General features: G+C 39.3%; 5 protein-coding genes, 1 long non-coding RNA gene and 1 pseudogene across 10 annotated transcripts; 4 read left to right on the top strand and 3 right to left on the bottom strand.

Moving 5' to 3' along the window:
* Window positions 1–4,854: 4,854 nt before the first annotated feature.
* Window positions 4,855–5,295, bottom strand: LOC133711225 (cell wall / vacuolar inhibitor of fructosidase 1-like). The gene has a single exon (XM_062137381.1). The coding sequence runs from the start codon at window positions 5,293–5,295 to the stop codon at window positions 4,855–4,857; it is 441 nt and encodes a 146-aa protein (XP_061993365.1).
* A 19,615-nt stretch (window positions 5,296–24,910) lies between these two features.
* On the top strand, window positions 24,911–60,020 carry LOC133709969 (uncharacterized). 3 transcript variants are annotated; one of them, XM_062135932.1, is made up of 63 exons: window positions 24,911–25,215; window positions 27,303–27,384; window positions 27,613–27,716; window positions 27,833–27,928; window positions 28,073–28,117; window positions 28,966–29,016; window positions 30,133–30,236; window positions 30,390–30,507; window positions 31,496–31,597; window positions 31,743–31,943; window positions 32,060–32,217; window positions 32,438–32,596; window positions 33,104–33,196; window positions 33,350–33,695; window positions 34,075–34,188; window positions 34,779–34,874; window positions 34,968–35,035; window positions 35,159–35,279; window positions 35,367–35,582; window positions 35,699–35,926; window positions 36,019–36,128; window positions 36,570–36,666; window positions 37,228–37,326; window positions 37,405–37,545; window positions 37,690–37,758; window positions 38,146–38,634; window positions 38,724–39,044; window positions 39,294–39,425; window positions 39,556–39,669; window positions 39,854–40,038; window positions 40,274–40,382; window positions 40,457–40,600; window positions 41,098–41,373; window positions 41,572–42,246; window positions 42,804–43,022; window positions 43,399–43,499; window positions 44,675–44,970; window positions 45,084–45,168; window positions 46,532–47,233; window positions 47,337–47,655; window positions 48,244–48,402; window positions 48,524–48,687; window positions 48,774–48,954; window positions 49,100–49,369; window positions 49,468–49,674; window positions 50,200–50,254; window positions 50,750–50,880; window positions 50,985–51,974; window positions 52,058–52,134; window positions 53,080–53,533; window positions 53,674–53,760; window positions 54,033–54,188; window positions 54,279–54,463; window positions 54,749–55,276; window positions 55,751–55,928; window positions 56,010–56,152; window positions 56,248–56,374; window positions 56,656–56,877; window positions 57,868–58,224; window positions 58,420–58,578; window positions 58,664–58,948; window positions 59,302–59,553; window positions 59,683–60,020. In XM_062135932.1, exons 1-62 carry the CDS (start codon window positions 25,201–25,203, stop codon window positions 59,446–59,448), a joined length of 12,462 nt encoding a protein of 4,153 aa, XP_061991916.1. In that variant the 5' UTR covers window positions 24,911–25,200; the 3' UTR covers window positions 59,449–59,553; window positions 59,683–60,020. The 3 variants fall into 3 exon arrangements, with proteins under 3 accessions (XP_061991916.1, XP_061991917.1, XP_061991918.1); XM_062135933.1 differs by having other exon boundaries at window positions 59,667–60,020; XM_062135934.1 differs by lacking the exons at window positions 24,911–25,215; window positions 27,303–27,384; window positions 27,613–27,716; ... (6 more) ...; window positions 31,743–31,943; window positions 32,060–32,217 and having other exon boundaries at window positions 32,549–32,596; window positions 33,396–33,695.
* Window positions 60,021–71,071: 11,051 nt separating this feature from the next.
* Window positions 71,072–73,651, top strand: LOC133709970 (zinc finger BED domain-containing protein RICESLEEPER 2-like). The gene is made up of 3 exons (XM_062135935.1): window positions 71,072–71,210; window positions 71,611–73,225; window positions 73,346–73,651. Exon 2 carries the CDS (start codon window positions 71,613–71,615, stop codon window positions 73,212–73,214), a length of 1,602 nt encoding a protein of 533 aa, XP_061991919.1. The 5' UTR covers window positions 71,072–71,210; window positions 71,611–71,612; the 3' UTR covers window positions 73,215–73,225; window positions 73,346–73,651.
* Window positions 73,652–74,457: 806 nt separating this feature from the next.
* Window positions 74,458–100,800, bottom strand: LOC133709971 (polyubiquitin 4-like; annotated as a pseudogene).
* A 4,569-nt stretch (window positions 100,801–105,369) lies between these two features.
* Window positions 105,370–109,206, top strand: LOC133712322 (uncharacterized). 2 transcript variants are annotated; one of them, XM_062138428.1, is made up of 4 exons: window positions 105,370–105,869; window positions 106,566–107,635; window positions 107,863–108,524; window positions 108,748–108,936. In XM_062138428.1, the coding sequence occupies exons 1-4, from the start codon at window positions 105,829–105,831 to the stop codon at window positions 108,808–108,810; spliced, it is 1,836 nt and encodes a 611-aa protein (XP_061994412.1). In that variant the 5' UTR covers window positions 105,370–105,828; the 3' UTR covers window positions 108,811–108,936. The 2 variants fall into 2 exon arrangements, with proteins under 2 accessions (XP_061994412.1, XP_061994411.1); XM_062138427.1 differs by having other exon boundaries at window positions 107,863–109,206.
* Window positions 109,207–115,799: 6,593 nt separating this feature from the next.
* On the bottom strand, window positions 115,800–131,685 carry LOC133708161 (uncharacterized). Of its 2 annotated transcripts, none has more exons than XM_062133615.1 (17): window positions 131,358–131,685; window positions 129,194–129,275; window positions 128,862–128,965; window positions 128,650–128,745; window positions 128,340–128,442; window positions 128,072–128,181; window positions 121,479–121,967; window positions 121,071–121,389; window positions 120,690–120,821; window positions 119,577–120,056; window positions 119,417–119,493; window positions 118,185–118,639; window positions 117,590–118,050; window positions 117,246–117,404; window positions 116,876–117,160; window positions 116,265–116,516; window positions 115,800–116,137 (listed from the first exon to the last, which is right to left on the bottom strand). In XM_062133615.1, exons 1-9 carry the CDS (start codon window positions 131,370–131,372, stop codon window positions 120,796–120,798), a joined length of 1,344 nt encoding a protein of 447 aa, XP_061989599.1. In that variant the 5' UTR covers window positions 131,373–131,685; the 3' UTR covers window positions 115,800–116,137; window positions 116,265–116,516; window positions 116,876–117,160; window positions 117,246–117,404; window positions 117,590–118,050; window positions 118,185–118,639; window positions 119,417–119,493; window positions 119,577–120,056; window positions 120,690–120,795. The 2 variants fall into 2 exon arrangements, with proteins under 2 accessions (XP_061989599.1, XP_061989598.1); XM_062133614.1 differs by having other exon boundaries at window positions 119,577–120,559; window positions 131,358–131,684.
* Window positions 131,686–135,547: 3,862 nt separating this feature from the next.
* LOC133708681 (uncharacterized) lies at window positions 135,548–136,528 on the top strand. Its single transcript, XR_009845985.1, has 3 exons — window positions 135,548–135,780; window positions 135,868–136,052; window positions 136,151–136,528. It is a non-coding gene; the product is annotated as an uncharacterized LOC133708681 (long non-coding RNA).
* The last annotated feature ends 7,651 nt before the right edge of the window (window positions 136,529–144,179 follow it).

Here is a 144,179-nt window from a genome sequence, read left to right as displayed (position 1 = left end):
CAAAATTCAAACTCAAAAAATGAGCCCGAAACAAAAAAGACAAAACTAGGAAAATCGATAGGCATTTCTTGAGGAGAGATCATGTTCAAAAGCTTCTTTCAAAAAGGATGGGATGGTGAGCCACAAAGCAACACCTTCATTGGAGACACCAGAGTTTGTTAGCTTGTCAGCAACTACATTACCTCTCTATAAATATGAGAAACATGAAAATTTAATTGATTAGCCTGGTGAAGACAGTTTAACCAATGATTATGAAGCCTCCAAGGGATTAGATTCGAAGACCGAAAATAATTCACCACCAGCATTGAATCAGTTCCTAACCATATGTGTGTCTAATTTCTGACCCAAGCCACTCAGATTGCCTCAATCACTGCCAATACCTCAGCATCAATGGCGCTTGGTACATCAACATTAAAAGAGAAATCACCAAAAAATTGACCGTTAGCATTTCTGAAAATACCTCTGGAGCCAGCTAACTCTGTGCTCCTAAACGACCCATCAATATTTACTCTTAACCAGAGCTCAGGAGGAGGCTGCCATTTTACCAATTTAAAAATGGGAGTAGTACAACGCAATGGTGAGAGCCCCCAAAGTTTGAAAGCTGGTAGAGCATTGTATGAAGACAAACAAGGCTTGAGACTTAATTGTGCTCCTTCTTTGAAAGCAAGAAGAAAGTAATACTCGAAATGCAAGTAATTGAAGTTTATATCATGGGAGAATATCACAAATGGTCATTCAACTTTTACCTATTCAACACTTTGGTCACTCACCTTTTAAATATATCACTTTGGTCACTCAACTTTAACTCTGTTATTCACTTTAGTCACTTCGTTAATTTTTTTCATTAAAAAAAAATTATTTGCCACAATATTAATGATATTTTCTCCAACCAATTGTAAAAAATTGATAAATCTGAATTGGAATGATTGGGAGAAGTGATTAAAGTGAGATAAAATGCTCCTTGAGTGACTAAAGTGATTGACAGAGTAATAGTTAGTGACCAAAGTGATATATTTGAAAATTGAGTGACCAAAGTGTCGAATGAGTCATAGTTGAGTGACCATTTGTGAAATTCTCTCTTATATCATTTATTCTTACCTTATTGCGTTTTGTCCACATACACCATAGAAATGTGCACATTGCAATGTGCCATTAACTGGTGAAAACTGGCTCATTAACTCTAAAGATAGAATAGAATTAATGAAGTAGGTCATCATGTGAAGGGATAATATGAAATTGTGAGAAAGTCCATATCCATACTTGACGAATAACATCACAATCCCATAATAGATGTGAAAAAAAAATTGATTAATAGAGTTTACGATGGGTTAAATCAATAATGAAGAACTCATAGATCGAGTTATTGGACCATAAACAACAAAAGTTAGCACCATATAACTGTTTGATCATCATAGAGTATATAAAAAAGGGGTCGTGACCACTTACCCAATTTCAGCTTAAAAATTGCCCACTTGCTCCACTAAGAGTTTTCTAACCCCATTTACCCAATTCAACATCTACAGACAATTCTGCCCCTATTAATCAAATTGGAACTCACAGATTTCTCTCCTCCTGGACTCTCTCTCTCTCTCCAGCCGGCAGTGGCGACCACGCCTTCAACACCTTCTTCGTCGACCTCGAGCCCGGCGCCGGCAAGCACATCCCAAGCCCCATCTTCGTCGACCTCAAGCCCACCGTCAATCGCCGATCACCGTTCTGGTGCCAATCACCGATCTGGTGCCGATCACTGATCTGGTGCCAACCACCCTCAATCACCGATTCTGGAGACTTGCAGGTAACAGATTCTGGAGATTTCCGAGATTCACCGGAGACTGCGGGAGTCTGCACAGGGAGGATTTGCCGGATCAAATTTGTCAGATCTCCGAGTCTTGTTCTCAGATGGTGCTTCAGTTTCATAATCAAATCCAGGTGAATAGTAGTCATGGATCTTTTATTTACTATAGTGCCACTTACCGCCTTTCTTCACTACTTGGTCAAATTTCTCTGTTTTCTTTTGGACCTTAAGCGACAGCACCACATAGCTTGGTTGCTTTCTTAGGATAAGACCACGTGGACGTAGAAACAGCTTATATAACATTTTGCTTTCTTTTTTTCTACTCGTTATGTTTGAATTTGGTTAGTGCACAAAATTCTAAAGTACACTACAGTTGCCTAGCTACCAATACCAGTGATAATGGGGTGATACACTTTTTCAATATATTTCCAACGGGATACAACCTATTCCTACAGTTTGCATTGAAATTTCGATTGTATATATAACAATAGATTTAAAAAATTAAAAAATCATTTGGCCCCTAGCTAGTTCCTCTCTCGCAATTGATCATTGGCTGTCAGAAATTATAGATTCTGGATTTGTTTTGTTTTTACGCACGATAAGTTAAGTTGATCATTGAGGAGCACATGCCATGTGCTTGCACCTTGTTTCTGGGTTGAAAGATCAATTATTTTTTTGGCCGGTTGAAAAAAATCAATTGTGGATTCCCAGAATCGGATATTCTCAATGAAATATGGGAAAGAAAAAAAACTAATAAGAATTTGCATCTTACATATGATTATTAGGGGGCAATAATATGCATATAAATTGATCAATTGTGCCTGTATTGTATTCATTTTGGTTTTGGGAGTTTATACAATTCACTGGACGGCAATAATATGATTATTGGGAGGCAATAATATGAGTATTGGGGGGCAATAATATGATTACTGGGGGGCAATAATATGGTTACTGGGGGGCAATAATATGCATATAAATTGATCAATTGTGCCTGTAGTGTATTCATTTTGGCTTTGGGAGTTTATACAATGAAATAATATGAGTATTGGGAGGCAATAATATGAGTATTGGGGGGCAATAATATGATTACTGGGGGGCAATAATATGGTTACTAGGGGGCAGTAATCCGGCTATCGGTCGCCGGAGTCAAGCAAGGTCTCCAATGACTTATTTCTCTAAGTGACAAAAAAGGAGAGGGAAAAATTGTCCCAAAAATAAATAAAAATGAATTAAAAAAATACTTAATTGGGTATTAGGGAAATAATTTCTTAGAGTGTTTGGGTAAGTGGGCAATCTCTTAGAGTGTTTGGGTAAGTGGGCAATTTTTAAGCTAAAATTGGGTAAATGATCATTTCCCCTATAAAGAAATTAGGGCAAAGAGAAAAATAGAGCAAAACGTGTTGCTAAGAATGAGAGAGAGAGAGAGTATAGTCGGGTTACTGGCTTGGGATGGAATTGCGGCAGGTTGGGGCGAGAGCAGAGTATAGCGGTGGGAGTGATGATTCAAACTCCAAAAATGTATGGAGTCTCATATGGGGTCTCGAAATCCCTAACAAAGTCAAGCTTTTCTTGTGGAGAGCTTGCCATTCTTTCCTGCCTTGTGTTGAGCGTTTGTTTAAACGCAAGATTTGCTCTTATGATGGTTGTGGTAGATGTAGAAGGTCATGTGAAACTGTTTTACATAGTCTTTGGGAGTGCTCGAAGGCACAGGAGGTATGGAAGTGTTCCTGGTTAAGGGGTTTTGTTAAGTATTGGAAAGAGCTTTCCTTCATTGATTTACTTTTGCATGTGGCTGCTGTGGGCAGTAGGTGTGATTTGGAGATGTTTTGTTTACTCAGTTGATGGATTTGGAAAACTAGGAATGATGTAATGCATGGGAAGGCAGAGATGGATGCAAAACTGGTTGTTTTACGGTGTGAGGAATGGCATTCTGAATTTGCACAAGTGCAGCATGGCAGTAGCCCTTTATTTGGGGAGAGGCAGGGGGAGGAGGTTATTACTAATCACCAGGACACAAGTATGATAGAGGCCAGATTATTTTTTGACGGTGTCGTGGATGTGAAGAGAGGTTGTGTTGGGCTTGGTGCTGTCTTTGTGAATAACACAGGTACCCTGGTTGGGGCTTTATCTATTCCATTGCAAGTCCCTATTAAACCTGCGGCCACCGAGGCCTTGGCTTTGTGGCATGGTTTAAGGTACTGCCAAGAGTTGGGGTTGAATAGAGTGGCAATACGGGGTGATGCACTCAATGTGCGTAGAGGCCTACATCGTCCTCTGTGGGATTTAAGTGACATAGGGGGAGTATTAGATGCAGTTCGTTTGATGATGCACGATTTTGAAATGGTCTCTTGGAAACATGTGAAAAAACGCTACAATGAGGTGGCTCGTAAGTTGGCAAGATCGGCCTTGTCCTTGACTCAAGCTATGTTTTGCAAGGATGTTGGACCTCCTTGGCTCCATGAGTTAATTTCTGTCAGTTTAAGTTGTTAGTTCAATGGGAGTTCTCGCATTGAGAATGTTATCCCATATTGATGTAATCTGGTGAGTTAATAAAATTCTATTTCAATCAAAAAAAAAAAAAAAGAATGAGAGAGAGAGAGAGAGAGAGAGAGGAATAAAATATATGAGGTAAAAGTGTGTGATTCATTCTCATTAGACCCCTTTATCGGGTAAGGTTTATAGCATAAAACCATAACTAATGAGTAATTACGTGGACTATAATATTTATAACACCAATCCAATTTTAACTTTTATACAAACCACACCCTCTTCAATCCTCCATGCACATATGCATTGAAAATTTACACATGGAGAGGGCTATGGTTTATATTAAGGTTTCAATTTCAATCCTCTTACATAAAACATGACCTGATTTTTTACTTAAATTTTATTGATAGATACAATCTAGAAGATTCAGCATCCACAACATGATAATATTCGATCAAGAAAAATAAAATGTTGGGTTCTGTTTAAGTAAGTTTGAATGTTAATTTTAACAAACTGTCTTTCTCACTTATTTTAATACTTATATGGTTGGAAATAAAACAACATGAAACATATCAACCAACTAATTCCTTTGCTATAGCTGCAGTAATAGCCGCAACATCTGCTAAAACATTATTCACATCTGTCAGAGGAGAACCCCCTGAAAAACTAGACTCACATGCCCTTGCCTCTTCAGCAGCTTCACTCATATCTTCTTCAGCAATGTCCGGGGCATCTTTCTTAAATGCCAGTAAAGCATTTGGGACATGATGATTTGATATTCTATCATAGTCACCTGAACAAACTTTTAAGCGTAGATCTCCTGGGCTCTGCTTAAGCAATTCTTGTGCTTTGTTTTGACCGATAATCGCTTTTGCCTTAACCACATCCACCATTATTACGCCCAAGCCTTTGACATCAGCATCGGAACTTCGAGGGTCTGATTTGAGAGATGAGACACAAAGATTGGGGTTTGGGGTTTTTTGACATGTTTCATCAATGAGTTTAGCATCCATTGGCCAAAAATCCTTGCTACCTTGGCTTATTGGAAGAAACACAATTTGACTGACAAGTATGATGAGTTTTGCTAGAGATATTAAGCTCTTCATATTTTCAAGGCGAGAGGTTTTGAGAAAACTCTTTCAATCGTTGTTTATTAAGAAATGAACCGAGTGCTACAAAGCAACAAATGTGGATCTCTTTATACAGCAATATTTCAATGTTGTATATATGGTATGTATGTAAGAAATCACGGACAGATACAATAAGAGAAACAACAATTATGACAATAAATATGGTTGGATGCATTGAATATTCTTTTATTGAATGAATATGTTTTAAAGAAATTCTTTCAGTGGTTGTTTATGTAAGAAATGAACCAAGTGCTACAAAGCAGCAAAAGTGAATCTCTTTATACAGCTATGTTTCAACGTTGTATGTATGGTATTTATGTAAAAGTTCACAGACAGATGCAAGAAGAGAAACAACAATTATGACAATAAATATGGTTGGATGCGTTTTGTTAAATATTCTTTTAATGAATGACAAAGAATAAATATGTTTTATTGAATATCCTTTCTATGGTTGTTTATGTAAGAAATGAACCGAGTGCTACAAAGCAACAAATGTGAATCTCTTTATACAACTATGTTTCAATGTTGTATATATGGTATTTATGTAAAAGTTCACAAACAGATGCAAGAAGAGAAACTACAATTATGACAATAAATTTGGTTGGTGTTGAATATTATTTTCTTTTAATGAATGAAAAATAATGAATATGTTTTAATAAATATTCTTTCAATGGTTGTTTTTTTTTTTTCAATGAATATTCTTTCAATGGTTGTTTATGCAAGAAATGAATCGAGTGCTATAAAGCAGCAGACGTGAATCTCTTTATACAGCTATATTTCAATATTATATGTATGGTATGCATGTAAGAGTTCACAGGCAGATACAAGAAGAGAAACAACGATTATAATAATAAATATGATTGGATGCGTTTTGCTTAATATTCTTTTAATGACTGACAAAGAATGAATTTGTTTTAATTATTGAATATAATCAAATTCAATAAAATTTTCTTACTATATATATGCTCCAACTTTCTAAGTACATTTCAATTTCATAGATAGTAATCTCCAATCTGGAGGTTGGATAGATAACACTAGACAATATTCAGAACCTCATGTACAGATAAATTTTTATGACTGATGAGCCCTTATACACAATGAACACACGGTCTCACTTCAATGATAGACACACCAAAGAGCTAATTTCATTTTTTCTCCCTAACAATTACATGTTTAATCAGTTGTGGTCTTGCACTTTTAATTTCATCACATATACCCCTGTGCTCTCCAATTTAATCAATCTTGTCCAATAATTCATTTATTTGTCAAGTATTTTGTAAATTGAAAACGTGACTCTAATGGACTCCCTTGTATGATGACGATTCACTAATGTAGTACACAAAATTCTATCACATGTGACTACAATTTCAAAATACATCACGCAATAGTTTGCAAAAAACCAAGGGTTGTACGAGATTGATTGAAATTGCTAAATATAGGGGCACTCTTGATGAAATTAAAAGTGTAGGGGTGTTTGGACCCAAAATGAGTATTTTGGCCTGACAAGGCACATCTTGGAGAAATTGAGCCAAAGTCAGTGGCTCAAGCTATATATTGTCGACAAGTTCGAAATATATTATTTAGAGGCTAAATAAAGCCTACTATGGAAGATTATGCGAGTTGCAAGGAAAGGAAATGATGGAAGCATGGAAATGAAAAGTCAACTTTAGCACATTTTCCTACTTCGGCTAGGAGAAACCGAGCTAAACAAGGAAGGAGGGGTGGCAGACTGACCAAATGAACTCGAAATGAGCTGAAACTCTGCAGATTAATACTAGACATACCAAGGATAATTTCGTATGAAGAGTGACAGAGCTAGTTTTGAGTGGAAGGCCTTCAAAAAATCAGTCCAATTTTCTACAGAAGCAAAACTGGAAAACTTGACCTGTAAGAGGTCCAACAGCATTTCCGGCCCAACCACATGAAATAAAGCTCTGAAACTTTGTCAGGATTATCTACACTCATAGTGGAACATTTTTTATGAAGAAGTCGAAGGCTCATTCTGAAGTCTTGTTGGAGAAATAATGGAAGGAATAAAGGGGCAGAAACTGACCTAAAACCAGCTTAATATTCACATGTTCATGTTTCCTACCCACATGAAGAAAGCTAGATGCTTTTCTTTTTTTCCTTGGATATATTTTTCTACTACAATCTCTTTAATAGATCATCATCACTTCCATGTTTCTGCACCTTCATGCTTTGCTTTCATTTCATCATTTCTCTATCTTTTTCATATTTTACAAATCACTTTCATATATACTCCACTTTCATTATTTTTCTTCCACTCATCATTTCACTCTTCTTTTTCTTCCCTATATACCTTCTCCTCTCATTCTAGAGACACATTCACAACATCAAAACATCTCTAAGATGATCTAAGTTCTCTCTAGAGCAACCTCTCTAAGAGCAACTCCTCTCATTCTCTTTCTCTTACCGGTGATCACACTCCTAGTCCTAGTCTTCTCAGAAGCCGACTTTCAGTGCCACCAAACCCTCTGCCAACGTACTTCGGTCCTAGTCTCCTCGGGAGCCGACGGTAGTGCCGCAACCACAACGGTTACAGAACCAGCCAAGCAAGGGTAACGCCCTAGCAACCCAGCCAAGCTAAAGTAACGCTTTAGCAAGTTCTCCTCACTTCCCAGTGGTTCTCGCTCTGCTCGATCTACAACATCGAGTATCGATTGTGATTTTCAAGAAGCTTAGCAAAAGTCCTCGCCACGAGGCACAAAGAATCCCGCGACGAGGTTGGTGCTCTCCTCGTCTACAATCGCTCAACAGAAGTCAGGTCAAGGGACACCCCCGACGACCGCACCCGACGGTGCTGGCATGCCCGCGCAAGAAAAGAGACTGTTGACCAGCTGCAACAAAATTGGAGCCAAACATTTTGGCACGCCCAGTGGGACAACATCAGAAGTTTTTCTCTTGAAGCACATTCAACCACTGGGCTTCAAAACAAACATTTTGGCACACTCGGTGGGACTACATCAGAAGTTTTTCTCTTGAAGCACATTCAACCACCGGGCTTCAAAACAAACATTTTGGCACACCCGGTGGGACAAAACTAGAGTCTTTTTTGTGTCCATCGATCGTTGGGAAGCTAGGGGAAAATCTTTGTCAAAAGAAATTCCTAAAGTAATGCTTGTCTTGATCTTTCCAAGGAAGAAGTGTCTACGAACTTTGCTCTAGACTCGCAGATAGACAAGATGGACAATGCTGCCATCACTTGTGATTCTGCTTTTGATGACAAGTTCGTTCCTCTCCCCATCCCAGAAGATGCAAGCTGGAAAGAAGAGATGGACATCCGAAGGATTAATACTGATAGGCATTGGGAGATGCTGACCAAATCGCGTGCGAAGACGGACCAACTTTTTCAACAGACGAAACAACTTATTAAGCGGAAAGAGCAGAATGCTCGGGAAGCTATCGAACGGATGGAGCAGAGCGCTCAAGAGTTTACCCAGTGGATGGAGCAAAGTGCTCAAGAAGGTAGAGAGCAATTCCAGAAGCCTTTCTGGAACAGCAATAAACAAGCTGCTCAACATGCCGTGAACACCACGACAGAGTCCGCGACCATGCACAAGAATGACGCCAATCTGACTGCAACTCATGTGGATTCGCAACATGGGGAGGTTGACGCCATCAACACACAGCAAGAGAGCTCCTTGAAAAGTCAAGAAGCGGCGCGCGAAGTTGGTGTTACCAAAATTGAATTGCCTATAAGAGGCGATCAATTTAAAAGCAAAAACCTTCCTCTCGACCATCCCGTCGCAGAAGAAGAAAGTAGCTTGCCCATTGTTGAATCACAGCCTTACATAGAGGCTGCTTATGGAGAAGATGGTCCACAAGATTGTTCTTCGATTCTGACAAGAAAATTGTCTCTGAACAAATATGTGATTTCTCCACTGATCAAGCCAAATACGTGGCCACTGATCAGATGCATGGGGGGCAAGATATGGCCCATGATCATCCCTTTGATCAAAAGAAGCAAGTTCATGATCATTTTAATTGTGACTCTGCTACTGGACGCCATGAGGAAGGTGATCAAAATCAGGGCCAACTTAATTATCAATTAAGTTGTGGTCTACAGAAGCCAATCTGTGGCTTTATTAATCAATTCAACTTGAAGTTCTTCATATATTCTTCAAGGCCAAACGGTGGCTTTGATATATGTGGAGGGCACATCTATAACCCACGTTGCATGAATGGCCTAAACAATTATTCTAGTGGCCAAGTTGTCCTTCGTGACTGTAAATTTGAGTATCATCAATACAAGATAACTCTTGTTTACAATTATCCAACAAGTGAAGCTCTTGATGTGGAGAATTTAGACCAACAAGTGGTCAAATATGATAGCCAATCTGTGGCTTATTCTAGAGAGGCCATGTTCTATGACATGTTGGTTGGTGACAAAACCGATCTTGGTACACCATCATCTCCAAAATTGCAATTGAAGATCATGCTTCGCCAACCAACAAGGATACTTGGGGGGCAAGATTACCCCTCTCACGAGCCAAATTCCTCCAAATTCTTCAACGCGAAGTATCTTTGTTCTTTTCCTACAAGCTCTCAATTGAGGGATTTTTACCCTATAAATTTTGATACATCGGAGCTTGGAGTGAAGCATAGATGGCCTCCCCCGTAATCTTGTAGAGGCGGCGAATGGTGGAAACACACCACTATTAAGAAGTTGAGTTTGGTAAAGAGATTGTGAATCATAACGGAATAGGTGAAGTCTCTTTTGTTAATATTAGTCTAAACTCCTTATTGGTGCCTAGTTCAGGTCCCTTAAGGTTAATGGCGGCTTTTATTAACACTTGTTGAACTGTTTTCACATTTATGACCTTTCTCATCTTAGTAAGTATAGCCTATGTGAAATGGTGTCTAGAAAGGGGACAACGTTCATGACAGTTTCTTGAATCCAGAAGTGCGTGCAAATGGGCCTAAACCACTATGTGGGAGTAGCTCATACCAAAATGGATTCTGCCTCTCTTGTTCGCCCTCCCCCACCTGGCCATTTCAGTAAGGTTGCCCAAAGGATTTGAAAGAAAATTTGTGTCTAGACGACTATACTTGGGCCGCAAGTCTAAACCTTGATTCACATTGTCTTATTGAATTCAGCTACTTATATACATGGGAGCAATTCTAGTGTTCCTACACTCGCGAAGCCCATTCATGAAGGCCTGTTTTTGAGGCCCATAATCGTTTCTTCGCTACGCCTAGCAACACTAGGGGGCAACACTACACTATACTAAGCCGAGTCAGCGGCTCCGGAAATTTTTTCCAGCTTTGCCCTCGCAGGAAAGGCTGAGCTCAAGGGAAATGTGAGAGCCACCACCGTGACCGCCACCTTCATCGGAAGTAGTCTTCATGTTGTCAAAGATGTCCTCACCATGCACGGGAAACAGTGAAAGGGTTTCAATCTCCTGGTGATCTTCTCCTCTTTGTTCCATGAAAGTTTGTTCTACATTCATGTCAAAGAAAGTAGAACTAGTTCCCCCTCCAGCTAAGATTGAACAATCCCTAGCACTCTTCTCCATGTTCATAGATCCATAACCACCATAGTTCCCCATCTGCCCGTTAACAGCAATCATCACACCAGCGGAAGAAGCAGAAGCAGGTGCAGAAGATCCAAAGTTAATATACTGATCCTCATGTTTCCAATTGGTAACATTGTCATCACCAACAAGCCCTGATCTTTGCATGGGCACATGAACATCCGAAGTGGACTTCTTCTTCTGCTTCTCCCGAGCCCTTTGGTTCACGAACCAAAAATAGACGTTCTTGAACTCGATCTTGCCGTACCATTTCAGCTAGAGATAGATCCTCTCAACCTGCTCTACAGTTGGGGACCTAACTCCCTTATTGTAGAAAAGCTCCTTGAGGATTCTTATCTGATCTGTAGTGGGATTCCACCTGCTCCGCTTACAAAGCATGTTAGCACTACTCCCGGCTGCTTTGTTGCTTCCTCCATCCTCGGTTGGTTGCTGGGTTTGTGGTTCCATTGGTGATGGATTGAGAGAATACGAGAATTGAAGAGTGATGATGATGAGTAATTAAGAAAGATTGCTGTTAGAAATATTCGAATTGATGAAATGATTTTGGGATTGGAAATTTGGGTTTATAATGTGGAGGAAGATATAGGCATGCAAATATCCACCCTTGGATGGACGGTCAAAGAGGAGTCAAATCGATGTCAGTAAATCGAGATTAGTGATTCCAAATCTCGGGAAAAAATGGACTAGCAGCATGTGAGGAGCGGTTTTTGAGGAGTTAGCTATTATTAAAGGATTAATAGCATGTGGGGAAACCGAACGGTTTTCGAGGAGGTAACTGTTCTTTTCACGACATTATTTTTCACGACTGTTGTTTTTCAACGAGTGATTAGTGCCTTAAATCTCGGAAAAGAAGGAGTTATTGACGCTAAGAGTTTTGAGTTGGGAGCCAGCAAGTGGATCCAAAAGATACATATTTTCTCAAAACCCTCGCCGCGAGGCTCTTTTTGACGCGGAGCATATTTTAAAAGTTCATATTATTTTCAATATACAACTATAGGGGCCTATATTTGGGGCCTTGCGAGACACAATTATTGGCTTCTCACGGATATTTGGATATCAGGATAAGAAAATATTATTGTATTCATAAAGTGGCTTTGCAGCCAAAAGCAGTACATTCATTACAAAGCCAAAAGTGGCTACAATACAAAACAGGAATCTTCGGATATCTTCTGAATCTTTTCTCAAGTGGAAGCAGCTATGGAATCCAATGTCGGGTTGAGTCGGGTTGAGCCGCGCCATTATCTCAAGGAGGAGCAGACTTCAGGGAAGGAAAAAGAGGAGTAACGGAGCCCCCGCGCCCATTTACATGGAAGTGATAGAGGAATACAACATAGGCTTGGCCAACGCCATTATCCATGAGAAGGGGAGACTCCAGTGAAAGAAAATGGAGCCCCCGAGCCCCCTCAATTGGAAGCAGCTATGGAATACAACGCCGGGTTGAGCCGCGCCATTATCTCCTGGAGGGGCAGAGAGTGAAGGAACCAAATATCAGCTTGAGTCTCTGCACCCCCTCTAGCCATGGTAACCACCATAAGTTGGACGTGAAGTATAGGAACAACCATTCTGTTGCTTGAACCCATTCCTTCAAAGAGTCCATCCCTTCTCATCCCTCCAAGATTCTATCAAGAAGAGAAAGGGGGAGAAGGAGGTGAGAACCAAAGCCCCTTCCATCTGGAGGGCACAACACGGGCCGGGTCCAGAAGGAAGAAAACAGAGGAGGAAAGACGAACCTCAGAGTGGCCGTCCTCCCTTTCTCCGTTTCGCTCCACGTGTAGGATTATGACAAAGATGATCTCGCATGATCGTGGATCCCACACTCGGAGCCCCCTCGCGTTTCTAAACCAATCTGAAGCCTGGCATTGTTGTTACAGACTCCCAGAAGGACGAAACAAGGGTTTGCCTAAGATTACGCCATAAGGCCTAACCCAGGCTTAAGATTACGCCATAAAGCCTAAAATTTAGAGGCTAAAGGTCATTTCATGAGGGGAAGATTTGTGAAGAAGGAGAAAAATAAGCAAGGACTGAAAGGCCATTTCTTGAATATTTCAGAAAAATTGTTGTGAGTATTCCCTTCCCGAAATACAACTATTTATAGGGACTTCAGGCAAATCCCCACCCTTGAATGAAGCTCAATTTCAAAACCGATGTCAGTAAATCGAGATTAGTGATTCCAAATCTTGGGAAAAAAAGGACTAGCAGCATGTGAGGAACGGTTTTCGAGGAGGTAACTGTTCTATTCACGAGATTATTTTTTCACGACCGTTGTTTTTCAACGAGTGATTAATGCCTTAAATCTCGGAAAAGAAGGGATTAATAGCATGTGAGGAGACCGAACGGTTTTTCGAGGGGGCCTACAGAGATTGGCCCGCAAAGCTCAATTTCAAGCAAAGTTCCTCCACGCGGAGGTTCGCCGCAATAGCACTAGCTTCGGCCTGAGTGGCCCGTTCTCTGAGATGGGCCAGGTTGCGGCCCATTTCTTCAGAAGCAGCCAGAGGTTCATCGAGTTGGGCTTCTTCTGTAGCAATCGCGTTTTCAACAAAGGCTAAACCGGTATGGAGGTCCTCGATCCGAAGTTTGAAGTCGGACCTTTGGATTTGTAGTTCCCGCAGGCGGTTGGTTCGCTCATTTAAAATACTGCGAGAGATGTCCATTTCTCGAGAGAGGCTATTCAAAGCCTCTCGAGTGTCGTGAGCCTGGGCGTTCGCGATCGGTTGACGTTGGCGGGCCTCACCAAGTTCATTCAGCAGATCGTCAATGGCACTAAATTGCTGCAGGGTCATTGCCTTCTCCTGGCGAAGATACCTTAGAGCTTCCAAGACTCGCGGGAGGATGTCAGTCTCCAATACCCGAGGACCCAGATGTTCGTGAAGCACCACCTTAGCCTCATCCACAGCAGAAAGAAGAGTTACCTCCAACACCCTCATCAATCTCTCGAATCTGGTAGGAGGAGGAGGCGGCGGAGGCGCCACAGGATCACGAACCACCAATGCAAAAGGGTGGACAGCTTCCTCAGTTTCTTCATCTTCAACAGGTTGGTCTGTCCCTTCAGCTGCAGGAGAATCTGGAAACTCAACTCGCGGCTCACCATGGGCAAGTGGAGCAGATTCAAGCACAGAGCCCTCGGCTTCGAAGGTTATCTCATTTATTCGCAAGACTTGGGGGGCACCACCACCGTCAGTATCATTTTCCATCTCTGGGGCGACTGTCTCGCCGATAGGACCCTCAGCGTTTGCAGCCACCTCCTCGGTACAAACAGATTCCTAGTCAGGTTCAGAAATGTCAGAGAGCGGGGTTGGATCTAAAGGGAAATGGAAAGCATTGGCCAACAGTGGCTTACCTCTCGAGCTGTTAGGTCAATATATGGTACGTGGTCACCAAGAGGAAGAGGCCCCGCCTCATTCACCTCTTGGACCTCTAGTGCCGCGAGAATCTCTGTAGTCATCAGTTCCTCATAAACGGCAGAAATCTCAGACTGGCTTTCCACGCTTTCATCCTCCGAGGAGTCGTCATCAGATATCGTTATTAGAATGGTAGGACCTTGCAGATGCTCTGTAAATGTGGGAGACGGAAGAGGCGCCACGGGGTTAGTTGATGCTTGAACTAGCAAGAGAGTTGGCTCTTCTGCAGCGGCTGAGGATCCAGCCTCGCTCAGGCGAGAGGGATCAGTGGTCCTCTGACGGACCTGTCAAAAGATACATAATGAAGATCCTGCCCAGATTCTAAAATTTAAATAAAATAAAACAAGGCCAGAGTTTACCAGCCGCATTGACAGAGGCTCGTCATCCTCAAAGTCCTCTTCAGCGATTTGGGAGCGACCGCGTTTGCAAGTATAAGCAGCAATTACCTGCACAGAAGAGGAATCACAACTCAGAAAATAGAAGGGGTCTGGAAAGCCAAATGTGCAAAGTCAGAATTAGTCTGGGGCAGTTTACCTCAGCAAGGCTCACATCGTCATCATCAGAGGACTCCCCCTCAGGAGGCTCCTCGGCTACTGCCTTCTGTTTCCCGGCCTGAGTAGAGGCTGCCCTGCTCCAGGTGGTACGCTAAAAATAAAACAAATGCACTTAGCAATAAGGATTGATACTCAAGCCAAGGAAAAGGAATGGTGAAGAAAGACAAAAACATACTGTTGCCCTAGGCTCGTGGATTTGTATCCCTGGACGCGATGAGCGAGAAGGTAGAATAGGTCGCGGGGGTTGTGCTGCAGGGTTGGAGAAGCGCTCAAGAATCTTGCGGTTCTCCGGACCAAGACTACTCATGCCACGAAAGATCAGGACGAAGAGTTCGTCATGTGGCGGGTCCCAACAGTTCACGGACACTTCTTTCCACCAATCAGCATAATCATCGTCTACATCGTTGAGGGGGTACAACACTCTGACCCAAGGGGGAATCACTATCAAAGTAAACTGACTCTGAAAGGGGGCAGACCCAGGTGGGGCTAATCTCCGCCAAGAGGTGTAGTAGTTGGCAGAATCAACCAGAGGCCAAGGTACCAACTGGGCCAACCCAAATTGGCGAGCAAAGTGGTTAGGGGCGTAGAGCTCATAACTTACGCGTTCAGTGGCAAGACGAATATCCAAGCAGGAGATGGCGCGACGAAAGGCCAGGAGGGCTCTTTCGCTATGATCCCGTCCACTAGGCAGAAAGCCATCATCAAGGGGAGGAGGGAATCGCCTAGAAAGGACTATTTTTGGGTCCGGCATCTCTCCCAGCAAGTACAAGTAAATAAAACACTCGGAGTAGGGTGGAGCTCGATACCTTACGTTGCGGCAAAGCCAGTTCCCCAAAAGGGAATCAACTGGAGGTTCCTTTGGAATATCACCGCGACGGAAGAGAGGGAAATAAATCTGCAGCCAAAAGGCAAGGATCCAGAAGGGGCCACTAATGTCGGTATCAAATGGGCGCATTACGGCTCTATAAAGGGAGCGATATAACGCACCCAATACAGGTTGCCCAAGGCCAACGCAAATACCATTGTAGAGAGCAGTGGCCAGAGAATTCCAAGGTCCAGTAGGTTTGTTGGAAGAAGTGCAAAAGATAAATTTGCAAAGTCAGAATTCCAGGAATGCGATACCTCCTGTATGGTCACGCCGGGTGCAGTAATAGTCGCGCCAGGATGGGTAGGATCTGCTGTGATGCCCTCGACCAGCCATATCCATTCTCAAAGAAAATTGAGTGCCATCAAACTGACCATGCACATAGGGGTCAAAGTCAATGGGCAACCCCGTGATGGTAAGAACATCCAGCAGAGTTATGCTCATCTGCCCAAACCGGAAATCGAATGTATTGCTGGAGGTGTTCCAGAAGCAAAGAGCGGCGGCTAGCGGTGCAGGGCTAGTATTATTGGGAAGACAGAAGCATAGATCGATGGTTTGGGTGATACCCACCGCATCCCATCGGGCCAAATCTCTCGCTCGGACCTCCTGATACCAAACATTTTCCTCGGGAACGACTGTAGGCCAGTAGCCCACTTTCCTCCTTGGTCCCCAACTGCTAAAATCACCAGGCACCTGCCGAAGAGCCGCTATGGGACGACTGATGGGAAGCACATAATAGGCCATAACATCATCTGGCAAACGATCGCGAGGTGTGGGACCTAGACTCGCTTGACTATCACCGCCACCAAAGCCCATCAGTCGACTTCTCTCCTCTCCGGTCTGACTTCTACATCGAACACTCATGTTAGTCCGCCAGGCGAATGCGGCTTTCTCAGTGATTTCATCTGCCTGATCGATAACGAATGGTTTCTTGGATGCCATTTCTAGGTCGCAGAGAATACTTCTCCATTACACCTTGATTTATAGCTCAAATATGTTTGGAGATTAATTTATTAGCTGGGCCAGTAAGTGGCCCTAGTTGATAATTAATGAGTCATTATTCCATCTTGAGAATCACATCTAAGGCGACAGTGAAGATACTTCTCCAATACGCCTTGATTTATAGCTCAAATATGTTTGGAGATTAATTTATTAGCTGGGCCAGTGAGTGGCCCTAGTTGATAATTAATGAGTCATTATTCCATCTTGAGAATCGCATCTAAGGCGACAATGAAGATATTCCACCTTTTCCTACCACTGCAGGGCCAGCATAATGGCCTGATATTTTTTAAATAAAACATGATTAAAACCGATGCGGTTTTAGATGCTAAAGTTGCAGCAAAATATGGTGGTTTCACTTGGTCACACGTCATGATGACGATAGCCATGATCCAATCATCCTCTTTGGCATAAGACTCGCGAAGGATTAAATGAAAGCAAACAGTTTGCTATTTTGCATCTTATTTCGCCAAGTACTATAGGCCTTGATCTAGCCAGGAAAGCGGCTCCAACACCTACATTTGAGAAAATCAACAGAGAGCCAGCAAACAAGGCAGATACTTGTTGCTATACACATGGCGAAGCTACCACCAAGGAAGAGAAGGATCCTCATTCGCGATCAAAAGCAGTCTCCTTCGCATGGGGGGGGCACGCTAAAGTTCTGATCTCCTACAACCTGCCCAAGTTTCGCCAGATCCATGGGGGGCAATAAAGTTGGCAAAGGAAGCGTTAGTTCATGACAAAGGCAATCCAGATTGTGGTATTCAAGCTTTATGGCCTATTTAGAGGCCTATATGGAATCAGTCAAGCCAATACCAGTGGCTTTTGGAGCAACAACATTATAAGAGCAGTGCTGATTCAAGACCTCTTCAGTCAAAACGAAGACCTTTGACTTCGAGGTTTGGGGGGCAATGTTTGGACCCAAAATGAGTATTTTGGCCTGACAAGGCACGTCCTGGAGAAATTGAGCCAAAGTCAGTGGCTCAAGCTATATATTGTCGACAAGTTCGAAATATATTATTTAGAGGCTAAATAAAGCCTACTATGGAAGATTATGCGAGCTACAAGAAAAGGAAATGATGGAAGCATGGAAATGAAAAGTCAACTTTAGCACATTTTCCTACTTCGGCTAGGAGAAACCGAGCTAAACAAGGAAGGAGGGGTGGCAGACTGACCAAATGAACTCGAAATGAGCTGAAACTCTGTAGATTAATACTAGACATCCCAAGGATAATTTCGTATGAAGAGTGACAGAGCTAGTTTTGAGTGGAAGGCCTTCAAACAATCAGTCCAATTTTCTACAGAAGCAAAACTGGAAAACTGGACCTGTAAGAGGTCCAACAGCATTTCCGGCCCAACCGTATGAAATAAAGCTCTGAAACTTTGTCAGGATGATCTAAACTCATAGTGGAAAATTTTTTATGAAGAAGTCGAAGGCTCATTCTGAAGTGTTGTTGGAGAAATAATTGAAGGAATAAAGGGGCAGAAACTGACCTAAAACCAGCTTAATATTCACATGTTCATGTTTCCTACCCACATGAAGAAAGCTAGATGCTTTTCTTTTTTTCCTTGGATATATTTTTCTACTACAATCTCTTTAATAGATCATCATCACTTCCATGTTTCTGCACCTTCATGCTTTGCTTTCATTTCATCATTTCTCTATCTTTTCCATATTTTACAAATCACTTTCATACTCCACTTTCATTATTTTTCTTTCACTCATCATTTCACTCTTCTTTTTCTTCCCTATATAAACACCTTCTCCTCTCATTCTAGAGACACATTCACAACATCAAAACATCTCTAAGATGATCTAAGTTCTCTCTAGAGCAACCTCTCTAAGAGCAACTCCTCTCCTTCTCTTTCTCTTACCGGTGATCACACTCCTAGTCCTAGTCTTCTCAGAAGCCGACTTTCAGTGCCACCAAACCCTCTGCCAACGTACTTCGGTCCTAGTCTCCTCGGGAGCCGACGGTAGTGCCGCAACCACAACGGTTACAGAACCAGCCAAGCAAGGGTAACGCCCTAGCAACCCAGCCAAGCTAAAGTCACGCTTTAGCAAGTTCTCCTCACTTCCCAGTGGTTCTCGCTCTGCTCGATCTACAACATCGAGTATCGATTGTGATTTTCAAGAAGCTTAGCAAAAGTCCTCGCCACGAGGCACAAAGAATCCCGCGACGAGGTTGGTGCTCTCCTCGTCTACAATCGCTCAACAGAAGTCAGGTCAAGGGACACCCCCGACGACCGCACCCGACGGTGCTGGCACGCCCGCGCAAGAAAAGAGACTGTTGACCAGCTGCAACAAAATTGGAGCCAAACAAGGGGCACAAATGATTTAGGATGTAAAGATTAGGAAGGTAAAATGAATTTTTCCCCACACCAAACCGCTATACATGGTACTTGTATTTCACCACATTCATAATTGAAGTTTATAACAATCAGGGGATGATTTTCATTGGGGAGAGCATCCAACAATATGCTACCTAATACATGTGCACATTGTACTATTCTCTCCTTCAACTAGAGTTGTTTTTATTCCACTGAATTTTTGTTACCTAACAATGTTTGAACGAGAAAACAATAAGAGTGTGATAGGAGTATATTTATGCGACTTTTTAATAGTTAACTCCTCATATTTTGCGTAAAAATCAGTTTAGTCCCTGTACTATGCCTCCAACATCGGTTTAGTCCCTGACCTTTCAATTTAATCCAAAAAGTCCCTAACCTCACAATTTCATTCCAATAGGTCTTTGCCGTTAAGATTCCGTCAAAGTGTACCGTTAAATTGCTGATGTGGCCATCAATTCCACGCCAAATTATCTATTACATGTCAAATCACTGGTAAATTCTTTAACATACCCCCAAACATTTTCTAAGAAGAGAGAAACTAGATCTGGGTCTCTCTCTCCCCCCCTTCCACCACTGACTTCCGGTCACCTCCGCCACTCACAATCAAACCCATCAGCCTCTGATGATTCCCCATATTCTTCTTCTTCCAAGACTTCATTTTCTCTCTCTAGTTTGAGCTACATAACCATTCCCACCCTAGTAATAACAGCTACATGCCATTCCCAATCCACCCCAACCTAGTAATTACAGCAACATAACCATTCCCAATTCCCAAAACAGCACAGAACAATAGATTGTTCAATTGGGTCTTGACAATTTACACATCTTAGCAAATGAGCTTTCAATTTCATACACCACCCCCACCACCACCACCACAGCAATTAATCTCAAACCTGAACATATGTGTTATTAGGAGCAAGACCCAGTTCGCCAAAGAGGTCAATTTGTTGAATCTGTTGAACACCTTGTACATAATTGCCTACGGCAATAAAGGTTCCTATGACCTATAAACTATAGTTTCCTTAGCTGAACTCTCCATCTATTTTCATGATTTTGTTTGAAGCTAACAAACCTTTGTTGAAGTGTTTCACTCCAACAAGCTTGAAGTTACAGAGAGAAGAATTAAAATCTTCTCTAGCGTCTTTACACGAACATTTCCATTTACTTGGTATTTCCTGGGACATGCCATGATCTTCAAAGCTAGGGTATTCTGGCCACACACCAGAATCAATGATTCTAATGACCATACCTTTACATTAATTCGAACTGGTCATGTCCACAAAAGTCCAGAACCCAGATTCCATGGCTAAGCAAACCTGCATACACAAAAAAAAAAAAAAAAAAAGAAGATTGAAACTTCAGCCAAAATGAAAGAAACCAGAAGAGAAAGATGAAATCTTTAGAAATGGGATACCTTCGAAAATCGATTGAAGGAGTTTTTGAGATTTTTGAGGTGAGTGTTATCATCGATGGGGGTCAATTAGGGTTGCTTGAATTTGAAGTTTATGAGGATGAAGAAGTCGGCAAGAGTGGCGGAGAGGAAGAGGAGGATGTATCTAAGACCAAAACAAAGCATCACTGTTTCACATTTCACATTTGCTACAAGATCAATTCAAATCAGTACAACATCCACTATCAATTCTTCTATCTAGAAGATCAGTGAGTTCAGTAAGCTGAAATTGCTACCTTGAAGGGACAAAATGTCGTCGTTATCCATGTTGTCATTGACGACATTGAGGTTGTGCAGAGAGCTGCCAATGAAGGAATTGGGTGGCACAATCGATGTCTTGACGACGTCGTTGTCCAGGTTGTCATCGATTTGCTGGGTCGACAATAAAGATAGATTTGATGCAGTCAGCGCTGCATCTAACCCATGGCCTCCTTATGAGCCTTAGCCAAAGACGAGTTGGGATTCTTGATTTTTCTATCCTGATTCAATTTCTCTTTTGACAAAAAAAAAGTTCAATCCCTCTAGAACAAGTTCTCGGTTATACAGTTGTAGAGGACATGGGTATTCTAGACATTTTACAGTCATCAACACCACATGGCACTGAGTTGGCATCAAATCATGAGCTCTATCAGCCAGTTACAGAGCTCAGTGATGGAGTGGACTAATTGGAAAGAAATTGTGACGTCAGAGGCTTTTCAGATTAAATTGAAAGGCCAGGGACTGAACCGATGTTGGAGGCAGAATACAATGACTAAACAAAATTTTACCCTTAAATAAATGACAAGGAAATGAGCTTAAAGCCTACTATGGAAGATTATGCGAGCTGCAAGAAAAGGAAATGATGGAAGCATGGAAATGAAAAGTCAACTTTAGCACATTTTCCTACTTCAGTTAGGAGAAACCGAGCTAAACAAGGAATGATGGGCGACAGACTAACCAAACGAAATCCAAATGAGCTAAAACTTTCCAGATTAGTTCTAAGCATTCCAAGGATCATTTCTTATGAAGAGTTCCAGAGCTAGTTTTGAGTGGAAAGCCTTCAAATAATCAGTCCAATTTTCTACAGAAGCAAAACTGGAAAACTGGACCTGTAAGGAGTCAGCAGCGTTTCCAGCCCAACCACATGGAAGTAAGCTCTAAAATTTTGTCAGAATGATCTAAACTCATGGTGGATCATTTGATATGAAGAAGTCGTAGGCCCATTCTGAGTTCTTGGTGGAGATATAATTGAAGGAACAAAGGAGCAGAAAGTGACTCAAACCTAACAATTCCATCATGATGTTTAAGTGCTTAAACCTAACAATTCCATTAGTGTTTAAGTGATCCATCACGATTTGTTTAAGGCCAACCACTATGGCTTGGTAGCCTATATATAGAGGCTACAACAAGTAACAATTGACAACACAATTCATCAAAGAATCTCTATGATCATCCAAGCCTCTCTAGAGCAATCCCTCTCAGAGCTACCCCTCTCTTTCTCTTACCGGTGATCACACTACAGTCCTAGTCTTTTCAGGAGTCGACTGTCAGTGCCACCAAACCCTCTGTCAAAGTGCTTCGATCCTAGTCTCCTCGGGAGCCGACGGTAGTACAGCGACCACAACGGTTACGGAACCAGCCAAGCAAGGGTAACGCCCTCGCAAACCAGCTAAGTTAAAGTCACGCTTTGGCAAGTTGTCTCTACTTCCCAGTGATTTTGCTCTGCTCAACCTACAACGTTGAGTATCGACTTGGTGACACAAGACAAAGTCCTCCAGCACGAGGCACAGAAGACCCCCACGACGAGGTTGGTGCTCTCCTCATCTATAGTCGCTCAAAAGAAGTCAGGTCAAGGGACACCCCCGACGACCGCACCAGAACGGTGCTGGCACGCCCGCGCAGAAAAGAGACTGTTGACAAGCTGCAACAAAACTGGAGTCAAACACTTATATCTATCCCTTATCTCAAATTGACTATAGTGAATTAGTGAGGATCTATTGACCCAGAGGACAAAATTTTAGACTATTGTGTTCCTTCTCTCCTGTGTCCCCTTCAAGTACAAGATAGACGAGGGAACCCTCCAGGAAGCTAAATTAAATCAAAGAATAATTTTGATTTGTTTTTGGAGGCATTGCAAAGCATCTAATTAGTAATTCCTTATGTGAGCAGGTTTGCTCACCTAAGGGAATGTGAGGGGCAAATGCATCTTAGCCACATATATTAAATTTAAAGACAAAAATTATAACAATTTAAAACTGTGTATTTATTTTTAGCCATTAGATTCATTTGTCTCTCGTAGTTCCTTAAAAATTGTCATTTATTAAAAATTGATTATCGTTAAGGTATCTAACTCACTTAAACCAATGGATGGACTGAATCTGTCAACATGAACCGTACTAGCTTTAAGGAAGTTACCAATGCCTTAACGATCACCATTTTGGCTGAAAATTTGCAGAGATGATTTACACAGTAGTACCTAAAAACTGAACGGTCGAGATGTGGATGTGCGATCGAAAAGTGACCCAAAACTCGAACTTCACACCGTTAATTTCAAAGCGGAGCTCCTCTCTGGATAGGATCTGTATATATATATATATATATATATATATATATACATATGTCTTCTTTTGCTAAAGAAAAAAAAAAGGAATCAAATATTTGTAATCCAGTTATTATGTGAAATTCATATAGATGATCTAAAGTTATATACACGCCCAAATATCTCAATGTGCAGTTCTTATTTTCGTTAATCATTCCATGCCAACCTCTACTAACTCTGCTCATTTGATCTCATCCCATAATGCTAATGAGATTGAACATGTAAAATCTACGGTTTTAATTATTCAAAATAACCAACATATTATGACCCTTAATTAACTTTTAACAATTGGCCATGGTGACTTATCACGCTAATTTGGCCAAAAACTAAATTTGATTAGTGTTTCACGCGGACCATAATCTAAGTCATGTTTACTTGAACACACACAATTAGAGGGCCCAACTGTTAGAGACTAAAGTGGTTATTGGCTTTAGTAGGTTTGCTATTAATCTTGGTACTGAGCTCTGGGGGCATATTCTATGGTTTTTGTTTAGCTTGGAATAAGGGTTATAAGAACTTTATGTGGAGTCTTATCAGTTACGTTTGTCAATTTCTTGAAGTTCGTCTTCATCCTTTAGCATCCGTTTTGGAAGCTCGTAGGTCTCTTTTTGGACAAGATTGGAGGTGTGAACTTTACCGTATCTATCGTCAGAAAAATTGTGTGACTAGCATACTTGCTGATTTTGGCCTCATCAGACATCAGGGACCAAGCTGCCAGAAAGGTCAAATCTTAGATGAAGAAGTTGAAATTTGACTCTTTTCCATTCGGCTCCGATTATTGTTGTTGTGGGTCATTATAGGAGGGACATAATTGGGCCTGCCTTCTTCAGTTTGAATGAGCCTTAAACACTTTTGTAGGCTAGGCCTGCTTGGCATTTTAAGGAGTTGAGCTGCGGCTAATTGGGATGATGGACTCTTTGGTGTTGGCATTCGCGTAGCGCTCATCATTCGACGTATCTAAGTCTAGCTCCCCACTGTGTTGGTTTATTTATTTTTACCCTAATGAAACCTCTGCTAAATAGCTCGACCCTTTGAAATAGAACAATTCACACCAACAGCAACATTGAGTGGCTGAGGATCGATGGAAAGGCTAGCAACTCTATGGTCAATCCACATATTGGACCTCCTGAATGATGGTGATCAACAACAATTTTAATCATTTGGTAAAAATGAAAACTAAAATATGGCTAGGGTTATTGAAATACATAAACTATTTCCGAACAACTCAGTAATTTAAGTGTAAGTATGACAAATTCGACCTTGAGTGTAGTGATAGACTCATAAATTTGTTTACGTGAGATCGTGATGCTTATCTAAACAACTCGGAGAAATTTTTCGCTGCTACATTAAGTTATGACTACATTTGGTCAGTCGTGCTTAATTGTCATTAGATGTAGATTCAATGGTGAAAAATAAAAAGACAGTTGGAATGCTTATTATTTTTCACAATCAGACTCAAATTCAAAAACAGTGCACAATTGAATATCAATTAATTGACCACCAAAGTATTATTCGCAAAATGATATATCAATCGAGTGCTGACACGTAGAAGACATTTTTTCTGTTGTTATTCCTTCTCTTTTTGTGACTAATTTTTACGCATAAAATTCACGAATCTCACAAGAAAAACAAAAAAATAAAAGGAAAAAAAAAAAAAATAAAGAAAGCACCTGAAGGAGGAGGAGTAAGAGTACACTTGCGTAATGTTCGCGGGTGCCATATATAAGCCGTTTCACACGTCTCGTTACCGCTTCTGGTTCCTACAGCAACAATTTGTCCCCATTTGGCCCTGCTCTTCTCTCTCATTTCCCTAAACATTTCATTTCAAAACCGTCCCCTTCTCTCTCTCTCTCTCTCTCTCTCACTCTGTGCGAATAGGGTTTGGAGCTTCGGAATCCTAATTCCACCGACTTCAGACTACGCTACTCTCTCTGCAACCAATGGCAATGCTCGCCGGCCGATCACCCTCACTTTGTGCATTGCTGAGGTCATAATCCGGTCGATCGTGGCCGGTGATCATCGGTTCGATTCGCAGCCATGTTCGAAGCACACGTAAGGCTCTTTCTGACTCTCTCTCTCGATTTTGATGGTTTAGAGATGAATTTGACTATCTATGGTGCTTTGATTGTTGAAATTTGATGAAAGCCGCTTCCGCACTGGCCGTTCTTGATTGTTTTTGTTTCTTATGTTAGTGATTATTTGAAGAACTAGTATGATCGCCTTAGGATATTCAGTGTGAAATTTCTGAATTAGATTGACCTGAATCAGAGGCAAGCTTAGTGTGACAGTGAAGAACTGATTTATATACGTTTAAAGCTTGATAAGCGGAGTATGGACTACCTTGTTCTGCTGGTTGAATAAGCAGTGTATATGTTAAGAAGTTTTGGTGGTTATTAACTTATTATGGTACACCTTTGATTCTTAGCAGCTAAGAATGGTCCGAGCATTTTAAGCTGCAAGTGGGATGAACTTGCGTGTTTATTCGTTTATTTATATCTAGTTTTTGAAAGAAAAGTTTGCTCCCAAGCTGATGGTATCAATTGCTTTTACAATGTGTTAAACCTGGAATGTTCATGATTTAATTATTGTAATTTCTCATTGATTATTGGTTATAGACCAATTAGTTTGAGTACGAGTCTTTACAAGGCTAGAATGCAGGTATTATTCTTAGATTGATGGAGGAGTTGGCCAATTTTGGGTGCAGGTTCTAGGGGAATATGTTAAGGCTTGACAGTTTCTAGACATGATTTATATTACAAATCAACTGCAAAATAGATTTGTGGTTCAGATGGTCAGGTTTGAAAAAACCTATGGTTTAGATTTTGAAATCGTTTGTTAGGACTATTTTTCTTGGAGCTGTTTTAGATCAAGGGTAGGTTTGGAACTGTTAGTGACTTAGAATGGGTGAGTTGCTCCTTGGTTTATATTTATGATGTGTCGAGTAGGTTTTTGCGAGAGCTAGGTTGACTTAGGGTATTGTTTCTGAAGGTGTGTTGGATACAGTTTTGCTCATTTAATAATTGAGAAGAAAGGACTATTGCTCAACAAAAGAGATTATCAGAACAGCTGACAAGAGGTCCATAAACAACACAGACAAGAGGTCTCTTTTGGACATCGCTCAATTATCTTGCACTCCGCACCTCTAGAAGAAAACACTATTTATCTCCGAAACACTGATTCTCACCAAAACAGTCTATTGTGATTTTCAAAACAGTGTATTGGACAAGTTCTTTCGGGAGGTTTATTTGTTAAGTGAAAAGCCTTATGCTTTTGGCAGAGGGAAAAAGGCTAAAATCCTTTGGGCCTGCAGGGTGTTAGCTGTAGTTTGGATGGAAAGAAATAAAAGGATTTTCAAAGCTTATGGTGAAGATCTGTGGGAGAGAGTGAAGTTTTGGGCATCTTGGCCTCTATATCTAGGGAATTTAAAGATTATACACTAGATTCTAAATTGGCAAGCTGTTGTGGTTTAGGTCTCTTAGTCTTTGCTGTTCTAAAGTCAGTTGAGCTGTCTCTTCTAATGCTCTAGCCGTCTTTTGTGGACTTCTTGTCTGCTACTTTGTATTATGCCTTTTGTTTCGTTAATGAAAAGCTGCTACTTTTGAAAAAAAAAAAAAAAATTCTAGGCTATATGCATTTTATAATTTTGACAACAGTACCAAATTTGTCCACTTCCTTGGAACTAGAAACGATAGTGTCATTGGCAATCTTATTTGGGGCCAATAAATGGCAATCACCCCTTGGCGTTCTGTGAAGTTGATTTCAAGGTGTATTGTTTAGTTGGAATATATAATTTGTTTGGATAAGTGGATGAAACGGCCTTTATATGAGACAAAATTAGATCTTTTTAGCTTCTTTATAGATCTTTTATTTGAGGATTTTTGAGATATTTCTTTTTGTTTTATGTATATTGATCAAGAGGAGTTGAATTTCATTTGATTTTTGCAAGTTTTTTATTTATTTTTTATTACTATTTTTTTTTAAATTTAGATGGATTGCTTGTCCTTGCTCATAGATTTTCTATATAAATGCAAACAAATAATAAATATGTTCACCATCAAAAGAGATAAATGTTTAAACACTAATTAATACATATCTATTATACCTAAACAAAAATGGTTTCTTATGCTTCTTTTTGGCAGGTCCTCCATTTGCTTAGAAGATATTTGGGGGAATATGTTGAAGGACTCTCTGTCGAAGCTTTAAGAATAAGTGTTTGGCAAGGTCTGTATCATGACTTTGCAGTTATACCATGTGTTTTCTCATCCTTCCCACCTAATTCTTTAAGTTTATTAAATGCTACAAAATGCTTCTGGAACTCGTAAGCACTCTACTTTCCATATATGGAATATATGCTTTAGATTAGTTCACTGATATTGCCCTTTATTTAAGTAATATGTTGATCTTTTCCATATGAACATATATTCATGATATTATTTCTTAAATTAACAGGTGATGTTGTTCTCAAAGATTTGAAATTAAAGGCAGAGGCCCTAAATTCACTAAAACTTCCAGTCACTGTAAAAGCTGGTTTTATTGGTACCATTACATTAAAGGTAGCTGCTTTCTTCTCTATTGCTCACTGATTGGTTTTGGTAACTAATTCCTGTTGATCCTACATTAATTATATTTTTTCAATGGTCTTATTTTTCTTTCCTCCTATAAATTATAGGTTCCATGGAAAAGTTTGGGCAAAGAACCTGTGATTGTTCTCATTGACCGTGTATTCATCCTTGCTCATCCTGTTACTGATGACAGGACTCTCAAGGTAGGATGCTTTCTCTCTCATGTGAAGAACTTGTGTTTCTGCATTTTGTTATATCTATTTTCTTATGTCCTTGGACTGTAGTGTTTTACAATCATCATCACCGTTAATATCACATTAATTACTGTTATTAATTTTTTCTTGTAGGAGGACAGAGACAAACTATTTGAAGCTAAACTTCAAGAGATTGAGGTGAAGTTTACATTCACACCTTTGTCCCTTTACTATATGTATTTGAACTTGAGAGGGTTAAAGTTATCTGTTAAATGTACGATCTGCTACTTTACCTATTGTTTAATTGCACTTTCATACTAAGACTTCCTTGACATGATTGATGAAAAATTCATGATGATATGTAACATAGGTTAACTTGACATTATTTCTCGTCTTGCCTTCACTCTCCCTATTAAATTTCATTGAGACATGCGATGGAGTAAAAAGGTTTATATTAAACAGATGTGACTGATGGGAAGAATGATGGGCCTACATTTGTCATAACATGAATGATTAAGAACTGAGATATGTCAAGGAGTCTTAAACTGGATGTAGGAAGCAGATCCCCTTTTGTTTGCATTGCCCTTGCACAGAAATAAAGGGGTTTAGTTACTGGGTGTGTTTGGGATGGTTTCAACTTGTGCTTGTCCACGGAAGTGTTATCTTTGATGGAGGGTTCTTGGTTAGTCGGGAAATAACAAAAAGGTAGTTTTCTTTTGAGGTGTGCAGTCCTAGCTTTTGTTAGACTGTCAATGTACTCTAAAGGCTTAAGCTGTTAGGCCATGAGCCAACAGATGATATCAAGCTAACACCCTCTTTCAGGCGCATCAACCCTGTTTCAAAAAATAGTATTCAAACTCTGGCCTCGGTTTACCGTACAAACCATTAAAACCAGGGAATACAATAAGATTGCATCTTGTCTGTTTCTTAGGTGGAGCTTTATAGTTAAAGCTACTCATAGGTGCTTTTCAAATATTAATTTCTATTAAACTTTCATTGCCTATGGAGAACTAAAATTCAGAGTTCCTTTTACACATTGCGTGCAGGAAGCAGAGTCAGCAACTCTTGAAGCAATATCAAAGTCAAAGATAGGAAGTGTATGCTTCCTAATTTTTGTGCTATTTTACTTTGGCATCTATTGTTAGTCAAATTTTTCATGCATACAAACCATATTTGTGGGGCCTCTCTTCATACATTAGCAATTGTTTTACTGGCTGTCATGATGGGCTATCTTTACTTAATAAAATCTACCTTTCTCAGCTGTATTTGACCTTTATGCCTTTATATTATGCTTCAGCAATTAAAAAATTAGTGGTTCTATATTTTAAAATTCTAAATCTGGCGCTCTTTACCTTCTTACCTGCTTTGTTATTAATCACTTCCTGGTCATATTAGGGTTTTACTGTAAGCCTCTTTCCTGGTTACATGTAAGAAATAAGCATCCAACCAAAATACTTAAGTGGTTAGGTTGAGTGATACATAGGATATATAGTTATACATGTAACATATTTGGATATCTTGTTATAATTGTATTTGGATAGTGCATTAGAGTATGGTTTCAGGTTTTGTGGACTGGTTTGTAGGCTATTAGTAGTATTTGTTTTGTTTTCTGGGCGGTTGCTCCATCCCTTTCTTATTTTGTTTTAATGTGATAGATGTAAAGAGTTTTACTAATCACATAGCAACTTATATGACAATCCACTGGTTCCTTTTGCCAAATACCTGGGGTTGAGGACATTGCAGCTTCTTGTCCTCTATTGTACCATGATTTTTTTTTTTCTAATAAAATTTCTGTTTCTTCTTAAAAAGAAAACCTGGGGTTGAGTGATTCGATAGACACGATATAGCATAAGCTACTGTGTCATTTTAAAACTATATTTTGTAAAATTGTTGGTATAGAAATATCACAAATGGTGAGTTAGTATGCTACATGTAGATACCACCTGAGCTACTGTGCCAGTATGTGAACTGCATGTTGTAAAATTTAGTACATTTAGCATTTTCCTTGTATCATATCACATCCCATTATTTTTTCATTCACTGGGTTACTTTTTATGTAGTAAGTTTACTACTTGTCTTATTAATATTTATTGCAAGTAGAATGGCCACCATAATTTTATATTTTATTTATGTATTTTAAGATATTGCCATTTCATTTTACTTTCTGTTTGGGGGAAATATAGCAGTTTGGCTGACAAAAGAATCTTTTGCAGCAATCTAATGGAAATTCATGGCTAGGTTCCCTTATTGCTACTATTATTGGGAATCTAAAGATATCAATTAGCAATGTACATATAAGATATGAGGATTCGGTCAGGTTAGTAAAGTGTGCTTCCTTAGCTACTTTTGAAGTCTGAAATTTTGTAAAAGTTTATTTCCACTGTTTTTCTCTAGATGAATTGACTTCACTTGTAGTTTCCTGTGTCTGCTTCTGCTTTTTATAGCCCCTCCTCTTTTTTTTTTTTGGTAGTAATCCAGGACATCCCTTTTGTTCGGGTGCCACTTTAGCCAAACTTGCTGCTGTTACAATGGATGAGGAAGGGAATGAAACATTTGATACCAGTGGTGCTCTTGATAAGTTGCGAAAGGTTAGCCTTGTCACTTTTATCTGCTGATTCTGGTTGTTTGACAATGCCATAGAATTTTCTGGATTGCTTGTTTTCTTTGCAATCCTAGTTTTAGCTTTATTTTTCTGCTCTTCTTGTCTACTTTTGTTGCCCCTCAGCAATGGGCTTCTTTTTTCAAAGTATTCAAGAGACTCCCTTCAATGCTTTATTTTTTGATTGGGACTAGTCCTGTATTGAGTGAAAAACTCTTGATTTATCTTGATTGTAGGCTTGGTGTGTTTACTGTTTTTTTTTTGTTTGTTTTTATTTTACGTTTTTATGTTGGTCTTTACTTTTTATTTTTGTGGTTGTGTTTTTTCCTCCCTGTAAGTTCCGCTGTCCTGTTTGTGTGGGTTGAGGGTTGTTCTTTTGTTGACTACTGATCAACCTTCTGTTTCTACCCTTGTACTTTTTTAATGCAGATTTCTTGTTTCCTTCATAAAGAATCTAAAAGAGAGAATTACTTACCTTTGATTAGACACTTGTGTGCAAATTGATGCTAGTATTCCTTTTCTTTTTCTTTTTAATAAAATCTGTTTCTTAAAAAAGAAATGATGGAAAATGCACCTCGAAGTAAAGCATAAAGTTTCCTAGAACATTTGGAAGGTTAAGGTACCTTGTACTACGGTGTGATGATTTTTAATGGAGGAGACAGATGTTTGTATATTACCTAATTAATGTATGGTTTAAAGAGTCAACTAAAACTGAAGGTGGGCTGTTTTGCCAAGATATATGCATATATGTTATTTAGCCATTCCTTTAGAAGCTTTGACATTGTTAATGTGGGGTCAAATTTCTAAGAGAAGTTATTTAGCAGAGAACAGGGTAACTATGGAAAAACTCTTCTCTTTTGTTTAAGATCTGATAATTATCCTTGAATGATCTTGTTTTGTAGTTGTTGTACCCGTTTATTTTATGCTTATACATATGTTAATCTCAATATTACTTTGGCTAAATTTTTTCGTTTCAGTCATTGCAACTAGAGAGACTAGCAATGTATCATGATTCTGATAGTGTACCGTGGAAGATAGATAAGGGATGGGAGGATCTTACTCCAAAGGAATGGGTTGAGGTTTGTTTTAATGCTCTAATAGTACTAGCCAGTGTACTCTTTCTATTTCATGCATTAACTTTTGGTGTTGTCTAGCCCATGCAATATCGCAAATACTGTACTGCCTGAATCCTCTACTCATTTCATTGCATCAATACGTTACTAGATTTTTGAAGATGGAATACGTGAACCTGTGGATGACCATGCAATGGTGTCTAAGTGGGCTATGAATCGCAAGTATTTGGTCTCACCTATAAATGGAGTTCTAAAGTATCACCGTGTAGGAAACCAAGAAAAAAATGATCCAGAGGTTCCGTTTGAGAACGCTTCCCTTGCCCTAAGTGACGTTTCCTTGACAATGACAGAGGTGTAATATTTCTTCCATTATGTATCTTTAGTTTTGATTTTATTTCTATTTATTGCTTCCCTTATTAGTATCTAAGAAAACAGTCTAGTGCTACAATTGACACTTGGTTTTGTTAGGCTCAATATTGTGATTGGATAAAACTATTGGAAGTTGTTTCCAGATACAAGAGATATGTTGAATTTTCTCATCTAAGACCAGCGCTACCAGTCTCAGGGGCTCCATATTTGTGGTGGCGTTATGCTGCTCAAGCAGGACTTCAGCAGAAGAAAATGTGGTACTGTATATGTTACTGAGTATTATGTTTCTTTCTTGTATGGGTTACTGTATACTTGATAAAGAATTTATGCATCCATATTTCTGTCGATTATAAACTAGAAATATTATACTTGAGTTGAGAGTATATAATTTTTGGAAGAATGGGCGAATCTATAATGAACTTTTGGGGGCATGTTTCCGAAAGCTAATTCTAACTTCATTCCTGTTTCCTGAATCAGTTACCGGTTCTCTTGGGACCGCATTCGGCTTCTTTGCCAGCTTCGTCGCCGTTACATTCAGTTATATGTTGGTTTCTTACAACACCTGACAAATGTTGATAATGCTGAAATTAGAGAAATTGAGAAAGATTTGGATCCTAAAGTAATTCTTCTGTGGAGGTAAATGATTTAGCCTCTTTTATTTTTACGCCTGTGCAAAGTAGCTTACTTTCCCTTAAATTAGTTTGCCTAAAATGTGGAAGTAATACGACTATCGATTATGGTGAAACCTGGAATTTAGATGGTATTTTTCTTCAAATTCATCAGTGGGGAAGTCTTCGAACCCTTAGTTAATCTAGAATCCCAGGCTAGATTTTGTTGGCTCAGGCATTTTTAAGTAGATTTATGAACTCACTTCCATTCTGAAGGTGGTATCTGAATTACTTGACCCTTAAACTCGTTAATAATAATTCTGATCACAAACATCTGATCAAATCTAAACAATCAGACTTAGCGGGCATACCAAAGAGGCACATAAAGATTTTTTTTTTTTTTCATGGGTTTCACACTTTCACCTTTTGGTCTACTTTACGGCAGGACTGCTTTCCCTTTTCTTCTAGCCTTTCTTTATTAATTTAGTTATTGTAAAATATGATGCTAATTTTATATGGTGCATGTTTCGGTTAGGTTACTTGCACATGCAAAGGTGGAATCTGTAAAATCGAAGGAAGCGGCTGAACAGAGGATGCTCCAGAAGAAAAGCTGGTTTTCATTTAGATGGTTAGCTAGAACTCCACCCTAATCCTTAATATTTTCTGATTGTTTTTCGTTGTGTTCTGTGCTAAAAATGTTATTTTCATTTTGTAAAATTGTGTGTACTTTTTCTGTATGTGTACCTCCCAATCATTGTAGTTTAAGTTTCGTTTTCTTTAGGCGTACACCTGATGAATCTGCTGATGATACTTCTGAGGGATCACAGTCACCAGAAGAAAGACTGACTAAAGAGGAGTGGCAAGCAATTAATAAGTTACTGAGTTACCAGCCAGATGAAACATTGGCATCTCACTCAGGAAAGGACATGCCGAATATGATCCGGTATATGATAACTGTGTCTATTGATCGGGCTGCTGCTAGGATCATTGATATAAATCACACTGAGATTTTGTGTTGTAAATTTGAGCAACTTCAAGTGTCAACGAAGTTTAAACATAAAAGTACATACTGTGATGTGTCATTGAGATTCTATGGTCTGTATGCACCGGAAGGCTCGCTTGCTCAGGTATGTCTATTGAGAGTATATTTCATTTTCAGAATCTTCGTGCAGTACAAATTTACAGGACATAATTTCTTGGGCTTTTTTGACCATTAGCCAGTTGGTGAACATAAACTCAATCGTCAACGTTAACTCAATACATAACATGACATTCCATCAGTGGTTCTATATAGAGTTTTTTTTTTTTGTCAAATCCCTATGAAATGAAGGGTTTTCAGGTTGCTTTTTCACTGGACTATTTCTTTTTTCATGATAATATTAGTCTGATCAAATATTAGTGGATTTTTGATTATCACAATTTTGCTTTACTAAAATATATATCTTTCCAGACTGCCTTATGTGTTGCTCAGTATGTTCATTCCTTTCTTCTTCTTTTTGGTGGCAGAGCGTATCTAGTGAGCAGAAGGCGAATGCACTGGCTGCTAGCTTTGTATACTCTCCAGTTGGAGAGAATGTTGATTGGAGGCTTTCAGCTACCATTTCACCTTGTCATGTCACGGTATGTTCCTATATTTAAATATACAGAGGGAGTGGACTATGCTTCGAAGAACTCTTGTCTTGAAGTGGTTACTTGCATTTACATTTTGCATGGATCCCTCAGGCTTCTCAACTGTGATTTTCATAATCTTCCTACCCTTCTGTTTTGCTCCATCTTGATGCAAGTAATTATGATGTAGAGTCCTTGGTAGTTGTTTGTTTTGCTTTAATGTCTTTATTAAATGTTGTTTAGAGAATCTAAGAGGGGTAGTTGTCTGATAGTTGTCTTAGCATTTAATGTAATCTGGGAATTAGGAGTCTCTAATGTAGTTTGTAGGGTTCTAGAAGAGTCTAGGGAATGTCTGGAGGTATTTAAAAAGGGGTTTAGCCCTGACCTGTAGTACTCAGTTCTGAATCATCTTTATTCAAAGTATTCTCATATTGAAATACTTAAAGGCTTTTCCTGATTTCCGTTAGAAATCTCGATTCCAACGGTGATTGGAATAATCTTCCCTAGCTCTAAGTGCCAGTTCTACACTTAGTTGCTGGTTTTTGTGTTTCATTTACGTCACATCTTTAGATGGAGCTTCCTGAAGCCTACTTTACTTGCAGGTTTTGATGGAAAGCTGTGATCGCTTTTTGGATTTTGTGAAAAGGAGTAATGCAGTTAGTCCTACTGTTACATTGGAAACGGCAACTGCTTTGCAGGTAATGGTATCTTATTTTTGTTAGCTTTCATGCTACATATTTGACATGACATTAAACATTTGTTAATGTGCTACCATTTATTTCTAAGAGCAGATGCAAATTGAGAAAGTGACTCGTAGAGCACAAGAGCAATTTCAAATGGTATTAGAAGAACAAAGCAGGTTAGTACATGTTATCCTTGGTTGAAAACAGAGTATATGTTTCCTATCTCTATTTTACTTTGTTTTCTGGGCGGGGAAAGCATCGGAATTTCTAACATGGCAGTCTTTTTCTTCCTGTTTCAGATTTGCCCTTGATATTGATTTGGATGCTCCAAAAGTAAGAGTTCCTATCAGAACCAAGGGCTCTTCCAAATGTGATAGCCATTTTCTATTGGATCTTGGTCATTTCACCCTGCAAACGAAGGTTTTTTGTTTTTTTTTTTCTTTAATTCCATTTCAAATTGCCTCTTGCTGCATTTTCATGGCCTCAAATGATTAATAATTGTTGCAGGATACTCAGCATGATGAACAGAAGAAGAACATGTATTCTCGTTTTTTTATAACTGGAAGAGATATTGCTGCATTTTTTACGGAATGTGGTTCCGATTGCCAAATTCGCACTTTGGAATCACCTGATTCTGATAACCACCCACTGGTTACCCCGGAAAATGTTGACAATTTCTATCCTCTCATAGATAGGTGTGGGATGGCTCTACTTGTTGATCAGGTAATTACTTATATTTCTAACCTTCTTATTTAATGATTTGAGGGAATAGGTTTAGTCTTGCTCTTTTTAGTCATCAGAGTCTGCGCTAATTGTTTTATGCTCTTAAATAATTGAAGATCAAAGTACCTCACCCAAGTTACCCGTCAATGCGTATTTCAATTCAAGTGCCAAACCTCGGGGTGCACTTTTCACCATCGAGATTTCAGAGACTCATGAAATTATTAAACATATTTTATGGTACTCTGGAAACTGTTGGTCAGCCTGCTGTTGATAATTTTCAAGCAGAACGTGCCCCATGGAGTCCTGCAGATCTTTACACAGATGCTAGAATTTTAGTATGGAAGGTATGTGATGTGCTTAATCTAAGGAAAACAAGCTGATGTACTTCATTTTTAAGTATCTGGTGTTAATTGCACCTATATTTTTCATAATTCAGGGGATTGGCAATTCTGTGGCTACATGGCAACCTTGTTTTCTTGTGTTGTCGGGGACAAATATTTTTGTTTTGGAGTCTGAGAAGTCGCAGACTTATCAGCGATACTCCAGGTATCTATCTGACTCTGTATGCCAAAAGTAAACCTATCTCTATCACTGACATCACTGCAATAACATTAGCGGGGGTCCACTTCTTTTCTGTATGCCAAAAGTAAACCTATTTCTCAACCACTTCTTGATTATTCTTTTCTGTTTCAATAAATTGTTGTTTCTCTTTAAAAAAAAAAAAAGTATAAAATAAATACCGCATCCTAATTCTCTTTTAAACTACCACTCCATAATATTCTATCACATAGCTTGCTCCCCAGTAAGCCCACACAAGTAATACTAACTCAAACAACTTGCCTTTTCCTCTTATATAGTAATTGCCCACCTGGTTTGGTTTCTTTCTTGGGGAATTATGAAGTTATCACACATGTCATCTGCTTTTGTCTCTTCTAAATTGATTTTCTGTGTTTCCTAATTGGAAATTTCTTGTTTGGGATGCTGCAGCATGGCTGGTAGACAAGTATGTGAGGTTCCTCCTACAAGTATTGGTGGTTCACCATTTGGCCTTGCTGTGATTCACAGGGGGATGGACACTCAAAAGGTATGTCAAAATGGTGGTTCACCAATTTGCCTTGCTGTCATTTTCTTGTTATGCTGAATCAACTATTGTGGTAGAGGTGAAGCTTGTTTTGCCATGTCTTTTTGAGGTGGTATCCTTGCTGGCTGAGATTTTGTAAGTTCTTTTTGTTAGTGTGAGGATGCCTTATCCAATTCCAATGATTATTTCTTGTCTAATATAATCTCGTGTGCCTTGTCCACTTTCAAAATTGTTTAAAGTGATATTTGACCAGACATTTTCGTTTTTGAATCTTAACATGTCTTGATTTACAAACTGAGAAAATGCCTCGAGTCTTAGCATGTGCCTTTATTTTTCCTATGAAATATTACTTTTCAAACATCTCTTTAACATCTCACTTATTCTTTTATCAACTGTTTTGATAGGTATCTGTTAGTTTATTTCTGTGCTTTAGACCTAACATCTGGATGATTTCAACATTTCAACTTTGAAATTAGTAGTTGGCTTTATTCTTAGCCTTATTGTTGGAGCTGGGGATATCTTCCTTTTTTTCAATATAAAATATTAAGTACTCATCTGTTTCAGGCTCTGGAGTCTTCTAGTAGCTTGATTATTGAGTTCCGTGGGGAGGAGGAGAAGGTCGTTTGGTTGAAAAGACTCATACAAGCAACATATCAAGCTTCTGTATGATATAAATCTCTCTCCCAGTTAATTTTTTCTTCAGATATTATTACTGAAAATTTGTAATTATTCTGTATATAGGCTCCCCCTTCAGTTGATGTCTTGGGAGAAACAATTGATCGTGTTGCTGAGTTTGGTGAGCCTCAGACCGGCAATTCTAAAACAGCTGACCTTGTCATTAATGGGGCATTGGTGGAGACAAAGTTATCTATTTATGGAAAGGTTGGTTTTACTTTTTTGGTGGGTCCATTTTGTCAAAGTATCTACAGGATCCTCAATCTCATCATTTTTGGTTTTTGCCATGTATGCTTCTTCTTTATACTTGCTTACTAGCTTATATATGTTTTATTCTACTATGTTGTGTAGATGGGTGATAAAGATGCTGAAGAACTTGATGAGACTCTGATGCTTGAGGTTCTTGCCAGTGGGGGGCAGGTTTGTTTAGCCAATTTATACTCCATTATGATTTATGACAGCATGTATGCTCATACCGACATGGGATCCAGAATGTGAAAATATATAGAATGATAGTGTTGAATTTGTTTTTCTTTGTAATAGTTTTTATGTTTCTGAGTTCGTATATTTACCTAGCTGAAGTGATACAGACGGTAGGATTAGAATAGTGGTGGAAGAGATGTTTCTGTGCGTGGACATATTCCACTTTTATAATTGTTTGTCAAATTTTGAATGTTGTTTTAATTTTTAAGTTTATTTTATTATCACTTTTTAACTTTATGCAAGTTCTAGGGATATTGAGTCATACTATTTGAGCTCTTTCAATAGTGATACTACTACTGAAGACTAGGCCATTTTGTGTTACAGGTTCATATGATTCTTTGGGAAGGTGACATGACACTTAAGACAAAGCTTCACTCTCTAAAAATCAAAGATGAGCTTCAAGGTCGTCTCTCTACAACCCCACAGTATTTAGCTTGTTCTGTGCTGAAGAGTGACAATTTAGTTTCATCCCCCGGCATAATTGATCCACATTGGAAAGAAATGTCTGTTTTACTTCATGAGGAGGATGATACTTTTACGGATGCTTTGCCAGATTTTATGTCTGTATCAGATGCAGGCTTTGGTTCACCAACTTCAGATACGGTTTCATGTGTAACAACTGAGGACATCAATGATGCTGCTGGCTTTGCCTCTGCTGAAGGCTTAGTCCTTGAAAAGAATCTTGTTAAGGCAAGGTGCATTTCTGCTGAGGAATTTTATGAGGCGGAGGGTAGTGACTATTCCAATTTTGTATCTCTCACCTTCTCGACTCTGAGTTCTAGTTCACCTCATTATGATGGTATTGACACACAGGTACTGACATGAGCAGTCAACTTTTAATTATTGTTATTTTCTTTCATATTAGCTTAATTTCCATTGCTAATCCTATCAACTGATTTCAGATGAGCATCCGTATGTCAAAACTGGAATTCTTCTGCAACAGACCTACTTTGGTCGCTTTAATTGATTTTGGCCTGGACTTAAGCTCTGTGTACAGTGAGGAAAGTACTGCAGACATTACTGAAGGTTCAGGTGACAAATCTGTGACGAACAAAGAAAAAACTGAAGAAATTGGGCGTGTCAAAGGCTTGCTGGGTTATGGTAAAGGTCGTGTAGTATTTTATTTGAACATGAACGTGGACAGTGTGACTGTGTTTCTCAACAAGGAGGATGCTTCTCTGCTTGCGACGTTTGTGCAAGAAAGTTTTGTGCTAGATCTGAAGGTGAGGAGAATAATTTGTTAATAATTAATTATTTTGATGTTCCATTTTATATTTGTATATGACATGCAACTGGTATTGATAGTTGAAATTTACTAGAGTTCATGAAATATTTCGGTTTCCAAACTACTGTACATTTGATTTGGTCATTGTCATCTTTGCAGTATTTGTTTTTGAACTTGAATTTCTTTGGTACTTTTAAGGTTGATCTATGTTGACTTGATACTGACTTGAGTCGTTTGTTTTGTAAAGGTCCACCCAAGTTCTCTTTCCATTGAAGGCACCCTAGGAAATTTTAGACTCCGTGATATGTCTCTTGGAGAAGATAACTGTTGGGCTTGGCTATGTGATATACGCAATCCAGACGTGGAATCCCTTATCAAGGTAGAGATCACTCAGTTGTTGCATTCTCTCTCTCTCTCTCTCTCTCTCCCCCTCCCTCCCTCCTTCCTTCCTTTGGTGCTCTAATATTCCTCAGTTCATGAGATAATATCATCTTCTATTTGCTTTTCAGTTCAACTTTAAGTCTTACAGTGCTGAAGACGATGATTATGAAGGATATGATTATAGTTTGTGTGGTCGATTTGCTGCTGTTCGTATTGTCTTCCTTTACAGGTTTGTTCAGGAGGTATGTTTGACATGGCTAACACTTTGATTTGAACACTATCAGGAATGTATTATTATTGTTCACACAATAAGTTTATACTTTGTTGGGGTTTATCCTTATATTGTGGACATGCTTATGCAATAAGTTACTGTGTTCGTCACCTTGTTTTGAACCTACTATAAATATTGTGGACATGCTTATGCAGATAACCGCATACTTTATGGAACTTGCTACCCCACATACTGAAGATGCAATCAAACTTGTTGATAAGGTTGGGGGTTTTGAGTGGCTAATTCAAAAGTATGAGATTGATGGAGCTGCCGCACTTAAGCTGGATCTGTCACTCGATACTCCAATAATCATTGTTCCCAGGAATTCAACTAGCAATGAGTGCGTATATTTAAATGCTGGTTCTAACTTCTTACTGTATGATGCTTATCTGATATTATTAGGAAGTTGGTTTTGTTTTGGATGCTAAGTATTGGGTGGTGATTGGTGACAGTGGATTTATTTGTCGGAGGATCATAGCTTCATGATCCTATTACTTTATGGTGGATGTAAATAAAGTGCATTTAATATATCAGTATTCATATTGACATTGTCTCTAAATGTTTTATAATTGCAGTTTCATTCAACTTGATCTGGGCCAGCTACAAGTCACAAATGAATTTAGTTGGCATGGTTCTCCAGAGAAAGATCCTTCTGCAGTCCACATTGATGTACTTCATGCTGAGGTAAATATTTTTCTGTCTTGGACATCATGATTAAAATGTTCCAACTATTAATTGACTCTGCCATAAATTTGCAGATTCTGGGGATCAACATGTCTGTAGGAATCGACGGTCGCATGGGTAAATCAATGATACGAGAAGGCAAAGGATTTGATGTTTTTGTCCGGAGAAGTTTGAGGGATATCTTCAAAAAAGTCCCAACATTTTCTCTTGAAGTGAAGGTAAATTTTGTATGTCAAATTGTAGCATTCAATTGCGCATGTCTTGGGTCAGATTATACATCTTTATGAGGTATTATGATGGGGTTTATTCAACTGTTGTTGGTATATATAGGGGGAAGGGGAGCGAATCTAGTGTGGTGGTTGATAGTTATTTGTAGACTGTTTGATATCAAGTAATTGCCTGTATTTAAATCTTTCATTCTGCACATTTTAAGGCTTGTACGTGTAACTTGGGTGCACACACCAATTTGATATTTGAATACTTTATGCATTAGCTTAGTCAGCTTGACTTGAATTGTTGGGCCCACTTCATATGCTATACGCTTATATATTTTTATCTTTTGTTCGTTATCCTTCTTTCGCCTTGTTGAATGATTTTGACTTGCTGAATTTCATATTTGGGTTTAGAATTGATTCAGTTGATTGGATTTTTATCCTGTCATGCATTAAGAGTGTCATAATTCTCTTATTGGTTCCTATTGGTTGCCTTCTACCAGGTGGGCTTATTGCATTGCGTCATGTCTGACAAAGAATATAAAGTCATTCTGGATTGTGCATACACGAACTTATGTGAAGAACCAAAGCTTCCCCCTAGTTTCCGTGGTGGAATATCTGATTCAAAGGATACAATTAGGCTGCTGGTTGATAAGGTCAACATGAATAGTCAAATCCTACTATCGCGGACTGTTTCGATAGTGGCGGTTGTGGTTGATCATGCACTGTTGGAGTTGTATAATGGTATTCATGTGGAGTCTCCTTTCGCTCAAATTGCTGTGAGTATTTACATCATTTATCTCTAATTAGCGTTCAGTTTGAATGTTGTGTCTGCTTGTGTTCATGTCCTGTTTTGCATACTCATAATTCGTTTTCCATTTTGTGTCAAGATTTTAGCTAAAGTAATTGGTTGGTTACTGACATAATATCCTTCATTGTGACATTAGTTTACGACTTTTTGTTTCTCTGTTTTGCAGCTTGAAGGTCTTTGGGTGTCGTATCGGATGACTTCATTGTCTGAAACAGATCTGTACATAACAATTTCAAAATTTTCTGTTGTGGACATTCGCCCTGATACAAAACCTGAAATGCGCCTTATGCTTGGATCATCCACGGATGCTTTTAAACAAGTTTCCTCTGGAAGTTTGCCTTTTTTCTTAAATAGGGGGAGCTTTAGGAGAACTGACTCTGATGCTGGATTCCATGGGGACTTACCAATATCAACAATGTTCTTAATGGACTATAGATGGCGCACATCAACCCAATTGTTTGTGGTTAGGATTCAGCAACCTAGAGTTCTAGTTGTAGCCGATTTCCTTTTGGCTGTGGGCGAGTTTTTTGTTCCTGCATTGCGGACAATAACTGGTAGGGAGGAAGTGATGGATCCTCATAATGATCCTATTGGTAAAAACAGTAGCATAGTGTTCACAGAGCCTACATACAAACAGACAGAAGATGTGGTGCATTTGTCTCCAAGTAGACAGTTAGTAGCAGATTTTTTAAGCATCGATGAATATACATATGATGGTTGCGGAAAGACCATCCATTTGAGTGAGCAAATAGATGCTGAAGAACTCCATTCAACTAGACCTCGACCAATAATTATAATTGGACGTGGAAAAAGGTTGCGGTTTATGAATGTCAAAATTGAGGTACTGACCCTTCCATTTTATCTATATCTGTACTATATTTTAGAGAAGAAGGGTTGTTAACCAAAACTAAAAATGGACTGATGACCCAAGACATTACTTCAGACAACAAACAAGTATAAATAAGAAAATGATCCAACTTTTCTCTCTCACCTGTATCTCTATACGATAACTGTCTTTACCACATGCATACCAAGGTTTCTAGTTTGTAATATTATTTTTAGTTGTCTTTTAAAATATTTAAGCAGAATCAACATATCCTCTAGACTTATTACTATTTAGAAGGTATGCAATGGCGGAGAACGTATAATGAAAGGCAAAAATGTTTATACATGAAACAGAAATTGGATACATGCATATAGAGGTACAAAGTGTTCTACTGAGCAGTTGGGGAAGATGAAAATAAGTGTTAAAGTTTTCTTGTTTGACCATGTGTAGAATTCTATATTATTTATTTTTGGCAGTTTGTTCTTAGTCTTACACACATTTCTTATAGTAAATATTGTTCTTGAGCTTTCTGCATTTTGCAACTATTGATCTGTCCTTTTATATATATACAGAATGGGTCTCTTTTGAGGAAGTATACATACTTAAATAATGATAGCAGCTACTCAGTATCCTTTGAGGATGGTGTTGACATTACGTTGCTGGAAAGTTCCTCATCTGATGAGGATAAGAAGAGTCTAGAATACTTCCATGAATCGCCAGACTCCTCAAATATTTCCTCAAATTCTGAAAGTGATCCTAATAAGATCCCAAGTTTCAGTTTTGAAACACAGGCAAGTCTTTAATAATAGATCTATATGTAAATTGGACTTTCTTATCACAACATAGCTACCAAGGATTTATAAAGCAGGCAGTTTAAGACGGTATAATGCCGCACTGAAATTGATGAAGTCATTTAACGCACTGATAAATTTTTATCTTCTAGAAAATTGAATTGGTTTGGTAGGAGGACACTGCAGATATACCTCAATTCCTTTTTATTATTTTGTACACTTTCTTAATATTTTCAGTACTTGTCTCAAGATGGAGCTTTTTCTTTCCAAGTAGGATATAGTATTGTATGTACTTTGTTTGTTTAATTTTTTTATATTTTTTTAGGCCTATTCTCAGAGTGATAACTTAACTTTGGACTACTATTCTGATGTTTAGGTTGTTTCTCCTGAGTTTACTTTTTATGATGGTTCAAAGTCGTCTCTGGATGATTCATATGGTGAAAAGCTTCTCCGTGCAAAGCTGGATTTTAGCTTCATGTAAGAATTCTCACATTATTTGTTCATATAGTTCTTTCATTGTTTCTGCTGAAAAGTTATTGATACAAAAAATCTAATTACAAATGAGTCTGATTTGTTTATTATATATGCAGATAGATATATCAAAGATATAGTTGAAATACAGTGAGCAGGTTTAAGATAATATTGGCATCAAGTTCAGTAAAATCAAATGATGCATATTTGAATCAAAATATAGAAATTTTAAACTCTGAAAAATGTTAGACCAATCATTAATGCATCAACTATAAGCAGTAAACTTTTATCCACTGCTGAAGTCATCGCCGTCTGCAGTAGCCAATGCCTTGACTTGCTACTAATTACCACGCGCGATCATGCTTGGTTTTATGTTCGTACTTGATGTTGATCAATGTTTTATGACAAGTTTGAAAATATACACAGATTATGATCCAAATATTTCTATTTTCCAATTCATGTTTTTGATTATTTACTTGGTAGCTTAAATCGGTATTATCCAGTTGCCATCAATGTTCCCTCTATTTATTTTCTCCCTCCTATTTGGTGGAGGCTGATATGTCTCTACCGTTGCATACTTAATTGATCGGTTCGGTGTTTTCCGGATCCTGGATGATATATCAAGATTTCAGCTATATTGAAGAAATTCATGAAAAATGTTCAGACTGTACTTTGTGTTATTCACTGGACATCACAAGAACACATTCACGTCTTTTTTTTTTTTGAAAAGAAACAGCTGTTTATTGAAAAAGCAAAAAACGAGTTACAAAGAGACGGACAAGGAGTCCGCTTTAAGTATCACAAGAACACATTCACGTCTGATACCCCTTTTCCAACAAGGACACCAAAACCAGCAGAGCATTTGGCAATATTTTGAACCGAACTTCAAGACTGTTGCATCATTGATACATTTGTCTGTATTCATTATATGTTTCCATCTCCAATTGCATCTTTTATATCTTTATCTTATCTTCCTGTTCCCTCCCTCTCCAGTAAAGTAACTCTCTCTCTTCTGGTATAGACATGCTTGACAGAATCATGCAAATAAATGATATTATTGAAAGCTTGCATTCCTGCAGTTTATGATATTCGGAAAAGTTACCTTATTTTAAGGAAGTATGTATGATGTTAAAAACATTTTGTTGCCAAGTGGACTGTATATAACCTTGGAGTTTTTGCAGGTATGCATCTAAAGAAAATGATACCTGGGTTCGAGCTCTAGTGAAGGATCTTACTGTTGAGGCTGGTTCTGGGCTTGTTGTGCTTGATCCAGTGGATATATCTGGGGGATACACTTCCGTTAAGGACAAAACAAATATGTCCTTGTTATCAACTGATATCCGCTTCCATCTATCACTAAGTGCTATATCTCTTATAAGTAATTTGCAAAGCCAGGCAACAGCTGCATTGCAATATGGAAATTCAGCACCCTTGGCTCCTTGTACCAACTTCGATCGAATTTGGGTATCCCCAAAAGGTCTTTTTTCACTTATATGGAACAGTTTTATATGATGATATCTTACGTGTGCATTATTTTTCTTACATTCCTGTTACTCATGAAAGCCTTGAATATTTCATATACATATGCAGAAAATGGGTCCTGTTTCAACCTTACGTTTTGGAGGCCTCGAGCACCTTCAAATTATGTTATTTTGGGAGATTGCGTGACATCAAAGTAAGACTTTTATGGAATTTAATCAATTTATCAGTCAAAAGGTTTAGCCGTCATTGGTTAAAAGTTAAAACGATTGTTAATTTTTATATTGCCAAAACATGCACCATTCTGAATACTTGTATTTGTTGTATGCTACAATTATGCAAGTTCTTCAAGTAGTAAAGTCAAGAAGGAAGGTGCTTTAAATATGACCAAAGTTTTATGGCAAATAAAACCACGCATGTGCTGATGCTGCATGATTATCAGTAGTAATTTTTTTTTAAAATTTAATTTAATTTAATTTTTTTATCTCTTTTTCTGTCAAAAAACAAAATTTGATTGAAATAGATGTAGTTATACAGTAGACAAGTAGTCAACTGAACAGTCCAAGTACTAATCTAAAACAAACAACGTCAGCAACATCTAAATATTATACCAAAACATAAAATGTAACCTGAAGGAATAATCTTGAAGCTCAGAAGATGCCCCAAAAACCCGATCCTATCTCATAACTACCTACCTGCTTACTGGTGTACTACACAGAGGAGATTATTCCTTGTCTTATTTGTTTTAATCTTTTCCCTATGCACTCAATGTATATGCTAATAACCCTTATTCTAGTCTGTAGAAATAGAGGGCACGTTTACTTACTTGGAATGAGAATGAAAATGGAGAGAATGATTCCGGGATAAAAGTAGTCCTACATTTACTAACACATAAAGGAATCGGAATGGTTCCGGGGTAAAAGTATTCATGCGTTTACTAACACATAAAGGAATCAAAATGAAAGTAGGTCCCACCTCCTTGTCAGAAATCAATTCCTGGATACTCAGGAATTTGATTACGAATGGAGGAGATGGGTTTAAGAATCAGAGCCTCCGGAATCAAGACCGATTCCTTTCTTCTCCCATTCCAGTTGTCTCCGATTCATGATTTTTTTCCATTCCAAGTAAGTAAACGTGCTAAGAACTTATCTAAGGAGATACATAAAAATACCATTAACATGGCACTAAACCTCCACATCTTCATATAACTCCTTTACATTTCTGGCAACTGCTTATGCAATTTAATTAATAAAACTATAAGAAAGCAATCTTGCAAGTACTGTTGCCTATGTAGAGGACTAGCAGTTACTTGAGCTACAAGCATTATGCATATGATCTTTCATCTAGCTATTTTGAAGAGAAAGCAAGAAAACCGAGATGACCTAACTACTAGAGAAGTGATTGTTTGGTTTAAGCTCCTTGAATTCAGTTCATGTTCATCAAGGTTGCTCTATATGGTGAAGATTTTCAATTTCTTGGCTTGTGCAGTTCTCTTTTGTATCATTGTATGTTTCAATGCTATATTTAGTTTTTCTCATTTTGTTTGTGTGTGTCTTCAGGCCAGTTCCTCCCTCACAGGCAGTAATGGCAGTGAGTAATACATATGGGCGTGTGTGTAAACCAACTGGTTTCAATCTCATAGGATTGTTCTCTGCAATTCAAGGATTTACGGGGGATGACTCTGATATTAATACAGATTGTTCTCTTTGGATGCCAATAGCACCACCAGGATACACAGCATTGGGTTCTGTAGCAAATATTGGGAAGGAACCCCCACCCAACCACATTGTTTATTGCATTCGTTCCGATCTTGTAACATCAACAACCTATATAGAATGCTTGTTCCGCTCTGCATCAAATCCTCAATTTGCATCTGGATTTAGCATCTGGCGTGTAGAGAATGTGCTTGGATCATTTTATGCCCATTCTTCTACTGAATGCCCTTCCCATGCCCGTTGTTGTAACCTCAATCATCTTCTTCTTTGGAACTCAAGTCGGCATCATTCTTCTGCTAAAGAACCTGCCTTAGATTTAGCTGTTGTTGAAAACTGTGAAAGTCAGGTAAGCAGAAACCAGAGTGCACATTCTTCTGGATGGGATATTGTCAGATCAAATTCAAAGGCAACTAAATGTTATATGTCTACCCCTAACTTTGAGAGAATCTGGTGGGACAAGGGTAGTGACATTCGCCGACCAGTCTCAATATGGAGACCCATTCCTCGTCAAGGCTATGCCATCTTGGGTGATTGCATTACTGAAGGGTTAGAACTCTTTATCTCCTAAAGTTCATTAGATTTGATCATTTGATTTATATTTTGTCGTTTGCCAATTTTATTAATCAGCTTTTTTCTTTGTTCCTTTCAGCTTAGAACCACCAGCTGTTGGCATAATATTTAGAGCTGATGATCCTGAAATATCTGCGAAACCCGTGCAATTTACTAAAGTTGCCCATGTGGTAGGGAAAGGTTTTGATGAAGCTTTCTTCTGGTACCCAATTGCTCCACCAGGTTATGCTTCTCTAGGATGCATAGTCTCCAGAATAGATGAACCCCCAGGTGTAAACTCATTTTGCTGCCCTAGGATGGATCTGGTTAACCAAGCTAATATTCTTGAGGTGCCCATTTCAAGATCTTCAGCTTCAAAGGGTTCTCAGTGCTGGAGCATCTGGAGAGTTGAAAATCAGGTCAGTATTTATTTATTTGCTTATTTTTGTTGTGTTGGTGGGCGCCGGCGCCGGGGGGGGGAGGGAAGGCAGGTGGGGGACAATACCCTCAAGAAAGAAAAAAAGGAGAAAGAAACAATACAAGAAAAGATGGACGAGATTGATATCTAACATGACAATGCTACTTAATAAGATATTGATGTACATTAAAAGAGTGAGGCCTTCCAAATTGTGTAACACCTGAATCACTACAACCTCTTTTTGAGAGTGCGTTGAATGACACAGAGATAATACCCCTAGATTGTTTTGACAATTATGTTCATAAAGAAGCAGAGTAACAGATTCTTTCCCATAGAAATCCCATTTCTACTGCCTCCTCTTCAATATCTTGTTACTTCTTTCCATGCAAACAAGCCTAGAAAAATCAAATCAATTGAAGACGAATAATTTGTCATTTAAATATTCAGCTGCTAACCTAATTGGTATGGTTGTACAGGGCAAGATACTCGTATTGCTTCCATGTCAAGTTTTTTCATACTGTTTTTGGATTTGTTAACTTTTTACCACGCCACAATCTTCGTCATTTGTGTTGGTCTTATGTTTCTGTAGGCATGCACTTTTCTTGCACGTGGTGATCTGAAAAAACCGTCTAGCAGATTGGCTTATGCTATTGGTGACTCCATGAAACCCAAGACTAAGGAAAACATAACTGCTGAGGTGAAGCTAAGATGCTTGTCTGTAACTGTTTTAGACAGCTTGTGTGGAATGGTACGCTCTGTAAACAATAAATTACCCTGATTCCAATCTAAAGATATTTTTTTGTCTTTTGTTTTTTGTTTCTTTTGTTTTTCCTATTACTTATTGTATGGGTTAATTTGGGTTCTTCCAGATGACCCCACTATTTGACACAACAATCACCAATATCAAACTTGCAACACATGGTCGACTAGAAGCCATGAATGCAGTACTAATTTCCTCTATTGCTGCATCAACCTTCAATACTCAGTTGGAAGCGTGGGAGCCGCTTGTGGAACCTTTTGATGGAATATTCAAGTATTACGTTGGTCTTTCTCATTTTCTATTTTATCATTTTCATAAAATGATTGAACTTATTATTTTTATTATTGGACTTTTTCAAGGTTTGAAACATATGATTCTAATGTACACTCGCCATCAGAATTTGGGAAGACAATGCGTATTGCTGCCACAAGTATCGTTAATATAAATGTCAGCGCTGCAAATCTTGAAACTTTTGTAGGGACTATTCTGTCATGGAGAAGACAATTAGACCTTGAACAGAAAGCAAAGAAGATAAATGAGGTAATACATAGAGTTAATATGTTGTGTTCATAACTGTCCGTGTGTGTGTGTGTGTGTATTATTTTGTTCTCTCTTTTTTTTTTTTTTTTTTTCTCCGAAAGGAATTCAATAATTTTTACTTTCCCAATTGTCACTCTTTCTGCAGGAAGCTTGTGGTCTAAGCGGTAAAGGAGAGGACCAGACTTTGTCTGCACTGGATGATGACGACTTTCAGACTGTGATAGTAGAGAATAAACTTGGTTGCGATGTCTATCTCAAAAAAGTTGAACAAAATTCAGATATGGTGAACCAGTTGCATCATGGTGACTCTGTCTCTGTATGGGTTCCACCTCCACAGTTTTCAGACAGGTTAAATGTTGCAGATGAATCCAAGGAAGCTCGTTATTATGTTGCTATACAAATTCATGAAGCTAAGGTTGTAGATGTCCCTAAAACTATCAAGTTTCTTGAGTGAAATTGATATATCTTTTTACTCCTACTTTGGAATAAATTAATGTTGTTTTTTTCTTGCAGGGTTTGCCTATTACAGATGATGGTAATAGCCATAACTTCTTATGTGCTTTGAGACTTGCTGTTGATAGCCAGGCAACAGATCAACAAAAACTATTTCCTCAAAGTGCAAGGACAAAATGCGTTAAGCCTTCAGTTTCAAAAAATAGTAACCTGAATGAAGGCTCTGCAGAATGGAATGAACTTTTCATATTTGAAGTTCCTCGGAAGGTATTTTTTCAATTAATTGGACTTGAATTTACTCTTTGCTTCTATCTGTTCTGTTCTAAGATCGCCCTACATCTCTTTAAGAGCCAAAGTGTAGGCGGATACATTGGGAAAAGTATCCATAGTTTCATTGGCAGATACGTAGGTGATATGCCCAAGTTGTAGTTTTCAACAGTCTTTTACACTATTCTATGTGTTTCCTTTTTACAAGCATAAAAGTTGCGTTCCTGATTGTTTGTTGTTAATCTTTGGAGGACTTTTAAACTTCTACATGCATGATCCCTCTGGCGATTCTGGTCTAGTATTATTTATGTTATTTACCTAATGAAAATTTCCTGGCTAATATTTCAGTATGTATACTCCACAGCTTAAAACTTTGAAATAAATTTCTATTATATTTTTTGAGTGAGTGATTTTGCAAAACAAAATGTAACTTGCTGCATGTGGCTAATACTGTTGACCAAGATATAAGCAGTCTGCAATATTTTCTGTTTCTTTTTGGAAGTGTTGAGTGTGCAAGTGTTGCAGGGCCCAGCTAAACTGGAAGTGGAGGTGACAAACCTCGCAGCAAAAGCTGGAAAGGGTAAGTGCTATTGGCATCCTTCTCTGGTTTAGGATTGTGATCTTCTATTCGCATTTACTGATTGATTTCTCTGTGCTGATTACTACCCTTGGATAGCTGATTCACATGCTTATCTGATAAGTAAACCTTGGATTCAGGAGGTGATGAGTTCCCTCATACTAGTCCATAATCCTGAATATCTATTCCCATGACTCTTACTACTTGTAACCATATTATAGAGGCTTCTCTATAGCACATTTCTTGGCTCCCAAATAGAGCTCTACTTTGTAGTTGCTGACTTATTTTTTCTGTTAATTTTTTGGTTCTGTGCACCTAACAAATGAATGAGAATATTGTAGTTGGATCTTTTTATGCAAAAGGATATACACTAATTATTAATAATTGTTTCCCAGCTTCTTTCTACCACTTCCCACCAAAAAAATTTTAAAAAAAAAATTACAGTTAAAATTCTCTTGCGGTTATTGTGGTTTCAAAATTGCTGCTTTAATGATATAGGTGAAGTAGTTGGTGCACTCTCATTTTCTGTCGGGCAAGATGCGAATATGTTGAGGAAGCTAGCCTCAGTGAAGGTTCTCCATCAAGGTCATGATATTCAGAATATAGTATCCTATCCGCTAAAGCGGACGGTGAGCTTTCTTTGTCATACTATTTATGCATGTGTGGTGACACTGGCCTTATACATATTCTGGATGTGATATAAGATTTTTTTTTTTTTTTCATTACTATGAAGGTTCAACATAACCAACTTGAAGACCCGGACGAATATGGTTGCCTGTTGGTTTCAACTTCTTATTTTGAGAGGAAAACAACTCCAAGTCTTCAAAGAGATTTGGAGAATGAGAATGTAGTTGATAGAGACATAGGTTTCTATATTGGTCTGGGCCCCAAAGGTGTTTGGCAGGGCATACGGGCGTTGCTTCCATTGTCAGTTGTTCCAAAATTGTTACAGGATGATTTTATTGCTCTGGAAGTTATGCTGAAAAATGGCAGGAAACATGCTATTTTCAGGGGTCTTGCAACAGTTGTAAATGAGACTGATGTTACATTGAAACTTTCAGTATGTGGTGCTTCTCTGATTCAAGTTTATGATTCCTCATCTGGAACAAGTGGAAACATAAATCGCCCTAGGAATGATGTCTCTGCCATAAACCCTGGAGGTTCATTTGTTTTACCTTGGAAAAGTACATCAAGTGATTCTGACCAGTGCTTACAAATTTGCCCTTCTGTTGATCATCCTCAGCGTCCATATTCCTGGGGTTCTGTTGTTGCGGTGGGATCTGGTTATGCATCTGGAAAGGACTTGACGGTTATGGATCAGGTTTCACTTTCAGGACAGTATACTTCAAAGCAAGAAAATACGATGCCTAATGTTACTTTTCAGTTGAATCAGCTTGAGAAGAAAGATAAACTTCTGTGTTGTACTAGTAACGTAAATAAACAACTTTGGCTTAGTGTTGGGGCAGATGCCTCAGTTCTTCATACTGAACTCAACGCACCTGTTTATGATTGGAGAATCTCTGTCAATTCTCCTATGAAGTTGGAAAACAGACTTCCCTGTCCTGCTGAATTCACCATTTGGGAAAAGATAAAAGAAGGAAAGTGTATTGAGCGCCAGAATGGTATGATCTCTTCACGTGGCGGTGTTCATATATATTCAGCAGACATTCAGAAACCGATATATCTCACCTTGTTTGTTCAGGGTGGCTGGGTCATGGAGAAGGTAATCACTTTCGTCAAATTAAAGACACTTCTAATATCTTGATACGATTAAGAGTTTAATAACTATATTTATTGTCCTTGCAGGGCCCCATTCTTGTTTTGAATCTATATTCTAATGATCATGTCTCATCATTCTGGATGGTTCACCAGAAAAGTAAAAGGTAAGTGCTTCCCGAGAAATTTTTTAGTTTTGTTCTTTCTTTAATTGGTTAAACTTTGTTAGCTTGCTACTGTCTTCAAAAGCTTTAGGACATTGGTAAACTATTAATATTCACAACGTCTGGACCTCCCATCACCACTATTTATCCCAACGTGCGATTACCTGGACATTTCTACTGTAGGTTTTGAAATCATGATCTCATTCTGATGCAACGTTAACTTTTGTTGGGATACCATTGTTCCTAAATATCTAAACAGTTGGGATGTAGGCCAACAATCATTTTGTATTCCAACACTAGCAGACCCCAATTTGCTAGGCTAGGCTTAATTGCGCATGCAAGGGGCTTCTAAAATTTTTGGATATTTCCCAGCTTCTTATTCTCTCGGCAGGGTTGGAGCCAAAATACCATACTGAATGATATTCTCAGAATCTCAACATACATTCTTTTTTTAAATGCTATGAAGCTTTCTATCAAATTACTAGTTTAGTATGTAGCTCACTTAGATGTGAAAAAAAAAAAAAAAAAGATTCGTGATTTAGAGCTTCATTCTTAATATGATATTTTGTTCCTTAGCAGTAAAACTTGGGATTTGTAACACACTAATAGTGGTCTCTGTTTTGAACAATAAAATTTGGTGTGACCCTTTCCGTGAGTAGCATTAAAATTTGGAATAACGTACTCATCAACAGACAGATTCTTTATTTCTTCCAAAATTACATGTGTATGTGTGTGTTTGTGTGGATGTTATGATAGTTTTAATGTAATTGGTACGACTTTGGCATTTGTCCTCTACTCGTATGTATATTTATGTAAGATTCTAGGATGATTTCTGCGTTCTGATGCCTGAGTTTAGTACTTGTTGGCATAACAAATTTTTTGAAGCTAATATAATGAATGCGTTTTTGGTTGTCATATACATGATCTCCATTACCATCATATTTGTAGGAGACTGCGAGTGAGTATTGAACGTGACATGGGAGGGACCACTGCTGCACCTAAAATGATAAGGTTTTTTGTTCCTTATTGGATCATTAATGAGTCATCTATTTCTTTGGCGTATCGAGTGGTGGAAGTGGAGCCTTTGGACAATGCAGACCCAGATTCCCCAATTGTTTCTAGAGCAGTCAACTCTGCAAAGACAGCTTTAAAAAATCCTACAAACTCCATGGAAAGGAAGCATTCAGCTGCAAGGAGAAACATTCAAGTACTTGAAGTTATTGAGGATACTAGTCCTGTTCCTAACATGCTTTCTCCGCAAGACTACAAAAGCCGCAGTGGAGCTATGCTGTTTTCATCTCAAAAAGATGTGTATCCGTCCTCTCGAGTTGGCCTTTCTGTTGCGATTCGCCATTCGGAAATTTACAGTTCTGGAATATCTCTTCATGAGCTTGAAAAGAAGGTGTTTAGAGAGAGCATCGAATTCAGTTTGAAGATATATATTTTTTTTTTTGTTATTCTTGTAATACAGCTTCAGAGCTGAGAATTCTTCTTTTTGGTATTTTATGGGACTCTGATTTTATTTTATTTTATTTTTCTCAGGAACGGCTTGATGTAAAAGCATTCAGTTCAGATGGATATTATTACATGCTTTCAGCGCGCTTGAACATGACCTCAGACAGAACAAAGGTTGAATTTGATATCCTGTGACTTAGTTTTCTTTTATTATTTTTCGGGGAAGTGCTAGCTTGTGAAACCAGGCCTACCAAACTAGTCTAGTGAATATTTTCACTAGATCTGTTATTTAGAACATTGGATGAATCATAAACAAAATAAGAAAACAAGGAGATAAATATCCTGGTAATCATGGCATCATCATGTTTATAATAACTGTAGAATTAGTGTATGGCCTTGCTATATATATATATATTTGGTATAAACTGACCATGGTTAATTTTCAGGTTGTGCACTTCCAACCCCACACATTGTTCGTGAATAGAGTTGGTTACAGCCTCTGCTTGCAGCAGTGTGATTCTCAGGCAGTGACATGGATTCATCCCACTGATTCTCCAAAACCCTTCTGTTGGCAGTCTGGTTCCAAAGTTGAAAAGTTGAAGGTCAGTGATTTTAATAATTTGCTATCCACTTGATTCAACATGTGTAAAATGCATTCTCTGACTTTTAGATGAGGTTAATTTTATTTTCAGCTGCGGGTGGATGGTTACAAATGGAGTACACCATTTAGTGTTTGTAATGAAGGTATTATGCGTGTTTGCTTGAGGAAAGATACTGGAAACGATCAACTGCAGTTACGAGTTGGAGTAAGAAGTGGAGCAAAGAACTCAAGCCTGGAAGTTATTTTCCGTCCAAACTCTTCCTTGAGTCCTTACAGGTAACGGTTTATTATGACTAAGAAACTTTGCATTTCACTTTTAAACCGTAATAAGGTTGTGGAAATAATATTAGATTATTAGGTGACGTGGATGAATGATGCCAATGTGTTCATCAGAAGAAAAATAATTCCTTTTGACTTTTCTATTTTGGTGAATTTGCTTAAACCATCTCATTCTCAAGATATGGATATTCTCTCATTGCAGTATCATTAGTTCTGTTTTGCTTGGATACATCTGCATTTTGTTTCTGGGTCCTTTGCTGATAACTAAGTTTCTACCAACAGGATTGAAAATCGTTCCATGTTTTTACCCATCCGTATTCGGCAAGTGGACGGTACCTTTGATTCATGGACCTTCCTTCTTCCTAATTCAGCAGCTTCCTTTTTATGGGAAGATCTTGGTAGAAGACGACTATTAGAAATGCTGGTAGAGGGGGCAGACCCATTGAAATCAGAGATGTATGATATTGATGAGATTTCTGATCATCCACCCATTAATGTGGGAAGTGGATCCTCTAGAGCTCTGCGTGTTACCATAATAAAAGAAGAGAAAGTTAATGTTGTCAAGATCAGTGACTGGATGCCAGAAAGTGAACCTACTGGAATCTTAAGTAGAAGGCATTCGTCATCCCTCTCTCAGCTTTCTAAACAGCAACAAACAGCAACTTCCTCTGATTGTGAATTTCATATTATTGTTGAGTTAGCTGAACTTGGGATATCCATTATTGACCATACACCTGAAGAAATCCTGTACCTTTCGATTCAGAATCTTCTTTTTGCATATTCAACCGGCTTGGGCTCTGGAGTCAGTAGGTAAATTTGCTTTCAATTAATACTTAGTGGCTTAGAAACCAGCTTGCTTAACTTATGAGTCTATAGATGGATACTATTTTAATTAGATAGTCTTTTATGGACAGAACACCTCAGGAATGGACATCTGCAAAGTGTAGACACACAAAAAAAAAAAAAAAACACTTTTTGAACAGTCTGCATGGACTGTTTGAGGTGCACATTATTTTTTTACGTCCACACTTATAGATGTTTACTCCTGAAGCTTTCCATTATGAACTATGTCACATATTTTCCATATATATGCTTAAATAAGTTTCTCGTCTTAGTCACTGATTTGTCTTCTATCCATATTTTTGGTCTCCGTAAAAGGTGAATGAATTAAGCATATATTATTGTTGGTTCTTATACTAGTTTTGTTTTGATTTCTTTTTCTTTATTTTTTCAATGATTGACAAGTAGTGATTCAGAAACTATATGTTCTTGTTCTGTTTACAGGTTAAAACTTAGAATGCGTGGGATACAGTTGGACAACCAATTGCCATTAACCCCAATGCCAGTTCTCTTTAGGCCACATAGAGTTGGAGAGGAGATGGACTATATCTTGAAATTTTCTGTCACAATGCAATCCAATGGGTCACTGGATCTTTGTGTCTATCCGTATATTGGTCTCCATGTGAGTACGACCAAGTTCTTATTACTGAGAGAAGGATCTTTTACTTGTGTTCTAATACTAATATCTGCACTTATTATTCAGGGACCTGAAAATTCTGCCTTTTTGATAAACATTCATGAACCTATCATCTGGCGCCTTCATGAAATGATTCAGCAGGTCAACCTTAGTCGGTTGTATGATACTCAAACAACTGCCGTTTCTGTTGATCCAATCGTTGAAATTGGGTATGTAGGGACTGTTTCAAAGTTGGCTTTTGAATAAGTAGTTTTCAATGCATGTAGTTAATTTGTAAATATTATTATGTTGCCTTTACTTCCAGGGTTCTTAACATATCAGAGGTTCGATTTAAAATGTCAATGGCTATGTCACCTAGTCAGCGGCCAAGAGGTGTTCTTGGATTTTGGGCATCTTTAATGACTGCATTAGGGAACACTGAGAATATGGCAGTAAGTTCTTGCATTTCTTCTTCTGTTTCTTCTTTTCAAGGTCATTTGTTCATGACATTGATCATAGAAGTTTGTGCCCAAACCCAAGTGCTTGGGAAAGTTTCACTAGTGAATATTATTGTAAGACCATGTACTCGAGAAATGAGATTGTTTATGTTGTTAATCATATTATTTGGCTAAACCCTATCATCTGGCTTTTTACTATCTGTGTTATTGTTAATCATATTATTTTTTAGTGTAGTAGAGATCTTGAATACAGTATTTCTGCATTTGTTACTCAGGTGAGGATCAATCAAAGGTTTCTTGAAAATGTGTGCATGAGGCAGAGTTCCATGATTAGTATTGCTATTTCAAACATTCAAAAGGATCTTTTAGGCCAGCCTCTACAACTGCTCTCAGGTGTCGATATACTGGGTAATGCAAGTAGTGCACTTGGACATATGAGCAGGGGTGTGGCTGCCTTATCATTTGATAAGAAGTTCATTCAAAGCCGACAAAGACAGGTATGCTGCATATGTGTTTCAATTAAAGCATATTACTTTCAGATAATATTCGGACATTGTTTCAACTAATTTAGCCTGCACACACATATTTTATGGGTGCAACAGAGGTAGAGGTACCCTGCTTAGGATTTGATACCAATAGTAAAGCAACTAAATATATTATTGGCTGTATCCATTATGCTTAAACTTTTGGTACTAGTAATAACTAAACTTTAATTGATGGTATCAAAACAGGAGATCCTAAGTTTATATCCCTGCAATTACATCGTCCAAATATAAGTTCAATTCCACATGGTGGACCCTAATAACGGAGAGATATTCACGTGTGAGGGAAGGTGTTAAAATATAGAACCGATAAGCTGTATGAATACGTTTTATGTTTTTATAGAACCGAAACTATAGAATAATGTTGGATAAACTCAAAGGAAGTTTCTATATGAGAGTTTCAGCTTGAACTTTTTCATTCTTAATGTGACGTTTACTATGCAAATTTGCTCATTTTTGGAGCTTTGGCATTCAAGAAATTATCTCTAGCTGGGTTATTGCATTTGTTGGAAACGCTTGCAGTGATACAAGGCATATCGACTCAATTCCGAGGATTATATACTATAGAGAGGAATACCAGCATTACAGACATTATAACCTTTTAAACTTATTTGCACCGCTTGGCTGAAAAGGATTAACCTAAATTCCAAAACAACCATATAGTTTTGGGAGCTTTTTGTATAGTTATTAGTCATGTGATAAGACAGTGTCTATATTATAATTGGGTTCTTCTTGGTGTTATGAGCAGGGAGTATATTCTTTTAGGTTATCATTTTTCTGTTATTCATTTCTATGTAGTCTGGCTCATGAGAAGGGCCAATGCCATGTACAACACTCTTTGGGTTGTACTTTCCCATCTATTGCTCGTTGCAATTTCTTTACTGGCGAAATCTCAGTGTCTTAGTTATATATACCGGAATTTTTATAAAACTTTTACCTTGGCAGGAAAGCAAGGGTGTAGAGGACTTTGGTGATGTTATTAGAGAAGGAGGTGGAGCACTGGCAAAAGGCTTCTTCAGAGGAGTCACGGGCATATTGACAAAGCCACTTGAAGGTGCTAAGTCTTCTGGTGTTGAGGGTTTTGTTCAAGGTGTTGGAAAAGGATTAATTGGTGCAGCTGCACAACCGGTGAGTGGGGTTCTGGATCTTCTGTCAAAAACTACTGAAGGTGCTAATGCAATGAAAATGAAGATAGCATCAGCTATAACTTCTGAAGATCAACTCCTCCGTAGACGACTGCCGCGTGTAATTAGTGGTGATAATTTACTTGGACCATATGATGACTACAAAGCTCAAGGACAGGTACTAGTTGTTGACTGGCTTTAATCTCTGATGAAACACTAATTTGACATATTTTGAAATTGATCTTATGCATTGCATGTGATCTAGAAAATCGAGGCATGTCATTTTTTGTTTTGGATACCCAGCTTGGGGATTTGTTGGCTAATGATCTGTTGTGATCAGTGACTGAACTGAATTTTATGTTTTGTGATGAAGGTTATATTGCAGCTGGCAGAATCAGGTTCATTTTTCCTCCAGGTTGATCTATTCAAAGTACGTGGAAAGTTTGCGTTATCAGATGCTTATGAAGATCACTTTTTAATCCGCAAAGGAAAAGTTCTTGTGGTCACTCATCGAAGAGTGATACTGCTGCAAGTAAATATTATAATCATTTTTGGTGCTATTTATCCTTCTTACTTGCTATTCACCAAACACTGACGCTGTATTTTTTGGTCTCCAGCAACCCAATACTATTTCTCAGAAGAAGTTCAACCCAGCTAGGGATCCCTGTTCGGTATTGTGGGATGTACTTTGGGATGACCTGGTGACAATGGAACTGGCATTTGGAAAAAAAGACCACCCAAAAGCTCCACATTCGCGGCTCATTCTTTATTTACGTGATAGATCAACCGAGATGAGGGAGCAAGCTCGTGTAATAAAGTGCATCCGTGACACCCCCCAGGCTTTTGATGTGTACACCTCAATTGAACGAGCAATGAACATTTATGGACCAAACAAAACAAAGGTTAGATCCTGATGCTATAACTTCGAGCTTTGAACTGCCATATAATAACATTACCTCTTATCTCTGTCCGTGTTCACCATAGAACACTAAATTATCCATGAAAAAGTAAAAATAAAAAATAAAACAAAGAAATTCATAATTTTATGGCCTTGGCTTTAATATTTGTCAAAAAATGAAATTTTCTAAAATGGAGAAGTTAACAAGCATCCTTTAAGAGTATTGCTGGTGTGTTGTATATATACTGTTGTAGCTGATAAATACTGATCTGTTAAAGGTGACTCATGACAGCCTGCATTACTTCCTCACAACTGGGGTTTTACTAATCAAAACTTCTGCTTTGCAATGTTATTCAGGAAAGGCCAACAAAAAATGTGACAAAGCCATATTCACCGCTTGCTGATAGCACCGGTGCTGAAGTTAACCCAAAAGAAGGGCTTAGCTCCTTGTCACCCCGACCGATGCCACTTCCTCGTTCAATGTTTGGCAGGAGTGCCAACTGAGTTTTGAAATCATTTCTCGTGGGGAAATATGCTTTTTGGCTACCTGCTATGGTTAAATCACAAGATCCAAATTAATAGGGTTTTGTTTAGCCAGCATCGCGTCTGGTACGTATCCTAGTTATTGCATAAATGATTATTACAGTAACTTTTAGTGATTTTTATATTATCCACTCTTTGTTGGCGATCTATAATTTACATTAAATTCTAACTTTTCCAAGATCTCTGTCTTTTTAGGTAATGAAGAATGAAGTGGTTTGTGATGTAAGAACTCATCCGAGGATTACTAAACATTGATCTGTGACCAGGTTATTACAAACTTGTACAGGTTTTGACATTCCATGTGTATATATATATATATATATATATATGTCTTAGAGTAGTCGATGTATACGTACAACTTTACTAAAGGCAGTCAGCTTAAAAGATCTGCACACATTGTAGGTCAGCTCCATATATGATGCAATATTATTGACAGATGGGCTTAGGAGGTAGATTCCTAGATGTTACACCTTGTTTCGTGTACAATGTGTCTATGAATTGCTTTCATAGAAAAAGTTTCATCAATTCAATTATGAGTTGTATTAACTCACCCTCCCTCCAACACCACCGAGTTCAATTGAAACCATTACCAACTTGGGAATATCCTGAATGTAGCAAATCCCAAAATAGTAATACTGTTCCATCAATAACTTAAAAAATTATTGCTAGCTTCATAATATAAGAAAATGGTCACTCATGATTATTCCTATCTGTTACGACTGCCCAACAAATGTGAACATGCTGGCAGTCTAAATATTTTCTCCAACAATGTAAAATCAAAGGCCTTGTGAGCAACAGTATGATCTAAAAGGGGATGGCTATTGAGGAATTTGGCTACGTATGTGTTAACTGAAGTTTTTTTTTTTTGGGATACGAAAAGTAACATTACAAACTAGAACCTCTAGTACAACCCAATCCTTTAACGGTCGAATAGAACTGCATTCCAATATGAAGGGGGTAAGATCCATCCAACTCTCTTCTCCTTGTAACAGAAGTAATAACCAACTATTTTCTTTTGTTAACAAGCTCTCCCTAGTCAAAAGCTGGATTGATCGAGTAAAAATAAAAGGTTTTGAGAGCATGTTCATTGTGGGTTTGATTTGGTTTTGAAGTCTGCACGAATTCTTAATTAGCAGGCAGTAGTTGGGTTTCAGTATTTTGAATACCCAGAAATTAATGGGAGTAAGAAAGATATCATCCAAAAAAGTCCAACAGTTTTCCTATAATTTCTGTATTATAGGGAAGCAAAAGTCAAAGGTTTAGCCTATTTTTCTTCTCAAACTCCAACAAATTCCCTATTTTACAACAATCTCTAAAATCTCCATATTCTTCCTTAAAATTTTAGAGTTTGCTGTAAATGGGAATTTGGTTTTCTCTTTCCTCACTTTCCCTAAAATAGGGATAGAATCTGTTGGAGCAAAAGAGGCTTATTTTTCCCTAAAGTAGAGAAAAATCAAAATATAGGGAATCTGTTGGAGTTGCTTTGCTTCCCTATATTTTAATTTCTCTCTAGAGCAACTCCAACAGCTTCCCTATATTTTATTTTTTTTCTATTTTAGGAAAAAAATTAAACTCTTTTGCTCCAACAGATTCCCTATAAACAATCTCCATTTTAGGGATAGTGAGGAGAGAGAAAACAAAATTTTCTAAATTTACAGCAATCTCTAAAATTTAAGGAAGAATTATGGAGATTTTAGAGATTGCTGTAAAATAGTGAATCTATTGGAGTTGGAGAAAAAAAATTACTTAAAGTTTTGACTTTTGCTTCCCTATAATACAAAAATTATAGGGAAATTATTGGAGTTGCTCTAATAGACGAGGACAAAGGAAGTCAATATGGGTTCCAATGGGTTGTTGAGCAACTCCAACAACTTCCCTATAATTTCTGTATAATAGGAAAACAAAAGTCAAAGCTTTAGCATATTTTTCTTCTCTAAGCAACTCCAACAGCTTCCCTATAATTTCTGTATAATAGGGAAGCAAGAGTCAAAACTTTAGCATCTTTTTCTTCTCCAACTCCAACAGATTCCCTATTTTACAGCAATCTCTAAAATCTTCATATTCTTCCTTAAAATTTTAGAGATTGCTGTAAATATAGGGAATTTGATTTTCTTTTTCCTCACTTTCCCTAAAATAGGGATAGTTATAGGGAATCTGTTGGAGCAAAAGAAACTCATTTTTCCCTAAAATAGAGAAAAATCAAAATATGGGGAAACTGTTGGAGTTAAGCAGATTCCCTATATTACAGCAATCTCTAAAATCTCCATATTCTTCCTTAAAATTTTAGAGATTGCTGTAAATATAGGGAATTTTGTTTTCTCTTTCCTCACTTTTCCTAAAATAGGGAATCTGTTGGAGCAAAAGAAGCTCATTTTTCCCTAAAGTAGAGAAAAATCAAAATATGAGGAACCAGTTGGAGTTGCTCATGTCAAGCAACCTGCAGGACCTGCTGTTCCCAATCAAAGTACATCCGTTTTCTCGGTGTTGAGCGGCTGATAGCCGTAGGATTTGGGGCCGTTGAGCTCGTGAGCGAGCGAGCGGTGGAGATTGAAGTTGGCGCGGAACATGAGGATGGATGAGGAGTTTCTCCGGCGACTCCTTTTGTCTCCGGGGCGGCGGCATTGGTTCGACTCTGCTCATCTGAAACGGCTGCGTTGGAGGAGTTGCTGGAAGAGCAGCTTGGAGATCTGGAAAGAGAGAGAGACGTGTGAGTGAGAGACTGGGAGTGATGGAGACGTTAATTAGTGGCATTGCGTAATATAATGGTAATTTTGCCCTGTTTTTAGGTTAAATGGGGTTGATGGGATTGTTTCTTGTTGGTGGGGTGACGGGAAAGTTCAATGACTCTAATTGTCACTTGTATTCATCTTAATTGTTCTCAACAAAAATCCAAGACCCTGCCATTGTGTTTTTTCGGTGAAAAAGAAAAAATAATGCTACAAAGTGAGCTCTCTCGATCTTAAACAACCAATGCCAGACATATCTAAATATAGTGCTTTCTGAGCTTGAGTAGGTAGTCTTCTTACCTTTCTGATCAAACCAAGAGGTTGTAGATGAGTAGGGAGAAAAGACCATACACATTTAGAGTAAGAGCAGTGGAGGAGTCATTTGCAGAGTCATGAGCTTCCGGGTCTTCATTCAAAGTGTCTATGCCCCTCTTCCTTGAGCTTTTGTAAGAAGGTGGAGTTGCAAATGCAGATTGTTCCAGATCACCGTGTAGGCAGGCCATGGTCAAATACACCAGGTTCGTAACGCTCCATATCAGTATTATCCCCTTCCATAGCATGATCTTGACCAGCATCATCAACCATCACCATAGGATAATAGATCATGTATATCATTAGGGCGAATGGTAATACAAGAATTGAAAGTAGCATCATGAGGAGCAGTATATCCAAGATAGCCATAGTAAGTATCAAATTCATCTGTGTCATCATTACATTCATCAGCAGAAGAAATGATAGTGATATTATTAGGATCTGGTACATAATTAAAAGCGTCATATCTAGCTTCATGTTTGTCTCCAGAATTCCAGTTGGAGGACCTCAGATCATCAATCTGAACCTCAACTTTGACACACAATTGGAATGACAGATCAGTGCTTTTCGCCCCCGGAGAGAGAAATTTGTGGACATTAGGATGCAAATGCTGACGAGAGTGATATGTTTGGGATCGATTTCTTCATAAAAAACTAAAAAGTAGAAACACCAAGAAAAAAAGAATATGTATCAGAAAAGTACATGATCTAGTAACTAGGGAAGTAACAAAAAAACACTGAGCTATGCCCCATTATTAACTCATGAAACTTTAGTTGGAATTTTAGGAGAATGCTTGGTGTATCAATAATGAGAATGTTGGAATCAAAAGCAGTTTAGGAGAATACTTGGAGTCAGGGCCAGTCCTGAGATTCTAACCACCTGAGGCAAAGAATTAAAATGTGGTCTTTTATATATATATATACACACACACACACACACACAGTCCTTCTCAGGTAAGGATATCCTTACCTTAGCCTTAGGAATGGATTTTCAGTTTTTGACCACTTTTCGATCACATATTCACATTTTAACCATTCAGTTTTTAGGTCCTAATATATAGATCACTTCTACAAATTTTCAACCAAATTGATGATTGTTAAGGCATTCAAAGCTGCAATTTACAATAATGAACACGAACGGTTCTGGTTCGACAGATTCGGTTCGTTCATTGGTTTAATCGAGTTCGATACATTAACGATCATCAACTTGGCTGAAAATTTGCAGAAGTGATCTATACATTAGGACCTAAAAACTGAACGGTTAAGATGTGAATATGTGATCGAAAAGTAGTCAAAAACTTGAAATCCGTTCCTAAGCTAAGGTAAGGACATCCTTAGCCAAGGACTCTGCGTATATATATATATATATATATATATATATATATATATATATATATATATATATATATATAATGCCCGTTCTAGAGAGGATATCCTTACTTTAAGAATTGAGAATTTTACTATTTTACAGTAATATATGATCTAATTCAATGATTTCAACCGTTGATCATTTAAATCTCTATGCAAGATTTGTGTACAAAAAATCAACCAAATCCATAATTATTTGGTCATTCAAAATTGTATATACAAAACAAATGTAGTCCGTTAAATAAAATTAAAACGAACATTGTGCTAATGAAATGGTTAAACGTTTTCTGATTTGACTAATCTTTTGTAGGACTCATATGTATTTATATAGCTAGAGAATGAATGGATTAGATTATAAAACTACATGCTAAAAATTAAAACATCCTTACTTTTCAAGTTTAAATAGGTCTTCTCTAGATCCTCCATATATATATTTATATATATATATACAGATCCTATCCAGAGCGGAGCTCCGCTTTGAAAATTAACGTGTGAAATTCGAGTTTTCGGTCACTTTTCGGTCGCATATCCACATCTCGACCGTTCAGTTTTTAGATACTAGTGTATAGATCGTCTCTGCAAATTTTCAGCCAAAATGATGATCGTTAAGGCATTGACAAGTGCCTTAAAGCTAGTACGGTTCAGGTTGACAGATTCAGTCCGTCCATTGGTTTAAACGAGTTAGATGTCTTAATGATCATCAATTTGGCTGAAGAGATGATCTATACAGTAGTACCTAAAAACTGAACGGTCGAGATGTGTGCCAAATAATTTGCAGAGATGATATATATATATTTGCGCCAAATAACAGTATAACATCATGTATTTTGAATAAAAGTAACTATGAAATTAATAACAAAATATCAGTATATGAATATTTATTCCTACATAAATTTCAGAAATACAAAACATGAGTGATTGAGGAGAGAAAAAAAAACTGAATGGGTGAAGCAAGGTTCATTTGGGCCCAAGGATTGACTTAAGTCACTTAACTAATTAAAAAAAAAGAAAAAGAAAAATGTGAAACACGAGCGAGATTTGAATCTTGATTAGGCCTCCGTAGACCAACATCACTTCCGCTGGAGCAACACATCACTTGGTATTTATGAAAGCAAATAATCTATATATACTCTATATCATATATACAGAACTTCTGAGGCCCCCGGAGCAGGTGGCCTGAAGCGGCAGCCCTCAGGGTCGGCCATGCTTGGAGTGTTTGGTTAAAATTTTACTGAAATTGGCTCATTATTATGTTTTTTAATGGTTGAAAGCTACATTCGATCTGTAACTTATTTTGCATCTGCCATCTCAAATGGCACCCCATATTCGAGGCCTACTTGTTGCTCTTCATGTTCCGTGCAATACTGTTTTCCATTTTCTTTGTCTTGAATGCTCGTATCTGGGGTGAGAAGTCATTTGGTGTAGTGCCATTTGTAACCATGTTTGCTCTGTGTTAAGGGCTATACTTGTAACCGCAAGCAACCTTGTCCAAGGTCATTAATTAGTTAAGCTTTTGGTTGGATGCTTGTGTGCGAGGAGTGTTTTGGTAATTTATAATTTATGTATTTTATTTTATTTAGCATTTAGTCTCCTCGGCCAAATGGATGTTTTTCCCTGCCTTGTCATTTAAGCTCGTTATGCTCTTTAGGGAGAGGTTCCTAGTCAACATAGTTTGAACTACGGAACTAGTATTAGGTAAACACATGTACTTTTGCCCCCCTTGACGTCTTTTATTAATAAAAGAGGAATTATTCAATCATCTGTGTCCCGTGAAATTGTTTCTTGATATTTCCTTTCGATTATCCATTTGTTCATCGTGGTTGTCCAACATTTATATAATTGTGTTCTTGACATTTATATAATTGTGTTCTTGCTTGCTGCTAGCATCATTTTAATATCGTGTGACTTTCATATTGTTCCTTGCAAGGTACTCACTTGGTTGACTTGCCTAACAGCAAGTATCGCGCGTCCTCTTTGAACATCACAAAGTTAGGCCCGTGAGACTATGGTATTTTTATGGTTTGGCATTTCAATTTCACTTATTTTATTGGTGCCTATATATGGGTTTTAGGAAGCTAGCTAGCTAGCAATTGATCGAGGATCCTATGAACACCAATAAGATCCCTAGGCAAGTGCCAGAACAAGTTCGGTACATGAATCCAGCTTTTCCTATCCAGTTTGCACATATATACATCAATTTTTTGAAGCTATAGCACCTAGCTCTTGCTGTTGATTGGCATCGTGTAGATATGGGGCAAATCCTTTACCTAGTTGTACTAACTTTCCTGGCCAATACTGCGTTAAGGTAAGATTTCTATTTTCAATTATTGTATTACGTACTCTATTTCTATTTTCAAATTACACAGCTAAATTTCCTAGATATTGTTTGGAACATGAGGATGATGAGGATCGAGTTTCTCCAACAACGGTCCACATACTCCTTTTGTCTCTGGGGAGGCGGCATTGGTTCAACTCCACTTGTCTAGAACGACAGTGTTGGAGGAGTTCCTGGAAGAGTAGCGTGGAGCTTTGGAAAGAGAGAGAGACATTTGAGTGAGAGACTGAGAGTGATGAAGACGCTAATTAGTGGCATTGTGTAATGTAACTGTGTAATAATAGTAATTTTGCCCTGTTTTAGGTTAAAAGCGGTTTAGGGGAATCTTTTTTTTTTTTTTTAGGTTGACGGGAAAGTTTTCTGAATTGGACTTGTGGATCAATGACTCTAATTGTCACTTGTATTCATCTTAATTGTTCTCAACAAAAATCTAAGACCCTGCCCAAACCTAGAACTAAGGTGAGGCCCAAGAGACAGCTGACTCAGGCCCAAAATATTATTTTACACCATATATATATATATATATATATATATATATATATAGATCTTATCCAGAGCGGAGCTCTGCTTTGAAATTAACGTATGAAGTTCGAGTTTTGGATCACTTTTCGGTCGCATATCCACATCTCGACCGTTCAGTTTTTAGGTACTAGTGTATAGATCATCTCTGCAAATTTTCAGCCAAAATGATGATCGTTAAGGAATTGATAACTGCCTTAAAGCTAGTACGGTTCAGGTTGACAGATTCAGTCCGTCCATTGGTTTAAACTAGTTAGATACCTTAACGATCATCAATTTAGCTGAAAATTTGCAGAGATGATCTATACACTAGTACTTAAAAACTAAACAGTCGAGATGTGGATATGCGACCAAAAAGTGACCAAAAACTCGAACTTCACATGTTAATTTCAAAGCGGAGCTCCGCTCTGGATTGGATATGTATATATATATATATATAGAAGTTTGCTCAGGTGCGGATATCCGCACCGAAGAAAAAGGTGCGGATTTCCAGTTTTGACCCACTTTCCAATCACATTTTTACATCTTAGCCGTTCAGTTTTTAGATCCTAATGTATAGATCATCTCTGCAAAATTTCAGCCAATTTGATGATCGTTAAGAATTGCAATTTACACGAACGGACTGAATCTGTCGAACTGGAACCGTTCGTATTTATAATGGTAGAGTCTGTTGGGGGTTGAAGTAGTTGCCTCACATGAAAAATATCTTGGTCTTCCGACCTATGTAGGACGGAAGAAGACTTCTACTTTTCAGTATATTAAGCAGAATTTGTCTAAAAAGATTTCTCACTGGCAAGGTAAATTTCTCAGCGGTGCGGGTAAAGATATTCTCATTCGGGTAGTTGCTCAGGCTCTACCTACTTATGCAATGAGTGTTTTCCAATTAACTACGGGCTTCTGTGAAGATTTGGAACAAATGTGTGCAAGATTTTGGTGGGGAAGCACAACTGATAAAAGGAAGATTCATTGGAAGACTTGGAAGGCTTTATGCAACTCTAAGAGGGCAGGAGGACTTGGGTTTCGGAGTTTGTCTACTTTTAACTCCGCAATGCTTGCAAAACAGGCTTGGAGGGTAGTTTCCAATCCGGATTCTCTAGTGGCTTGTATTTATAAAGCCAAATATTTTCCAGGTAGTACTTTTTGGGAAGCACCAACTCATGCTTGTCCATCTTATTCCTGGCGTAGTATTGCTTCAACTAGAGATGTGTTGAAAGCTCAATCCTACTGGCAGATTGGGGATGGTTCACAGGTGAGAGTTTTTTCGGATTGTTGGATACCGGAGCTAGCAACTGGAAGACCTAGTGAAAGTATAGCGTCAATGGGAGCAGTACATTTGGTAAAGGATCTAATAACTGCTACCGGTTATTGGGATGTGCCGCTTCTTCATCAGTTGTTCACATTGGAGGAGGTGGAGGTTATTTTGCGGATTCCATTGAGTAACCGAGCTGTGGAGGATCGTTTAGTTTGGAAGTTGGCTAAGGATGGTCAATTCTCAGTCAAGTCTACTTATAATCATTCGGTGCAGGCCGATCCTAATATAGTTCCGTTTGATCTTCCTGTGAATGAGCGGTTTTGGCAGAAGCTTTGGAGGGTGATGTTCCGAATTCAGCCAAGATATATATTTGGAAGGTCAGTCATGATATTCTTCCCTCAATGGAACGTCTACATTCACGACGGGTTCTAATGGAGTCACAAACATGTGTACTGTGTGAGCAGAGTCAAGAAACCACTTTTCATCTTTGCCAACAGTGTCCCTATTCTAAACAAGTCCTCCAATCTCATGGGGTGCTTGGCCAGCTTTGCTACAGTTCTCAAGTTGAGGGTTTGGATATTATTAGATGGTTACAGTTCTGTGTGCAGGAACTTTCATTACAAGATTTGGGGATCCTAATTTGCTTGCTCTGGGAGATTTGGAGGGAGAGAAACCACAGAGTGTGGGAACAAAAGAAGAGTGCAGCTTGTGATGTCGTTTTGAAAGCTATGTCACGCTTACAAGAGTTTGGTTTCCACAACTCAAAACCGGTTAATTCGAATGCTAGAAGGTCCAGAGGAGTGAGGTGGTCTGCTCCACCAGTAGGAGTCACTAAAGTGAATGTGGACGGGGCATTTAATCTTACTACCAGAAAAGGAGGGATAGGTTTTGTCGTCCGGAACTCGGAGGGACAAATGTTAGCTAGTGGTGGCCGACCTTTATCCGGATTGGTATCAGCGGAGCATGCTGAATTATTGGCCTGTCGAATGGCTATTGAATTCATACTGCAACAGGGGATTAGTCCTGCAGTAGTGGAGACTGATGCATTGGTGGTGCAACGTCAAATTGTGGAGCATGGTGGGAATAATACATCGGTTCTGGGTCGTTTATATGAAGATTTGGCTGCATGTTTGGCAGCACATACAGATTTATCGATTACGTACAAGGGTAGAGCGGCTAATATGGCAGCTCATACTTTGGCTGCACATGCGTGTGCTGCATCTCAAGTTTTTTTCTTTTTTTCTACTCCGTCTTTTCTTCAAGCTGCTATTGCAGCTGATCTTTCATTGATGTAAGTTTCTGTTATTAATAAAGGGCTGACCTCCTTTCCTCAAAAAAAAAAAAATTTAACTTTCACTTAGATACTCTGTTAGAGATGCTCTTAGCTTATTTTTATAGTTCTAATTTGGAACATCTTTAGCTTGATCTTTTAAATTTTGGTTTGTAACATCTTTGGTCTTATTATGTGAATGTAAATATTTTGGATATTACATTTATTTGCTATTTCGTTGTTGGATTTTGAGTTTATAGGTTTATTTTAGGAAAATTATTCCCAAAAAAAATAAAAAAAAAATTGAATACGTACTATGATTAGAGGGCTCAACTTTTAAAATTCGTCTCAAGTATGAAAATCTTAGGTTTGGCTCTGACCCTGCCATTGTGTTTATTCGATGAAAAAGAGAAAATAATGCTACAAAGTAGCTCCTCTTAAACAACCAATGCCAGACATCTAAATTCAGTGACTCTGAGCTTAAGTGGTCAAACACTGGAAAGAAAAATTGATGGGAATTGCAATTTCCCATGCCATGGAAAGAGCAAGGAATTGATTGCATTTCATTTTCTTTCTACGAACCAAATGAGGTCTCAAGGAGCCTCATGGTTTCATTCACAATCTGCATTTGGAATGCTATTCACTCAATTCATGTAGATGAAATTGCAATTTAAGTCTATTAAGATCTAAGAATCAAAGTTGTATGTGGAAAGACAATAACGTTTACTTAGTTAGCTAAAAATTACCGTAACATACATACATACATACATACATACATACATACATACATATATGTGTGTGTGTGTAGGAGCCGGATCATAAGCGGACGTCCGCAACCCAAAAAAAGTGTGGACGTCCCTCCTCCGGCGTCGAGAAGGTGACGATGGCTGCGCTGCGGTTGCCAGACCAGAACCAGGCCTCGATGTCGAGCCTCTGCTTGCCCTTGGAGTCGTCGATGAAGAGTTCGAAGTCGACCTCGATGAGGTTCCATGGTTTCAGGTGAGCTCGCTGCCCACACCTTCGATTCCAATCAGCTGAGCCTTCGCCTTGATGGTGACGCGCGCTGTCCGGGATGTCCAGAGGGTTCGTCCTGCAACCGCAACGCAACCATCTCCTCCTTCTCGACGCCGGAGGAGGGACGTCCGCACTTTTTATGGGTTGCGGATGTCTGCTTCTGAACGGCTCCATATATATATATATATATATAGTCTTTCTATGCTAAGACCTTCCGTTAACTACAGTCATTACTTAGGCATTATTGCTTCTTTTTTTTTGACTCTGGATGACAATGTAACTCCCCACCCTACCCCACCTCATCCCTGATGTCAGTGAGATTTGAACCCGTGACCTCCACAGTGTTAGTTAGGCTAGCTAACCAACAGGCTACGGCTCACCGACACTTAGGCATTATTGCTCAACATGATGCATATACAACCGTTGTTATTGAATTCTTTATTTATTTTTAATTTTCGTTTTATCCATGTATGTGAAATTTGAGTCTTTATATCATTTTCACAGCATTGGTTATCTAGAATAACAGTTATAGACAAGTATGAAAAGGATAGTAAACAGGTGAGTAATTCAGTTGGTGAAATTGTTCAAACCAATTGATGTTATATGGTTGACAGAGAGTTCATAATAAGAGTAAAAACAAGAATAAATATAGGTCTTGATGATTGTGTTCTTTTTAGAAGGGGAATAGGTTTCTCTTATTTTTTCCCTCGAAAATCAAAATGAAAAGACGTCTTCGTTAAATAAGCCCGCCACGCGTACGGTGCCGATGCTACACTATTTATTTTCCCGCTAAACTGAAACCCTAAAGCAAGAGTCTTGTTCACTTCTTACAAAGACCCCAAATTTCCTTGTGTTTTCTTTTCCCCTCGAATTCTCTCCACTTCCTCTGGGTTCGGTTCTTCCTACTAAACCCTAAACGAGATTTCAGGTTTAGCACCAACTCACTTTTTTATGTCTTCATTCTCTTAAGCAAGATAACTAAATATTCAAAACAGTGATCACCCCATGCTTCTCTTTTGGCTTCTTGTACTTGTGTTTTTAATCATGTTACTGTCTGTTTCATTCTTACTTAATTTTTTCATCTGCTGTCTGAAGTTACCTGATTCATTTATAATTTTGATCTATTTTTTTGAGGGATTCATATATTGGTTTATTAGATATTCAGATGTGTGGGTGAGTAAAGGTTATATTTTTACCAATTAGAGTTTTGATTACTTTGATGGGTATTCAGGATTTACTCCCAGATTGTTTTCCTTGTGTACTTTATAATGCAAGACACACAGAACAATGTGTGGGTTTATGTGGTGCCAATTAATTTTGTATTTTAGATATGTCTAGAAGAGTTCCTGGTTATGATGAGCAAAAGGCTGCGAGGGAGTTTGCAAATTTTGCTTGCTCTGCAGACTTTCCACCTCAGATGGTTGAAGATAGACCTTTTAGAGGCTTTCTAGAGTCGCTGAATCCGCAGTTTAAGCTCAGTTTCAATAGGGTGGGGAGTGAATGCATGCAAGTCTATAAGGAAAGGAAAGCAGAAACCAAGAAATTCTTAGTAAACTTCGATGGACGGATTAGCCTCTCCATGGACATATTGAGGCACGAAAGTGGCCGTTGGGATACATTTCGCTGTGATGATTACTTATGCCTTTCTGCACACTTTATTGATGAGAATTGGAAACTGAAAAAGTGGGTTCTTAGCTTCCGGAGTCTTTGGGGTTCGGATGAGTCTGATGATTACATTCCTGAAGGCGATGATTGGGGCATTTTTAAGTTGCTTCAAGATTGGGGAATTCAGAACAAGATATCCACTCTCACTAGGAATAATGAGGATTGCGATGATTCATTGGCTGAGTTTGTGAAAAGTCACATCCAGGACAAGAATCTCCAACTCAATGGTCAGCTGTTTCGTGTGCATTGTTGTGGGGACATGATCAAGACAATGGTGGAGGATGCATTTGAAATGATTAAAGATATCATTTACAAAGTCCGTCAGCTGTATTCTTTTGGGAGGTCATTACCCCTGTGGTATCTCACAACTCACCACCTAAAAGGAGCTCTGCAGCTATGGTCTATGGGAGAGTTCTCTTCACAAGATGTGATTAATGATTACGATGTACCACCCCCTGAGGAATGGAAGAAAGTTGAAGGTGTTTGTTTAATTGCTGACAAGATGTATGAAGTATCAAATGCATTGTTTGAAACCAAGCATCTAACATGTAATGTTTATCTTTATCACCTTGATGAGCTTCGCGAAATTCTGATCCAATCTTCCACCGACTCTGATGAGTTCGTTGCAACATTAGCCAAGGACATGTTGAAGAAGTTTGACAAGTATTGGGATGACATGTTCTTGCTGTTGGCAATATCTGCAGCGCTGGATCCTCGGTTTAAGATGAAATACATAGATTTTGTTTGTTCAAAAGTTAAGGGTATGGAAGGAAGCTCGCAAGCTGCAGCTGTTTTGGTGTCTATGAACAAACTATTTGATGAATATGTGATCCGCTTTCCTGAGAAAGAGAACTTTATATGTGAATCTTCTTCTGATTCTGATTCTGATTCTGGTTCTGATTCAGAAGGAGAGTGTCCTACTGCTGGATGTGCGAATCATACTTTTAGTGTGGTGAAGAACTACGAGCAATTCCTCCAGTTAAGTGATCAGCCTGCAAAGAAATCAGACTTGCATTTCTATTTGGAACAGCCTGTCTTACCTTGGAGTCAGGATTTCGATGCATTGACTTGGTGGAGCACTGCAGGGGCCAGGTATCCTATCCTTTCCAGGATGGCACGCGATTTCTTGGCTATTCCAGTTTCTGTTGCCTCTTCATATGAGGCATTCTATACTGAAGCAAGGCCAGCTGATGAACACGTTGTTTGCTTGAAGCCAGAGTTGATGAATGCCCTAGTGTGTTCTCGAAGCTGGTATTCTAAGCACTGAAAGATGTGAAGGTATTCAATACTAGTTTTCTCTCCTTTTTTTTTTTTTCTTTTGTACTTAGTTGTTTACATTATATCCTTCAAGATGAATTCTCACAAGATTGTTATCTTTTCTATTCATGTGGTGTACAGACAGGTGCATTTTGGGCTGGTGCTCTTGCCTAGCTTATTAGTATCTCTCCTCTTGAAGGCTTGGGAATCAGTTTCATTGAGCGATTGACAATTTGGCAGGAACATCAAGTTCGTTACTTTTGAACTCCATAGGGACATTGAATAGCTATTTTTATTAGTGCTGAAACTTTTTATGGATATGTTCCTCTAGATACTGATCTTTTTGTTGATGTGTGGAGAATATTAATATATGGTAGTTTATGTTCACCTTTTTACCTGTGTCATAATTTTGGTGTAGTGGTGGAAATCCTGGTTATTTGACTTGATCATGACATTGTACCAAGTAGAATTGCAGTCTTGTCTATTTTGATTTCATTATATGCTTCTAATTATTCTTACAAAAAGTGGGAAATGATGCAATGTGTTCCTCAATGCTTAATGTTGCTCTATGTGACAACATTAGAAGCTACGAGCTAAATATTCAATTTTTTTTTAATCTTCTAAAACAGAAAGAAAACTGGCTTCAGACCTTGAGCTTGAGTCTTGGCTAAGGTAAAAACTGTTGTCCAGTAATTGTTGTCAATGCCTCATACATCATTTAAGGAACTTTAGATTTGTATCTCTCTTGTATATGCTGGAGGTCATGCCTTTGGTTGCATGAAACTCCTCGTTCGGAGTAAGAGTGGGTTTACTGAACATTCTTGTGGGTTTGCTCTGGATTCAATTATCACGATTAGTCAATTTACTCACAGATTTGTCTCTCCTCCATACATGCGATAGAGCTTTTCTTGAACTGACCAGCACTTGGGTCACTCAGAGAGAGTCCTCGAGTCTGAGCTTGACAAAGGTTGATACACTTGTCAAGTTATGGTAAGTTCATATACGTTACTGTAATATAAAGAAAGAATCAAGGGAATCAGTTATAAGATACTTTGAGATTCCTAAGCAGCTGAATAGTGGATATAAAATAAGTTAAGGTCGGTTTTTTATGTTTTTTATTGGGGTGTGTGTGTCCGAAAAACAAATTGCTAAACAGATTCTTTAGGATCCCCCTTACAGTATTAATCAAATAACCTCACATTACAAATAGCTGAAGGAGTATTAGAAAATTGTGAACAAAGCGTGCAAATTTATCAGCTAATTAAGGATCACATTAGAACAAAATTTCTGCTGTTAAACTATTTAAAGATACTATCACTACTTAATTAAAAACTACCACCACGTAGTGCAAGCACAAGATGAAGGACAGAGCCACACGCGAGTTTGTATTTTACAGCAGGCGGAGGAATCCCCTCTTTCTCCTTAACCCTTTCCCTAATTTGGTTCATGGTATCAGTCAGTTCAATATCAATCTCAATTTCTTTTAAGAGTCTTCACCTCGATCATAGTTCCTCCCCTCAGCCTCAATACTAGGGGAAGAGTCGACTCCTTTGAATGTTATAATCCGCAAGAGTTCTGCCATCTTCCAATTGCTTGCCAGCAAAAATCAGTCTCTGTTGATCAGGAGGGATGCCTTCTTTAGCCTGGATCTTGGCTTTGACATTGTCGATGGTATCACTGCCCTCAACCTCAAGAGTGATGGTCTTCCTAGTTAGTGTTTTCATGAAAATTTGCATGTTGTTTTCTTGGTTTCAGTATCAGAGAAACAGGGAGAGCACCAGAAGAGAGATACCTTTGATATCAATGGAAAATTTCTGAATTCTGATAATCTAATAGGAGGCCTTATATCGAGCACTATCCCATAATCTAACAGTATAGACTCTTTCCGGGAAAGAAAAAAAAACACTTAATTGCCTTTTACTCCCAAGTATAGACTCGGAAGTAACCATGAGACACATATATAGGGATGCAAAAAGGAAGTTAAGTTTGAAGGTTTAATATTTCTAAATTGCAAAACAAGGTTACTTTAGTTCAATTTTACCTCAATGCATGCCCAATCGGGTTAGCTCAATTGGTAGGAGAAGGTAAGAAAACAAGTTGGGTAGATCAAGGATTCGATCCCTCTGGCTGATGAATATGTGATCCACTTTCTTGAGAAAGAGAACTTTATATGCGAAACATCTTCTGATTCTGATTTAGAAGGACAGTGTCCTACTGCTGGATATGATGCGAATCATACTTTTAGTGTGGTGAAGAACTTGTTGGGATTGTTAACAGAGTACGCAGCAATATAGCAAATAAAGAGCAACAAAGAGACACCAAATTTAACGTGGAAACCCTTCAAGGTGAAGGGAAAAAACCACGGGACAAACTCCGAAAAACTTCCACTATGAAAATGGGATTACAATCACCAATCTCTCTAGAACACTAGAGGAAAAACTCTCAAGAGAAACACTCTTGGATACACTCTCACAAGGATATTGTAAAAGCAGGACTTTCTTTCTCTCCTTTTACAACTCTCTGTCTCTAGCTCTCTCTATCTTTTCTCTCTCTCTATTCTGCCGAATTTGAGAATGATAGGAACTTCTTGGTTTCTCTTTCTCCAGCTCCTTATGAAGGATTGTGAAAGGAATCACAAGGTGCCGGCAGCACACCTTCTTTTCTGCCATGAAGCTTGCTTTCTTTTGTTCTTTTCTGCCGCATGCTTGCTTTTCTCTTTCCTTTCTCTCAGACAACATGTCTGTTTCTTCTTTTTCTTTTCTCTAAAGTCCAACCCATAATGAGCATATGTCCAACATAATTAAATGCCTAGCATGATTACATCTAATAATTATATCTATTATAGCATGAGGAGGGAATCGGCCAACAATCTCCCCCTTCCTGACTCATGCTTAAGATCGCAGACCTGCAAAGAATGTGCAGGTCTCATGCTTGCCCTTTGGAAGAGACTTTGTTAACATATCGGCTCTGTTCTCATTGGTATGGACCTTTTCTATCATCAGCAGCTTTGTTTCAAATTTCTCTCGAATCCAATGGTACCGCATATCTATATGCTTGGACTTCGAATGAAAACTAGGATTCTTGCTGAGATGAATGGCACTCTGATTATCACAGTAGATAACAAACTCACTTTGGTGTAGACCAAGCTCTTGGAAATATCTCTTCATCCATAGCATTTCCTTGCAGCATTCAACAATGGCAATGTACTCTGATTCAGTAGTAGATAAAGCCACACACTTTTGCAATTTTGACTGCCAAGAAACAGCTCCCCCTGCAAAAGTGAATAAATATCCAGATGTGGACCTCATTGTGTCTACATCTCCAGCTAAATCTGCATCAGTAAAGCCTTGAAGAATAGGCCTTTCATTGCCAAAACATAAACACAATTTAGATGTACCTCTAAGGTACCTCATAATCCATTTAACTGCTGTCCAGTGTTCTCTACCTGGATTTGCAAGGAATCTGCTCACAACACCTACTGCATAACCAATATCCGGTCTAGTACAGACCATAGCATGCATTAAACATCCTACTGCTGAAGCATAGGGAACTTTCTCCATTTCTTCCTTCTCTTTTGCATTTGAAGGACTTTGTTTCTTACTCAATTTGAAATGAGTAGCAAGAGGAACACTTACAGATTTTGCTTTGTCCATGTTGAATCTCTCAAGCACCTTTTCAATGTAACTTTCTTGTGATAGCCACAACTGATCTTTCTTTCTATCACGAGTGATCTGCATGCCGAGAATTTTCTTTGAAGGCCCCAAATCTTTCATATCAAAGGATTCATTCAACCTTTCCTTCAACTCCTCAATTTTCCTTGAGTTTGGACCTACAATCAACATGTCATCAACATACAACAATAACATGATGAAGTCTTTTTCAGATGCTCTTTGAATGAACACACAGTGATCTGAGATTGTCCTTTTGAATCCATTGTCTATCATGAATGACTCAAATTTCTTGTACCATTGGCGAGGAGCTTGTTTGAGTCCATAGAGGCTCTTCTTCAGCTTACAGACCATATGCTCCTTGCCCTCAACTTCAAATCCCTCTGGTTGTTCCATGAAAATGTCTTCTTCTAAGTCACCATGAAGAAAGGCTGTTTTGACGTCTAGTTGCTCTATCTCCAGGTTCATACTTGCTGCCAATCCCAACACGACACGAATGGAATTCATCTTCACCACTGGAGAAAATATCTCATCAAAATCAATACCTTTCTTTTGAGCAAAGCCTTTAACAACCAACCTCGCTTTATATCTTGGTTGTGAATTTTCAGATGTCTTAAGCTTGAAAATCCACTTATTCTTGAGGACTCGTCTTCCTTTTGGCCTTTCCACCAATTCATATGTTTGATTCTTGTGTAAAGAATCCATCTCCTCTTGCATAGCTTTCAGCCATTTGTCTTTGTCAGCATCATCTTGGACATCCTGAAAGCATTCTGGTTCACCTTCATCTAAGAGAAGAACATACTCATTAGATGGATATTTTGTGGAAGGCTTGTGTGTTCTGGTGCTTTTCCTCAACTGTGCAGCTTGTTCAATAACCGGTGGCTGCTCTTGTTGGTTTTCTTGTGGAACTTCTTGGTTGTTTTCAGCATCATCTCTTTGATCACCATCAGGAACTTCTTCGGGGTCTTGCTCAGCTTCATGACCAACTTCTTCAACTGTAGGAGGAATAATACGGTCTAGATCAATGAGATTATCGCCATATGTTTCTGCTGCCTCTACATGTTCACTCTTCTCAATGTCTTTAATTGTTTGGTCTTCAAAGAACACTACATCCCGGCTGCGAACCACCTTCTTGTTAAGAGGATCCCACAATCGGTAGCCAAATTTTTCATCAGCATACCCAAGGAATACACACTGCTTGGTTTTGTCTTCAAGCTTCCATCTTTCTTCCTTTGGAACATGCACAAAAGCTCTACAGCCAAAAGTCTTCAAGTGCCCATAAGAAACATCTTTTGAGGACCACACGTGATCGGGAACATCACCATTTAAAGGAGCCGATGGTGACAAATTGATCAAATAACAAGCTGTTCTCATTGCTTCTCCCCAAAAACTTCTTGACAATTTGGAATGAGACAACATGCATCTAATTCTTTCCACAATGGTGCGATTCATTCTCTCTGCAACGCCATTATGTTGTGGAGTTCTCGGAACTGATTGCTCATGTCTAATACCATGGCTCTTACAATATTCATCAAAAGATCCAATATACTCACCACCATTATCTGTGCGAATGCATTTTAATTTTCTGCCAGTCTCCCTTTCTACCATCGTATGAAAGACTTTAAACACAGACAACACTTGATCTTTTGTCTTTAAAGCATATGCCCACACTTTTCTTGAATAATCGTCTATGAAAGTAACAAAATACGAGGCACCACCCAATGTTTTAACTTTCATAGGACCGCAGACATCAGAATAAACCAAGTCCAACACATTTTGTTTCCTATTCTGATTTCTATGAAAGGAAACTCTATGTTGCTTGCCAACTAGACAATGAGTACATTTGTCTAAATGTGTACCTTTAATTCCAGGAAGCAACTCCTTTTTAGCGAGAATTTGTAGACCTTTCTCACTCATATGGCCAAGTCGTTTATGCCATAATTCTGCGGAACTTTCAGTCTCTGCGGTATTTAGCTCCCCCTTGAACAACTGAGCTTGCATTTTGTAAAGTGTGCAGCATTTGCTTCCTCGTGCTATCACCATGGAGCCTTTTGTGAGTTTCCATTTTCCATTGCCATGTAAGTTCATGTAGCCATCATCATCTAACTTCCCTACTGAAATTAAATTCAAGCGGAGATCAGGTACATGTCTTACGTCCTTGAGAACAAGTTTGCAGCCTACATTTGTTCGCAGGATCACATCACCAATTCCCGTTATTTTCGAGATGCCTTTATTTCCCATTCTCACTACACCAAGATCACCAGCTTTATAGGTTGAGAAAAGTTCCTTTCGAGGACTAGCATGGAAGGAAGCTCCACTATCAACAACCCATGTAGTTTCTTCTTTTGAAAGGCTCAGACATGCTTTTTCACATTCGGAAACTAATTCTTCACACTCTAAAAACTCTGACAATACTATGATATCACCTTCCGAAGAAATTGCAGCAGTGTCTGTCTCATCTTCCTTCACATCCTTCTTCTTTTCTCTCTTAAATTGCCTGCATTCTCTTCTATAATGACCTTTTTCATTGCAGTGGTAACATGTGACATCCTTCCTTGATCTGGATTTGCTTCTTGATCTCCCATGACCATGAGAATAATGATATGGCTTCCGGCTTCTAGCTCTTCCCCTTCTTTCTACAATCACAGCTTCAGAATATGAAGAGTCTGAAGATTTTCTTCTCACCTCTTCATTCAGCAAGTTGCTAGTCACTTGACTTAGTGACACAACACCTTCAGGAGCAGAGTTGCTAACTGAAACCACCAATGTTTCCCAACTGTCTGGGAGTGAACTAAGAAGGAGCAAGGCTTGCAATTCGTCATCGAGAACCATATTCATTGAGGAAAGCTGATTGACAACACTCTGCATCTCATTCAAATGTTCGTTGATTGAGATGTCTCCCTTGTATTTGAGGTTGACAAGCTTCCTAATCAAAAAAGCTTTGTTTGCTGCCGTCTTTCTTTCATATAGACTTTCAAGCTTTCTCCACAGTGCAAGTGCTGTAGTCTCCTTTGAAACATGATGAAAGACGTTGTCATCCAGCCATTGCCGAATAACTCCAATAGCTTTTCTATTCAGCTTCTTCCATTCATCATCAGACATTGTCTCTGGCTTCTCACCTTCAATTGGAGAATACAAATCTTTGCAGTAGAGTATGTCCTCCATCTTCGATTTCCAGATCATGTAATTCCTCCCATTTAAGCTGACCATCCGGCTTGTGTTGACATCCATAATGCTAACCAACAGCTCTGATACCACTCTGTTGGGATTGTTAACAGAGTACGCAGCAATATAGCAAATAAAGAGCAACAAAGAGACACCAAATTTAACGTGGAAACCCTTCAAGGTGAAGGGAAAAAACCACGGGACAAACTCCGAAAAACTTCCACTATGAAAATGGGATTACAATCACCAATCTCTCTAGAACACTAGAGGAAAAACTCTCAAGAGAAACACTCTTGGATACACTCTCACAAGGATATTGTAAAAGCAGGACTTTCTTTCTCTCCTTTTACAACTCTCTGTCTCTAGCTCTCTCTATCTTTTCTCTCTCTCTATTCTGCCGAATTTGAGAATGATAGGAACTTCTTGGTTTCTCTTTCTCCAGCTCCTTATGAAGGATTGTGAAAGGAATCACAAGGTGCCGGCAGCACACCTTCTTTTCTGCCATGAAGCTTGCTTTCTTTTGTTCTTTTCTGCCGCATGCTTGCTTTTCTCTTTCCTTTCTCTCAGACAACATGTCTGTTTCTTCTTTTTCTTTTCTCTAAAGTCCAACCCATAATGAGCATATGTCCAACATAATTAAATGCCTAGCATGATTACATCTAATAATTATATCTATTATAGCATGAGGAGGGAATCGGCCAACAATCTCCCCCTTCCTGACTCATGCTTAAGATCGCAGACCTGCAAAGAATGTGCAGGTCTCATGCTTGCCCTTTGGAAGAGACTTTGTTAACATATCGGCTCTGTTCTCATTGGTATGGACCTTTTCTATCATCAGCAGCTTTGTTTCAAATTTCTCTCGAATCCAATGGTACCGCATATCTATATGCTTGGACTTCGAATGAAAACTAGGATTCTTGCTGAGATGAATGGCACTCTGATTATCACAGTAGATAACAAACTCACTTTGGTGTAGACCAAGCTCTTGGAAATATCTCTTCATCCATAGCATTTCCTTGCAGCATTCAACAATGGCAATGTACTCTGATTCAGTAGTAGATAAAGCCACACACTTTTGCAATTTTGACTGCCAAGAAACAGCTCCCCCTGCAAAAGTGAATAAATATCCAGATGTGGACCTCATTGTGTCTACATCTCCAGCTAAATCTGCATCAGTAAAGCCTTGAAGAATAGGCCTTTCATTGCCAAAACATAAACACAATTTAGATGTACCTCTAAGGTACCTCATAATCCATTTAACTGCTGTCCAGTGTTCTCTACCTGGATTTGCAAGGAATCTGCTCACAACACCTACTGCATAACCAATATCCGGTCTAGTACAGACCATAGCATGCATTAAACATCCTACTGCTGAAGCATAGGGAACTTTCTCCATTTCTTCCTTCTCTTTTGCATTTGAAGGACTTTGTTTCTTACTCAATTTGAAATGAGTAGCAAGAGGAACACTTACAGATTTTGCTTTGTCCATGTTGAATCTCTCAAGCACCTTTTCAATGTAACTTTCTTGTGATAGCCACAACTGATCTTTCTTTCTATCACGAGTGATCTGCATGCCGAGAATTTTCTTTGAAGGCCCCAAATCTTTCATATCAAAGGATTCATTCAACCTTTCCTTCAACTCCTCAATTTTCCTTGAGTTTGGACCTACAATCAACATGTCATCAACATACAACAATAACATGATGAAGTCTTTTTCAGATGCTCTTTGAATGAACACACAGTGATCTGAGATTGTCCTTTTGAATCCATTGTCTATCATGAATGACTCAAATTTCTTGTACCATTGGCGAGGAGCTTGTTTGAGTCCATAGAGGCTCTTCTTCAGCTTACAGACCATATGCTCCTTGCCCTCAACTTCAAATCCCTCTGGTTGTTCCATGAAAATGTCTTCTTCTAAGTCACCATGAAGAAAGGCTGTTTTGACGTCTAGTTGCTCTATCTCCAGGTTCATACTTGCTGCCAATCCCAACACGACACGAATGGAATTCATCTTCACCACTGGAGAAAATATCTCATCAAAATCAATACCTTTCTTTTGAGCAAAGCCTTTAACAACCAACCTCGCTTTATATCTTGGTTGTGAATTTTCAGATGTCTTAAGCTTGAAAATCCACTTATTCTTGAGGACTCGTCTTCCTTTTGGCCTTTCCACCAATTCATATGTTTGATTCTTGTGTAAAGAATCCATCTCCTCTTGCATAGCTTTCAGCCATTTGTCTTTGTCAGCATCATCTTGGACATCCTGAAAGCATTCAGGTTCACCTTCATCTAAGAGAAGAACATACTCATTAGATGGATATTTTGTGGAAGGCTTGTGTGTTCTGGTGCTTTTCCTCAACTGTGCAGCTTGTTCAATAACCGGTGGCTGCTCTTGTTGGTTTTCTTGTGGAACTTCTTGGTTGTTTTCAGCATCATCTCTTTGATCACCATCAGGAACTTCTTCGGGGTCTTGCTCAGCTTCATGACCAACTTCTTCAACTGTAGGAGGAATAATACGGTCTAGATCAATGAGATTATCGCCATATGTTTCTGCTGCCTCTACATGTTCACTCTTCTCAATGTCTTTAATTGTTTGGTCTTCAAAGAACACTACATCCCGGCTGCGAACCACCTTCTTGTTAAGAGGATCCCACAATCGGTAGCCAAATTTTTCATCAGCATACCCAAGGAATACACACTGCTTGGTTTTGTCTTCAAGCTTCCATCTTTCTTCCTTTGGAACATGCACAAAAGCTCTACAGCCAAAAGTCTTCAAGTGCCCATAAGAAACATCTTTTGAGGACCACACGTGATCGGGAACATCACCATTTAAAGGAGCCGATGGTGACAAATTGATCAAATAACAAGCTGTTCTCATTGCTTCTCCCCAAAAACTTCTTGACAATTTGGAATGAGACAACATGCATCTAATTCTTTCCACAATGGTGCGATTCATTCTCTCTGCAACGCCATTATGTTGTGGAGTTCTCGGAACTGATTGCTCATGTCTAATACCATGGCTCTTACAATATTCATCAAAAGATCCAATATACTCACCACCATTATCTGTGCGAATGCATTTTAATTTTCTGCCAGTCTCCCTTTCTACCATCGTATGAAAGACTTTAAACACAGACAACACTTGATCTTTTGTCTTTAAAGCATATGCCCACACTTTTCTTGAATAATCGTCTATGAAAGTAACAAAATACGAGGCACCACCCAATGTTTTAACTTTCATAGGACCGCAGACATCAGAATAAACCAAGTCCAACACATTTTGTTTCCTATTCTGATTTCTATGAAAGGAAACTCTATGTTGCTTGCCAACTAGACAATGAGTACATTTGTCTAAATGTGTACCTTTAATTCCAGGAAGCAACTCCTTTTTAGCGAGAATTTGTAGACCTTTCTCACTCATATGGCCAAGTCGTTTATGCCATAATTCTGCGGAACTTTCAGTCTCTGCGGTATTTAGCTCCCCCTTGAACAACTGAGCTTGCATTTTGTAAAGTGTGCAGCATTTGCTTCCTCGTGCTATCACCATGGAGCCTTTTGTGAGTTTCCATTTTCCATTGCCATGTAAGTTCATGTAGCCATCATCATCTAACTTCCCTACTGAAATTAAATTCAAGCGGAGATCAGGTACATGTCTTACGTCCTTGAGAACAAGTTTGCAGCCTACATTTGTTCGCAGGATCACATCACCAATTCCCGTTATTTTCGAGATGCCTTTATTTCCCATTCTCACTACACCAAGATCACCAGCTTTATAGGTTGAGAAAAGTTCCTTTCGAGGACTAGCATGGAAGGAAGCTCCACTATCAACAACCCATGTAGTTTCTTCTTTTGAAAGGCTCAGACATGCTTTTTCACATTCGGAAACTAATTCTTCACACTCTAAAAACTCTGACAATACTATGATATCACCTTCCGAAGAAATTGCAGCAGTGTCTGTCTCATCTTCCTTCACATCCTTCTTCTTTTCTCTCTTAAATTGCCTGCATTCTCTTCTATAATGACCTTTTTCATTGCAGTGGTAACATGTGACATCCTTCCTTGATCTGGATTTGCTTCTTGATCTCCCATGACCATGAGAATAATGATATGGCTTCCGGCTTCTAGCTCTTCCCCTTCTTTCTACAATCACAGCTTCAGAATATGAAGAGTCTGAAGATTTTCTTCTCACCTCTTCATTCAGCAAGTTGCTAGTCACTTGACTTAGTGACACAACACCTTCAGGAGCAGAGTTGCTAACTGAAACCACCAATGTTTCCCAACTGTCTGGGAGTGAACTAAGAAGGAGCAAGGCTTGCAATTCGTCATCGAGAACCATATTCATTGAGGAAAGCTGATTGACAACACTCTGCATCTCATTCAAATGTTCGTTGATTGAGATGTCTCCCTTGTATTTGAGGTTGACAAGCTTCCTAATCAAAAAAGCTTTGTTTGCTGCCGTCTTTCTTTCATATAGACTTTCAAGCTTTCTCCACAGTGCAAGTGCTGTAGTCTCCTTTGAAACATGATGAAAGACGTTGTCATCCAGCCATTGCCGAATAACTCCAATAGCTTTTCTATTCAGCTTCTTCCATTCATCATCAGACATTGTCTCTGGCTTCTCACCTTCAATTGGAGAATACAAATCTTTGCAGTAGAGTATGTCCTCCATCTTCGATTTCCAGATCATGTAATTCCTCCCATTTAAGCTGACCATCCGGCTTGTGTTGACATCCATAATGCTAACCAACAGCTCTGATACCACTCTGTTGGGATTGTTAACAGAGTACGCAGCAATATAGCAAATAAAGAGCAACAAAGAGACACCAAATTTAACGTGGAAACCCTTCAAGGTGAAGGGAAAAAACCACGGGACAAACTCCGAAAAACTTCCACTATGAAAATGGGATTACAATCACCAATCTCTCTAGAACACTAGAGGAAAAACTCTCAAGAGAAACACTCTTGGATACACTCTCACAAGGATATTGTAAAAGCAGGACTTTCTTTCTCTCCTTTTACAACTCTCTGTCTCTAGCTCTCTCTATCTTTTCTCTCTCTCTATTCTGCCGAATTTGAGAATGATAGGAACTTCTTGGTTTCTCTTTCTCCAGCTCCTTATGAAGGATTGTGAAAGGAATCACAAGGTGCCGGCAGCACACCTTCTTTTCTGCCATGAAGCTTGCTTTCTTTTGTTCTTTTCTGCCGCATGCTTGCTTTTCTCTTTCCTTTCTCTCAGACAACATGTCTGTTTCTTCTTTTTCTTTTCTCTAAAGTCCAACCCATAATGAGCATATGTCCAACATAATTAAATGCCTAGCATGATTACATCTAATAATTATATCTATTATAGCATGAGGAGGGAATCGGCCAACAGAACTATGAGCAATTCCTCCAGTCAAGTGATCAGCCTGCAAACTAATCAGACTTCGCATTTGGAAGAGCCTGTCTTACCTTGGAGCGAGGATTTCATTGCATTGACTTGGTGGAGCACTGCAGGCACCAAGTATCATATCCTTTCCAAGATGGCACATGATTTCTACTCTATTCCAGTTTCTGTAGTTTTCTTCTCTGTTCTTTTTCACTTTTGTGCTTAATTGTATATGTCACATCCTTCAAGAAGAATTCTCACAATATTGTTATCTTTTCTTTTCTTGTGGTGTGTAGAACAGGTACACTTTTGGGTTTTGGGTGCTCTTGCCTAGCTTGTTATTACCTCTTTTGAAGGCTTGAGAATCAGTTTATTAGGCATATGGCAATTTGGCAGGAAGATCAAGTTCGTTATTTTTGAACCCCATTAGGGACATTCAATATCTATTTTGTTAGTGTTGAAACATTTTATGGATATGTTTCGTTTTGACACTGGTCTTTTTATTGACGTGTGGAGAAATTTAATATATGAAAGTTTATGTTTTCCTTATTGCCTCCGTATGTCATGATATTGCATTAGTGGTGGATATCCTGGTTATTTGACTTAATCTTGACATTGTACCAAGTAGAATTGCAGTCTTGTCTGTTTTCATTTCATTATATTCTTTTAAGGATTAAATTCAGTTTACCTCCTTGAGGTTTGGGTCGAACATCATGTTAGTCCCTGTGGTTTCAATTTAATCAGTAACACCCCTAAACTAACTAATTTCATCAGTCTCGTCCAATTTTATTCATTCCGTTCAAATCAAACGTTAACTTTAACTGAGACACCCACTTTTAAGGGCTAAAATGGTCATTCAAGCACAGTCTCTCTCTCTCTCTCTCTCTCTCTCTCTCTCAGCTTCGATGGTGTCTAGAGATTTTGGGGAGAAAAGTTTCCCAAATTGATTTTCATTGAAGCAATCCACCTCCTACACCCAATCCTCCACTCTCTTGACTTCCCAATAGTAAAACCATCCGAATTGCTCCGCGGAGACGGCGACCTTTGAGCTACCAAAACCGCCGCTGAGCCACTCATCGCCGCCCTTCTCCTCCACACTTCCTCACCTGAAATGTTCAACCTTGAATCAACGAAATCCCCCTCTCTTTCTCTTCCTCTCTGTCCTCTCCTCCTCATGTCTTCTCCAATCGAGCTCGCTCCTCACCTCGGCCTCCATCACCTTCTTCTTCCTCTCCCTCATGTACTCCGCGTAGTCGTTCGGCCTGGCCGGATCGAACTCCTCCAGCATCGTCGACGTGTTGCCAACCAGCGTCGGCTGCACCGCGTCGCTTTGCATCACCGCAACCAAATTATCACCATTAAATGCAAAAATCACAGAAAATTCATTTGAACAATTTGCCAGAAACCCAATTTGCCAAATCATCTGAACAATTACAAACCAGAAAAATTCAACTTTCTTTTCTTTTTCCTTCAGATTCTAAGTACCCAAACAAAGGATCAAGCGTAAATTTGAACTGAAAATCTCATAATAATTAGGTTGGTCACCTTTATTATTGATGTCCTGGAGTTGAATGGAGGAATCCTACTTCAAGATTTGGGTCAGGGTCGAATCAGGAGAGGGATTGAAGCTTTCTGGGGAGGAACCCTTTAATCTGTTCAAAGATCTCGAAATGGTCCTCAAGCTCCGGCGAGGCCTTTATAAACTCCATCTCCATGGTAAACTGAATGATATTCTTCCGAATTTGAGCTGGAGAAGAAGCTGCGGAGAGTGGTCTGTCGAGCTCCGTGGCAGACCAAATTGGATCTCTGTCGGAAATCTCCACAATTTTTCGATCTCCGACACCTTGTTCTGAGGCTGCACTATACTAACCCTAGTGGAAATCCTAATCCTAAACCCCAGTCAGAATCCTAATCCTAATCCCAGGCTGCGTCGGCATTCTCTTAGCATGGGCTGAGAAGACGAGGATGGGGATGGTGGAGACGTGGAGTAGAGGCCAGACGACGTCGTTATGCTCTTAAACTGAGTTTTTTTTTTTTTTTTTGTCTTGAAATGACCATTATAGCCCTTATAGTGGGCCCCTAATGTCGGATTTAACAGCCAATTTTGACAGCTGATGAAATTGAAAATTATATGGGTGTTACTGATTAAATTGAAAGTACAAGGACTAACATGATGTCGACCTTAAACCTCAGGGAGGTAAACTGAAATTAACCCTTCTTTTAATTATTCTTATAAAAAGTGGGAAATGATGCAATGTGTTGCTCAATGCTTAATGTCATGCTCTATGTGACAACAGTAGAAGCTACCTGCAAAAAATTATATCTTTTTTGATCTTCTATAACAGAAAAAACTGGCTTAAGAGCCTGAGCTTGAGACTTGGCTAAGGTAAAAACTGTTGTCCAGTAATTGTTGTCAATGCCTCACATGCAAACATCAGTTAAGTTCCTTTAGATTTATATCTACTCTTGTATACTGGAGGCCATGCCTTTGGTTGCATGAAACTCCTCATTCTAAGTAATAGTGGCTTTGTTGTGGATTCATTTATCAAATTAGTCAATTCAATCACGAATTTGTCTTTCCTCCATACATGTGATAGAGGTTCTGTGACCTGTTTATTGATAGTTTATCTTGTGCTTTAGCCTTGTTTGAAAGAAAGGTTTTTCTTGAACTAAGTGGTCACTCAGAGTGAAATCTTAACGCTTGATAAAGGCTGTTATTTCTTGTCAATTTATGGTAAGTTCATATACATTTGGCTCAATAAAGAAAAATTCAAGGAGGAATGAGTTATATGATTCATAAAGGCTTGCAGAGATCCTAAGAAGGTGAATCAAACCTAGAAAACAAATTAAGGGGATTTTTTTTTTTTTGTGTGTGTGTCTGAAAAACAAATTACGAAACAGATTCTTTAGGATCCCTTGCAAACAGTACTTATCAAATAACATCACATTACAAATAGCCGGGATCGAGGAGAATTAGAAACCAGTCAAACCACAAACTGCATTGTGAACCAAAGGTTGCATATTTATGAACTAACAGAGAGAAAAATATATCTATGATTCATACCGCGACTTTTGCTCCCCCTCTCTCTTGCTCTGCTAGGGTTAGGGTTTTTGAGTATTTTCGAGTTGTGCGGCGACCCAACTTCATGGCTGCTGCTATCGCATCCATGACTGCCAGGCTAGCGACAAAACTATCGCTCAGAGAAGGAGAAGAACCAGTGGACTTGGGGAATCTTAGGGTTCCGGGAAAGGAATTTTTGGCTCGCAACTTTTATTTGGTGGGCAGGTTGAAAACTTGTAGGGCAGTGGTGATGGAGTCTTTCCGGAGTGTTGTGCGGTCGATGTGGAGGCTGTCGGGGACAGTGAAGGTCCAACCACGGGGTGAGCGGTTTCTGTTTACGTTCACTCATGAAAGGGATGTTGCTCGTGTGGAGAAGGGTGGCCCGTGGGGCTTTCAGCGCGCTATGATCCTTCTGAACGATTATGATGGCTTCTCGGAGATTTCTGTCATGAAGCTGGATTTTGTTTGGATCTGGGTTACACTGCAGGGCATCCCTCCAGGTATTTTGACGGAACCTACTGTCCGGTTGGTTGGGGGGACGATTTGAGAGGTTTTGGAGGTGGACCGGTTGGCGCTGCACAGGGGTGAAGCTCGTGTCCGGCTTGTTCTCTCCATCAACGATCCTGTAAGGCTGGACCGTAGGGTTAGGGTTTCTCCTATTGACGTCTTAACCCTTCGCTTTAAGTATGAAAGGCTCCTAGTGTGGGACCCCTCTTTCGGGTCACCACACAAGGACAACAGAGTAGTTGGCCGGTTCTCGAAGGATGACTAACCGGGTTGGTCATCGATTTGTTTGAGTTTAGCTGGCTGGTAAGTATCTCGGAGCTCCCAATTGTGTGAAGCATACTACATATGCTTTATAAAAGAAATAAATGTTTGTGGTGGCCTATTTTTTTAAAAGTATTTTCGATAAACGTGCACAATATTATGTAGTAAAAATTTTCGATTATTATTATTATTTTCAAACCTAGCATGGTTGGGTCGGCCCCTACTGGGCATGCGAGGACGAAAGCTCACCCCTACAATAGTGTAGGTTTGAGCACGTGGTCGGGGAGGCACTTGGTCCGGCTTGGTGTATTTTTCTTTGACTTTATTAAATTAAGATCTTAGTCCTTTACCGGACTTTGAAGTCTCTTTTTATTTACTTTTTTTTTATTTCCTACTCGTTTACCAAAACTTCGAGAGACCCGTAACCCTGGGGCGTGTCTCTCGCACTTGTAGTTACTTAGTGATTTGTTTTCCAAATTGGGCTCCGATTGTAAGCCCAAAACTCATAGCCCATTTTAATTTCCGCTTTTGAAAATATGCTGTTCGGTTGCTAGAATAATTTGTCCAAGAAAGTGTTTTGTAAACCAACTATCTAAACCCAAAAGGCCTTGCGATTTCGGGTTGATGAGTTATCGGGATGTTATTTGTGACATGTCGGTTTCTCATTGGCTCGGGGTCGCGGCGCTGTGGGACCCCCCCCTCTCGGGTCACCACACCTAGGACGGTGTCGCTCTTGCTCTCTGCTCAATCATGGAGGGCAGCGATGCCCTAAGGAGGAGGAATCGGAGACTGATACTATGGTGGAGGCGGGGTCACAGCCGGCGACGGGGCCGATCATTCCAACCATTGTCTTTAGGGAAAACACCCAACCAACTATTTCTCCTTCGCTTCTCTCTGCTTTCAGGGTCCCTAGCTTGATGAAGAAGAAATCCGTGCAGATCCGGTCGTCCCGGAACTTGTGACGAGCTATCGGACTGAGGGCACTTCTGCTTCTGCACCGGTGGTGGGGGTACGTCGTCCCAGGGAGGAGGAAGCTATAGAGGAAGGCAAGCGCGCTAAACATAGCTTGGCCCTTGTTCCAGCCAACCTGCAGCCAGAAAATCTTGGTTTGGAACTTTCTCCAGAAGGTCTGGTTGAAGTGACGGTGACTCAGGCTCCCAAGGTCTACAAGAAGAAGGGTAGGCCTCGGGGACAGCGCAACAAGGTAAAAGCTTCGAAGGCAGCGTCCATTTGTGGTGGCTCTGAGGCCATGGCGTCGGGGTCTGTTGCTGAAGGGTCTGATGGTATGCATGGGGTGCATGATGGGCAGGGTTCAGAGCCCATTTCCCAGTCTGGGTAAGAGGTGATTTCCTGGGTCATCTAGGGTGTGATGTGTCTTGCTTGGTGATGGCAACGTACACCATAAGGGTCTTAGGCGTCAAAGTGATTGAGGAAGTGTCTCACGCTAGATGGCGTAGGTCTTCATAGTTTCTTATTGCTTTGGCTAGTAGTTTTCTTTTTGGAACTTTAGTTTTTTGGATTTCCTTTTGGTTTTAGTACTCTTATGAGCATGCATTGTAATATGAGGGATGTTTGTACCCTTCATGCTTGACCGAGCGAGGTCGTCATGATTTCTATCAATGGATTAGTCTTCCGTTGCCCTAAAAAAAAAAAAAGTATAACAAATTTTCTGCCATGTATTTTGAAATAGATTCATCAACAAATTAAAACCATGCAATTAAATGTTTGGAGTATCAAGACTCGATAGAATCTATTTAAAGAGAGAAAATTTCAGCTACCGTTCCCAAACTATGGTGCCAAGGCCAATTTGATACCCGAACTCTCAAAAGTATCAATGTGATACCCAAGGACGTATTTTGACATCAACGTGATACTTCCGTCAAAAATCTCTAACGACGCTATCTGTTTACTGACGTGGCAAGCACGTGAGCCCTTAAAAAAAGTGAAATGACCAATTTACCCTTCTTTTTTTTGTTAATTCTTTTTTTTTTCTTTTCATTTATTTTTCTTCTTCTTGTTCTTGTTCTTTTGGGATATTGTTCTAGCCAAACCGCCGCAAGCTCCGCTCCTTCTCCTCCACCCAAGAATCAAAGAAAAATGGCTTATGCTTCTTCTTCAACCTCAGTCCTCTTCTTCTTCTCTCGCCTCCTCCTCTCTCTCATCTCCTTCCCCTCTGCCCAAACCATCACCAACACTGCCATCATCCTCTCTAATTCCTGCTACAAATTCATGTTCTTCGCACTCAACTCCCAGCGGACGGACCCAAAACCAAAGTTGGGTGACACGATTAACAAAAAAAAAAATCAAATCTTTCTGCACCCAGAAAACTGCTCTGGGCACCCAGAGACGCCCATGTCTTCTTCTCCGCCAAAACCGATTTCCTTCTTCTCCGCCCAGCAACTTTCCTCTTTCGGGACAACCAACTGGGAAACTGGTTCGCTGCACACCAAATTCTGGTGAACCTTAGCTCCACCAACCATCTTCTTTCTTCGCAAAGATCGTCACCCATTCGCTAATAGAACCTCCGTTCATCAAACGCCCTCCTCCACCGCCACAACCTCAGCGTCATCTTCCTCCACCGCCACCGTCATGTCAGTAACAACAGATATCAGATACTCCGATCAAAATCACAATCACAAGGTCAAAGCAACATATAACTATGAATTCATGTATACAAGAACTAAAAACAAACCCAGCATAAACCAAAAAAGCAAAACCAACCCAGATAGCATTTGAGCACAATTAGATCAAGAAAAAGACTTGGTAGCTGGTACTTGGTACCTTTGGCTTCTCCCACACACTGTCAATTGCTCGATTTGGGTAAATGGTTCATTTCACCTTTTTTTTTGGACCCAGGTGCTTGCCACGTCAACAACACAAACGGCGCCGTCAGAAATTTTAGACAGAAGTATCACGTTGATGCCAATTTAGGTCTTTGGGTATCATATTGATACTTTTGAGAGTTCGGGTATCAAATTGGCCTTGGCAGAATAGTTTGGGGACGATAGCTGAATTTTTCTCCAAAAAAAAGAAGGTTAAATGGGTCATTTCACTTTTTTTTTTTTTACCCACGTGCTTGCCACGTCAACAAACAAACAGTGCCGTAAAAAATTTTGGACGGAAGTATCACGTTGATGCTAATTTAGGTCTTTGGGTATCACATTGATACTTTTGAGAGTTCGGGTATCAAATTGACCTTGGCAGAATAGTTTGGGGACGGTAGCTGAATTTTTCTCATTTAAAGATACTATCGCTACTTAAATTAAAAACTACCTGGTAGTGCAAGCACAAGATGAAGGACAGAGCCATCCTCGAGTTTGTATTCGATCTCCAATAGTTTTGTCATCTCCAAGCTGCTTGCCACCATAAATCAGCCTTTGTTGCAGCGGAGGAATCCCCTCTTTCTCCTCTACCCTTTCCTTTTTTCGGTTCGGGGTATCAGTCAGTTCAATATCAATCTCAATTTCATTCCCAGTTTGAGTCTTCACCTCGATCATAGTTCCTCCCCTCAGCCTCAACACCAGGTGAAGAGTCGACTCCTTTTGAATGTTATAATCCGCAAGAGTTCTGCCATCTTCCAATTGCTTGCCAACAAAGATCAGTCTCTGTTGATCAGGAGGGATGCCTTCTTTATCCTGGATTTTTGCTTTGACATTGTCAATGGTATCGCTGCCCTCAACCTCAAGAGTGATGGTCTTCCCAGTTAGAGTTTTCACTTTTCACGAAAATTTGCATGTTGTTTTCTTGGTTTCGGTATCAGAGAAACAGAGAGAGCACGAGCAGAGATACCTTTGATATTGAAGAAAAATTTCTGAATTGATAATCTAAAAGGGGGCCTTATATAGAGCACTATCCCATAATTTACAAGAATTAGGATGGTAGGACTAAACCTTATTCTATGCAAAAGAGGATACTAAAATTAAATTTTACTCCCGTGCTAATTGGTTAATTGGTTCCCGCCTCTCTTTGGGTGGGTTAAAATAAATATTGACGGTGCTTGGAAGCAAGATTCAAGTCGTTGTGGTTATGGAGCCGTTTTTCGTGACTATAAAGGGGAATTCCTTGGTGCCTTTGCTTCTAATCTTAACATTCCTAGCTCAATAGCAGCAGAGGTAATGGCTGTCATTAAGGCCATTGAACTAGCTTGGGTAAGGGACTGGAAACATATATGGCTAGAGGTTGACTCTTCCCTAGTTCTAAATTTTCTACAGTCCCCTGATTTAGTGCCTTGGCAGCTTCGTGTTGAGTGGGGCAATTGCTTATATCGTATTTCTCAAATGCAATTTCGATCTTCACATATCTTTCGGGAAGGGAATCAAGTTGCAGATGCATTGGCGAATTATGGTGCGGCCTCTAGTGATCTGATTTGGTGGGACCTAGCTCCTCCTTTCATTGACAGACATTTTCAGAGAGACCGTTTAGGAATGCCGAATTTTTCGTTTTCGTTAGTTTGTCTTTCCTTTAGCCTGTTCCTGTTTTATATGGGAGGTTTGGTTTCTGGTCCCCCTCCCCTTGTATGTTTTCTCCTTCTTCTTCTTCCTCTTCAATAAAATCTCAAAGGTTAGGGTGGCTCTTTGCCTCTCTTAACCTTTGACTTCAGCCAAAAAAAAAAAAAAAATTTACTCCCGTGCAAACTGTTTGGACCCAAAATAAGCATTTTGGCCTGACAATGCGTGTCATGGAGAAATTGAGCCAATGTCAGTGGCTCAAGCTATATATTGTTGACAAGTTCGAAATATATATTTAGAGGCTAAATAAAGCCTATTATGGAAGAATGGAAGCATGTAAACATGAAAAGTCAACTTTAGCACATTTTCCTACTTCGGCTAGGAGAAACCGAGCTAAACAAGGAAGGAGGGGCGGCCGCCTGACCAAATGAACTTGAAATGAGCTGAAACTCTGCAGATCCATTCTAGACAGCCCAAGGATCATTTCTTATGAAGAGTGCAAGAGCTTTTTTTGAGTGGAAGGCCTTCAAACAATCAGCCCAATTTTCTACAGAAGCAAAACTGGAAAACTGGACCTGTAAGAGGTCCAGCAGCATTTTCGGCCCAACCACATAGAATAAAAATATGAAAATTTGTCAGGATGATCTACACTCATAGTGGAACATTTCATATGAAGAAGTCGAAGGCATATAATGAAGTCTTGTTGGAGAAATAATTGAAGGAATAAAGGGGCAGAAACTGACTTAAAACCAGCTCAATATTCACATGTTCATGTTTCCTACCCACATGAAGAAAGCTAGATGCTTTTCTCTTTTTCCTTGGATATATTTTTCTTCTACAATCTCTTTAATAGATCATCACCACTTCCATGTTGCTGCACCTTCATGCTTTGCTTTCATTTCATCTTTTCTCTATCTTTTCCATATTTTACAAGTGAACTTAGATCTACTTTCATTATTTTTCTTCCACTCATCATTTCACTCTTCTTTTTCTTCCGTAAATAAACACCTTCTCCTCTCATTCTGATACACACATTCACATTCAACAACAACATCTCTAAGATGATCTAAGTTCTCTCTAGAGCAAACCTCTCTAAGAGCAACTCCTCTCCCTCTCCTTCTCTTTCTCTTACCGGTGATCACACTCCTAGTCCTAGTCTTCTCAGAAGCCGACTTTCAGTGCCACCAAACCCTCTGTCAACGTGCTTCGGTCCTAGTCTCCTCGGGAGCCGACGGTAGTGCCGCGACCACAACGGTTACAGAACCAGTCAAGCAAGGGAAACCCCTATCAACCCAGCCAAGCTAAAGTCACGCTTTAGCAAGATCTCAATACTTCCCGGTGATTTCGCTCTGCTCGATCTACAATATTGAGTATCGACTTGTGAACAAGAAGAAACTTCAGCAAAGTCCTCACCACGAGGCACAAAGAATCCCACGACGAGGTTGGTGCTCTCCTCGTCTACAATCGCTTGAAAGAAGTCAGGTCAAGGGACACCCCCGACGACCGCACCCGAACGGTGCTGGCACGCCCGCGCAAGAAAAGAGACTGTTGACCAGCTGCAGCAAAATTGGAGCCAAACACAAACTAAGACAAGTTGAATTGCAGTCTTGTCTGTTTTGATTTCATTATATTCTTCTAATTATTCTTATAAAAAGTGAGAAATTATGCAATGTGTTGCTCAATGCTTAATTTCATGCTCTATGTGACAACATTAATTAGAAGCTACCAGCCAAATATTATATCATTTTTGATCTTCTAAAAAAAAAAAATTGGCCCAATACTATTTGGTCTAGTGGTATAGTCTCCCATTCGTAAGTGTGAGGTTGTGAGTTTGACTCACCAAAGACTAATTATAGCATTTGAGTTGTTTATCTGATAAAAAAAAAAGGTTTTAGAGCCTGAGCTTGAGACTTGCTGTTATTCGGAACAAAACTGTTCATCAGTTCAAGAAAAAACCTCCTTTGAACACAAAGCTAAAGCACAAGATAAGCTATCAATAAACAAGTCACAAGAAAGACAAATTTGTGAGATAATTGACTAATTACGATAACTGAATCCAGATCGAGCAAAGCCACTATTGCTAAGAACGAGGAGTACGTCTCATGCAAACAAAGGCATGGCCTCCGGTATACAAGAGTAGATACAAATCTAAATTAATGAACTTAATTGATGTTGTGAGGCATTGACAACAATTACTGGCATGGCCTTAACCACATCCACCATTATGATGCCTAGGCCTTTGGCTTCAGAGTGAAATCTTAACTCTGAGCTTGACAAACACTGTAATTCTTGTCAAGTAATGGTAAGTTCATATACATTTAGCTCAATATAAAGAAAAATTCAAGGATGAACGAGTTATATGACCATAAAGGCTTGCTGAGATCCTAACTTCCTAAGAAGGTGAATTGAGGCTAGAAAACAAATGAAGGTGCCTTTTTGTTTTTCTTTTTTGTGTCTGAAAAACAAATTACGAAACATATTCTTTAGGGAGTGCTTCTATTCATACCTTTTAAATCAGCATTTAGACCTCCTTCGATTTTTAGAAATTTTTAAATACATACCCCCAGCCAAAAAAAAAATACTTAGGCCATCTCCAACCCTGGGCTAAGGGGTTGGTATAGCCCAAAAAACACCATTTTCCATCTCCAACCCAAGGCTATGCTATAACAAAAACTGATTTGGGGGGCTAAAAGGGCTAAGGGCTGGGCTAAACATAGCCCTTTGTTTAGCCCTTGGGCTTATTCTTCGTGGGGACCACGCTGGTGGCCCAAAATTCTAATCAACAAAACCAATGGCTGAGATTAAAGGACAAACAATAAAATAACATGATATTTAAAGGATTAATTACTGCTTACTCCCTATACTTATAGGGTTTCATCGTTTCAGTCCCTGACCTTCGAATTTCACCTAAAAACTCCTCGAACTCTCAATTTCCTCACAATTGGTCCCTGCCGTCAAACTCCGTCCAAATTGTCCGTTATATTGCTGACGTGGCATTTTTTTACACGCCGAAATATCTATTATACCCTTAATTATTATTTTTAATTTATTTATTTTCTTTTTTCTCTCTCACTTTTTTTTTTCCTTTTTTGTTTTTTTTTTTCTACCTCTTCTTCTCCCAGCTCTCCCTCCTATCTCCTCATCTCCACAGACCTTCAAGATTTGCAAGCTCTATTTTTTGCCACATTTGGCAACACCCACCGAAAGGAATGCCACAAGTCTGATTCCCAACCTGGCAATACTCCACACCAGTTTCCCATCTAATCCGGCCCCGGAATCAGCATGATCAAATTCATCATCATCATCATCAGATTCAGCAGCTGAGCCACACTGCTGAAGCTCATCATCATCACTAGACACACTCTTCCTACTACCAGGCCACCTCCAATCTCACCAAACCCACAACTCTCACACCATCACACAATCAGTCAATCAAACCCTAATTCAACAACAACAACAAAAAACCTCAAAAATCTGTGACCACCAAAACTGAAAAAAAAAAAATACATACAAATCGAAGCAATAACATCGAAATTGAAAAAAAACCCCCAAAAAATTACGACATTACAAACTCGCAGAGATTGAGATTGAAACGAAGAATACCTGTGAGGAGCTTCAATGAAGAAATTGAGGGGCGCAGGAGGAAGATCCAGACATGGAATTTGAAACGACAAAATTGTGGCACTGCACGACTGTCTTGGACGGCGAGACGAGGGGGAATTGGGCGACGAGGGTGGGCACGGAGATCAGGGCTTGGGCCTTGTCGTCGATCTAGCACCGCTACGGGAAGCGCCGGCGGGTTGGTGGGTGAGGACAATGGGGTGTGGGATAATTACCGTGAGCTGCTCTTTCATGGTCATGGGGGCATCGGCAGCGGCAGCCATGACGCCTGGGTCGAGGCTTTGAAGGGATGGACCAAACCTCTGTGTGTGTGAGAGAGAGAGAGAGAGAGAGAGAGAGAGAGAGAGAGAGAGAGAGAGAGAGAGTGCAGAACTAGTAGTACAGAAGAGAGGAGAGGAGAGAGGAGGTCTATTCTTTGGAAGATCACTGATTCAACGAACAATGAAGAGGTAGAAAGGGGAAAAAAAAAGTGAGAGAAAAAAGAAAATAAATTAATTAAAAAAGGATTAAATAAAAAGGAGAGAAAAGGGAAAAAAAAGGAGAGAAAAAAAAATTAAAAAAAGAGTAAATAAGGGTATAATAGACATTTTAGTGTGAAATTAATGCCACGTCAGCAAAATAACGAGGTCTTTGACGGAAAGTTGACGGCAGGGACCAATTGAGAGGAAATTGAGAGTTCAGGGACTTTTTAGGTGAAATTCGAAGGTCAGGGACTGAAACGACGAAACCCTATAAGTATAGGGAGTAAACAGTAATTAACTCATATTTAAACTTATAACCCTAAGGGTTGGAGATGGTAGAAATTATAGCCCTTACTATTTACATGAATAGTGATTATCGGGGGCTAAAATTTAGCCGGGGGGCTATTTAAGCCCCCCACAGCTGGAGATGGCCTTACATTGCTCTATTTCTTCAGTCTAATGTTCAAGAACTTTTAACAGTTGACATAATACTTCAAGGTTTTTAAATATACTCCCACCAAAGTATTCATTACACCAAAAGCAATACATTGATCAGTTCTCATTGTCTATAAACTATATATGAAGAGTAAGTTCCAGAGATTTGCTTGTTCCTTCTTTGATTACGTTGGTATCCCATTTATTTTGTTACTTTAAGCAATAATCTCAGTTCCCACATGCAATATTCTTAGGCCTTCTCCAACCCAAGAGGCCAAAGTGCCAAATGGCCAAAAAATAGCCCTTTCTTTCTCCAACCCATGAGGCTAAGGGGTAAAGTGCCATTTTTTAGGGCCAAAAGGCCAACCCAAGGGCTAAATATAGCCTTTAGGATAGCACTTTAGCCCTTAGGGCCAAATGGATCAGAAATGGGAGGCCCACCCGTGTAGTGCTGTGTGACATATGCATGACGTCAGCAACGGCTAGTTGCTGTCAGCTAGCCGTTGCTTTTTTTTTTTTTTTTTTTTTTTTTTACCGTTGGCTATATAGCCGTTGGTTTGAAAAAAATAATAGCCTTTGAGTAAAGAGTATTATGACGGAAAGAAAAGGGAGATAATGGAGAAAATTCGGCGCCGTGAGTTGTTTCCGTCATCCGGTTCGACGTCGAATGAGTACCGCCCGGAAATGTCATTCAATGACTCGGATGAGTAATTAATGTTGCCCAAATAAATTGTTATAATCTATTAAAAATTCCTTGTAACTTTTATTTATTATGAATAAATTTTGCTTGTAACTTTTATCTTTTATTAATAATTTTTCCTTGTCTTACTTTGTTGTGTAACTTTTAAATGCTTATGTCATGAATAAAATAAATATTAAAAATTCTATTGCAGTTTTATTTCATTTCAACATTAGCTAAAGATATTTTTAATTATCTTTAAAAAAAAAAATACAACCGAAAAAATATTTTTTATCATATAATTTATTTCAATTACTATAAGTCAATTGACTTTAAAAAATAAGCACATATATATATATATAACCAATCCAAAATGTTAAAATATATTTTAGGGCTATAATTTAGTCTTAACGGGTTGGAGACGGTTGATGTCAGATCAATGAATAGTACAGAATTTAGGGCTAAAATTTAGCCCCAGGGCCATTTTTAGCCCTTTGGGTTGGAGATGGCCTTAAATCTTACATTTTAGCATAAGTTTCTCTCTCCTCAGTTTTTTTTTTTTAACGGAAAAGTCACTAAAATTAAGAATCATAACAATGATTGGCTTCCCAAAGAGAATTGCATCGCTAGCAGAGAAAGATTATTTCCCATGATGATCAACTTCCAATGGTAAAATATACCCAATAAAATCGTTTCAAAAAAGTGAACGAAGGGAAGCCACAATAACGTGGAAGGATTCAGGTTGAATTGCACAAATCTTGGCCGTTGGTTAAAGCCAATGGAAATCAATGAGCACCGTGGGGACAGATCAATTTGTTGGGCATTGTTGTGATGGTAAAGCTGGGTTGTGTGGTGGCGGGGATGTTGATAATAGGGAGATGTAAAGAAAAATCAATTTAAAAGAATAAAAGAGGAAGTAGGAGGTCTAAATGCTAAAGTTGGATGTTTGAATAAAATTACTTTTTTTTTTTAATTAAGGGTAAAAATGAATTTTTAAAGTTACAAAAAAGTTAAGAGGTACGTCCAGATACTAGTTTTAGAGGTATGCATAGAAGCTCTGTACTTTAGGATCCCTTGCAAACTCAAATAACATCACATTAATTACAAATAGGCCGGGGGAGAATTATAAACCACACATTGCATTTTGATCCAAAGCTTGGTCATATCTATGAACTAACAGAGAGCAAAATATATCACGATTAAGGATTACCAAAATAGAACAAGTTTTCTTTTTTTACATATTCTTTTTGAGTTGTATTGTTTGGTTTTGGTAGCTAGCTCTACCATATGCAGTCAGCTTTGGTCATTGAGATGTAATAAAAGCCACATGCAAGTTAGAACAAATTTTCTGCCATGCATTTAAAATTTAGATTCATCAACAAATTAAAACCATGCAATTCAAATGTTTGGACTATCAAGACTCAATTGAAACTAATTAAGATACTAACACTGCTTAATTAAAAACTACCACCACGTAGTGCAAGTACAAGATGAAGGACAGAGCCACCCTCGATTTTGTATTCTTTAGCAGTTTTGTCATCTCCAAGCTGCTTGCCACCGTAAATCAGCCTTTGTTGCAGCGGAGGAATCCCCTCTTTCTCCTCAACCCTTTCCTTGATTCGGTTAATGGTATCAGTCAGTTCAATATCAATCTCAATTTCTTTCCCAGTGAGAGTCTTCACCTTGATCATAGTTCCTCCCCTCAGCCTCAACACCAGGTGAAGAGTCGACTCCTTTTGAATGTTATAATCCGCAAGAGTTCTGCCATCTTCCAATTGCTTGCCAGCAAAGATCAGTCTCTGTTGATCAGGAGGGATGCCTTCTTTATCCTGGATCTTGACTTTGACATTGTCGATGGTATCGCTACCCTCAACCTCGAGAGTGATGGTCTTCCCAGTTAGAGTTTTCACGAAAATTTGCATGTTGTTTTCTTGGTTTCAGTATCTGAGAAACAGAGAGAGCACGAGAAGGTTTAATATCTCTCTTTGATATCGAAGGAAGAATTCTGAATTTCTGACCAATCTAGGGTGCCTTATATATAGAGCACTATGCCATAATCTACTAGGAATAGGATAGGACTAGACCTTATTCTTTGCAAAATAGGATTCTAGAATTAAATCTTATTCCTTGCAAACTAAGACAAGAAACCTATTCCATACTAGAAAAGTTTATTCTGAATTATTCTAAACTTAATTTGCCCTGTTAACAGTGTTGTAATCCCTTAGCTCTCTTTTGAGTTTTTTATTTGAAGTATTTCGACGGAAAAAAAAAACACTTAATTGCGGGATTAAGTAAAGGAATCGTATAGCAATATAAACTTGGAATATCGAGACACACACATAAGGAGGATATTGTAGTTTGTGGTAACTTGTTAGACTTTATATCTATACGAGATCAAATAGTTTTGCACAAAATCGTATGTCCAAAACGTCTTTTCTATGTTAAATTTAGTGCACGTAGATCTAAAACTATTGATCTTTCTTATTTTGATTTATTTCTGTCTGTAATATTTTATTTGAGTTTTTATTAGTATTTAGAGAAGCTTATATCTAGATACCATAGCATAACATATCGATAAATTTTTTTTTTTTTTTTGAGAAGTTTATATCTATTATTTAAGGAAATTTTTTTTTTAATCTCAGCCGGATTCGGTAGACTTGACGCGGGAGAAGTGTAACGACCGGTTCCGGCAGTCCAAATTTTCTTTTGATTTACCAGTGTAATTTGAAAGTAGAAATAGGCGTAATACAGTAAATTGAAAATATAAATCTTACGTTAACGTAGAAATGGCCAGGAAAGTGAGAAACATTGTTCCAAATGCACTGCCCGAGACGACTTCGATCTCCATGTTCTCCGGTTCAAGCATGAACAGATCTACACTGTTGGTGTTTCACTATTTCTTGGCGGTAATAAGCCTTCCAGAACTGCTAATGTTCGTGGAGATATATACAATTAAGCATAAATTTTTCTTGTGATGCAGAAATTTCCTCAAAGCTGGTCGATCTTATTTTGGATGAAATATTACGTCTTCAAGAGGAAGGGCCTTCCGCTGAGGATGTCTCAATAATCCTTGAAATTGAGCAAAGAATATCACTATCATCTGCAACTTCACCTTTAGTTGTTGAAGACGAGCTACTTTGTAGCATTACTTTTTCCTTTTCACTGAAAGAAAACACAATGGCGCGCAGGGTCTTGGATGTCGTTGAAAACAATTAAGAGAGCCCTAAGAGGAAAACTTCCGCGTCAGTCCGTCAACCCACCCAAAAAGAAACATTCCCATCACTCTCAGTCTCTCACTCACATCTCTCTCACTTTCCAGACCTCCACGCTGCTCTTCCAGCAACTCCTCCAACGCCGCCGTTTCAGACGAGCGGAGTCGAACCAATGCCGCCGCCACGGAGACAAAAGGTGTAATAACCTCAATTTTCATTTTAATTTCATGTATTTTTCGTGGAATTAATAAAAGTGTCATTTGTTCGAATTTTAGTTTTGATGCCTTGTTCGCGTGTGGTTTGAGCATCGGGAATTTTGTCGAACGAAATTTATTCGAAAACGCTCGATTTAAAAGTTGACTTTTTATATGTTGAGAATTTGCAAAAATTTGTTTCATAAAAGTCGTAAAGCTCGTCGATACTAGTTCATGCATATGCGGAACGCAAGAATCGAAATTCAAGTAAAGAAGTTATCGCATTTGGAAAACTTTCTTTTTTTAGGATAAAGCCTCACTATTTTTGAAAATTTTCCAAAAATAGCAAAACTTCCAAAATTGGAAACTGACTCTCTCTCTCTCCCCGACGTAAATCGCCTCCAAACTTCCACCGGCGATTTCTCCCTCCTCTGGCCACCGTTTGACGTGAAAAAAAGAGCGTTGGCTTCGTCTCCTCCTCCTGCGTCGACTAGTGGTCACCTTTCCCCCTCTCACGGCGGATACACGGCGCTGGAAGCAAAACCCGATCCGAGCTCCATTTCGAGTCAACGCCATTTTCTCCCTCCTCCGGCCACCATTTCTTGAGTTGTTGGGCACCCTAGGACCGCCTGAGGACTCTGATCATGCTTCAAGGAGAATAAGACCTGGATTGGAGCGTAACCGTAGAAATCAAGCTCGCCGGAAACTGGAAAATTTCCGGCAAACCCGACAGTTTCGAGGTACTTTTCGACCACTTCTGTTCATTTTCAGACTTTGTGCTAGTTGTGAATATTGTTGGGCTTGATGAGACGAAGAAATGCAGCTAGATATCACCACCATTCGCGGTGGTTGACTGCGGCGCCGCGCCCTCTGTGGAGGCCGTTTTCGGCCACTTCCGGCCACCACAGGGACAGTTTCTATTCCTCTTTTCGATCTACACATCGATACGAACATATAGATGTACAATACATAATTTTTGGAAATCGTATGATTAAGTTATGAATTTTTCGGTTCTGATTGTTTCGGTTTTCGATCCGCGAGGATCAGACCCTCCGATCGACTTGTAATTATGATATGATGATCGTAGGACTGCTCCGATGACTTTGTGTGGTCACAGATGAAGATCCAACCGTTGGATCTTCGTACAATTGTGAAATGACGATTCGAAAGGGTGATATGTGAGGATCCGCCGTCAGATCTTTGTATATTTGTATTTTGTGAATTGTGTGCTAGGTTGGGATCGAAATTGATTAGGCGATTGACGGATTTGATTTGGCGGACGATTTGTGAATCGTTATTTTGAGCTGTTAAGAATACGCAGCTGAATTTGAGATGAGTAAATCTCACATGATTCATTTACGAACCGGATTTCATTATTTTATATTTATTCGATAAATTGTGAAATTGTGTTATGAAAATAAATATTTGTTTTAAATATTTCTCGATTTTTAGTGTATGTGAACTATAGTTGGTTTAGTGGTCATTCCTGCATAGATGACTACGTGTGTGTGTGTGTGTGTATTTACGTGGAATATATGTTTGGATGGTGTGACATTGTGAAAGGTAGACTATTAGAGATTTGTTCGTATTATTGAATTGAACATGTACTTATTTCTGAAATATATGGAATGAGTTATATTATTCAAAGGTTGATTTGGTGTTATGATGGGACATTGGTGAGTGAGTCATGTGGGTGTCTTTAAAATGTCTTGATCTGAGGACCGAAAGGTCTAAAGTTCGACGGTTATGGTAATAACCGGAGTGTAATATATCGGTTGCTTGAACCTCGGCCAATGTGACATGTAATGATTCAGTTAGAGCTCTAGAATGTTGTACGTGTACCGTCATGGTTGTAACTGTGTTACTGCATCATGAGTACAATGTTTTGGAGAAAGTTGGGGTGTCTTCTTTGGTTGTTACGTGAGATTGAGTCTGTTATATAATTGATGATTTATCCATGAGTTGAAGAATTATTATTCTTGTAGTTAGTGTGGTTTTATTTAAATTTACTCATACAAGCTTTGCAAAAAGCTTACCGAGTTTTGTGTTTGCAATCCCGGTACACTATTCAAACGGTATAGCGGACAATCCTGCAGGTCAGGAGAATCAGGGACAAAGTTGAGGAGCGTAGAGCTTCAATTTTTAATCACAGAACTTTGTTCAGTGTGTTTTTGTGATTGCAACACTTTATTTAAATTTGATGTTGTAATAAATAACTCATATGTTTGTTTGATACGAGATTTGAGAATTAGTGTGTTTAAATGCTTGGTTTAAATGGAAATATTTCTGAGCATATGAACAAGTTAATTGAGTTTTCATGTTTCGGATTATTTAAATTTATTTATTCAAAATTCAGGGCGTGACAAAAGAAGTCTGTGGACCGTTGCCAGAGGAACTCCTCGTCATCCTCATGTTCCGCATCAGCTTCAATCTCCACCATTGGCTTGCCCACGAGCTTGACGGCCCCAAATCCTACTGCTACCGGCCGCCTGGCTTGACGAGATGATTAACAACATAGTTAGTAAAAAACTGAACGTGTATAGTATGTGAAAAATACATACGTGTATTATTCGGACATTTCTCTAAATAGTTCGTTGAAAAATTTGGCCAAATATTTTTAATTAATTAAAGAATTAATTTTTTAATTAATATATTAATTTTTGTTTAATAATGTGTAAAATACAGAAGAAAAAAAACGTAATGAATGTATATAATACTTCAAAAATATGAGACATTTAACAAATCTATTTTAAAAATATGAAATATGGAAGTATTTTCTTAAAAAAAAATGTAAATACGTGTTTTATTCGCGTATAATATGAAAAATTACCATGTCAACAATCCATTGGAACGCATATTGTCCTTGTCATCACATCTCCTGAAACCCGCCTGCTAATTAAGAATTCATGCAGACTTCAAAACCGAATCAAACCCACAATGAGCATGGTCTCAAAACCTTTTGTTTTTACTCTCTCTCTCTCGATATTGTGGAGGCCTGGCCAGGTGATCAATCCAGCTTGGGAAGAGCTTGTTGAAAATGGTTGGTTATTACTTCTAGGGAAAATGATCATTTACCCAATTTTTGGGTCATTTAACCCCATTTACCCAAACAGTCTAAGAGATTCCCCACTTAATCAACAGTTTTCATTTTTAAACCCCAATTACCCAATCTTTTCCTCACGTGCCTGTTTTATCCAAATTTGCTGACCCTTTTGCCCCTCTATAACTGAAACGCTTTCAAATTGTAACAGAAACGTGATTTAGGGAGCGAAGCTCTCCGAGTTTAGAGAGAGAGAGAGAATCGGCCGGGATTGTAGAGAGAGAAGCTCCGTGGTTTTTGATAGTGGAGCTGTATCATTTTAGAGAGGGAGAGAGAGAGAGAGGAGCCGTGCGATTTCAAATTCTGGAGAGAGAAGCTCCCTGGTTCCGGCGTGCGTAGCTCTCCGGCGATTTCAGTGTGGGAAGCTCTCCGGCGATTTGTATTTAGAGCTGGTGGTAGAGGATTTGCGAAGCCTAGAGAGAGAATATCTGCTGCTATTTTCAAATGGAGCGAGGTCGAGATGCTCTGTGTGTTCCTCCACTGCGGTTTGTTTTTTTTTTCTTTAGCTCTATCTAATCTGTTTGAGTTTTAGCTCGATTTAATCTGTTTAACTAACAGATCTTCTTGTGTACGAATTGTTGTGTTATTTTCGAACTGAATTTTCTGAATCAGAGATTCGTGTTATGTTTGTTTTGGTTTTGAATTGTTGTTGCAGTTTTGTTATGAATTTCCAGGTGTTTTTGAGTGCATTGTGTTAGTTTTGATTTTCTGTATTAATTTCGTGTTTTTATTGGTGAATTCATGATTGGATGAGGGTTTGAGCTGTTTCCGAGGTGATCTGGTAGCTCTGATTAAATTTTTGGGAGGCAGTAATATTTTTACTGGGGGGCAGTAATGTGTGTTCAATGATATTTTAGTATCTATAATTGTTGCCTGCTGATCTTTTATTTGAATTCATTTCAATTTATTACATTTTCGAAATTGTTTTTGCTGTTTTGACTACATTATTGGGGACCAGTAGTATGTGTATTGGGGGGCAGTAATGTTTTGATGTGATATTAAATCGCTGTAATTGTTGTCTAGGTATCCTTTTCATTATTTTAAAAGTAATTTGGTACTTCTGCTATTTCGTTGTGGTAGTTTTGATTAAATCATTGGGGGGCACATCTCAATTTAATGGGGGGCAGTAACATGTGATGTAGGTTTAATAATAGATTCGTTCGGTTGTGTTTTCTTCGCAGGTCTATGGTTGATCCTCTGGTTGCTAGGTGCCTTTACTCTGGCAAAGGTTATATGATTCCTTTGAATCAATGCATGAGCTACTCTGAGTTGTATGAAGACATTTTCCGTACATTCCAGTTTTTGCCAAGTGATATTATTGAGCTTCAGTATTCAGTTCCAGGTTGTGAAGTTTGTTTTCTTCGTAACGATCGTGATTTCCAGATGCTGTTTTGCTCTGCTAGAATACATAGGTTAGAGTGTGTCGATATTTCAGTTTTAAAGATTGGGGGAGGTTGTAGGAGAACTTGTTCTGTGGATAGTGGGTCGGAAGTGATTGATGAAGATGATTATTTGGGTGATGCATTCAGGACTGAAGTTCACAAGACGTATTTGTCTGATGAGTGGAGTTCTTATATTCATCATGTCGGGGATAAGTTTCATGGTGCCGCTGAGCTCCGTGAGAAGCTCAGGAAGTATGCAATTGCAGTTGGTTTCGAGTTTGTTTTGCTGAGAAATGATTTGGACCGTATTCATGCAGTCTGTGCAAATGTTGGAACCGAAGGATGTGATTGGCATCTTCGTGCTTTTTCATCATCTGCCAATGGTTGCCTTTACATAACAGAGTTGAATAATGTTCACACTTGCAAGGGTGTAGTGAGGACTCAAAAGCACAAGCTTTTGGGATCCAAGGTTGTCAAGACTTGCATTGCTGCTGATGTTAGCTATAATCTTTCATTGACTCCAAGGGAAATTATGAGCAAGTTCAAATCAACTTATGGGTTTGATATTTCCTACAAGGTTGCCTTGAAAGCAAAGCATCGGGCTAAGGAAGCGATTTATGGTTCCGATGCAGACACGTTTAGCAAGTTATCTTGGTATAAGGAAGCTGTTTTGCAGAGTAATCCCGGCTCTTCTTTTGTGTTGGAAGTTGAACCATCGACGAATCGTTTTCAGAGGCTTTTCGTAGCTTATGGAGGTTGTGTAGAAGGGTTTCAATTCTGTTTGCCTGTGTTGTATGTTGATGGAACGTTTGGTAAGAGCATTTACAAGGGGCAGATTCTGTCTGCAACTGGAAGGAATGGGAATCAAGGTAACTGTATTGTTTATTGCCCCCCCCTACATTTATTATTGGCCCCCAGTAATATTGGCTTTTGTTATAGTTTCATCTGTGTGCTTAATATTTCTTGTTCTAGTTTCTTTCATTGTGATAGATATCATTTTTACATTGCTGTGCGACGCTGTGATAGGTTCCTGCCGTTCAATATCAACATTATTGGCCCCCAGTAGACTGATTTTCCAGTGATCTGGTTTATGCAGGTTTCTACCCTCTAGCCATATGTTTTTGTGATTCTGAGACAGATGCAAACTGGACATTCTTTTTCAAGCATTTGAAGAGTCTGCTTGAACCTCAAGGAAGAGTTATCACATTTATTAGTGATCGGGGTGTTGGATTGTTGAGTGCTTTCGATAAGGTATTTGCTGGTAATCCTCATCTGTTTTGTTACAAGCACTTGGTGGCGAACCTTGCCGGTAAATATAGGGGTAAAGGTAATTCAAAATTGATTGAAGATGTTAAGCAGAAGTTTTTTAAGGTTGCATATTCCTCTACTGAGAAGGAATACCGTTTCAATTTGCGGTTGCTTAGAGCAGTTGGTGGTGCCGATATTATTGACCATTTTCTTGCTGAATTGCCTGTGGAAAATTGGTGCCGTGCATTTTATACTAGTTGCCGATATGGAATTATGGCTAATGGGATTGCTGAATCATTTAACTCTTGGATTGCAATTGAGCGTTTGATGCCAGTCTATTGTATGCTGGACCAGACAAGAATTAAACAAATGGAGATGGCCGGTAAGAGGAGGGAAGAGGCAGAACGTTGGACCACAGAACTAACTCCCAAAATGGAGGAAAGATTGAAGGAGCAAATGGAGAAATCTCGTCGTTTCAGTGTCCATTATTCTAGCCCTGGAGTTTATGAGGTTCGATCTGACTTTTCATATGTAGTCAACATCTCCGATCATTCATGTTCATGTGTGAAATGGCAGATTAATTGTTTTCCTTGTCCTCACGGCCTTGCTGCATTACAGGCTGCTTCTGTAAATGTATATGATTATATTGATAAGTACTTTCAGGTTGATATGTTCAAGAAGAGCTACAGTTTTCCTATCTGTCCGATAACCAATGTTGATATGTCTTCTTCAGAATCTGCTTCTGAATGTATATTACCTCCCCTTTCGAAGAGGCCCCCCGGGAGGCCTAGGGTGAAGCGGTTCAAGTCGGTTGGAGAGGCTGAAAAGAAGCTGATTCGTTGTGGTCGTTGTGGCAAAATGGGCACTCATAACAAGTTGAGCTGCACTGAACCTCTCGTTCAGTAGTAGTATATGTTTCTGTAAAGAGTCGTTACGTTTTGAATTTGTCTACTGGGGGGCAGTAATTGGTTTATGGGGGGCCAGTAATTGTGTATATTCAGGCACTAATAATCATTTTTCTTTTAATATGTCAGATTCTTACAGTTGGGATGATTAAAAGATTTTTTACACAGCTGAATTTAAATTTTCCAACAGGTTTAATGCTTACAGGTGGTTTCTGGGGGCCAGTAAACATATTAGTGCCCCCCAGTAAACACATCAATTCAAGGACTCCTTGTATATTCAGGCTCAAACAAGCATTATTCTTTTCGGAATACAGAATTATACGTTTGGCTTCTTTGCAGTTGCTTTTAGATAGTTTAAGTCAATTTTCCAACAGGTTTAGCTGTTTTTAGTGCTTACAGTAGGTTTCTGGGGGGGGGGGGGCAATAAACAAATTCCTGCCCCCCAGTAATGTCATCTTTTAAATGACATCTACTTATTTGAAACCCTGTTCAAATGTTGCCAACAAATTTAAAAGCCAACTGAGTGACTTCAATACATCTACTGGGGATATTAGTGGGGCCCAATAGTATTCTGACCTACAAACAACAAATTACTGGGAGGTAGTAACATGTCTACTTTGGATCATTTTGTGTAAGGTGCATGCTTCTAATTGAAGTCAGCCCAATAATGCAGTTCATTTCACCATAGTTTCAAGATAAGGCTAGTACGAGAACTTTACAATCCCTACTCTTCGGATACAAAATCTACATTTCTAAATATGTTATATCTTATCTCGCTCCTCACTTTCTGCCCAATAGTAGGTGCATGAACCTCTCAAGCAATCTCTTCCTCATGTTGTCCCCGCCTTCCTTGGTTGGTTCTATGCCATTTACTATGCTCTCCATGTAATGGAGCATAAAGGGCCCGCAATCACCACTGTAAAAAAGTAAAAATAATTTATGTTTATGAATGTAGGCAGCAACGACAAATCTTACACAACTATTATGACAAATAGGTTGCTTTAATTTACTTACGATGATGTGTTCTGTTGCGGGCAGTCAAAGTCTTCAAAGAGTTCATAGTCTGTCTCCACAACGTTATTCTGTAAGATCCAGTTTCTGGTTTGTTTTTCCTCCTCGGTCATTGCTTCTTCAACAATAATCAGGTTTTCCTTATCATCTTCGCCTTTGCATTTTTCTCGAGTGATATTTGGATCTTGGCTTTCGCCCCGTATTCTCGTCTTAGTCAAGTTCACAACATGTATGAATTTCTGTATGTGCTTTACCTGTTTTTTGCAGACATGGAATTTTAGTTCAACAAAAGCATGATAACAGTATGGAAAACATAAATCTGCATTTGTGGAATTACTACATACCACTCTTGCTGCATTCAGTTGGTACTTCTCCTCATTGGTGAATTCATTGATTGGTGGCCTCAATGAATTCATATGTGTGAACCTCCTTGTTTCATTGTCAATTACCAGCAATGTGTAGTGCATGCTTGTTGTGTGGTGAATTGGTACTAGCACCTTTTTGAAACGGAAGACTGACCACAGGGGTTCATAAATCATTGTCTCGACACCACACTCAAAAGGTCTAGTGTCCTCATCTTGTTCTTTGGTCTGTTCATACTTTATAGCATAGTACTGCATACAGAACGTAACCAAGTTAATTCAAGGTCAAACTAAAAAATTTTGGGTAATAATCCTTTCCTGACTACAATAAAACACATTACTGGGGGGCAAAAATGTGCCTACTGGCCCCCAATAGACCGACATATACCACTTGATTTACATCCAAAACGAAAGAAATAAACAGAACATCTTCAAAACACAAAATGATATATATTCAGTGCCAAAAATTGGGGAATGATCACTCTACTGCCCCCCAGTAGAATGATTACTTCCCCCCAATAAACACAAATTGTATGCCATAATTTAGACTAATACACAATGTTGCTTTCCAAAAAACACAGAATTCAATGTGTTTGGTTTAGGCTACTTACCCCTGCGTCGACTGTGAGGAATCCCACTTGCGCATTTAGCTTTTCTGCATCAGACTTCAACAACTCCATATAAACGCTGATCACCTGCAATTGGGTCATTGGATCTTTCATCAGAACATTAAAGGTGAACAATAGTAAGGAAAATTGAGTGAAATACGCATTTTACTGGGGGGCAGTAATCATTGTCCTGGGGGGCAGTAAATCATTAAATGGAGCCTTTCATTGAAAGACTTACATCAGTTTCGATGTCCCCCTCTTGGATGATTACTCTTAGGTCGTGCTTGGTGATCCGGCGTAGAAGATCAATGCTGGTCCAGTACTCGGTCCTATTCAAACAAAACCATTTGATTCCAATGCGGATTTTATCAATATGATAAACAGAAATTGAATTGTTGTACCCATTTTAAACCAGGCTGTGTACTTACGTGTCTTTCACAGCAACGTTGAAGAAGTCTCTATAGTGCCTTGCCACTGCCGGGTCCAGTGTCCTCCATGTTGGCTTATCGCATTTAACACCCTTGATCTTGATATTGTTCAACATTTTTCTCTGGGCTTGCTGCATGATTCCTGCTTTCTTAGGTGCAGCTCTCTTCGTAATTTTTGCTTCTTCCGGAGTGTCGTACTCCCACTCCTCCTCTCTAGCCTTCTTGGCAGCCCTCCGGTATGTCTTCACGTTCTTCACTATAGAATGTATCTCCGGAGTTTTCTTCTGTGGTTCCTGTTTGGCTGGGGTCCCTTCCCTCGGTTTTTCCTTTCCCATTACTCCCATCGCTTCCTTCTCAGCAATAATCCTTATGATGTTATCGAGCTGTTCATCTTCCTCTTCATTCCCATGTACTTGTTGCCCCGGTTGTAAACGGCTTTCATCTTGTTGTCCAGGTATTTCCTCTGCAATAGGAAACGCTGACGTCACCGTGTCCGTCGACTTTCCCACACTGGCTGCATAATGGGTCTCCTCTCCTACGCTTTGTCCAAAGTTTGGATTTTCATCCTCAACTTCATCTTGGGGGACCACTTTCGGCATGAAAGGAACTATCTCAAGTTGTTTTTGTGGTGGGGGGACCTCTCCTTTCTCCTTTTCAAGCCGGATGTACAACGCCCTGATGAGGTTATTTTTTGCCCTCTTTTCAATTTCCAGCTCTTTAATCCTCTCATCGGCAACCTTTAGTTTGACCCATAGATCTTTGTTCTGTGCATTCAGTTCCTCGTTTGCTTTGGCAAGCCTTCCTAGCTTTGCCTCCATTTCTTTGGTGGGCTTTGACTCACCAATTGCTGCTTCCATCTCCCTGATTAGTTCCTTGATATTCCCCGTCAGCCTTTCATTTTGTTCCTCTTCCGTTTGGCTTGCCTGGGGCACCTGCCAAATTTTGAACCAAAACCTGTAAGTTATTGGTCCCCCATAATGTGTTTACTGGGGGCCAGTAATAATATTATTGCCCCCCAGTAGACTACCATAGAAGCTCATATTTCATATTAAACAAGCCAATTTTTAAACATTAACAAACAAACATCAGTTATTCAGGTCATAGGCTTAGTTTAAGGTATAATTGAACATGTGTCAACAAATTACTGGGTCCCAATAATGTATCTATTGCAACCCAATTTCTGGCAACAGACAAGCTCAGTTGAGCCACTCACCCAGTTGTCAAAGCTTGGTGTGTCCTGCACCTCATCACCCATCTCGAGGTCTTCCAGTCCAATTTTCCCTTGCCACGGTCTAGCTTTTATCAGATCCTGTTACATTTAACAAGTCAGTAATGTGTAGTAAACATTGGAAAGAACATAGATGTAATGTTTTTGTAATTTGCTTACCACGGCTAAGTTCTCGTTCCTGTACAGCTGTTCCAGGCTAAATATTTCCTTTATCGACCATCGGATGAATCGTGGAGTTTCATTCTGCTTTCCAAGTATCCAGGTCTTTGCCCTGGTCTTCTCAAGGAACCAGTAATATATGAGAAGAAGGCATCCATTCAAAACAGATGGACTGTTCCTCCTATACTTTTGTAGCCCTTCCATCAAGAAGTTCAGAATTAATCTTGGCCAGTTGTACATGTTTATCTTCTCAATCCGTTCACATACGGCGACCATATCCCATGTGATCTGAGCACCGGTTCGGGTGAAAAAGAATGTGCTGAATAGATATGTGATCATTAGCACGGCTATCTTCCTGGCATCTTTCTCTTTTGCCGGCTTTGTCAACTCAGTTACCAAATACGATTCCACCTTTGTTCTGAGGACAGCATGCGTCTTTAAAGGGCTGCCAAAAATTGGAGAGTCTTCCATCTCTTCCCTCACCACCCTCCTGTTCACATTGAACACTTCTCCTTCGGCCGGGAGGTGAAATAAAGTCGTGATATCCTCCTCCGTTATTTCCATAACAACATCCCCAAACTTCCACTTGTTGTCTGTGCGGTCGAAGTGCCTCATGAGTATCTCCAGGTCCGCTTCATGCTTGTGTAGCTGGATCTCGGTTATCTTGTCCTGCCAGAACGGTTCCATCATTTCTCCAAAGTCTGTACCCTTCAAAATCTCCTTTGTCTTGTCTGGTATTCTATCCTTGTGTGCATTGACCATTCTCCAGAATGCACTGAGCGTGCACTTCTGTTGCTTCCATTCAATCTTTGCTTTTTCGGTCTCACTTTTCTGCTCTTCCTTCTTGATTTCAGCTTTCTTTTTCTTCTTGGCCTTCTTCCTCTTTGTTTTTTCTTCTTCTGAATCCTCTTCCTCTTGAACAGGTTTCCTTTTTGGTTGTTGTCTTGTTTTGATTACGAACCTCTTCGTTGTCTGTTCACCTTCTGATTCGGATTCTTCTTCTGATTGTCGTCCTGAATCTTCATTCACTTCTTCTTCAGCAGATTCTTGATCAGAATGATGTTCTGCCTGTTGTCGCTTCCTCTTTCTGATGTCGTCAAATTTTTTTTGCAGGGTTTGGTTAAACGTTGTATCAGTGCAGTTATCTGAACTCTCTGAACTCCTGTCATCTTCTTCTGAGTCACTCATTATGGTGAATCTTGGTCTACCCATTCTACACCAAAACAAAACCAACATGATCATTCTAAAATATTAAAGAAAAGGGTTCTGACCCCGTATGCAGACATTATTGGGGAGTAGTAATGTGTTTACTGCCCCCCACTACACCATCAGAAATTTCACCAGATTGAAAGATTCACAGTGTATTGCACATTATCACAAAGAAAAACACAATGATCATTCTATAATCAACAAGAGATGATGACTGTCTTCTGAGGAAGACATTATTGGAGGGAAGTAATGTGTCTACTGCCCCCCACTAAACCATCAGAAATTGCAACAGATTCAAGTATTCACAGTGTATTGCACATCATCACAAAGAAACACAATATTTGTTTTAGAATCAACAAGAGATGATGACTGTCTTCTGAGGAAGACAGAATTGGGGGGAAGTAATGAGTCTACTGCCCCCCACTAAACCATCAGAAATTGCTCCAGATTCAAGTATTCACATACTGCACCCCAATATCTGTCTACTGCCCCCCACTAGACTGACACAAACCTCACACTTTCCATCAAACATTACACCGGTTCCTATATTTCGCTGTTTATAGAATTTATTCACACTCAAAGCAACAGTTAATGTCTAAAAACCAACATTATGATGGTCAATAATATCTCTACTGCCCCCCAGTAGACTGACACAAACCACACAATTTTGTTTCATTTATCGACTACTGCAGTTTAACACTACATTTACTGTGGAATATCAGTTTCAGTCCGTCAATAAATAAAGCAGTCATCGTTGGCCCCCAATACAACGTCTACTGGGGGGCACTAATGTTACGACTTTTATGGTTATGACCCCAGAATAGGCGTTCAATAACACCTCATTTTCTCTAAATGAATCGACAAGCAACATTCGTATCAGATTTTCTCAGTGAGGATACCAGACACCCTATATTTTCACCGATTCTGGAACTTGCAAAGTCGCTCGAGAAATTTCACAGAAATGTAACCAAAATGAAACTTCAAATTACTTTAAACGTAAGATTTTGTAATAGGTTCTTCAGAAAACATGAAAAAACTGGAAAACGGAGTCGGAAATTGAGTTTTTACCTGTTTCGATATCTTCGAAGCCGAAGAAGGGAAAAAAATTGCCGGACCTTGAAGCGTCGTCGCCGTAGAACGGTCAGAATCCAGGTGAGAGAGAGAGAGAGAGAGGGAGAGATAGTGAAAGAGGGAGTGAGGCAGAGAGAGAAAACGAATCGGTTACGGAGGGAGGAAGAGATTTGACCCAGATTGACGCTTGATAGAGATGGGTAACTGACGAGTCGTGCGGTTTTAGTGTAGTGGCACTACCGTAATAACAATTTCATCCGGAGCCTAGATGAGTCATGACACAGTAGAATTGGGTAAGTGGGCACAAACAGTTAAAGGTGGAGTGATTGGGCAAATATTAGGTTAAAAATGGGTAACTGGTCTCAGCCCCTTACTTCTATTAAGAGGAGAAGAGTGATGGATATCCCCCCCCCCCCCCCCCCAATGGAGTTCTATTCGACCGTTTAGGGTCGAGTTATTCTAGAGGTTCTAGTTTGTTATGTTACTTTTCATATAAAAAAGAAAAAAGAGAAGAGTTCGTTACTTCATTCAACATGTAGGTATTGCCAAATTCCTTAATAGCCATCTTTTTACATTTAGATCTTTCTGTTGCTCACAAGGCCTTTGATTTTACATTGTTGGAGAAAATATATAGACTGCCAGCATGTTCAAATTGTTGAGCAGTTGTAACAGATGGGAATAATCATAAGTCATCTTGCAGTTATTGATGCAACAGTACGTACTACTAATTTGGGATTTGCTACAATCAGGATATTCCCAAATTGGTAAGGGTTTAAAGTGAACTCGGTGGTGTTGGAGGGAGGGTGAGTTAATACAGCTCATAATTGAATTGATGAAACTTTTTCTGTGAAAGCAATTCAGACACACATTGTACACGAAAACAAGGAGTAACATGTAGGAATTTACCTCCTAAGCCTATCTGTCAATAATATTGCATCATATATGGAGCTGGCCTACAATGTGTGCAGATCTTTTAAGCTGACTGCGTAAAGTAGAGTTGTACGTATACATCGACTACTCTAAGACATATATACACATGGAATGTCAAAACCTATACAAGTTTGTGATAACCTGGTCACAGATCAATGTTTAGTAATCCTCGGATGAGTTCTTGCATCACAAACCACTTCATTCTTCATTACCTGTAAAGACAGATCTTGGAAAAGTTAGAATTTAATGTAAATTATAGATCGCCAACAAAGAGTGGATAATATAAAAATCAATATAAGTTACTGTAATAATCATTTATGCAATAACTAGGATACGTACCAGACGCGATGCTGGCTAAACAAAACCCTATTAATTTGGATCTTGTGATTTAACCAGAGCAGGTAGCCAAAAAGCATATTTCCCCACGAGAAATGATTTTGAAACTCAGTTGGCACTCCTGCCAAACATTGAAAGAGGAAGTGGCATCGGTCGGGGTGACAAGGAGCTAAGCCCTTCTTTTGGGTTAACTTCAGCACCGGTGCTATCAGCAAGCGGTGAATATGGCTTTGTCACATTTTTTGTTGGCCTTTCCTGAATAACATTGCAAAGCAGAAGTTTTGATTAGTAAAACCCCAGTTGTGAGGAAGTAATGCAGGCTGTCATGAGTCACCTTTAACAGATCAGAATTATCAGCTACAACAGTATATATACAACACACCAGCAATACTTTTAAGGATGCTTGTTAACTTCTCCATTTTAGAAAATTTCATTTTTGACAAATATTAAAGCCAAGGCCATAAAATTATGAATTTCTTTGTTTTTTTATTTATTTTTTTTTTTTTATGGATAATTTAGTGTTCTATGGTGAAGTGGTGAACACGGACAGAGATAAAGAGGTAATGTTATTATATGGCAGTTCAAAGCTCGAAGTTATAGCATCAGGATCTAACCTTTGTTTTGTTTGGTCAATAAATGCTCATTGCTCATTCAATTGCGTTGTACACTTCAAAAGCCTGGGGGGTGTCACGGATGCACTTTATTACACGAGCTTGCTCCCTCATCTCGGTTGATCTATCACGTAAATAAAGAATGAGCAGCGAATGTGGAGCTTTTGGGTGGTCTTTTTTTCCAAATGCCAGTTCCATTGTCACCAGGTCATCCCAAAGTACATCCCACAATACCGAACAGGGATCCCTAGCTGGGTTGAACTTCTTCTAAGAAATAGTATTGGGTTGCTGGAGACCAAAAAATACAGCGTCAGTGTTTGGTGAATAGCAAGTAAGAAGGATCAATAGCACCAAAAATGATTATAATATTTACTTGCAGCAGTATCACTCTTCGATGAGTGACCACAAGAACTTTTCCTTTGCGGATTAAAAAGTGATCTTCATAAGCATCTGATAACGCAAACTTCCCACGTACTTTAAATAGATCAACCTGGAGGAAAAATGAACCTGATTCTGCCAGCTGCAATATAACCTTCATCACAAAACATAAAATTCAGTTCAGTCACTGATCACAACAGATCATTAGCCAACAAATCCCCAAGCTGGGTATCCAAAACAAAAAATGACATGCCTCGATTTTCTAGATCACATGCAATGCATAAGATCAATTTCAAGTTATGTCAAATTAGTGTTTCAATCAGAGATTAAAACTAGTACCTGTCCTTGAGCTTTGTAGTCGTCATATGGTCTAAGTATATTATCACCACTAATTACACGCGGCAGTCGTCTACGGAGGAGTTGATCTTCAGAAGTTATAGCTGATGCTATCTTCATTCTCATTGCATTAGCACCTTCAGTAGTTTTTGACAGAAGATCCAGAACCCCACTCACCGGTTGTGCAGCTGCACCAATTAATCCTTTTCCAACACCTTGAACAAAACCCTCAACACCAGAAGACTTAGCACCTTCAAGTGGTTTTGTCAATATGCCAGTGACCCCTCTGAAGAAGCCTTTTGCCAGTGCTCCACCTCCTTCTCTAATAACATCACCAAAGTCCTCTACACCCTTGCTTTCCTTCCAAGGTAAAAGTTTTATAAAAATTCCGGTATATATAACTAAGAACCTGAAAGCATGTAATAAGATCCATCTGAACTGAATGCTTTTACATCAAGCCATTCCTGAAAAAAATAAAATAAAATCAGAGTCCCATAAAATACCAAAAAGAAGAATTCTCAGCTCTGAAGCTGTATTACAAGAATAACAAAAAAAAAAAAAATATCTTCAAAGTGAATTCGGTGCTCTCTCTAAACACCTTCTTTTCAAGCTCATGAAGAAATATTCCAGAACTGTAAATTTCCGAATGGCGAATCGCAACAGAAAGGCCAACTCGAGAGGACGGATACACATCTTTTTGAGATGAAAACAGCATAGCTCCACTGCAGCTTTTGTAGTCTTGCGGAGAAAGCATGTTAGGAACAGGACTAGTATCCTCAATAACTTCAAGTACTTGAATGTTTCTCCTTGCAGCTGAATGCTTCCTTTCCATGGAGGTTGTAGGACTTTTTAAAGCTGTCTTTGCAGAGTTGACTGCTCTAGAAACAATTGGGGAATCTGGATCTGCATTGTCCAAAGGCTCCACTTCCACCACTCGATACGCCAAAGAAATAGATAACTCATTAATGATCCAATAAGGAACAAAAAAACCTTATGATTTTGGGTGCAACAGTGGTCCCTGCCATGTCACGTTCAATACTCACTCGCAGTCTCCTACAAATATGATGGTAATGGAGATCATGTATATGACAACCAAAAACGCATTCATTATATTAGCTTCAAAAAATTTGTTATGCCAACAAGTACTAAACTCAGGCATCAGAACGCAGACATCATCCTAGAATCTTACATAAATGTACATACGAGTAGAGGACAAATGCCGAAGTCGTACCAATTAAATTAAAATTATCATAACATCCACACAAACACATACACATGTAATTTTGGAAGAAATAAAGAATCTGTCTGTTGATGAATACGTTATTTCAAATTTTAAGGCTACTCACGGAAAGGGTCGCACCAAATTTTATTGTTTAAAACAGAGACCACTATTAGTGTGTTACAAATCCCAAGTTTTACTGCTAAGGAACAAAACATCATATTAAGAATGAAGCTCTAAATCACGAATCTTTTTTCTTTTTCTTTTTTCACATCTAAGTGAGCTACATACTAAACTAGTAATTTGATAGAAAGCTTCATAGCATTTAAAAATGATTGGAATACAAAATGATTGTTGGCCTACATCCCAACTGTTTAGATATTTAGGAACAATGGTATCCCAGCAAAAGAACGAGATCATGATTTCAAAACGTACAGTAGAAATGTCCAGGTAATCGCACGTTGGGATCCATAGTGGTGATGGGAGGTCCAGACATTGTGAATATTAATAGTTTACCAATGTCCTAAAGCTTTTGAAGACAGTAGCAAGCTAACAAAGTTTAACCAATTAAAGAAAGAACAAAACTAAAAAATTTCTCGGGAAGCACTTACCTTTTACTTTTCTGGTGAACCATCCAGAATGATGAGACATGATCATTAGAATATAGATTCAAAACAAGAATGGGGCCCTGCAAGGACAATAAATATAGTTATTAAACTCTTAATCGTATCAAGATATTAGAAGTGTCCTTAATTTGACGAAAGTGATTACCTTCTCCATGACCCAGCCACCCTGAACAAACAAGGTGAGATATATCGGTTTCTGAATGTCTGCTGAATATATATGAACACCGCCACGTGAAGAGATCATACCATTCTGGCGCTCAATACACTTTCCTTCTTTTATCTTTTCCCAAATGGTGAATTCAGCCGGACAGGGAAGTCTGTTTTCCAACTTCATAGGAGAATTGACAGAGATTCTCCAATCATAAACAGGTGCGTTGAGTTCAGTATGAAGAACTGAGGCATCTGCCCCAACACTAAGCCAAAGTTGTTTATTTACGTTACTAGTACAACACAGAAGTTTATCTTTCTTCTCAAGCTGATTCAACTGAAATGTAACATTAGGCATCGTATTTTCTTGCTTTGAAGTATACTGTCCTGAAAGTGAAACCTGATCCATAACCGTCAAGTCCTTTCCAGATGCATAACCAGATCCCACCGCAACAACAGAACCCCAGGAATATGGACGCTGAGGATGATCAACAGAAGGGCAAATTGTAAGCACTGGTCAGAATCACTTGATGTACTTTTCCAAGGTAAAACAAATGAACCTCCAGGGTTTATGGCAGAGACATCATTCCTAGGGCGATTTATGTTTCCACTTGTTCCAGATGAGGAATCATAAACTTGAATCAGAGAAGCACCACATACTGAAAGTTTCAATGTAACATCAGTCTCATTTACAACTGTTGCAAGACCCCTGAAAATAGCATGTTTCCTGCCATTTTTCAGCATAACTTCCAGTGCAATAAAATCATCCTGTAACAATTTTGGAACAACTGACAATGGAAGCAATGCCCGTATGCCCTGCCAAACACCTTTGGGGCCCAGACCAATATAGAAACCTATGTCTCTATCAACTACATTCTCATTCTCCAAATCTCTTTGAAGACTTGGAGTTGTTTTCCTCTCAAAATAAGAAGTTGAAACCAACAGGCAACCATATTCAGCACTGTAAGACTTAAAGTTGAACTGAAAAGCAAATAGAAGATGATATTATCTCATGAACTGAGGAATATTAGAGCACCAAAGGAAGGAAGGAGGGAGGGAGGGGGAGAGAGAGAGAGAGAGAGAGAGAATGCAACAACTGAGTGATCTCTACCTTGATAAGGGATTCCACGTCTGGATTGCGTATATCACATAGCCAAGCCCAACAGTTATCTTCTCCAAGAGACATATCACGGAGTCTAAAATTTCCTAGGGTGCCTTCAATGGAAAGAGAACTTGGGTGGACCTTTACAAAACAAACGACTCAAGTCAGTATCAAGTCAACATAGATCAACCTTAAAAGTACCAAAGAAATTCAAGTTCAAAAACAAATACTGCAAAGATGACAATGACCAAATCAAATGTACAGTAGTTTGGAAACCGAAATATTTCATGAACTCTAGTAAATTTCAACTATCAATACCACTTGCATGTCATATACAAATATAAAATGGAACATCAAAATAATTAATTATTAACAAATTATTCTCCTCACCTTCAGATCTAGCACAAAACTTTCTTGCACAAACGTCGCAAGCAGAGAAGCATCCTCCTTGTTGAGAAACAGTCACACTGTCCACGTTCATGTTCAAATAAAATACTACACGACCTTTACCATAACCCAGCAATCCTTTGACACGCCCAATTTCTTCAGTTTTTTCTTTGTTCGTCAAAGATTTGTCACCTGAACCTTCAGTAATGTCTGCAGTACTTTCCTCACTGTACACAGAGCTTAAGTCCAGGCCAAAAACAATTAAAGCGACCAAAGTAGGTCTGTTGCAGAAGAATTCCAGTTTTGACATACGGATGCTCATCTGAAATCAGTTGATAGGATTAGCAATGGAAATTAAGCTAATATGAAAGAAAATAACAATAATTAAAAGTTGACTGGTCATGTCGGTACCTGGGCGTCAATACCATCATAATGAGGTGAACTAGAACTCAGAGTCGAGAAGGTGAGAGATACAAAATTGGAATAGTCACTACCCTCCGCCTCATAAAATTCCTCAGCAGAAATGCACCTTGCCTTAACAAGATTCTTTTCAAGGACTAAGCCTTCTGCAGATGCAAATCCAGCAGCATCATTGATGTCCTCAGTTGTTACACATGAAACCGTATCTGAAGTTGGTGAACCAAAGCCTGCATCTGATACAGACATAAAATCTGGCAAAGCATCCGTAAAATTATCATCCTCCTCATGAAGTAAAACAGACATTTCTTTCCAATGTGGAGCAATTATGCCGGGGGATGAAACTAAATTGTCACTCTTCAGCACAGAACAAGCTAAATACTGTGGGGTTGTAGAGAGACGACCTTGAAGCTCATCTTTGATTTTTAGAGAGTGAAGCTTTGTCTTAAGCGTCATGTCACCTTCCCAAAGAATCATATGAACCTGTAACACAAAATGGCCTAGTCTTCAGTAGTAGTATCACTATTGAAAGAGCTCAAATAGTATGACTCAACATCCCTAGAACTTGCATAAAGTTAAAAAGTGATAATAAAATAAACCTAAAAATTAAATCAACATTCAAAATTTGACAAACAATTATAAAAGTGGAATATGTCCACGCACAGAAACACCTCTTCCTCCACTATTCTAATCCTACTGCCTGTATCACTTCAGCTAGGTAAATATACGAACTCAGAAATATAAAAACTATTACAAAGAAAAACAAATTCAACACTATCATTCTATATATTTTCACTTTCTGGATCCCATGTCGGTATGAGCATACATGCTGTCATAAATCATAATGGACTATACATTGGCTAAACAAACCTGCCCCCCACTAGCAAGAACCTCAAGCATCAGAGTCTCATCAAGTTCTTCAGCATCTTTATCACCCGTCTACACACTATAGTAGAATAAAACATATATACGCTAGTAAACAAGTATAAAGAAGAAGCATACATGGCAAAAACCAAAAATGATGAGATTGAGGATCCTGTAGATACTTTGACAAAATGGACCCACCAAAAAAGTAAAACCAACCTTTCCATAAATAGATAACTTTGTCTCCACCAACGCCCCATTAATGACAAGGTCAGCTGTTTTAGAATTGCTGGTCTGAGGCTCACCAAACTCAGCAACACGATCAATTGTTTCTCCCAAGACATCAACTGAAGGGGGAGCCTATATGCAGAATATTTTTGTATAACAAACTCGTTTGTATAACATCAAACAAGTTTGTCAAAGGCAGGCTGTTTTTCAATCTTGGAAGAACATTGAAAGAGGCTTATCAAAGTGGCTGGGCAAAGAGATAGAGCTTTATCCTTATCAAAACAACAGAGCTTTTTTCGTCTGCGAAAACTGTGAGGAGGCAGAACAGATTGCTAGTCATGGAAAACTCCCATTGCTGGGGCAACCAGAGGTCCTTCTTTTTGAGTGGGCACAAGGATTGACAAACAATCTGAAGAAGGTGGTGAGCTACAGAGGATGGATAGCAGTGAAGGGACTCCCACTTCATTGGTGGTCACAGAAATATTTTAAGCAGATCGGTGATACTTGTGGTGGCTTGCTTGAAGTGGATAACAGGACAGAAGGCTTCAAACATCTGTTCGAAGCTCGGATCAGAGTCAGAGAGAACGAGATTGGATTCCTGCCTGAACTAGTGAAGCTGACTGAAGGTAATCAATCTCACATTGTACGTATCCAATCAATTTTGCCGGCAAGACAACTTACCAAGGCAAGAAGAAAGGAACTACAATTCCACTTTCTCTGAAAGAAGAAGTTGACAGAGGCTGCTGGGGATTCTATCTTTGAAGATGAAGATAATCGGAATATTGCTGGACAGTTTTGTGTAGGCAATTTTCCGGCGAGCTCCAGGTTGCCGGAAGTTGACTCGCCAATAATTGATATGACACGTGGCAGTGCTCAAAATATAGAGAAACAAAAGGTCCCTGAAGGTCTTCATGAGAATACATGGGAAGCTGCAAAGATTTCTTGGGAGAATGAGGAGCCGTCATTGGAAGTGGAGAGGGTAGATACAGAGAATAATACTCAACTGAGTGTGCCTGGCGCTTTAATTACTGGTGGAGCTCAATTTTTGAAAAAGAGCGACTTGAGGAAAGGCAATTGGTTTACTGGGTTGGGCGGGTCTCGAAGCTCGAAAACCAATTCTCCTTCAAATTCTGGGAAAGTTTCAAGAGACTTGCTTAGGGTGTTGAAGCCTGAAGACTTTGGAGGTAGAAGATACTTGCAGACAGAACAATCCTTGGGAGACAACAGAGTAAGCTGTAATTCGGTGTTAAGAGGAGGAGATGAAGATGAAGATAAGGAGGAAGATGAAGAGGAAGGTGTCGTTGAAGATGAAGTTGAACAAGCAATTCGTGGAAATAAGCAAGGAGGAAATGAAGGAACTTTTGAAGAAGAGCTAGAAAAGGAAGAAAGTAACTGGAAATCAAATCAAGAAGATATAGAAGATCTCATCGAAAGAGATGGGGAGGAAAACTTGTCTGCAGATCTTGATTTGGATGATTTGCTCAGTTCAGATAGCTCAGATGACGAGTGCAGTGATGCGGAGTTCTCCTCTGTTGAAGGAAATCTAGACAGAGATCCGTTGGAGGATGAGGATTTCAGTTTAGAAGGTTTTAGGGAAGGACATACAACTAGTAACGCCCTAGCAGCAATTCAAGAAGATGAAGGAAAGGTGGAAGATGGGAATAATTTTTTCCCTCTAGAGGGGACAAACAAGGATGGAGCATTTGCATCTGGAAAAAATGGAGAAGTTAATCGAGCAACGAAAGAAGTTCAATCTTTAACCAAGCAACCTAAGAGAAAAGAGGGGACAAACTCAACCAACGAGAGATCACATCAGACTCAAAAGAATGTCACAGGCCTACAAAAAATAGGTAAACTTGGGAAGTTCCTAGCGCCTATGAAGCTGAAAGTGTATGCAAGGAAAAAGCAGAAGAGTAAGAACAGCCTTGATGCAAAAGCCAAGAAGGACTGGACGAATATGCAGCTAAATGCCAATGTTGAGATGGGAGAATCCAAGAATTTTAAATGAAGATTCTCAGCTGGAACGTAAGAGGGTTGGGGAGTAAGAACAAAAGAAGGGTGATTAAAAATTTGTTGATTGAAAGTGGGGCTGATATAGTAATCTTACAGGAAACAAAAAAAGGCGAAATAGATCGAAGACTAATCGGAAGCATCTGGGGAGCACAATACAAAGATTGGGTAGCAATTCCATCGTGGGGAAGATCTGGTGGTGTGGTGGTGGTTTGGAACACCAGATGTGTTTCTGTGACAGAATCCGTAGTTGGGATTTACTCTGTATCAATAAAGATTGCTGGAGTTGATGGTTTGGATTGGTGGCTTTCATGAGTATATGGCCCAAACAAATACAGAGAAAGAGTAAGGTTTTGGGAGGAACTGGCAGGGCTATATGGGTTATGTGGAAGTAGGTGGTGCATATGTGGGGATTTTAATGTAGTCCGATTCCCTTCCGAAAAATCAAGTGGTGGCAGAACTACCCGTAGCATGCAGGCATTCAATGATTTCATAAGGGAGGCAAATCTTTGTGATCCAAGTCTTCAAAGAGCAGAGTTCGCATGGTCCAATTTAAGGGAGAATGCGATCTGGTGTAGACTTGACAGATTTCTATACTCTACAGATTGGGAGTCCATGTTTCCAAACTCAAGACAACTGGCTCTTACGAGAGTAACTTCTGATCACTGCCCAATCTCAAGACATACATCTGCCTTATACCAAAGAAAGCAAATTCCCTAAAAGTGGGGGATTACAGACCTATTAGCTTGATAACAAGCTTATATAAAATTATTGCAAAGGTATTAGCTTGGAGATTGAGAGAGGTTTTAAGTGACACCATTTCTGGTGTCCAGGGCGCTTTCATAAAAGGGAGACAAATATTAGATGCAGTTTTGGTGGCTAACGAAGTGGTTGATGAGACAAGGAAGAAGAAGAAAGAGGGTCTGGTGTTCAAAATTGACTTTGAGAAAGCGTATGATCACGTAGAGTGGAACTTTTTGGATTATGTTATGGAAAGTAAAGGCTTTGGAGACAGATGGAGAAAATGGATAGGGGGTTGTCTGAGGTCAGCAAATTTTTCTATTCTGATAAATGGGAGACCAAGAGGAAAATTCGGTGCTTCTCGGAGATTAAGGCAAGGTGACCCCTTATCACCTTTTCTTTTTACCCTAGTGGTGGATGTCCTGGATAGACTTATGGAGAGAGCAAGAGATTGTAGACTAATTGAAGGCCTGGTAGTCGGGAGGGAAGAGGTTGAAATCACTCATCTGCAATTCGCTGATGATACAATTTTCTTTTTGAAGGATGATGACCAGAATTGGAATAATTTAAACATGGTCCTAGAAAGTTTCTGTTTGTTTTCAGGGCTGAAAATCAAAAAATCAAAATGCTCCGTAGTTGGAATAAATACTGAGGCTGGGAGATTAGAAAGGATGGCTGATGAACAAGGCTGTGAGATTGGAGTTTGGCCTATGAAATAACTGGGCCTTCCCTTAGGTGGTAACCCAAAGCAAGCTTCATTTTGGAACCCAGTTGTAGAGAAAATTGAGAAGAGATTGGAGGGTTGGAAAAAAGCTTTTTAGTCGAGAGGCGGTAGGCTGACATTGATTCAAGCAGTTCTAAGCAGCCTCCCAACATACTATTTATCTCTATTCCAAATTCCGGTGGGAGTGGCAAAGAGATTAGAATCTCTTCTGAAAAATTTTTTCTGGGATGGAGTCGGAGAGGGTAAGAAGAACCATCTAGTTCATTGGGAGATAGAGGAGGGCTGGGAATCGGGAATCTACTAGCAAAAAATAAGTCTTTCCTAGGGAAATGGCTTTGGAGATTTCCTTTGGAGAGAGAGTCCTTATGGCATGCTGTAATAAGGAGCAAATATGGATATGATGTGAATGGGTGGGACACAAAGCCAAGTTTGGGTGGATCAAGTAGAAGTCCTTGGAAGGATATTTCAGCAGGAATAAGCCAATATTCTCTATGTCATAAACTAATTGTGGGCAATGGCAAAAGAGTGAGGTTCTGGGAAGACTCTTGCCTAGAGGATCAACCCTTAAAATTCTACTTTCCAAGGTTGTTCAGACTATCAAGACACACCAACTATTCAGTGGAAAGGTTAGCTATCCCTCTCAATTTTCCAATGAGCTGGGACTTTGGGTTCAGAAGAAACTTAAATGATCAAGAGATTGAGGAGTTTGCCTCGTTGATGGTTAAGCTAGAAAATGTCCGATTAGTGGAGTCCAAACCAGATGAAAGGAGGTGGAAGCTTGAGCCTAATGGGAAATTCTCTTGCAAATCTTTCCATAGCTTCTTAATTAGTGGAGGATCAGATCCAATTTTTGCTCCTGCAAAGTTTATTTGGAAGGTCAAGGTCCCTACTAAGGTGAAGATTTTGGGATGGCTTGTGGTACTGGGAAGACGAATACATGTGATGTTCTTCAAAGGAGAAGACCGGGAAGTTATTTTTCTCCTCACTGGTGCATTTTATGCAAAGCTCAAGGGGAAAGTGCTGATCATGTCTTCGTGCATTGTGAAGTGGCTAATTTCTTATGGAAAAAATTATTTAGGGAGGCAAGAGTGGACTGGACAACTCCATTAGAGAGAAATGACTTGCTAAGAGAAAACCCCATAGCGTTTGGTAAAGGTAAAAAGGCCAGAACCCTCTGGGGTTGTGGGGTGCTAGCTGTAGTTTGGGTGGTCTGGATGGAAAGAAATAAAAGATTATTTGAAAACTATGGAGGGGTGGAGAAGGAAGACCTGTGGGAGAGAGTCAAGTTCTGGGCATCCTTATGGGTTTCTATTTCTAAGGAATTCAAGGATTATAATCTTTCTTCCATTATACTTAACTGGCAAGCAGCTGTAGCATAAGGCCCTAAGCCTTGATTAGTATTATTAGACGAGATGCTAGGCCTATCGCCCTAGCTGCCCTCTGTAGATCATTAAAGCGGACTCCTTGTCCGCCTCCCTGTATCTCGATTTTTGCTTTTTTTAATAAAAAGCTGTTTCTTCTCAAAAAAAAAAAAATTTCTCTCTTTTAGATTCTTTATGAAGGAAACAAGAAATCTGCATTAAAACAGTACAAGGGTAGAAACAGAAGGTTGATCAGTAGTCAACAAAAGAACAACCCTCAACCCACACAAACAGGACAGCGGAACTTACAGGGAGGTAAAAACACAACCACAAAAATAAAAAGTAAAGCCCAACATAAAAACGTAAAATAAAAACAAACAAAAAAACAGTAAACACACCAAGCCTACAATCAAGATAAATCAAGAGTTTCCAAGAAAAATAACTCAATACAGGACTACTACCAATCAAAAAGTAAAGCATTGAAGGGAGTCTCTTGAATACTTTGAAAAAAGAAGCCCACTGCTGAGGGGCAACAAGAGTAGACAAGAAGAGCAGAAAAATAAAGCTAAAACTAGGATTGCAAAGAAAACAAGCAATCCAGAAAATTCTATGGCATTGTCAAACAACCAGAATCAGCAGATAAAAGTGACAAGGCTAACCTTTCGCAACTTATCAAGAGCACCACTGGTATCAAATGTTTCATTCCCTTCTTCATCCATCGTAACAGCAGCAAGTTTGGCTAAAGTGGCACCCGAACAAAAAGGATGTCCTGGATTACTACCAAAAAAACAAAAGGAGGGGCTATAAAAAGCAGAAGCAGACACAGGAAACTACAAGTGAAGTCAATTCATCTAGAGAAAACAGTGGAAATAAACTTTTACAAAATTTCAGACTTCAAAAGTAGCTAAGGAAGCACACTTTACTAACCTGACAAATCCTCATATCTTATATGTACATTGCTAATTGATATCTTTAGATTCCCAATAATAGTAGCAATAAGGGAACCTAGCCATGAATTTCCATTAGATTGCTGCAAAAGATTTTTTTGTCAGCCAAACTGCTATATTTCCCCCAAACAGAAAGTAAAATGAAATGGTGATATCTTAAAATACATAAATAAAATAAAAAACTATGGTGGCTATTCTACTTGCAATAAATATTAATAAGACAAGTAGTAAACTTACTACATAAAAGTAACCCAGTGAATGAAAAAATAATGGGAGAGAAAGCATCCTACCTTGAGAGTCCTGTCATCAGTAACAGGATGAGCAAGGATGAATACACGGTCAATGAGAACAATCACAGGTTCTTTGCCCACACTTTTCCATGGAACCTATAATTTATAGGAGGAAAGAAAAATAAGACCACTGAAAAAATATAATTAATGTAGGATCAACAGGAATTAGTTACCAAAACCAATCAGTGAGCAATAGAGAAGAAAGCAGCTACCTTTAATGTAATGGTACCAATAAAACCAGCTTTTACAGTGACTGGAAGTTTTAGTGAATTTAGGGCCTCTGCCTTTAATTTCAAATCTTTGAGAACAACATCACCTGTTAATTTAAGAAATAATATCATGAATATATGTTCATATGGAAAAGATCAACATATTACTTAAATAAAGGGCAATATCAGTGAACTAATCTAAAGCATATATTCCATATATGGAAAGTAGAGTGCTTACGAGTTCCAGAAGCATTTTGTAGCATTTAATAAACTTAAAGAATTAGGTGGGAAGGATGAGAAAACACATGGTATAACTGCAAAGTCATGATACAGACCTTGCCAAACACTTATTCTTAAAGCTTCGACAGAGAGTCCTTCAACATATTCCCCCAAATATCTTCTAAGCAAATGGAGGACCTGCCAAAAAGAAGCATAAGAAACCATTTTTGTTTAGGTATAATAGATATGTATTAATTAGTGTTTAAACATTTATCTCTTTTGATGGTGAACATATTTATTATTTGTTTGCATTTATATAGAAAATCTATGAGCAAGGACAAGCAATCCATCTAAATTTTAAAAAAAATAGTAATAAAAAATAAATAAAAAACTTGCAAAAATCAAATGAAATTCAACTCCTCTTGATCAATATACATAAAACAAAAAGAAATATCTCAAAAATCCTCAAATAAAAGATCTATAAAGAAGCTAAAAAGATCTAATTTTGTCTCATATAAAGGCCGTTTCATCCACTTATCCAAACAAATTATATATTCCAACTAAACAATACACCTTGAAATCAACTTCACAGAACGCCAAGGGGTGATTGCCATTTATTGGCCCCAAATAAGATTGCCAATGACACTATCGTTTCTAGTTCCAAGGAAGTGGACAAATTTGGTACTGTTGTCAAAATTATAAAATGCATATAGCCTAGAATTTTTTTTTTTTTTTCAAAAGTAGCAGCTTTTCATTAACGAAACAAAAGGCATAATACAAAGTAGCAGACAAGAAGTCCACAAAAGACGGCTAGAGCATTAGAAGAGACAGCTCAACTGACTTTAGAACAGCAAAGACTAAGAGACCTAAACCACAACAGCTTGCCAATTTAGAATCTAGTGTATAATCTTTAAATTCCCTAGATATAGAGGCCAAGATGCCCAAAACTTCACTCTCTCCCACAGATCTTCACCATAAGCTTTGAAAATCCTTTTATTTCTTTCCATCCAAACTACAGCTAACACCCTGCAGGCCCAAAGGATTTTAGCCTTTTTCCCTCTGCCAAAAGCATAAGGCTAATCACTTAACAAATAAACCTCCCGAAAGAACTTGTCCAATACACTGTTTTGAAAATCACAATAGACTGTTTTGGTGAGAATCAGTGTTTCGGAGATAAATAGTGTTTTCTTCTAGAGGTGCGGAGTGCAAGATAATTGAGCGATGTCCAAAAGAGACCTCTTGTCTGTGTTGTTTATGGACCTCTTGTCAGCTGTTCTGATAATCTCTTTTGTTGAGCAATAGTCCTTTCTTCTCAATTATTAAATGAGCAAAACTGTATCCAACACACCTTCAGAAACAATACCCTAAGTCAACCTAGCTCTCGCAAAAACCTACTCGACACATCATAAATATAAACCAAGGAGCAACTCACCCATTCTAAGTCACTAACAGTTCGAAACCTACCCTTGATCTAAAACAGCTCCAAGAAAAATAGTCCTAACAAACGATTTCAAAATCTAAACCATAGGTTTTTTCAAACCTGACTATCTGAACCACAAATCTATTTTGCAGTTGATTTGTAATATAAATCATGTCTAGAAACTGTCAAGCCTTAACATATTCCCCTAGAACCTGCACCCAAAATTGGCCAACTCCTCCATCAATCTAAGAATAATACCTGCATTCTAGCCTTATAAAGACTCGTACTCAAACTAATTGGTCTATAACCAATAATCAATGAGAAATTACAATAATTAAATCATGAACATTCCAGGTTTAACAGTAAAAGCAATTGATACCATCAGCTTGGGAGCAAACTTTTCTTTCAAAAACTAGATATAAATAAACGAATAAACACGCAAGTTCATCCCACTTGCAGCTTAAAATGCTCGGACCATTCTTAGCTGCTAAGAATCAAAGGTGTACCATAATAAGTTAATAACCACCAAAACTTCTTAACATATACACTGCTTATTCAACCAGCAGAACAAGGTAGTCCATACTCCGCTTATCAAGCTTTAAACGTATATAAATCAGTTCTTCACTGTCACACTAAGCTTGCCTCTGATTCAGGTCAATCTAATTCAGAAATTTCACACTGAATATCCTAAGGCGATCATACTAGTTCTTCAAATAATCACTAACATAAGAAACAAAAACAATCAAGAACGGCCAGTGCGGAAGCGGCTTTCATCAAATTTCAACAATCAAAGCACCATAGATAGTCAAATTCATCTCTAAACCATCAAAATCGAGAGAGAGAGTCAGAAAGAGCCTTACGTGTGCTTCGAACATGGCTGCGAATCGAACCGATGATCACCGGCCACGATCGACCGGATTATGACCTCAGCAATGCGCAAAGTGAGGGTGATCGGCCGGCGAGCATTGCCATTGGTTGCAGAGAGAGTAGCGTAGTCTGAAGTCGGTGGAATTAGGATTCCGAAGCTCCAAACCCTATTCGCACAGAGTGAGAGAGAGAGAGAGAGAGAGAGAAGGGGACGGTTTTGAAATGAAATGTTTAGGGAAATGAGAGAGAAGAGCAGGGCCAAATGGGGACAAATTGTTGCTGTAGGAACCAGAAGCGGTAACGAGACGTGTGAAACGGCTTATATATGGCACCCGCGAACATTACGCAAGTGTACTCTTACTCCTCCTCCTTCAGGTGCTTTCTTTATTTTATTTTTTTTTCCTTTTATTTTTTTGTTTTTCTTGTGAGATTCGTGAATTTTATGCGTAAAAATTAGTCACAAAAAGAGAAGGAATAACAACAGAAAAAATGTCTTCTACGTGTCAGCACTCGATTGATATATCATTTTGCAAATAATGATTTGGTGGTCAATTAATTGATATTCAGTTGTGCACTGTTTTTGAATTTGAGTCTGATTGTGAAAAATAATAAGCATTCCAACTGTCTTTTTATTTTTCATCATTGAATCTACATCTAATGACAATTAAGCACGACTGACCAAATGTAGTCATAACTTAATGTAGCAGCGAAAAATTTCTCCTAGTTGTTTAGATAAGCATCACGATCTCACGTAAACAAATTTATGAGTCTATCACTACACTCAAGGTCGAATTTGTCATACTTACACTTAAATTACTGAGTTGTTCGGAAATAGTTTATGTATTTCAATAACCCTAGCCATATTTTAGTTTTCATTTTTACCAAATGATTAAAATTGTTGTTGATCACCATCATTCAGGGGGTCCAATATGTGGATTGACCATAGAGTTGCTAGCCTTTCCATCGATCCTCAGCCACTCAATGTTGCTGTTGGTGTGAATTGTTCTATTTCAAAGGGTCGAGCTATTTAGCAGAGGTTTCATTAGGGTAAAAATAAATAAACCAACACAGTGGGGAGCTAGACTTAGACACGTCGAATGATGAGCGCTACGCAAATGCCAACACCAAAGAGTCCATCATCCCAATTAGCCGCAGCTCAACTCCTTAAAATGCCAAGCAGGCCTAGCCTACAAAAGTGTTTAAGGCTCATTCAAACTGAAGAAGGCAGGCCCAATTATGTCCCTCCTATAATGACCCACAACAACAATAATCGGAGCCGAATGGAAAAGAGTCAAATTTCAACTTCTTCATCTAAGATTTGACCTTTCTGGCAGCTTGGTCCCTGATGTCTGATGAGGCCAAAATCAGCAAGTATGCTAGTCACACAATTTTTCTGACGATAGATACGGTAAAGTTCACACCTCCAATCTTGTCCAAAAAGAGACCTACGAGCTTCCAAAACGGATGCTAAAGGATGAAGACGAACTTCAAGAAATTGACAAACGTAACTGATAAGACTCCACATAAAGTTCTTATAACCCTTATTCCAAGCTAAACAAAAACCATAGAATATGCCCCCAGAGCTCAGTACCAAGATTAATAGCAAACCTACTAAAGCCAATAACCACTTTAGTCTCTAACAGTTGGGCCCTCTAATTGTGTGTGTTCAAGTAAACATGACTTAGATTATGGTCCGCGTGAAACACTAATCAAATTTAGTTTTTGGCCAAATTAGCGTGATAAGTCACCATGGCCAATTGTTAAAAGTTAATTAAGGGTCATAATATGTTGGTTATTTTGAATAATTAAAACCGTAGATTTTACATGTTCAATCTCATTAGCATTATGGGATGAGATCAAATGAGCAGAGTTAGTAGAGGTTGGCATGGAATGATTAACGAAAATAAGAACTGCACATTGAGATATTTGGGCGTGTATATAACTTTAGATCATCTATATGAATTTCACATAATAACTGGATTACAAATATTTGATTCCTTTTTTTTTTCTTTAGCAAAAGAAGACATATGTATATATATATATATATATATATATATATATATATATATATATATATATATATATATATACAGATCCTATCCAGAGCGGAGCTCCGCTTTGAAATTAACGGTGTGAAGTTCGAGTTTTGGGTCACTTTTCGATCGCACATCCACATCTCGACCGTTCAGTTTTTAGGTACTACTGTGTAAATCATCTCTGCAAATTTTCAGCCAAAATGGTGATCGTTAAGGCATTGGTAACTTCCTTAAAGCTAGTACGGTTCATGTTGACAGATTCAGTCCATCCATTGGTTTAAGTGAGTTAGATACCTTAACGATAATCAATTTTTAATAAATGACAATTTTTAAGGAACTACGAGAGACAAATGAATCTAATGGCTAAAAATAAATACACAGTTTTAAATTGTTATAATTTTTGTCTTTAAATTTAATACATGTGGCTAAGATGCATTTGCCCCTCACATTCCCTTAGGTGAGCAAACCTGCTCACATAAGGAATTACTAATTAGATGCTTTGCAATGCCTCCAAAAACAAATCAAAATTATTCTTTGATTTAATTTAGCTTCCTGGAGGGTTCCCTCGTCTATCTTGTACTTGAAGGGGACACAGGAGAGAAGGAACACAATAGTCTAAAATTTTGTCCTCTGGGTCAATAGATCCTCACTAATTCACTATAGTCAATTTGAGATAAGGGATAGATATAAGTGTTTGACTCCAGTTTTGTTGCAGCTTGTCAACAGTCTCTTTTCTGCGCGGGCGTGCCAGCACCGTTCTGGTGCGGTCGTCGGGGGTGTCCCTTGACCTGACTTCTTTTGAGCGACTATAGATGAGGAGAGCACCAACCTCGTCGTGGGGGTCTTCTGTGCCTCGTGCTGGAGGACTTTGTCTTGTGTCACCAAGTCGATACTCAACGTTGTAGGTTGAGCAGAGCAAAATCACTGGGAAGTAGAGACAACTTGCCAAAGCGTGACTTTAACTTAGCTGGTTTGCGAGGGCGTTACCCTTGCTTGGCTGGTTCCGTAACCGTTGTGGTCGCTGTACTACCGTCGGCTCCCGAGGAGACTAGGATCGAAGCACTTTGACAGAGGGTTTGGTGGCACTGACAGTCGACTCCTGAAAAGACTAGGACTGTAGTGTGATCACCGGTAAGAGAAAGAGAGGGGTAGCTCTGAGAGGGATTGCTCTAGAGAGGCTTGGATGATCATAGAGATTCTTTGATGAATTGTGTTGTCAATTGTTACTTGTTGTAGCCTCTATATATAGGCTACCAAGCCATAGTGGTTGGCCTTAAACAAATCGTGATGGATCACTTAAACACTAATGGAATTGTTAGGTTTAAGCACTTAAACATCATGATGGAATTGTTAGGTTTGAGTCACTTTCTGCTCCTTTGTTCCTTCAATTATATCTCCACCAAGAACTCAGAATGGGCCTACGACTTCTTCATATCAAATGATCCACCATGAGTTTAGATCATTCTGACAAAATTTTAGAGCTTACTTCCATGTGGTTGGGCTGGAAACGCTGCTGGACTCCTTACAGGTCCAGTTTTCCAGTTTTGCTTCTGTAGAAAATTGGACTGATTGTTTGAAGGCTTTCCACTCAAAACTAGCTCTGGAACTCTTCATAAGAAATGATCCTTGGAATGCTTAGAACTAATCTGGAAAGTTTTAGCTCATTTAGATTTCGTTTGGTTAGTCTGTCGCCCATCATTCCTTGTTTAGCTCGGTTTCTCCTAACTGAAGTAGGAAAATGTGCTAAAGTTGACTTTTCATTTCCATGCTTCCATCATTTCCTTTTCTTGCAGCTCGCATAATCTTCCATAGTAGGCTTTAAGCTCATTTCCTTGTCATTTATTTAAGGGTAAAATTTTGTTTAGTCATTGTATTCTGCCTCCAACATCGGTTCAGTCCCTGACCTTTCAATTTAATCTGAAAAGCCTCTGACGTCACAATTTCTTTCCAATTAGTCCACTCCATCACTGAGCTCTGTAACTGGCTGATAGAGCTCATGATTTGATGCCAACTCAGTGCCATGTGGTGTTGATGACTGTAAAATGTCTAGAATACCCATATCCTCTACAACTGTATAACCGAGAACTTGTTCTAGAGGGATTGAACTTTTTTTTTGTCAAAAGAGAAATTGAATCAGGATAGAAAAATCAAGAATCCCAACTCGTCTTTGGCTAAGGCTCATAAGGAGGCCGTGGGTTAGATGCAGCGCTGACTGCATCAAATCTATCTTTATTGTCGACCCAGCAAATCGATGACAACCTAGACAACGACGTCGTCAAGACATCGATTGTGCCACCCAATTCCTTCATTGGCAGCTCTCTGCACAACCTCAATGTCGTCAATGACAACATGGATAACGACGACATTTTGTCCCTTCAAGGTAGCAATTTCAGCTTACTGAACTCACTGATCTTCTAGATAGAGGAATTGATAGTGGATGTTGTACTGATTTGAATTGATCTTGTAGCAAATGTGAAATGTGAAACAGTGGTGCTTTGTTTTGGTCTTAGATACATCCTCCTCTTCCTCTCCGCCACTCTCGCCGACTTCTTCATCCTCATAAACTTCAAATTCAAGCAGCCCTAATTGACCCCCATCGATGATAACACTCACCTCAAAAATCTCAAAAACTCCTTCAATCGATTTTCGAAGGTATCCCATTTCTAAAGATTTCATCTTTCTCTTCTGGTTTCTTTCATTTTGGCTGAAGTTTCAATCTTTTTTTTTTTTTTTTTTTTTTGTGTATGCAGGTTTGCTTAGCCATGGAATCTGGGTTCTGGACTTTTGTGGACATGACCAGTTCGAATTAATGTAAAGGTATGGTCATTAGAATCATTGATTCTGGTGTGTGGCCAGAATACCCTAGCTTTGAAGATCATGGCATGTCCCAGGAAATACCAAGTAAATGGAAATGTTCGTGTAAAGACGCTAGAGAAGATTTTAATTCTTCTCTCTGTAACTTCAAGCTTGTTGGAGTGAAACACTTCAACAAAGGTTTGTTAGCTTCAAACAAAATCATGAAAATAGATGGAGAGTTCAGCTAAGGAAACTATAGTTTATAGGTCATAGGAACCTTTATTGCCGTAGGCAATTATGTACAAGGTGTTCAACAGATTCAACAAATTGACCTCTTTGGCGAACTGGGTCTTGCTCCTAATAACACATATGTTCAGGTTTGAGATTAATTGCTGTGGTGGTGGTGGTGGGGGTGGTGTATGAAATTGAAAGCTCATTTGCTAAGATGTGTAAATTGTCAAGACCCAATTGAACAATCTATTGTTCTGTGCTGTTTTGGGAATTGGGAATGGTTATGTTGCTGTAATTACTAGGTTGGGGTGGATTGGGAATGGCATGTAGCTGTTATTACTAGGGTGGGAATGGTTATGTAGCTCAAACTAGAGAGAGAAAGATGAAGTCTTGGAAGAAGAAGAATATGGGGAATCATCAAAGGCTGATGGGTTTGATTGTGAGTGGCGGAGGTGACCGGAAGTCAGTGGTGGAAGGGGGGGAGAGAGAGACCCAGATCTAGTTTCTCTCTTCTTAGAAAATGTTTGGGGGTATGTTAAAGAATTTACCAGTGATTTGACATGTAATAGATGATGTGGCGTGGAATTGATGGCCACATCAGCAATTTAACGGTACACTTTGACGGAATCTTAACGGCAAAGACCTATTGGAATGAAATTGTGAGGTCAGGGACTTTTTGGATTAAATTGAAAGGTCAGGGACTAAACCGATGTTGGAGGCATAGTACAGGGACTAAACTGATTTTTACGCAAAATATGAGGAGTTAACTATTAAAAAGTCGCATAAATATACTCCTATCACACTCTTATTGTTTTCTCGTTCAAACATTGTTAGGTAACAAAAATTCAGTGGAATAAAAACAACTCTAGTTGAAGGAGAGAATAGTACAATGCGCACATGTATTAGGTAGCATATTGTTGGATGCTTTCCCCAATGAAAATCTTCCCCTGATTGTTATAAACTTCAATTATGAATGTGGTGAAATACAAGTACCATGTATAGCGGTTTGGTGTAGGGAAAAATTCATTTTACCTTCCTAATCTTTACATCCTAAATCATTTGTGCCCCTTGTTTGGCTCCAATTTTGTTGCAGCTGGTCAACAGTCTCTTTTCTTGCGCGGGCGTGCCAGCACCGTGGGGGGTGTCCCTTGACCTGACTTCTGTTGAGCGATTGTAGACGAGGAGAGCACCAACCTCGTCGCGGGATTCTTTGTGCCTCGTGGCGAGGACTTTTGCTGAGCTTCTTGAAAATCACAATCAATACTCGATGTTGTAGATCGAGCAGAGCGAGAACCACTGGGAAGTGAGAGAACTTGCTAAAGCGTGACTTTAGCTTGGCTGGGTTGCTAGGGCGTTACCCTTGCTTGGCTGGTTCTGTAACCGTTGTGGTTGCGGCACTACCGTCGGCTCCCGAGGAGACTAGGACCGAAGTACGTTGGCAGAGGGTTTGGTGGCACTGAAAGTCGGCTTCTGAGAAGACTAGGACTAGGAGTGTGATCACCGGTAAGAGAAAGAGAAGGAGAGGAGTTGCTCTTAGAGAGGTTGCTCTAGAGAGAACTTAGATCATCTTAGAGATGTTTTGATGTTGTGAATGTGTCTCTAGAATGAGAGGAGAAGGTGTTTATATAGGGAAGAAAAAGAAGAGTGAAATGATGAGTGGAAGAAAAATAATGAAAGTGGAGTATGAAAGTGATTTGTAAAATATGGAAAAGATAGAGAAATGATGAAATGAAAGCAAAGCATGAAGGTGCAGAAACATGGAAGTGATGATGATCTATTAAAGAGATTGTAGTAGAAAAATATATCCAAGGAAAAAAAGAAAAGCATCTAGCTTTCTTCATGTGGGTAGGAAACATGAACATGTGAATATTAAGCTGGTTTTAGGTCAGTTTCTGCCCCTTTATTCCTTCAATTATTTCTCCAACAAGACTTCAGAATGAGCCTTCGACTTCTTCATAAAAAAATTTCCACTATGAGTGTAGATCATCCTGACAAAGTTTCAGAGCTTTATTCCATGCGGTTGGGCCGGAAATGCTGTTGGACCTCTTACAGGTCCAATTTTCCAGTTTTGCTTCTGTAGAAAATTGGACTGATTGTTTGAAGGCTTTCCACTCAAAACTAGCTCTGTCACTCTTCATACGAAATTATCCTTGGGATGTCTAGTATTAATCTGCAGAGTTTCAGCTCATTTCGAGTTCATTTGGTCAGTCTGCCACCCCTCCTTCCTTGTTTAGCTCGGTTTCTCCTAGCCGAAGTAGCAAAATGTGCTAAAGTTGACTTTTCATTTCCATGCTTCCATCATTTCCTTTTCTTGCAGCTCGCATAATCTTCCATAGTAGGCTTTATTTAGCCTCTAAATAATATATTTCGAACTTGTCGACAATATATAGCTTGAGCCACTGACTTTGGCTCAATTTCTCCAGGACGTGCCTTATCATGCCAAAATACTCATTTTGGGTCCAAACATTGCCCCCCAGACCTCGAAGTCAAAGGTCTTCGTTTTGACTGAAGAGGTCTTGAATCAGCACTGCTCTTATAATGTTGTTGCTCCAAAAGCCACTGGTATTGGCTTGACTGATTCCATATAGGCCTCTATATAGGCCATAAAGCTTGAATGCCACAATCTGGATTGCCTTTGTCATGAACTAACGCTTCCTTTGCCAACTTTATTGCCCCCTATGGATCTGGCGAAACTTGGGCAGGTTGTAGGAGATCAGAACTTTAGCGTGCCCCCCCCCATGCGAAGGAGACTGCTTTTGATCGCGAATGAGGATCCTTCTCTTCCTTGGTGGTAGCTTCGTCATGTGTATAGCAACAAGTATCTGTCTTGTTTGCTGGCTCTCTGTTGATTTTCTCAAATGTAGGTGTTGGAGCCGCTTTCCTGGCTAGATCAAGGCCTATAGTACTTGGCGAAATAAGATGCAAAATAGCAAACTGTTTGCTTTCATTTAATCCTTCACGAGTCTTATGCCAAAGAGGATGATTGGATCATGGCTATCGTCATCATGACGTGTGACCAAGTGAAACCACCATATTTTGCTGCAACTTTAGCATCTAAAACCGCATCGGTTTTAATCATGTTTTATTTAAAAAACATCAGGCCACTATGCTGGCCCTGCGGTGGTAGGAAAAGGTGGAATATCTTCATTGTCGCCTTAGATGCGATTCTCAAGATGGAATAATGACTCATTAATTATCAACTAGGGCCACTCACTGGCCCAGCTAATAAATTAATCTCCAAACATATTTGAGCTATAAATCAAGGCGTATTGGAGAAGTATCTTCACTGTCGCCTTAGATGTGATTCTCAAGATGGAATAATGACTCATTAATTATCAACTAGGGCCACTTACTGGCCCAGCTAATAAATTAATCTCCAAACATATTTGAGCTATAAATCAAGGTGTAATGGAGAAGTATTCTCTGCGACCTAGAAATGGCATCCAAGAAACCATTCGTTATCGATCAGGCAGATGAAATCACTGAGAAAGCTGCATTCGCCTAGCGGACTAACATGAGTGTTCGATGTAGAAGTCAGACCGGAGAGGAGAGAAGTCGACTGATGGGCTTTGGTGGCAGTGATAGTCAACCAAGTCTAGGTCCCACACCTCGCAATCGTTTACCAGATGATGTTATGGCCTATTATGCGCTTCCCATCCGTCGTCCCATAGCGGCTCTTCGGCAAGTGCCTGGTGATTTTAGCAGTTGGGGACCAAGGAGGAAAGTGGGCTACTGGCCTACAGTCGCTCCCGAGGAAAATGTTTGGTATCAGGAGGTCCGAGCGAGAGATTTGGCCCGATGGGATGCGGTGGGTATCACCCAAACCATCGATCTATGCTTCTGTCTTCCCAATAATACTAGCCCTGCACCGCTAGCCGCCGCTCTTTGCTTCTGGAACACCTCCAGCAATACATTCGATTTCCGGTTTGGGCAGATGAGCATAACTCTGCTGGATGTTCTTACCATCACGGGGTTGCCCATTGACTTTGACCCCTATGTGCATGGTCAGTTTGATGGCACTCAATTTTCTTTGAGAATGGATATGGCTGGTCGAGGGCATCACAGCAGATCCTACCCATCCTGGCGCGACTATTACTGCACCCGGCGTGACCATACAGGAGGTATCGCATTCCTGGAATTCTGACTTTGCAAATTTATCTTTTGCACTTCTTCCAACAAACCTACTGGACCTTGGAATTCTCTGGCCACTGCTCTCTACAATGGTATTTGCGTTGGCCTTGGGCAACCTGTATTGGGTGCATTATATCGCTCCCTATATAGAGCCGTAATGCGCCCATTTGATACCGACATTAGTGGCCCCTTCTGGATCCTTGCCTTTTGGCTGCAGATTTATTTCCCTATCTTCCGTCGCGGTGATATTCCAAAGGAACCTCCAGTTGATTCCCTTTTGGGGAACTGGCTTTGCCGCAACGTAAGGTATCGAGCTCCACCCTACTCCGAGTGTTTTATTTACTTGTACTTGCTGGGAGAGATGCCGGACCCAAAAATAGTCCTTTCTAGGCGATTCCCTCCTCCCCTTGATGATGGCTTTCTGCCTAGTGGACGGGATCATAGCGAAAGAGCCCTCCTGGCCTTTCGTCGCGCCATCTCCTGCTTGGATATTCGTCTTGCCACTGAACGCGTAAGTTATGAGCTCTACGCCCCTAACCACTTTGCTCGCCAATTTGGGTTGGCCCAGTTGGTACCTTGGCCTCTGGTTGATTCTGCCAACTACTACACCTCTTGGCGGAGATTAGCCCCACCTGGGTCTGCCCCCTTTCAGAGTCAGTTTACTTTGATAGTGATTCCCCCTTGGGTCAGAGTGTTGTACCCCCTCAACGATGTAGACGATGATTATGCTGATTGGTGGAAAGAAGTGTCCGTGAACTGTTGGGACCCGCCACATGACGAACTCTTCGTCCTGATCTTTCGTGGCATGAGTAGTCCTGGTCCGGAGAACCGCAAGATTCTTGAGCGCTTCTCCAACCCTGCAGCACAACCCCCGCGACCTATTCTACCTTCTCGCTCATCGCGTCCAGGGATACAAATCCACGAGCCTAGGGCAACAGTATGTTTTTGTCTTTCTTCACCATTCCTTTTCCTTGGCTTGAGTATCAATCCTTATTGCTAAGTGCATTTGTTTTATTTTTAGCGTACCACCTGGAGCAGGGCAGCCTCTACTCAGGCCGGGAAACAGAAGGCAGTAGCCGAGGAGCCTCCTGAGGGGGAGTCCTCTGATGATGACTATGTGAGCCTTGCTGAGGTAAACTGCCCCAGACTAATTCTGACTTTGCACATTTGGCTTTCCAGACCCCTTCTATTTTCTGAGTTGTGATTCCTCTTCTGTGCAGGTAATTGCTGCTTATACTTACAAACGCGGTCGCTCCCAAATCGCTGAAGAGGACTTTGAGGATGACGAGCCTCTGTCAATGCGGCTGGTAAACTCTGGCCTTGTTTTATTTTATTTAAATTTTAGAATCTGGGCAGGATCTTCATTATGTATCTTTTGACAGGTCCGTCAGAGGACCACTGATCCCTCTCGCCTGAGCGAGGCTGGATCCTCAGCCGCTGGCTAGTTCAAGCATCAACTAACCCCGTGGCGCCTCTTCCGTCTCCCACATTTACAGAGCATCTGCAAGGTCCTACCATTCTAATAACGATATCTGATGACGACTCCTCGGAGGATGAAAGCGTGGAAAGCCAGTCTGAGATTTCTGCCATTTATGAGGAACTGATGACTACAGAGATTCTCGCGGCACTAGAGGTCCAAGAGGTGAATGAGGCGGGGCCTCTTCCTCTTGGTGACCACGTACCATATATTGACCTAACAGCTCGAGAGGTAAGCCACTGTTGGCCAATGCTTTCCATTTCCCTTTAGATCCAACCCCGCTCTCTGACATTTCTGAACCTGACTAGGATTCTGTTTGTACCGAGGAGGTGGCTGCAAACGTTGAGGGTCCTATCGGCGAGACAGTCGCCCCAGAGATGGAAAATGATACTGACGGTGGTGGTGCCCCCCAAGTCTCGCGAATAAATGAGACAACCGTCGAAGCCGAGGGCTCTGTGCTTGAATCTGCTCCACTTGCCCATGGTGAGCCGCGAGTTGAGTTTCCAGATTCTCCTGCAGCTGAAGGGACAGACCGACCTGTTGAAGATGAAGAAACTGAGGAAGCTGTCCACCCTTTTGCATTGGTGGTTCGTGATCCTGTGGCGCCTCCACCGCCTCCTCCTCCTACCAGATTCAAGAGATTGATGAGGGTGTTGGAGGTAACTCCTCTTTCTGCTGTGGATGAGGCTAAGGTGGTGCTTCACGAACATCTGGGTCCTCGGGTATTGGAGACTGACATCCTCCCGCGAGTCTTGGAAGCTCTAAGGTATCTTCGCCAGGAGAAGGCATTGACCCTGCAGCAATTTAGTGCCATTGACGATCTGCTGAATGAACTTGGTGAGGCCCGCCAACGTCAACCGATCGCGAACGCCCAGGCTCACGACACTCGAGAGGCTTTGAATAGCCTCTCTCGAGAAATGGACATCTCTCGCAGTATTTTAAATGAGCGAACCAACCGCCTGCGGGAACTACAAATCCAAAGGTCCGACTTCAAACTTCGGATCGAGGACCTCCATACCGGTTTAGCCTTAGTTGAAAACGTGATTGCTACAGAAGAAGCCCAACTCGATGAACCTCTGGCTGCTTCTGAAGAAATGGGCCGCAACCTGGCCCATCTCAGAGAACGGGCCACTCAGGCCGAAGCTAGTGCTATTGCGGCGAACGTCCGCGTGGAGGAACTTTGCTTGAAATTGAGCTTTGCGGGCCAATCTCTGTAGGCCCCCTCGAAAAACCGTTCGGTCTCCTCACATGCTATTAATCCCTTCTTTTCCGAGATTTAAGGCATTAATCACTCGTTGAAAAACAACGGTCGTGAAAAAATAATCTCGTGAATAGAACAGTTACCTCCTCGAAAACCGTTCCTCACATGCTGCTAGTCCTTTTTTTCCCAAGATTTGGAATCACTAATCTCGATTTACTGACATCGGTTTTGAAATTGAGCTTCATTCAAGGGTGGGGATTTGCCTGAAGTCCCTATAAATAGTTGTATTTCGGGAAGGGAATACTCACAACAATTTTTCTGAAATATTCAAGAAATGGCCTTTCAGTCCTTGCTTCTTTTTCTCCTTCTTCACAAATCTTCCCCTCATGAAATGACCTTTAGCCTCTAAATTTTAGGCTTTATGGCGTAATCTTAAGCCTGGGTTAGGCCTTATGGCATAATCTTAGGCAAACCCTTGTTTCGTCCTTCTGGGAGTCTGTAACAACAATGCCAGGCTTCAGATTGGTTTAGAAACGCGAGGGGGCTCCGAGTGTGGGATCCACGATCATGCGAGATCATCTTTGTCATAATCCTACACGCGGAGCGAAACGGAGAAAGGGAGGACGGCCACTCTGAGGTTCGTCTTTCCTCCTCTGTTTTCTTCCTTCTGGACCCGGCCCGTGTTGTGCCCTCCAGATGGAAGGGGCTTTGGTTCTCACCTCCTTCTCCCCCTTTCTCTTCTTGATAGAATCTTGGAGGGATGAGAAGGGATGGACTCTTTGAAGGAATGGGTTCAAGCAACAAAATGGCTGTTCCTATACTTCACGTCCAACTTATGGTGGTTACCATGGCTAGAGGGGGTGCAGAGACTCAAGCTGATATTTGGTTCCTTCACTCTCTGCCCCTCCAGGAGATAATGGCGCGGCTCAACCCGGCGTTGTAT

The sequence above is a fragment of the Rosa rugosa genome, chromosome 5, assembly GCF_958449725.1.
Source record: "Rosa rugosa chromosome 5, drRosRugo1.1, whole genome shotgun sequence".
Classification (NCBI taxonomy): Eukaryota; Viridiplantae; Streptophyta; class Magnoliopsida; order Rosales; family Rosaceae; genus Rosa; species Rosa rugosa.
This window is presented reverse-complemented; position numbering and strand designations above follow the sequence as displayed.

What these genes read in the sequence shown, in the direction of transcription:
- LOC133711225 (XM_062137381.1), bottom strand. Translation starts at nt 5,295, where the DNA reads ATGGATGCTAAACTCATTGATGAAACATGTCAAAAAACCCCAAACCCC.
- LOC133709969 (XM_062135932.1), top strand. An exon ending in GTGGCTGGGTCATGGAGAAG is followed by an intron (nt 51,975 to 52,057) that starts GTAATCACTTTC and finishes TTGTCCTTGCAG; the next exon opens with GGCCCCATTCTTGTTTTGAA. An exon ending in GTTCACCAGAAAAGTAAAAG is followed by an intron (nt 52,135 to 53,079) that starts GTAAGTGCTTCC and finishes TCATATTTGTAG; the next exon opens with GAGACTGCGAGTGAGTATTG.
- LOC133709970 (XM_062135935.1), top strand. Translation starts at nt 71,613, where the DNA reads ATGTCTAGAAGAGTTCCTGGTTATGATGAGCAAAAGGCTGCGAGGGAG.
- LOC133712322 (XM_062138427.1), top strand. Translation starts at nt 105,829, where the DNA reads ATGGAGCGAGGTCGAGATGCTCTGTGTGTTCCTCCACTGCG. An exon ending in CTGTGTGTTCCTCCACTGCG is followed by an intron (nt 105,870 to 106,565) that starts GTTTGTTTTTTT and finishes TTTTCTTCGCAG; the next exon opens with GTCTATGGTTGATCCTCTGG. An exon ending in TGGAAGGAATGGGAATCAAG is followed by an intron (nt 107,636 to 107,862) that starts GTAACTGTATTG and finishes TGGTTTATGCAG; the next exon opens with GTTTCTACCCTCTAGCCATA.
- LOC133708161 (XM_062133615.1), bottom strand. An exon ending in TTGGTACCATTACATTAAAG is followed by an intron (nt 128,746 to 128,861) that starts GTAGCTGCTTTC and finishes TATAAATTATAG; the next exon opens with GTTCCATGGAAAAGTGTGGG. An exon ending in AAGATATGAGGATTTGTCAG is followed by an intron (nt 128,182 to 128,339) that starts GTTAGTAAAGTG and finishes GTAGTAATCCAG; the next exon opens with GACATCCTTTTTGTTCGGGT.